General features: G+C 34.7%; 11 protein-coding genes, 2 long non-coding RNA genes and 1 pseudogene across 25 annotated transcripts; 5 read left to right on the top strand and 9 right to left on the bottom strand.

The window, feature by feature from the left end:
• Nucleotides 1–17005: 17005 nt before the first annotated feature.
• On the bottom strand, nt 17006–19088 carry LOC122303530 (cytochrome P450 78A7). 2 transcript variants are annotated; one of them, XM_043115349.1, is made up of 3 exons: nt 18005–19088; nt 17723–17912; nt 17006–17545 (listed from the first exon to the last, which is right to left on the bottom strand). In XM_043115349.1, the coding sequence occupies exons 1-3, from the start codon at nt 18992–18994 to the stop codon at nt 17283–17285; spliced, it is 1443 nt and encodes a 480-aa protein (XP_042971283.1). In that variant the 5' UTR covers nt 18995–19088; the 3' UTR covers nt 17006–17282. The 2 variants fall into 2 exon arrangements, with proteins under 2 accessions (XP_042971283.1, XP_042971282.1); XM_043115348.1 differs by having other exon boundaries at nt 17006–17912.
• A 6660-nt stretch (nt 19089–25748) lies between these two features.
• LOC122303532 (F-box/kelch-repeat protein SKIP6) lies at nt 25749–30057 on the top strand. Of its 2 annotated transcripts, none has more exons than XM_043115350.1 (2): nt 25749–26912; nt 29715–30057. In XM_043115350.1, the coding sequence occupies exon 1, from the start codon at nt 25802–25804 to the stop codon at nt 26891–26893; it is 1092 nt and encodes a 363-aa protein (XP_042971284.1). In that variant the 5' UTR covers nt 25749–25801; the 3' UTR covers nt 26894–26912; nt 29715–30057. The 2 variants fall into 2 exon arrangements, with proteins under 2 accessions (XP_042971284.1, XP_042971285.1); XM_043115351.1 differs by lacking the exon at nt 29715–30057 and adding an exon at nt 27579–29606.
• Nucleotides 30058–30305: 248 nt separating this feature from the next.
• On the bottom strand, nt 30306–38820 carry LOC122303533 (shikimate kinase, chloroplastic-like). 4 transcript variants are annotated; one of them, XR_006240752.1, is made up of 14 exons: nt 38411–38820; nt 37936–38271; nt 36870–36928; nt 36607–36661; nt 36444–36516; nt 35919–36006; nt 34487–34569; nt 34245–34374; nt 34058–34136; nt 33715–33779; nt 33484–33556; nt 30991–31033; nt 30513–30738; nt 30306–30408 (listed from the first exon to the last, which is right to left on the bottom strand). XR_006240752.1 is itself a non-coding variant. In XM_043115355.1 (12 exons), exons 2-11 carry the CDS (start codon nt 38153–38155, stop codon nt 33500–33502), a joined length of 909 nt encoding a protein of 302 aa, XP_042971289.1. In that variant the 5' UTR covers nt 38156–38271; nt 38411–38820; the 3' UTR covers nt 32899–33072; nt 33484–33499. The 4 variants fall into 4 exon arrangements, 3 of the variants coding, with proteins under 3 accessions (XP_042971289.1, XP_042971288.1, XP_042971286.1); XM_043115355.1 differs by lacking the exons at nt 30306–30408; nt 30513–30738; nt 30991–31033 and adding an exon at nt 32899–33072; XM_043115354.1 differs by lacking the exons at nt 30306–30408; nt 30513–30738; nt 30991–31033 and having other exon boundaries at nt 33175–33556; nt 38409–38820.
• A 13961-nt stretch (nt 38821–52781) lies between these two features.
• LOC122303529 lies at nt 52782–54600 on the top strand. Its single transcript, XR_006240751.1, has 2 exons — nt 52782–52962; nt 54288–54600. It is a non-coding gene; the product is annotated as an uncharacterized LOC122303529 (long non-coding RNA).
• Nucleotides 54601–54953: 353 nt separating this feature from the next.
• Nucleotides 54954–57648, bottom strand: LOC122303528. Of its 3 annotated transcripts, none has more exons than XM_043115347.1 (3): nt 57450–57648; nt 56104–56379; nt 54954–55103 (listed from the first exon to the last, which is right to left on the bottom strand). In XM_043115347.1, exons 1-3 carry the CDS (start codon nt 57465–57467, stop codon nt 55056–55058), a joined length of 342 nt encoding a protein of 113 aa, XP_042971281.1. In that variant the 5' UTR covers nt 57468–57648; the 3' UTR covers nt 54954–55055. The 3 variants fall into 3 exon arrangements, with proteins under 3 accessions (XP_042971281.1, XP_042971279.1, XP_042971280.1); XM_043115345.1 differs by having other exon boundaries at nt 56104–56382; nt 57450–57645; XM_043115346.1 differs by lacking the exon at nt 57450–57648 and adding an exon at nt 57054–57361 and having other exon boundaries at nt 56104–56382.
• A 1086-nt stretch (nt 57649–58734) lies between these two features.
• Nucleotides 58735–64726, bottom strand: LOC122303521 (ABC transporter F family member 5-like). Its single transcript, XM_043115337.1, has 9 exons — nt 63590–64726; nt 62753–63094; nt 62109–62249; nt 61818–61997; nt 61095–61250; nt 60136–60237; nt 59895–60023; nt 59175–59279; nt 58735–59066 (listed from the first exon to the last, which is right to left on the bottom strand). Exons 1-9 carry the CDS (start codon nt 64424–64426, stop codon nt 58971–58973), a joined length of 2088 nt encoding a protein of 695 aa, XP_042971271.1. The 5' UTR covers nt 64427–64726; the 3' UTR covers nt 58735–58970.
• A 1780-nt stretch (nt 64727–66506) lies between these two features.
• Nucleotides 66507–69201, bottom strand: LOC122303527. Its single transcript, XR_006240750.1, has 3 exons — nt 67429–69201; nt 67271–67340; nt 66507–66753 (listed from the first exon to the last, which is right to left on the bottom strand). It is a non-coding gene; the product is annotated as an uncharacterized LOC122303527 (long non-coding RNA).
• Nucleotides 69202–71464: 2263 nt separating this feature from the next.
• LOC122303525 lies at nt 71465–72251 on the top strand. Of its 2 annotated transcripts, none has more exons than XM_043115341.1 (2): nt 71465–71764; nt 71898–72251. In XM_043115341.1, exons 1-2 carry the CDS (start codon nt 71511–71513, stop codon nt 72118–72120), a joined length of 477 nt encoding a protein of 158 aa, XP_042971275.1. In that variant the 5' UTR covers nt 71465–71510; the 3' UTR covers nt 72121–72251. The 2 variants fall into 2 exon arrangements, with proteins under 2 accessions (XP_042971275.1, XP_042971274.1); XM_043115340.1 differs by having other exon boundaries at nt 71477–71764; nt 71892–72251.
• Nucleotides 72252–73241: 990 nt separating this feature from the next.
• Nucleotides 73242–75200, bottom strand: LOC122303526 (uncharacterized protein At5g64816). 2 transcript variants are annotated; one of them, XM_043115343.1, is made up of 2 exons: nt 75082–75200; nt 73242–73804 (listed from the first exon to the last, which is right to left on the bottom strand). In XM_043115343.1, the coding sequence occupies exon 2, from the start codon at nt 73755–73757 to the stop codon at nt 73377–73379; it is 381 nt and encodes a 126-aa protein (XP_042971277.1). In that variant the 5' UTR covers nt 73758–73804; nt 75082–75200; the 3' UTR covers nt 73242–73376. The 2 variants fall into 2 exon arrangements, with proteins under 2 accessions (XP_042971277.1, XP_042971278.1); XM_043115344.1 differs by having other exon boundaries at nt 73242–73797; nt 75082–75185.
• A 1794-nt stretch (nt 75201–76994) lies between these two features.
• Nucleotides 76995–83225, bottom strand: LOC122303522 (annotated as a pseudogene).
• A 148-nt stretch (nt 83226–83373) lies between these two features.
• LOC122303524 (probable WRKY transcription factor 51) lies at nt 83374–87849 on the bottom strand. Of its 2 annotated transcripts, none has more exons than XM_043115338.1 (3): nt 87474–87849; nt 87211–87360; nt 83374–83907 (listed from the first exon to the last, which is right to left on the bottom strand). In XM_043115338.1, the coding sequence occupies exons 1-3, from the start codon at nt 87698–87700 to the stop codon at nt 83700–83702; spliced, it is 585 nt and encodes a 194-aa protein (XP_042971272.1). In that variant the 5' UTR covers nt 87701–87849; the 3' UTR covers nt 83374–83699. The 2 variants fall into 2 exon arrangements, with proteins under 2 accessions (XP_042971272.1, XP_042971273.1); XM_043115339.1 differs by having other exon boundaries at nt 87211–87357.
• A 7286-nt stretch (nt 87850–95135) lies between these two features.
• Nucleotides 95136–99310, top strand: LOC122303519 (ras-related protein Rab7-like). 3 transcript variants are annotated; one of them, XM_043115334.1, is made up of 8 exons: nt 95144–96247; nt 96443–96521; nt 96700–96726; nt 97110–97209; nt 97324–97470; nt 98537–98617; nt 98702–98853; nt 98969–99310. In XM_043115334.1, the coding sequence occupies exons 2-8, from the start codon at nt 96460–96462 to the stop codon at nt 99030–99032; spliced, it is 633 nt and encodes a 210-aa protein (XP_042971268.1). In that variant the 5' UTR covers nt 95144–96247; nt 96443–96459; the 3' UTR covers nt 99033–99310. The 3 variants fall into 3 exon arrangements, with proteins under 3 accessions (XP_042971269.1, XP_042971268.1, XP_042971267.1); XM_043115335.1 differs by having other exon boundaries at nt 95136–96521; nt 98541–98617; XM_043115333.1 differs by having other exon boundaries at nt 95147–96521.
• A 378-nt stretch (nt 99311–99688) lies between these two features.
• LOC122303520 (iron-sulfur assembly protein IscA, chloroplastic-like) lies at nt 99689–106983 on the top strand. The gene is made up of 3 exons (XM_043115336.1): nt 99689–99915; nt 102337–102555; nt 106713–106983. The coding sequence occupies exons 1-3, from the start codon at nt 99756–99758 to the stop codon at nt 106853–106855; spliced, it is 522 nt and encodes a 173-aa protein (XP_042971270.1). The 5' UTR covers nt 99689–99755; the 3' UTR covers nt 106856–106983.
• A 792-nt stretch (nt 106984–107775) lies between these two features.
• Nucleotides 107776–110614, bottom strand: LOC122303518. Its single transcript, XM_043115332.1, has 5 exons — nt 110210–110614; nt 109340–109498; nt 108807–108914; nt 108310–108387; nt 107776–108080 (listed from the first exon to the last, which is right to left on the bottom strand). Exons 1-5 carry the CDS (start codon nt 110538–110540, stop codon nt 108025–108027), a joined length of 732 nt encoding a protein of 243 aa, XP_042971266.1. The 5' UTR covers nt 110541–110614; the 3' UTR covers nt 107776–108024.
• Between the last annotated feature and the right edge of the window lie 33175 nt (nt 110615–143789).

Genomic DNA, 143789 nt, shown 5'->3' with positions numbered 1-143789 from the left:
AGAGCAGGAGTGTGAGATGGAGTCTCACGAGTAGACTTAGATGCAGGTGAAGCAACCGCGACAACATGTGGAACCACGACAACATATGGAGTTGAAGCCTATTATTTTTTGTCTTATAGTTTGCAGCATTCATTGATGGAGTGGTCAATCCTTTTGTAGAACTTGCGGAAAACTAATTTGGAGGGCATCTGCATGCCACAACCATATCCAGAGATTGAATATTCATTGTGGCATCGGTTTTGTTCAGAGATGAGCTCAGAAACAACAACCTTGAGAGTTGGGAGAGCTTTGCAATGCAAAAGAGAAACCTAGGTTGGCTTAAAGTCCTCATGAATTGTCATCATGAAAAGCATAAATTTTTTATGATTACAATATGCTGCAAGTAATCATGTCTTATGGGCACTTTAGTTGAGGATCTGCATCAAATAATTGTTTTCAAAGACTATTTACTTAAGAGTAAAAATCAAAAATAGGCTAACCTAATTTTTAATGCATTTGGTAAAGTTTAGTCATAAGTTGGAGGCCCAAGGAAGCATCATAAATGTAATTGTATCGACGTGCTAGAAACTTTCAAGCAACTTTTGTAATCTCAGGCTTTGGAAGTAAACTATGAATAGAATGAATTGAAGTTGATAAGATCAAGAAAGTATCTTAAAGTGCATACTATCTCAATTCTCAATACGTGAAGCAAAATCAACTTTTGCCTCACCATCTTTAAGTTTAGGTGGTGAAATCTTGTTAGATACATAACTCCACAATCACTGCCCTTATAGAAAAACTACTATATGTTGGTCCCACATATGGTAGTTAGGCCTATTCAAAATAGGATCAATTGGACGAATAATATTGTTAAGATTAACCTAGTGTAAACAAATTGAGTAAAAAATACCTGGTCAATGGTCAAAGGTCAATTGATGACATGGCAGTCGCTGATGTGGCACTAGTGCAACAAATGTGGCTAACGTGGATTAGGGCTACTTGACACAATGTGATGGTGATACATGTCATGCACTGTTGTCTTGTGTGTGGATAAGGTTGCCAATTCATGGATGGCAAAACAAATTTCTTGGTGGCGCATGCGAAGTCTTATAATGTCAAGCTTGATTATTTTTAGCTCGATGACCGCATTTCTATCAAGATATATTGCTAAAAATGTGAAAAAGAAAACACTTGCAGTTGACCGTCGTGGTGAGGGTCTAATCTTGTGGTGGGATGTCGCAGTGTATGTGAAGGCAGATAGGATTAGGACTTTCACAAATAAGACGATTTGTACCTTACAAACTTGATTCTTAAAGATGATGTTAGAACAACCAACGATGTAAATTGGAAAGCCCTGGGTGATGATAGATTCGTTGAAAAAAAAATACTGAAAAAATAATGCAAAAAGATCACAAGTAGGCCTGAACAACAACCCGCCCAATCAAAATTTGGCCCGACCCGTTGTGGCCCGCAACCCAGGGCCAGCACAGAATGACCCGATCCGACCCGAATGATTCGGGTCGGGTTAAATCTGCAGTTTTTTTTTTTTTTTAAATCCCGTTTTCAACCCCTTTCTCAATAAACATTACATCCCAGGCCATCTATCCACTACATTACATTCCATAAGCCATCCATGACATAAACAATAAAAAATAAACATGAATGTAATGTCCATATATATTATGATCCATAGAAAATAATCCAGCGCTTTTAAACAAATTCATGATCTAAAAATAAACATGAATATAAAATCCAACCTTTCTCACAAATCCATTCATCTATCCACTACATTACATCTCATAGGCCATTCATAACATAAATAATAAACAATATAGAATGTGTAGACCATAAGCCTTGAGTCACTCATCATCAACATAAATAAAGCTTGATTGGGGATCAAATTCTGAAAAAAATAAATAAATAAATAAAAGATTATTAAATTATATAAAAATAAACATTATATAAGAATAAATGCAGGAGATACACAAGCGATGAATGTATCTAAGTAATACAAGCACAAAATCTGTCTTTATTCCTTACTATCAGAAAAAATATTTAAAGCCAACTTCTTTGACTATAAACCTAAGTTCATAAGTTTTATAATAATTAACTCCTGAGACAAGAAAATAAATTACCTGGCAAGCCCTGCTGAAGGTAATCCAATTAGGATTTCACTCCTGAACCAAGATAGAAAATAAAAACGAAAAGAATTAGTAAAAAGAAAGCCAAGCCAAGCCATCACCATCTTAATGGGAATGAACTTAGCCCAAACTATAAGAGGCAACACAACTACCCTAGGATATTTACTTAAACCCAATCCAATGCATCTGTCCTCCAAAAGGAGTATGATTTCTAGAGTATGAAGTAAGCAGCAAGAACCCTTCAATTCAAGAAATCATTCACCCAAATCTTTGTGCAATTACATCCTATAAGAAAAAAAACCCCCCACATCCATTTAGATCTCTAAATTTAATACTACAAATTGGCCTTAAATTATTCCCTCTGGCAGGAATATTCCAGCCATTAACCAAAAGAATGTATAAAACAAAGCAATGGGGAAAAATTCCCCCGGAAAAATAAAAAGGACAATACTTTCCAAAAACACTTCACATTAATCTTAACCAATAATGGCGAAAATTCAGCAACCCTCCAAAAAGAAAAAACCCAACATCCTTTTTAACCAATTCTTATACTAATAATAATATCTCAGGGCATAATAGAAAGGCTGAAGAGAAAAATCGATAAAACTTGGGCCTCCTCAGTTACAGATTTTCCATTTTTAGGAAACATTATCAAAGAAAATGATTAAGATTGAGACAGGTCGATTGAAACTATAAACATGCCCAGTTCTCCACCCCAGTGGCTCAGCATTTCTTATCACCATCGCAATTACAACCCAACAAATCCGAATATAAAAATACACACAACAGAAGGTTATTTGCTAGCGAATGAGATTATTAATTTCTGTGTAGGTCTGTACTGGGGTTATGAATCATGATGCACGGGTATGGCCTTGTGAAGAAATTATGTGTTGATCTGAAGGGTTTTATGAAAAGGAACATACCTCCGTCTTGGCGAGTTGAGACCCACGCCGAAGCTGATCTTGGAGCTGCGGCCGAAGAGAGAGAGACCCACGCCACCGTCTATGTGTGTGTGTGTGTGTGTGTGTGTGAGAGAGAGAGAGAGAGAGAGAGAGAGAGAGAGAGAGAGAGAGCGCGAGAGAAATAGAGACCCACAGTGGTGAGAGAGAGGTCAAGAGAGAGAGAGTAAGAGAGCGCGAGAGAAATAGAGACCCACAGTGGTGAGAGAGAGGTCAAGAGAGAGAGAGAGAGAGAGAGAGAGAGAGAGAGGTAGGTTGAAGACGGAGGGAGTCGGGATAGATGGGATACGGGTTGGTTCTTTAGCTGCGGTTTCGCCCGCATAATTCTTCAGACGACCCGCTTAAATTTTAACCCAGCTTTTATCGGGTGGATTTGATCGGGTCAATCGGTTTATAAATAGGAAAACTCTATCTGCAGGCGCCTTGTGGACCAATGCGCACTAATTAAATGACGTGGCAGGTAAAACAATGCGTTTGGCATAGAATTGAGAAGCTAAGTGACATGGGGCGAGCGGGAAATATACTGGAAAGAAAAGTAAAGTCCCTCTTCTGTCTCTGTCTGTCTCTCTCCCTCTCCAATGTAATTTCCGTACTCTCCTTCACTTCATCTTCTATCTCTTTCTCTCCCATCTGATTTCAGCATGTAGCAGACACATGTTTCATCTTTTTCCCTTCATGTTCAAGATTTGTGGGAGAGATATTTGAAGGCTTCTTTTTCGTTGAGGAATTGTGACTGTTAAGATTCAACAGGTGCAAATTTTCTATTTCATTTTCTGGATTTATGTTGCTAATAATATTTCTGGGTTTGGGTTCCTATTGATCATGAGGTTGGTATATATCGAACACCAAATTAATAGCTAACGTTCGTTCTATCTTCAAGGTCTGAAACTTCCAAGAAATCCAACATGGTTGAGAAGTCACTTTCTCTTGATGTTGTTATCCAAGAAGTTGTTGATCTGGCTTGTGCTTAAATCATCTTCGCTACATACTCTCTGTCGATATATATACCCACCCAATTCATAATGCATAAAGAGAGGTTAAAGAAAGATTGAGAAGAAAAGATTGAGAAGCAAAAACAATATTCAGTCAGAACAAAGCTTCGAAACAGAGCACCCCCAACACTACTCCTCTGTTCAAGCCACCCGAAAACAGAGTTTCCTACCCGTGAGCCACTTCCTCCGTCGACCACCATCATCGCTGAGCCCTTCCGCTGCCTCGGTAAGTACACGCCGAGCTCCCTTCATTTTTCTCTCAATCCGCTCTCTCCAATCTCTCTTTCTCTCTCATCACCCTCTCTCACTCCCATGCTTAGCCGCTCAGATTGACGATAGTGTCTCCGCACCACTGCATCCGCTGTCAGATGCTAGCCGTTGCCCATCCATAGCTCCGCCATGCCATGTTCTGTCGAGTCTCTGTTATGAGTTTCATTCTGAGGTAAGCTTAGCGTGTACAACGACGTGGGAAAGTCCTGGCCCTTCGGCATAGACCCGGCTGACGAAATGAAGAAAGGGAAGTCTGTCTCCCCACTGTTCCGTAAGGAAAGGGAAGAGACCACCAAATCCAAAGCTTCTGAGTATACATCGGCTTTGATGGATTTTGAAAGAATTTTCATTCAATGATTTTTCTTTATTTTTTTCTCTCATAAACACGAGAACAGTAATCGAAGAGTTATGAGCTTGTGCTTTTAACAAATTTGTCTCATCTGAAGGCGATAGCATCAACACAATGTAAATGACAATAAAATCTGCAAAACGAGAGAGAGATGTGAGAGATTTGGGCTGAGATGGATTCGGCGCTGTCTGCTCATTTTCCGTCCGCTCGGAGGAGCTGGTCGCGCGAAAGAGGTGGTGCGGATGAGCTCGTCGCGCGGAGCAGGTTGAAGACGAGCTGGGAGGGAAAAATGGCAGAAAGAAGCGTGCTGAAGAAGATTTCATTTGCCTCAGTTCTTTTTTTTTTTTTAATAATATTTCTGCTGCCACATCATCAATGGTGCACATTTTCGTTCACGATCTGCTTGCATATAGAAGTAATCTTATAAATATATCTGCACACCCCTGATCACAAGGATACAATGTAGAAAATATGTAGAATAGAATTTGAATGAAACTTATATTTATGAATGAAAGATTATTATGTAGAAAGCCTATTTATAAGAAAAAATTAGGCCAAGTATACAATATCTCCTAATCAAAGTAGTATTCTACTAATCAAATATACATCAACAGATATTAGAAGACATATAATGATAGTTTATATATTGTAAAATAAATATAACTTTATGGTATCAATTTATACTAATTTGTAAAAAAGAAACGTTATATCCATCTCATAAAAGTAAGTTTACGGTAAAAGTAATTTACAATCTAACGTACTAAATAATATTAATTTATAAATTTATTTATATAAAATTCACTACTCAATAGATAAAGAATCTCTTTCGCAAAAATAATGCATTGCAATTTTATTAATAAGCTTACTCTCTCCGTGGAAATGGTGGCTTCAAGGCCATATGAAAATTGCGAGCAATGAGATCTGGATCCGTGAGCTGTGGGAGTACAGTGGGGACCCGCAGGTTGAGGTGGCAATCGAAAATGGGCTTCCAACCATTTTGAGCTGATCATGAGCATGCATTGGAGAGTGATGGACATTCAACATAGAAGTTAGCAGGAGAGAGCCGATGGCCGATTAGGAAGGGACCCGAAAAGCAAAAGGAAAATTAGAGTCGTCAAACAAGACATTGCAACAGACATGTAATGATCTTCGGCTAAATAGTTGAACACTTTGATTTTACAATCCATAAAATTAGAATGTCTCGTAAACATAGATTTATAAAAGAGAATGGTAGTAACGAATGCAGAGGTTTTTTTTTTTTTTTTTTACATTAAACCTAATTATCATTTAACAATCTTTTTTTTCTTTTTTTTAAATAATCAAGCAACCCAGAAGATAAGGTAATACCAGAAGATTAAAGGTAGATGTTATAAAAGAAAAGAGAAAGGTTCTTCTTATGGGTAATAAGATGCTATTTCTCATGGTTCCTGATTACATATGGTTTTGTTAGCATCCCACGCACCCAACATCGTGTACAGTATTGGTCCCTACTGTCACTGATAATTAAAAAGGTTAATAGAGTCAGCAGCTCTACCGTTATTTTATAAAAATAAATTTATAAATTTACGTAAATTTATGATATCAATTTTATAATAAAAATAATTTTAAAATTTAATATGACATATAAAATTATATCAATTTGTCACTTAAATTTTGTACGTAAAGTTTCTCAATTACAATACCCTATTAAAATTCCTTCCCATTAATTATTTATCTGTCATTACTTGAATTAAGATTTTTTATGATATCTCGTCTCAAACTGATAGCATAATAGGTAAGATACTATCTGAGAAAGGACTGAATAATGAAGCCTTTAGGAAAACTATGGCCTTAATATGGAAGCGTGAGGTTTAAGGAGTTGGGAGATCAGAAATTCTTAATTGAATTCCAACATATAATTGATAAAGAGAAAGTACTTAGCGGGAGACCTTGGTTTTTCGATAAAAACCTTTTAACACTTCAAGAAGTGGATGAATCTGATGCTCTAAATACTATTCAGTTCAGATATGAAGCTTTCTGGATACAATTTCACAATATGCCACTAGCAGCTATGAATGAAGAGATGGAAAATCAATTTGGAGCAGGACTTGGTCATGTTATAAGGGTAGATGTAGATTCAGATGGATCAGCATGGGGTAAATGTCTAAGAGTAAGAATTGCTATAAACATCTATAAACCTTTACTGAGAGGGAGATGGCTAGAATTTGAAGGCAAAAAATACTGGATCTATTTTAGGTATGAGAGACTTCAATCATTTTGTTTCCACTGTGGAATTCTTTTCCATCAAGGGACTGGATGCAACAGACAAAGAATTGAGCAGAGGGGAGATAGAGAGAAGATCCAACAGTTTAGACCATGGCTTCGAACTCAACCACTGAATAAAAATATTTTTGACTACAGGAAGTATGGGGGTTCAGCTGAAAAGGACCAAAACAAAGAGACAAATACAACAGAGTAAAGGAGTCCCAAGATTGAGGAAATTAGATTAGAAGAAAAGAAAACACCAACAGAACAGAAAGCTACAAAAGAGAACCAAGGAAAGAACAAAAACCAACTAGTTACTGAGTATTGGGACAGTATGGAAATAAAAGGCAAGAATTATGTAACTGGTGGTAGTAATTTGCCTGCAGAAGAGAAGGGGAAATCAAAAATAAAATGAGAGATAGAAGAAAATAACAAAGATAGAATAGAAAGAAAGATGGAGATAGCAGAAAACAGGACAGCAATGGAACACAATTCAACAAATGTAGACTCGAACCAACCTGTCATAAATAGCCATAAAGAGGGGTCAGTGGACTTCAAGATAGTTAAAATGGAAATGAAAGGGACCAAAACAAAAGGAAACACATGGAAAAGAAGAACAAGATAAGCAAATAGAAAAGCTCAACTAATTTCTTAAACTGTGAACATTAGTTAGAAAAAGAGAGAAGGAGATAGTATAAGAGAAGAAAATGAGCATAGTAAGAAACAGAAAACAGATGAGGAAAGGAAACAAGACAGGGTTGAAAATAGGTTGGTGGAGGCTGTTGTGCAGCTCCACCAACAGCAATGATGGGTCTTAGCTGGAACTGTAGAGGGCTTGGCAACCTTCATACAGTTCAGGAACTTCACTTTTGGGTGAAGAATAAAAAGCCAAAGGTAATCTTTCTAATGGAAACCAAGTGTGGAAGAAGGAAAGAAGAAGAAGTTAGAAATTCTCTGGTTATGACAGAAGCTATGTAGTGGAGAGTAGAGGATTAAGTGGAGGTCTTGCCTTCATATGGAGTAGCACAGATGAGATTTACTTAGAAACTTATTCCCAAAACCACATCTCATTAGCTTATAAAAGGGATGAATCTCAAGACTGCATACAAATGACTAGGTTCTATGGACACCCCTCAACCTCACAGAAAAACAATACATGGCAACTGCTGAAAATGCTTAAACCCACCAAGGATAATGCTTGGATTTGCTTTGGGGACTTTAATGAGGTGTTGCACTAACATGAAAAACAAGGAGCAGCTCCAAGGTCCTATCAACAAATGGAAATATTTAGAGAAACACTGGAATTCTGTGAACTAAGTGATCTAGGATATGAAGGAACAAAATTTACATGGAATAATGGAAGGGAGGGAACTCAGTTTATAAAGGAAAGGCTGGATCGAGTACTAGCAAACTCAACTTGGATCAACCATTTCTCTAAAAACTGGATTTCTATTCTACCAGCACAAGCTTCTGACCACTGCCCCATTGTATTCAACATGGGAGAAGGAATGCAAAGAAGAAGAAGTGACAGAGGAGGCAGAAACAAGATATTCATATATGAATCTAGCTGGGAACTTAATGAACAATGCAAGGAAACTATAAACTCGAGTTGGAATCAAAACTTGCCATGGCAGGGATCTTATATGAGGGGTATACATGATAAGCTTCAAAAATGTAAGGATTCATTACTAAATTGGAAGAAACATTCTATTGACAAGCAATGGAGACAAACTCAGGAGAAAATGAACAAACTGAACAAGATGCAGAACTCAAATATGGGCAATCTGATAGCAGCAGTCAAACAAGAGCAAAAAGAAATAGAAGCCCTCTTGGAAGCAGAAAATGCAAAATGGAAACAAAGAGCAAAACAAGCATGGCTCAAAGATGGAGACAGAAATACAAAATTCTTTCACAGAACTGCAAACCAAAGAAGAAAAAACAATGAAATTTAGAAAATTATGAGAGAAGATGGAACTGAAGCTTGCAACCTTGAGGATATTGCAGAAACCTTTGAGAATTACTATAAGGAGCTGTTTTCAACTTCCCAACCTAACAAGATCCAGGAGTGCTTGAAGTTTTTAGAAAAGAAAGTGGATGACCACATGAACAGACACTTAAATCAAGAGTTTACTGGAATTGAGGTAAGGAAAGCATTATTTTAAATGAATCCATTAGGTTCTCTAGGACCTGATAGATTTTCTACTGTGTTGTATCAAAACTAGTGGGAGATAGTAGGAGCAGATATAACTAGAGATGTACTAGATATTCTAAACAATGAAGGAGATTTGAAATGCATCAATGAGACTTATATAGTTCTGATTCCTAAGGTTAAAACTCCCCTATCTGTTACTGAATTCAGACCAATATCGTTATGCAATGTCATATACAAAATTGTCTCAAAAGTCCTAACCAATAGATTGAAAACCATATTGCCACAAATCATATCCCTAACCCAAAGTGTATTTGTACCAAGCAGGTTAATAATGGATAATGTTATTGTGGCTTTTGAGACCATGCATGCTATGAAAACTGAAGGCAAAAGGCAGCAGGGGTACATGTCCTTGAAACTTGACATGAACAAAGCATATGATAGGGTGAAGTGGCAATTTTTAGAAGCTGCTATGTATAAGCTGGGTTTTATATCAAGATGGATTGGTTTGGTAATGAGGTGCATCTCAACTGTGTCTTATTCACTAATCATCAATGGAGCCCCACAATCTTGGTTTCAAAATACTATGAGAATAAGGCAAGGAGACCCTTTATCTCCCTATCTTTTTATCCTGGTAGCAGAAGCTCTGAGCTCACTACTAAACCAAGCTGAAGAGTCAAAGCAAATTCATGGTTTTCAATTTGGAAGGAGTAGATTATGCATCAATCACTTGTTTTTTGCAGATGACAGTTTATTATTTTGTTGTGCCAATGCATTTGAATGTGCAAGGATGCTAGATTTGCTAGATTTATATGAAAGAGGATCGGGTCAGAAACTTAACAAGGCAAAAACTTCAATATTTTTCAATGCAAATACAAAGAAGAGGACTAAAGATCACATACTTGACATGGTAGGCCTTAGAGCTACTCAAAGTCATGAAAAATATCTTGGCCTACCTACTTTTATAGGCAAGTCAAAGTATCAAGCTTTTAAGGGAATTATAGATAAAGTAAGAAGTCGAGTAAGCAATTGGAAAAACAAACTCCTATCACAGGTTGGAAAAGAGATATTAATCAAGATCATCATTCAAGTTTTACCAACCTATTGCATGGGGGTTTTTAAACTACCTAAGCACCTTCTCCAAGAGTCGAATAAGATCATGAGAAACTTCTAGTGGAGCCAGCAACAAATGGAAAGGAAAATACATTGGGTATCATAAAACCAAATGGGAAAAGCAAAAGCTGAGGAAGGAATGGGATTCAGAGACTTTAAATGTTTTAATACTGCTTTGCTAGCAAAACAAGCATGGAGGATTTTACAACAACCTCTGTCACTGGCATCACAAGTCCTTAAAGAGAAATATTTAAAAAAAATAGATTTCTTGAAGCAAAAATAGGGTCCAGACCATCATTCATACGGATAAGCATTTGCTCAGCTAGAAATCTAAGTGAAAAGGGCTCGGTATGGAGGATTGGCAATGGCAAGAGCACAAACATTTGGCAACATAGATGACTTCCTACTCCATCATCATACAAGGTTCAATCTACAAACTAGGTGTTGTCAAGGGAGGCTAAGGTAGTAAATCTTATGAACCAGTCAGGCAAAGAATGGAATCAGGTATTGATCAAGGAAATATTTGAAGAAAGTGAGGCTGCAACAATAGTTAAAATCCCAATTAGCTCCTATGGTGCAGAGGACAGATTAACATGGTTAGGAACAAAGAATGAAAATTTCAATGTGAAACGTGCATATCATCTTCAAATGGAGCTGGAAATTACAAGTGCGGGCCAATCATCAACATCTAACTCTAAGAATGAAATTTGGGCAAACTGCTGGAAATTAAAAATACCAAATGCAGCAAAAAATTTCATGTGGAGAGCATGCCTTGAATCATTACTCACAAGAATGAACCTGGCCAAGAAGCAAATTGCTGAATCTTCTAAATGTCCAATATGCAAAACAGAGGAGGAAAATGTGGCACATATTCTATGGAATTGTTCTTCAGCAATGGATGTATGAAGTCAAGCTCAATCTGGCCTACAAAAATATTTAATCAGGTATACAAACTTTAGAGAGTTAGTCGAGACACTAATGTCAAATTATAATCAAGATACATCGGAACCTTTTGTAATAATAGCAAGGAACATATGGCATAGAAGAAATCAGTTTGTATTTGAAAATGCCTTTACTCATCCTAATACATTAGTCAAGACAGTAAGGAAGACATTAGAAGAATATAAAGTGCTACAGCAAAAACAAATGACACAATATAGGAGGACTGCAGAGATACAGAACAGATGGCAACCTCCACCAATAGGGGTAACCAAAATCAACTGGGATGCAAGTCTAAATGAAGGTAGGGGAAGAGTCAGCTTTGGGTTAGTGGCTCGTGATCATACAGACAGTATTTTAGCTATCAAAAAATTGTCAAAACCATATCTAATGGATCATCTACTAGCTGAAAGTATAGGTGATCTATATGCAGCAGAAATGACTAATGAATTGGAATACAGATCAGTTATATTAGAATGGGACTCTCTAACCATTGTACAAGGAATAGGAAAACAAATAGATAAATGGGATAGAGTTGGAATGATCTTTAGTGATATCAAATATAGGTTTGTATCCTTAACTAGTTGAAGGGTCTCATTTGTCAAAAGATGTGGCAATATTTATGCCCGTTATCTTGCCAAAGAAGTGAAAAGTGTAGTGGAAAGTGTAGTCTATTCAATCAACTTGGCTTTTATAAATACTTGATAAGTTAATATAAGTATAAGTTTCACTTCAAAAATATAAAAAAGATTTAAATTATAGACCTTATATATAAAATCCTATGCTACACAGAGATAATATTTTATACAAATCTAGATGTTACAAGATTTTCTATTGCTTAATTAATCTGATTTGATGTACAGATATTTTTATATATTTTTTTATTAATATAAATAATTATATATTTTTTAAAAAAAATTTACAACTACTCATGCCACGCTATATACGGCAGAGTCAGAACTATTGCTTGGCACGTGATGAGATGTCCGCGTTTAGCACCTTTAAGGCTTCCAAATTCCAATGAGCTCCGTGTCCCCGGAGAGAATGGTAAAGAGAGAAGGGGAAGAGCTGCCCACGTCAATCAAGCCTGAGAAAAAGTTGCTTTTTTTCAACTTATACACAATGAAAAGGAGAAGTTGCTTTCCAACATTTGAGCTGTGCCCAGCCTCAGAATCTCTGCCACGCTCTGAGCCAGTTACAGCGCGAGCGGCGTGCCCATCATTTGACCGAAAACACAGGGTCGCTTTGGTAAAGACGTTAAACATCAATCCCTGCAGCAATGACTCACAAACGTCCTAGAAAAAGTCTGTACAGATATATATATTAAGGGTATATGTTTCTTACAAAGGTTTGTATAGAAATTTACCTATATATTTAGGTTATTGGCCAATAGTTTTGAAAAAAGATTCGTTTTTTGTGGGGAAGGAAAATAATGATCGAAACCTCGGGGTTAACCCTTGTATCGTCACATTAACAGTTACCGTACAAACAGAGGAGGTTGAAATTGAAGGCAAGCTAGCTAGACTGTCAAGACGGCCTTGACCGATAGGATACAAGGAACAATGATGATCATTGATTATTGAATATGAATAGCACCAAACTTTTCAATATCCAAAGGCTAGCTAGCTGGTGTTTTTGGATTCGTACTAATTCGAGTAGGCATATATAGTCTGATTGGTCAGCAATATGCATTCATTGCATGCAAAAGACTAACATCACTACAATAGCAGTGACACGCATCACGGCCAAATAATAATAAATATAGCTCCAAAACTATCATTAGAGTCCTGGAGGAAAAAGAAAAAAGAAAAGCTATTATCATGACCAGCCGACCGAAGCTTCTCTCTAGTAAATGAAATGAGAGGGACGTAACCGATGACAAATTTAAGAGCAGTACAGTAAATAATTGCCATTTTCACGTGGTTTTGTTGCTTTTCGATCCCTGAGCTCTCACACTCTGTCTCTCCCCCTTGCCTGTGTTGTTGTGCTTTACGCTGTACATGATGCATATCGAATCTGCGTCTGACGTGCAAAACAACGACGCAAGAGATATCGATAGGGCACTAGGGTTTAAGTAAGCAGGTTAAAGACAAGTGAAAATGAGTCTCGCCCGTGTAGGACAGCTGGCCTAAGTCTGTGGAGGAGATCCAGTAGGATCTCCAAGATTGTGATGATCATTTTGTGTACTGGGGTGGGATCCTACTTATATCCTTGTTGTCGAACGTGCTCCTCCAACCATTCCATGTGATCAGCGGGCTCATGAATTACACGCTTATCTGATATTTCTGTACTACACGTTATGTATATGGAGATTTTCTTGGTTAGGGAAACGAAGCGAACTCTGTGGGCATTAACAGTGTCTGCGAAACTGCTAGCGTATTTGTCTTTTTAAAATATTTTAAATATAAAAAAATTATATAAAAATAAATTATAAATTAATATCTTAATATAATACGTGAAATTATAAAATTATTTTTATAATAAAATAAATTTTATAAAATTATATCAATTTATAAATTTTTTTATATCTGCATCAAATTTTTTTTTTTCTCTGCCAGAACTCCTTCCTCGTGAGGTAATTTGTGCAGACCAAGTACTGCAACCACAACAGATTCAAGAGGGAAATTAAAATAGAGTTTTGCTGCGGATGATCCTTCACATCAACTATTACAATTTTCTTTTTCAAAAAAAAAAAAAACCCTTTTGTAGCTAAATAAGTATTTGCACTCACACCATATATTTGATAACAAAAAAAAAAATTATATATAACATGCATTATGAAGATGATATAATGTGGAATATCAAGTCGATGAATAAAATTCTTCTAATATTAAATAATCCTAACACATTTAAAAAACCAAAAAAAAAAAATAATGCAGAATAATCAAAGAAAACCAAAGTTGGAATTTGGGAATACAAATATATATAATTGGGTTGGGCTTAAAGTGCCGGGTGCGGAGGGAGCAAGCTTGGCCCCAGACCGCCCCGTTCCCACATGGAGCTGGAAGAGTTGCATGCATTGCCCACGCGGGTTTGGGGCATTTAATGCGTCTAGTCGCCCACACCTACAAGTAGGGTCCTGTAAGGGTGAAAATCAGACAAAACTGATGCCGACCAATAAGAGAAAAAAACGTGAAGCAACCGGCTGTAACCAATCGATGAAAAAGGAGAAAAACCAACCGTATTGACTTCGATAGTTAACGGTCAATTCTTGATTCTCCCTAACGACGATGGTCATTTGAGAGAGTAGAGAGAGAAAGAGAGAAACAAAGCAGCAAAACGAGAAAAAAGAAAAAAATGTAGAAGACGATATATTATCGAAACGACGCCATCGTTCTACTTTTTTTTCATACCTTATAAATAAAATGAGGTTGTTTTATTTAATTTGTGTTTAAAATACAAATACATGAGTAAAACGATACTGTTTCAGTTAAACTTAAGTGAGCGGCGTCTTTCCAAATTGGTATAATTTTTTTTTTAAAATAATGTGTTATTACGTAGGCCAATTTAGCGAAACCGCAACCAAACCGACAACAATCGATTTTGTTAAAATGTTGTCATTTGTCGATCAATTATTTGCCAGTTTCGGCCAGTTCCAACTTCCGGTGACTGGTCTATGTTAGTCATGGCCAGTTCTATGATTTTTTGTTCACCCCAACCTACAAAGATGCATAAGAGGTCAGGGGCAAGTGGCAACCATGCAGAAGTCAAAAAAAGTAGATTTGGCCATATGGCAAGGTAGAGCGGAATGTCAAGAACATCCTAGGGCAGCCTGTGGTGTTTATAAAAGTTGAATGGTGTATATCTAAACTCTAAAAGTCCCTAAAATGCCAAAAAAATTGACATTTTGAAACTGTTCCGTGTGATTTATTTGTTCTTATTTTTAGTTCATTTAAATAGTTTAATGTTAACGACAACAAATCCATATTCTAATTTGAGATTTTTTAGAATTTGTGTTTGAACTCTAAAATTTAGAAAGAGTGAGAAATAGATACATAAAATGAATCTTACAATATTTATTGATCCACGAGAGAATTTCTCAACAAACATTAAAAATATAATAAATGCCGTGAGACCTACATTACCTGTCTATGTATCTCTGACTCTAAACCTTAGAATTCATATGGAAACTCAAGGTCAAGGATCCAAATCTATAACAATTTGCTATTAGCTAGGGCGCATATTATACGTACCTTTTCTAAATGTGGGATACAAGGTGAACTTCAAAAGGATCAGTAGCATGTAATCTCTCTCTTAAAAATAAGATATTTTTGTGGAATGTCTAGCTAACTATAAAATAATCATATGTATAAGTTTAAAGTGTATAATTCTCGATCGGATTCTTTGTTAAAAGTAAGTCCGGCTATAAAAAGTAATTTTTTTATTTTTTTATTTTTATGATAGAATCTATTAATTTTTTACAAATGGATGCAAGTCTTGAATATTTAATTAAACTTGTACAAATTGCAAGTATAAATTATATGCGATATTTCAGATTAAAAGATGAAATATATACATCCTATCACTTCCCAAAATAGTTTCTTCCCAGATAAACGGCCAATTTAGAACGTATAAAACGTAGAGTAATATCAGGTTTAGGAGTATTAATATTAAGTAGTCACTTCTTATACCATAACAAATTAAAGAATTCCATCTGTAACGATTGTGAAGTTAGCGTTCGTTAGTGAGATAAACGGTAATAAAATAAAAATTACAATAAAATTAAAATTTAAACGGGAACTACTTGGATTGAGGTGTAAAAATCTCGTACGTTTTAAAAATATTCAAGCCATCTGTAGTAAATAATTTTATAAGAACGGGTGTAGGAGATTTCTTTTTCATTTGTTTCCTTTAAAATACAACCACCTAATTAATGGTTTAATATATAGCTCAAACCAACCTTATACAAATGGTTGCCGAAACTCCACCCGAAAAAAACCTCACCTGTCTGGAAAATTCTCTAGAATGCATACACATCACACATTTTGCTTTTTCATTTTTCACCTTCTACTTGTATCTCCGTGACAAATTTACACACTCCTAGCTCGTACGTACGTACAAAGCTTTGAAAACTTATAGAACAAAATTACAAATCAACTACTATTCATATCACACGCCTTCACACTTACAGTATTTTATAAAATGTAAAAGAATTTTTTATAAGATGTAAAGATATTTTTTATAAGATGTGAGATGTGGATGGTAATCAGCAGTTGAAGAGAGAATCGTTGAAAACAAATGTTGAGAGACTTTTTTCCGTTATAACACTAGAATACCAAAAAGTTAAATACCTTTTGGTAAAATAAAGAGTAATAATGATGGTAAGTATATGAATGAAAGCATTCATAGTACTTGACAAGGATTAACGGACCATAAATCGGAAGAGCCGTATTCTGGTATATTATCAAACATATAAAAAAGAGAACTGGCCAACTTCAATATATATTAATGCAATATTCAATGATCAATGACGCAGCACTGCATGCCAGTAGTACAATGATGTATGATTTCCAGTATTTCATGAGCCGTTCCATTTCTAAATCCAACCCCCACAAAGTTGCCAAATAAGATTGCATGCATGGAATATGTGATCTTATTACAACGTTTTGGCTCTACAGCATGAGATATGTGATCTTTGATCTGGGAAACAATTTTCTTGAAACCTCATAATCCGTAGATTCTATTGACGTCAACTTTCATTATACATACATTCATGAAAGATTATATGAGTAAGTTCGATGGAATGTATATAATCTTGGAACTTAATTATGGTTAGATTTCATCTAAGTCGACCGATGGATGTCAGATTACGCTTCTCAAACAAGAAATAAACTCATGAAGTGGCGCCAATGGCAAAGAGAGCGGTCAAGTTGGAGGAACAATACCATAATATTGTCTAATTAATAATACGAGTACATGCAAATGTTTGCCGTACATGATGCACAAAATGCAAGACCCCTAACAGTTAAACCATTCCAAAACTGGAGCCACCTTACGAAGTACCCCTCCACTTCCGAACCCTAGCGCTAGCGCTAGCATACACATACCCTTAATCCAAACGACGAAACATATAATAATAATAATAATCAAAAGGCAGTTAATAGGATCCACTAGCAAATATACACCATACTGCACGCAGCTTCCACATCAAACCCTAGCAACATCATTCCTTCGCAGAGCAATAGCATGCAGAGGACACTTCATCTCACAGGACAGCTTCAGCACCTCACTAAGATCAACTGGGTGAGCCACATCTTGAACCCACGTATATTGGTGCACCAACTTGGCCACCCACAATGTCACTGTCACCAGCCCTAGGTTCTTGCCTGGGCACACTCTCCGGCCGGCGCCGAAGGGTGCTAGCCTCAGATCCCCACCCCTCACGTCCACGTTAACACCGCCCTCGCTCTCCAGAAACCTCTCCGGCCTGAAAACCAGTGGGTCCTCCCACAGGTGCGGGTCATGCGTGATGGCCCACATGTTGACCATTGCTGTTGTGTCGGCGGGAATAAGCATGCCGTTGCTGAGCTGGACGTCCGATGTTGACAGTCGGGCCCAGGAGAGCAATGGACCAGGCGGGTGAACTCGGAGAGCTTCTTTCACTACGGACTGCAGATAGGGTAGAGATGCCACGTCAGCGTCTGTCACAGTTCTACTTCCAACCGCGCTGTTAATCTCTGTGTGTAGCTTTTCCTGGACCTCCGGGTGTAAGATCAACTCGGCCATCACCCACTCAGTTAACAAGGCGGTAGTGTCAGTTCCTCTGAATATCATTTCCTGCACGATCAAAGTCGAGATGTTGACTCTGAACCTAATAAAATAGTAAAATTGCTGAGAACTAGAAGAAAAGTAGAAGTGTGCATGCGTACCCATAAGACGGCAACCATGTCATCCTCTTGAAGCTTCTCTTCACCTTCCAAAGAAAGCAAAACATCAACGAAATCATCACTATCAGATAGCTTTGTGCACTCGTTGGCTCGGTGCTCTTGGATGATGCCTCGGACGAGTTTTCTGACTCGGGGAACAAGCTTGGAGCAACGTTCATTGATTCGAAATGGGTCATAGAAATAGTTAAGCCATGGAAGATAATCAGACCAATTGAAAGCACCCAAAAGCTCGAAACCCTCTGTGACCATCTCTTTAAGCTCGTCCAACTCTTCACTATCATGCGCCGGATCGTACCTTTCGCCAAAAACGCTCCCCATGATGTTGTTCAATGAGGCAGCTTGGAGGTGCTTTCTTAGAAAGACGGTGCCGTTAATTTCTTGTTCGGTTGCTATGTTGCTCAGCATAGCGGAGCATTCTAACTGGCGGCCGGTCTCGTGGGCTGTAATGCGACGGGGTGAGAAGAGGTGGGTCGAAGCGATCCTTCTCAAAAGCCTCCAGTAGGCCCCGTTGGGGGCAAAGCCGATGGCTCGGCTGAACATGAGACTCTTAGCAGACTGCTTGAGAGGACGATCAGCAAAGTGCGGTGATGTCAGGATCTCTCGGGCAGTGCAGGGGTCGGAAGCCACGACTACAGGTGACGAACCAAGGCTAAAAGCCATGAGCTGAACACTCGCTGGAGTCCTGGCCATGACGGCTAAGGAGCGGTGGGCTAATCCACGGCTGAGCGTGAATAGGCTTCCAAAGATAGGAAGACCCCGAGGTCCAGGAATGGAAACCCGACCTCTCTGGTTCCTCCCGTTTTTCCATGCAATCCCCCCAACCGTAAAAGCCCATGTGAGAAGCACAATGGAGACAAATGACATGAAGATAGCAAACAAAACATAACCATCGAGAAGGTTTTTGGACCCAAGAAAAGCTGGGAGTGTAAATACCCACCAGCTGGAGTCCCTTGTGTCCAAACCCAACGCCATTTTTGAAGAAAAGTGAGAACTCGGAGAGACGGGAAGAGACGATTAGTGGCGTTAGTTTGTAGAAGATCTGTTTTGCCCTGAGGTGTAGGTAGAAGCTGCTGGAAAGACTATATATATATAGGAATGTCTTGGGCTCTTTGGTGATCATTAGTTAGGGCATTTACGTTAGTTTATGCACATGTAAAGTCATATTTTTTAGATATTTAATTTGTCATGTAAACAAAATTTTTATATTAATTTATATAAATTTGAGATAAAATAATAATAAAATATTATATTTTTTTTATTTTTTTTTTAATAAGGTTTGATCTTTAAATATATAAAATATTTGAGTAAAATATTTTTTTAAGAGTGAATGAGTAAAATGTATAGTAAAATATATAAAAATAAAATATGAAAAAAAATAGTAAAAAAAGAGAAAAAAATAAATAAAATATATTTTAGAAAGTGAATAGTAGATATTTAAATATGTAACAATACTATTTATAACTATGTAAATATTTAAAAAATGCATAATTTAATATAAATAAATTTAAACTTATATTATACAAATATAATTTTACATATGCATATACATAGATTAATGTGGATGCTCTTACTTAATAAGAATAACTATTTTGCGACGGGAAATAAATAAAGATGAAACGTGAGGCGACGGGCAGTTTTCCCGTGGTATGAGGGAAAGTTTGCATGAGGTAGATTTTCAATTGATATCTTGATTTCATTAATTTTATATTATTTTTGGATATATGTTATGTAGGTCGATTAATACTTAATTTTAAGTAAATATTTTAATTGTAAAGAAATTATATAAAAATTAAATTTATAAAATAATATAATTTGATGTGATAGTATATCATATTATAAAATTATTTTTATTATAAAATAAATCTAATTGATTTAAGAAATAATCATTATTAATTTATAAATTTATTTTTATGTAATTTTTTTATATTTGTGATAGTTTTCCTTTTACAATTATTATGAAGATGCAGATTCATTAACAAGCGTTATCCTATGAAGAGGTGTTTGTACTTCTTTTCAGCACATGAGAGTTAATGCGACATTCATATTAGTCCGTACGTGCGACCTGCAACTTGCGGAACTTGAAAACTCAGTTATAAATACCATGCATCAAAACTGACCCATAATTTAGACATGCAGTTAGAATTATATATGATGCTAGGGACATGCCAATCAGATATTATTGAATTTGGTTGGGCATTTTATGACATGGCCAGTTAAACACAGAGTATAGGACGTCGTTTTGGTAAGATAAAGTAAATACGCAAAATACGTCAGAATGTAAAATTATTTTTATTATAAAATATATTTAATATATCAATCGTATCAGTCTATAAATTTATTTTTATAAAATATTTATAGATATAACAGTACTACTTCTCGATATCAAATATCATTGCATAAGATCTATAGCTAGCTAGTTTCATTGAAAAAGTGAAAATATTTTAGTTGAGAGGATCTTTGATCAGTCCATTGGTATTTTGATTGTCCGAGAATATCAAAATACTTCACTGATAAGGGGTTTGGTTGGCTCCAGCCCTCACCCCTTGCAAAAACTGATAATCGGTTCGGTCTTGAGACGTGATTTTATTGGACTAGACCGGATCAAAACCGATCAAATTACTTATATATAAATTTTTTAAATATTATATATATAATTTATTATTTTGTATAGTAATCATATCAAATATAGAATAATATATGTTATTAATTAACTAATATATCATATGATAAATCATTTGATGATATATGTTATTATATGTAATACATACTCTATTATTTGCACCTAATTAAAGTAATTAGATAAATTTTTTTTTTAAGATACTTGAGTTGCAAGTAAGCATGAATAATTTATGGATAATTAAATTATTTAACATTTATTAACTATATATAAAATGTTATAATTTTAATCATTATGAATACTAAAGTATTAAGTTAGTGACTATTAAAATCATAAATATAATTATAATGAATTATTTTTTTAATGATTTAGTTATATAATCCACATTAAAGAGCTCACTTAATTTTAATTTTAGTAATTTAATTAATTCTTTGTATTAATTTATCTGCAAAAACAAAATAGAGAAAACATTGTTCCTAACTTATATGGATTGAGTAGAATCGATTGAATTAATAACTAAAGCTATGGTCTAGTCCCTAGGAATAATTGTTCAGATCGGGTATAGAAAAAAGATGGATCAAAATTTTCGGTCTGTGAGCTCCGGACCAGATCGATTATACCCTAATAATAATAAAAAAAATATTAAAATTAAAATTTGTGTGAAAGCTTTTCTGGATTTTGTGCTTTTTAAAAGTAAAACAATATTACGTGACTTGTTTAAAATTTTTTTAAAAAAAATTACCAAAAAATGTTTAGAAAAAAAATAAAAACTTTTGAAAAACAAGTGAAAACCAAACGTATATAGGTATAGATTCGAATATTGGAAGTATTAATAAATTATTAATTAGTGGTGCATATCTTCTAACTACTCCTCTCATATTGTTTTGATTTTTTCCTTTTTTTTCAAAGCTTACTTGCCCAATAAATGATGTTTATATTTAAAACCTATTAAAAATAAGGGAATAAACAGTATATTAGAAATTTAGCCATATATGCATATAAAAAAAATCTATTTATCATTTATTTTTTTATCATTCTCTCATTATCACATAACGTGACATTAGATGATATAAACCTTGATTGCCAACAAAATGCGCAATTTTAAGCTTGCATCTCAACATTTCTGTGTTGTATATCTTGGTTGGAATGTAATAGGCACCCACTTAAAAAATGTTAAGAGGGTGTTAAACACAAGTCATTGGACTTCCTATCTCCTCATGATTCTATATAATTCGTTGGTCTATCCATTATCTTAATTTAGAAGGGTACAATAAATAAATTTAATTGTCTGATATATCTTTTCTAAATTATAGAAAGTGTAAATAAAAAAATATAAAAAGAATTTTAATTTTCCCTATCTATTTGACATGAAAATAAAATTATTAATATAATTACAAAAAATAAATCATAAAAATAAACTCACCACTTCGCGTCCTTTTCTTCGTAATCTTATCCAGCCTTGAGCTTGTGTACATCTAACTGCATGCATATAATAGTAGGTTGGGCCGAACCTCCTTTCGTACTACTCTTAGTGCATGCATGTTGTAGGTTGGGCCATATCCTATGCCGGCCCTCACTCAATTACCCACTCTTTTTCTTTTAAAGAAAATATTTGTATACGTTGTTGTCCAAACTTACCATATTCTAATTAAATATCTATAAAGACATGTTAAAAGAGTCTTATAAAATTTATTATTATGTATATAAATATTTGAAACAACATTAAATAAATAATAAATATTTTAAAGCATCTTTCAAGTATGTCTACCACGAGAAAATATTAATCAATTTTCTTTGTATCATACCTAACTTCCCATCTCTTCCTTTTTTTTTTTTTTGGTAACATAAATAGAATATTACAAAGACATCTAGGCTATGGGATGGGTTTGAACCAATTGGATACTTTGGATGTAGTAAAGTGACAGGTTGATATTTAGAGTAGTAGTTATGGTTCAAACTAGATATTTAATAAAGATAAAGGATTCTTATGATCATATTTAATGAGGGTTGTTACATTGGTTGTCTCTACCTTTTTTTTTTTTTTAAAGAAAAAAAAGATATTATAAAATGGTGGGGGAGTGAAGCCCCTTACAAACCCATACAACAGACAAAATCCTGAACAATGCGGTGGTTCTACAAAATAAAAAACCCAAAACAAAGGAAGTTCAAGACCCAACGTCATACAAAGTTAAAATTATTTCAATGCTACAGTATTAACGTGGTACTATTTATTAATTTTTGAAATTATTATTTTAAAATAAAAGAATTAATTGATGAACAATATTACATCGTAATACTAATTCTTCACGTTCATGCTTTCAATTTACAAATAAGATATACATAATAGTGCAACAAAATCAGTGAGCTTACGCTCGAGAGCGTTGCCCCAAGGGTAAGAGATTTATTATAAAGAGAAATGATATTTATAGTTGTGAATGTTCAAGTGCCGTATAATTATTTTTTTTTTAAAATAAATAAATACGAGACCCACATGTAAATAAAATTAATTTTTTAATAGCAGATCATACTCTTTTTTTAAAATGACTATACGACGCTTGCATACTTCACAACTATATATAGCATTACTGTTTAAAAAATAAAACATGTCATGTGGGCAATGGAATCAGTGGGCAAGCGCATCATCGACACTGATGTCATGCAAAAGCTGAAAAGAGTCGACCCAATCTCTTCTATGTTGTGTATTTTCGCGAAAAATAATAATACGCTTACTACCTCTTATCACCTATTTATTACTTCATTCAAATTTTTAAATTTATTATAATTATTTTTTACTTAATGGTTAAATAAGTGACTATTAGTAAAATTATATATTTTTAAAATTTTTCATAATGATTAAGGATGTTAAAAAAAATATGTAAAAGAAAATAATAAAAAAATAAAAGTTTCAAATACATTGCAAAGTAATAAATGGACGGTAAGAAGTAGTTAGCTTACCATTATCCTTTTATGAATGAAGAAGTTTTTTCATCTTCTTTTAATATTTTATCACTTAAATGTTATTGATTGCTTGGGAAAAAACACAAAAAACAAAATAAACGCTCTTTTCATTTTGGAAGTGTCCCTTAAGCGTCTTTATTAGATTATGTAAATATAAATGTAAAATTTATATAATATTATATAATTTTATATTTGACTATTTCACTCAAAACTTATTCTCACGTTGAATTATCTATCTATTAGTCAAAATAATAAAAAAATATTATTAATTTAATAATATATATTTTTTAAAATTAATTTTGCTATTAATTTTTTATTTCTAAATTAAGAGTTAGAGGGAAATATTAATGTCGTACCATTAATTGGAAAAGAACACATAAAGTACACAAGAAAAGAAAATGTATTTTTATTCATTTTGATCTAAAGAACTAATTTACTGTGGTAAAAAGTCATCAACTTTTTACACTTCCATAATCCGATGTAGAATATTTTTAAATTCTATTAGTTAAACACCCCCGTTGGATTTGCACTTGCTTGAAGGGAAAACTGAGCAAATTATTAGGAAACAAAGGATTTTTACTGTTTGGTTCACAGCTAAGAACTTCAAAATCATCATTCCTTTTAATTTCCAGAACTTCACCATCGACCAAACAGTAACATTTTCCTGCTTAGCATATATCAACACAGCCACGTAAAAGCAACAAAATTTTCACTTTAAAAACTCGTGAGCTTCGGTTGTGGTGGTTTATCTTAAGCTTAATATATCTTCAGCTCGCGGTGACAAAGTGAAATGAAGAAGTCTTTGGTGAATTTGTACCACTCGGAGAAAATTTTTGGCTCCGTGAGTGATAGAAAGAGGGAAAGATAGGATGGATGATGCTGGGCTTGGGGTTGTGAGTAGGGTTGTCAAATCATGTTAACGGATCGTGTTCGTGTCGTGTCAAATCGTGTTAACGGGTCATATAGGTTAATCCTAACTCGACCCGTTAAGCTTATCGTGTCAAAATCTCAAACTCTAACACAACCCATTAATATAACGGGTCGTGTCGTGTCAACCCGTTTTGACCCATTAATAAATATTACGAAATAGGTTAATACGACACAATACAACTCATTTTAAACTATTTATATAAATGGGTTGAATATGCCCGAAATTAACCTTTTTAACCTGATTAAATTTAGTATAATTTTATATAAATGTTAAAATTACAATATCTATAAAAATTATAAAACTAATTATAAGTCCAAAACTACAATCCAAATAATAAAAATATCGAAATTGAAATTCTAACAATTTTATTTTTAAATATAAGGGTATAATTGTAACTTTAACTTTCTTAACGTATCATAACGGGTCAAAACAGGTTAACCCGTTATCAACCCGTTAAGCAATCGTATCTTAACGGGTCAACCCATTTTGACCCGAACCCATTAAGACTAAACCCTAACCCGCTATTATCGTGTCGTGTTCGTGTTGGGTTAACGGGTCGTGTGACATATTGTCACCCCTAGTTGTGAGAGAGACGACGAGATTCCTGCTTTCATTTTTTTTTTTTAATTAATTAATTAATTAATAGCCACAAAGTGGCCTCCACCTCAGTCGGTACGTATCTTGGTATCGTTTCTCGGTGACGAAATCCAAGTTGGTCCATAGTTGAATGTTAGTGTTGAATAGTTTTAGGCAGATCATTACCAATCTATAAGAACACTAAGTAGAGTAAGTTAAAGTTACTTTTTAGGAAAAAAATACCTAAAATAATATGTAAATGCTCTCTATACCCTTCTTTTATTCAAATTTTAATGTGATACTATTAATTAATCTTGATTTAAAAAGAGAGAGGTAATCTAAGAGTTAATAAATACAAACATGCCAACCCCAAAGAAATATAAATATAATATAAAATGAGTGATTAGTCAAAATAATTATTTTATATTAAAAAAACGACACAATGAATTAATTAATTTAATAAAATGCATAATGATATACACAAAATAATCGTATATAGAATTTTTGATTAAAATATTTGGAAGAGTAAAAACTAAGCAGGCCACAAACTCCATTCCACAAGTTGGGCCTCTGGGCTAGTAGTTTTCAACTATTGAGCCCACCTCATTATTTTAGCCCAAGCTCAATAATCTTAACGGTGAATTTCCAACTTCCCCACTACCTCTCCACTACAGACTCACCTCTTCCTCCCAAAATTATGTCTTCCTCCACCGACCCCGACTGCAGCGAGCAGCCACCCCTAATACCGTCGATCCCAGACGACGTCGCTCTGAACTGCCTTGCTCGAGTCCCTTGGTCCCACCACCCAACCCTATCCCTCGTCTCCAAATCAATCCGGTCCCTCCTCTATTCCCCTCTCTTCTTTACCGCACGCTCTCTCCTACAGTCCACTGAACCCCTCCTCTACCTCTCTATCCGATCTCCTCTCTCTCCTTCCCTCTGGTTCTCTCTCGGCCGCACAAATGACCAAGATTACCCTCGCTCCCTTGTCCCGGTCCCAACTGCCCCCTTCTCTTCCGTGGGATCCTCTTATGCCGCCCTGGGCTCCACTATCTACGTCCTCGGTGGCTCCACCAACGATGTTCCTACCTCTCGCGTCTGGGCCCTCGACTGCCGCTTCAATAAGTGGCTGCCAGCCCCCAGCATGCGCGTCGGGCGCGAGTTCTCTGCAGCGGGAGTCGTGGACGGCAGAATCTACGTCATGGGTGGGTGCGTGGTAGACACGTGGGCCCGTTCGACTCATTGGGCCGAGGCGTTCGACCCTAGGACCGGGAAGTGGGAAGCGGTGCCGAGCCCGATAGAGATCCGGGACAAGTGGATGCACGCTAGCGCGGTAGTGGACGGGAAGATCTACGCGATGGCGGACCGTGGCGGGATCGTTTACGACCCGAGAAATGGGAAGTGGGAAAGCGTGGAGAGCGAGCTGGACTCGGGGTGGAGAGGGAGGGCTTGCGTTGTGGATGGGGTTTTGTACTGCTACGACTTCTCGGGGAAGATTTGGGGGTTCGATGGGAAGAAAAAGGAGTGGAGGGAGCTGAGGGGAGTGGAGAATGGGCTTCCCAGGTTTCTGTGCGGCGCGACGATGGCCAATATGGGTGGGAATCTGGTGGTGGTGTGGGAAGAGGAGGGAAGGGGGAGCAGGAAAGAGACGGAGATTTGGTGTGCGGAGATTGGGGTGGAGAAGAGGCAGGATGGTCGAGAGCTGTGGGGGAAGATTGGGTGGGTGGAGAAGGTTCGGTCCGTTCCCAGTAGGTCGTCCATCGTGCACTGTGTGGCTGTTTCCGTGTAATATATTGGAGCATATAAAGGTATTCCATTGGCTTTTTTTATAATGATTATCTGTGTCAAGTTCTGTTTCATTAATGTTGATGTTGGGATTAGATGGTAGACTGTGAAAGATGAGACTTTTTGGTAATAATTCAGAAACTGGTTAAAAGTGAATACAAAATCTTTATAGGTAATAATTCTTCGATTATGTTTTTATATCTCCACTTCTGTAAATGATGCAAATTGTATAATATTTTGCAAACTGTCTATGATATCTTGATACTATCTTTTATTTTAATCGGTATATACTGATACTACCTTCATACTTGTAGTTGTGGAATCCATAACTGGATTTTAGTGTTCAGGATGAGATATGTCGTTATGCTATTAATGTATGATTGTATTATACTTATAAAAAAAATGATCGTATTAGATTTTTTGCCTTGCCAATATGTGTTCTAAAGTATGTAAATTTCATGACTTTTTGAGCCTTGCATGGTTGCACCTCAACTGGTGGAGTGACATGGATTTATTTTGGCTTCGGTGTTGCTACATTCCTCGCTTTAGTCTATATTGATTATTATTATTAAACCAAATCTCTCTATCCTAATTACCTTGTACCCATAACTCATGTACTGAATCTATATAGCCAATTTGACAAAAATCAATTCAATGTTGGTTGATTTATACCTTTTTGTTTTTTGCAAAGATAGCTAGTGTATAATCTTAGAATTACATTAAATTCTTATTGATTGCAAGAGCACGAGTATTGATCAAATTCAAAACTATAACAGTTTTGAAAAGGGAATGATACCTAGTTCCGTGGTAGATTTGGGGCATGACAACCCCTAGGGGTTGACTCAAGTGGTAAAGGCGTCTTGGTGGTATGCTCCCTTCATGTTTAAGGTTCAATTCACTTGAATCTTCTTGGGTGCAAACAATTCATAGGGGCCATCAGATTGGAGGATTTTTCTCTTGAATTACCCAAGATGCACTTGCGGGAAAGGGCCTGTGCACCCACGAGATTACTCGGGACGCTGTTTGTGTGGTGCTCTGTTCTTTTATTCTACCATATGACTTAATGGTGTAATGGGTCAAGCAACAACCTTATAAAGACAGCCCGGCATGCCTCCTAGATGGTAGAGTATCTTCTGTCTATGAAATATTTGGGCAACTTTTAAGGCTCAAGCTATTTGGGACGGAGTTGTGAAGAAAGTAGAGAAAGGCTTGTGGGTTGGAAAATGTTGTATTTATCAAAATGAGGGCAACTCACTTTAATCAAGGGTACTTTAACTAACATTCCCACCTATTTTCTATCTCTTTTTCTGTTGCCTGCAGAGGTGATGTGGAGGATTGAAAAATTATTTCGGGCTTTTTTGTGGGGGGGAATGGGAAGGAAATGAAATTTCACCTTGTTAATTGGAGCAAAGTTTGTTCCCCAATTTTGTATGGAGGCTTGGGAGTTTGTAATTTGAGGACTTTCAATAAAGCTTTGTTGGGAACATGGTTATGGAGGTACCATTTAGAGGGGGACTCGCTATGGAAGGAGATTATTAACTCTAGACATGGGCCTGCTTGGGGGGGCTGGTGTTCCAATGATGTGAGGGGGGGTATGGTGTGAGCTTATGGAAATATATTTGGAGGGGATGACAAAGTCTCGAGAATCAAATCCGGTTTGTGGTTGGAGAGGGGTCCAGAGTCAAGTTTTGGCACAATGATTGTGCTCTCTCCATAGGGAATTCACGGCAGTTTATTGTATTGCAGCTAATGAGGCTTCTGTGGCAGAAAGTGGGTATTTTCTCATGGTTTTTACCAGGGGAATGTCATTTTTAATAGGGATATCCAAGATTGGGAATTGCACAACATTTCAGATTTTTTCAGGTTGCTATACTCCATGGGAAACAATACGGCACAGGAGGATAAGATACAATGGAGGGCCAATGGTAGCAAAAACTGTACAGGCCAGGTTTACTATAAGATCTTGACAGCACAAGGCCATGTTTCATTCCCGTGGAAGAGGATTTGGAGGTCTCGTGTGCCTATAAGGTAGCTTTCTTCATGTGGACTGCTGCCCTTGGGAAGATTTGACCATGGAAAATTTGAGGAAGAGGGGACTTATTGTAATGGATTGGTGCTATTTGTGTAAAAGGCATGGAGAATCTGTGGACCACTTATTATTGCACTCTGAGGTGACAAGGGGGCCGTGGAATGAGATCTTTAGAAGAGTTGATGTCACTTGGGTAAAGCCACTGAGGGTAGTGGATTTATTGGCATGGGAAATTCAAGGCTGTTCTCAAGTGGCGGTAGTGTGGAAGATGATCTTGTTGTGTATCATGTGGTGTACGTGGGTGGAAAGAAATGAGCGGTGCTTTGAAGATAGGGAGCGCACAATGGCGGGGCTTCAGAATTTTTTTATGCACACTTTAATGCTTTGGTTCTCAGCCATCAAACTTGATGGAAACAATGCTCATGACTTTTTGTCCCTAATCTAGAATGTATTTAGGTCTTCTTTTGTGTATGTCCTGTGTGCATGGGCTATGCCTATTTTATTCATGTCAATAAAATTTATTTCCTACTTATCAAAAATAAAAAAAAACAACCTTATAAAGGGTAGGGACTAGATCCATTAGTATATAATATGACAGATGCAACTGTACCCGTTCAGAGCTGCCCCCCCTCCCCTCTCTTATGAGGATGTATTGCATTAATAACTGATTCCTAGATTTCTTATCTTATTGCTATATGCTGTATATGCACTTAATTCTTCGATTATCCCTAAGGCATTAGTTTTATAAAAGTGGAATGTAATGCAGGTTCTATATTCTTCCTTCTCTGTTCTCCAGTATCCAATCCTTGTGTGGGAGTAGCAAGAGCGACATGATTCTATCATTAAGCTGTCATCTACACTAGCTGCTACTGCAATCTTATGGAAGTCTTGGGAAAAGTTCCTTCTGATTCATGTCAGGTCATGTGCTTAAAACCATTTCATGATTAAAAATAACAGGAGTTTCTCAAAGTGTACTCTATGTACTACTATTCTCCAAATAATGGGCACTTTCGATGGCGGTGTCAAGTTTATGCGTTTGTATATAAGTTCCAAGTTATCCCAGTTGTCACCTTTCAAGGACTTTCTGTAACAAATTTCAGTGTATAATGAATGCCAAAATCATGAAATTAATTTCTGAATCTTGTTTTCGTGCGGTTTTGTCATGCTTTTGCATAAGTTTATTTCTCATCAGAAACCTAATATCAACTTATATTTCACAAGCCCAACAAAGGAAATTTCTGAACCAAGATGGACAAGTGATTATGACAATAACTGGTTGTACCATTGTCTTTTGAGTTCCCCTTTGAACAGGACCCCCCATTATGGTAGGCTGATTTCATGGATCTGATCTGCTGCCCGGTTTTGTTTCATCATATTTGTTTTTTTCCCTTGACCGTCGTTTGCATCTTCTATCATGATTTATGATTCAGACACTTCAACTTCACCATATCTGCAACAGCTTCCATGATTCGTAACTAATGTTCTCCCTCCTGGACATTTTGAAAAGATTTACACGGTGGCTTTAGAATAAAGCGAGCTCTTCACATTCGATTACAGTGGAATATATGATTATATCAAAAGCTTATTACACTACCATATTGAGATTATCTGGAGTCCTGCAGATGCTGGGGTTTTGTGTTCATCTTCCTCAATGAAGTCACACTGGCATGCTTATCTCTTTATTTGTCTGGAACAAGAACTTCCATTAAAATTGCAACTCGCGCGTAGAGAAGGCAGTGGCTGATGGAATTCTTGTCTGGGAAACGGAGAGGTCGTTGTGTACGAGAATAGAAAAGAATAACGAGCCCGTGGTTTTCTACCTACAATAACAACAACAGTTACAGCACACCATCAGATGGTCTACAGCCTTCTTTCGCCAGACGTGCGCCCCACCCCAAGGTCTTTTTACTCATCCTGTCTATGCTGATATCTGTACAAATTCTTCTATGGATGAATAATTTTTGCTGGGCTCAAGCTTACTTTTGTCCGATTGAGCTTATTCATTGGACCCACCATATCTATAAATATAAATAAATATATGTGCATCAACCAATTTCTGACTAAACTTTTACCATCGCAGCAAATTGGTGGATACAGATCATGCTCCAATTGTACCTGTTTAGATAAAGGGCGAAGAAACCATTAGCAAACTTTAGTTTCCAGATACACCTAACCTGCATATATATGTTGCATCAGAAGTTGTATTTGGTTTTTGTTTTTTTAATTTACTTTTTAAACCAGTAGTGTTGCTGCATCGATGTGTTACTGTTTCATTAGAAATATTTCTCTCCCCATGTAAGCATCAGCACAATCTCCATTTTTCTTTCAATTAAAATTCCTAAATATTTAGGAATAAAAAAGGAAGATTCGCAACTATAGATATGCCAAGCTTGCCAAAAAGTTTTAAAACTAGAATGGAACGCCGAATCGCATATTCCTCTTACACACGTCCCTCATGCTTCAACTCTCTAATCATATGGCTCATTTCGGGATGTGATGCATCTATGGAGCTACAATCAATCATGTTTTGGTTCTCGGCTTTCTTGTCGCTCATTAGGCTCCTGATCTTGCTTGGCCACCCACCTAGAGAGAGCATAAACATAGGAGAAACGAGAATACATAGGCTCTAGCTCAAGCACCTCTCCACACTTTTATGATATTTAACATATAGACAACCCTCCCCTCCACCAAAATCCTCCCCCTAGTTGTTGTCATGCGTACTTCTCAAAAGCTGACTTCACGGCTTTACATCAATTATTGATTCTATATTATTATATAAGGGTGGGTGATGGTGGTGGGTGTCGGGCATGTCGTTCACTCCCACTCTACAGGCTGGAAATGGATCGTGTAAAGCCCCAAAAAGTACAGTTGCATTTCTTGATTTATAGTAGCATCATGGCACTCCTCTTCTTTCGCGTTGGGATAATCAGATATTTAGCGAAACGAAATCAAATTACATGGAAAAAAGACCATCTCATGAGCATATCAAGTTCTTTTTGCTTCCTAGAGGACATACAAATATATTTATATATATTGTCTAACTTGACCTCTAATTGCTGAGTAATCTGTTTGAATAATGAAATAGACAATTTTAGAAGAAATATGAAAGTTAAATAAAATATTATTTTTTAATATTATTATTTTAAAATTTAAAAAAATTAAATCAAAATTTAAAAAAAAAAACAAATTATTTATAACATTTTATATAAAAAAATTTATAATAATTATAATGACGAAACGAAACACATTTCGAATCTCAATGAATTATTCATATGAGTTGGTACGTGCAACTGATGCGACTCTGCTCAGACGAGGGAGGGGTACAGCAGTAGGGGTGTCAAATCGTGTTAACGGGTCATACAGGTCAACCCTAACCCGACCCGTTAACCTTATCGTGTCAAAATCTCAAACCCTAACACGACCCATTAACATAACGGGTCGTGTCGTATCAACCCGTTTTGACCCATTAATAAATATTACGAAATATGTTTTTTTTATAAGTAAACAAATAAATTAAAAAAATATTACGAAATAGGTTAATACGACACAATACAACTTATTTTAAACTATTTATATAAATGGGTTGAATAGGTCTGAAATTAACCTTTTTAACCTGATTAAATTTAGCATAATTTTATATAAATGTTAAAATTACAATATCTATAAAAATTATAAAACTAATTATAAGTCCAAAACTACAATCCAAATAATAAAAATATTAAAATTAAAATTCTAACAATTTTATTTTTAGATATAAGGGTATAATTGTAACTTTAACTTTCTTAACGTGTCATAACAGGTCAAAACGGGTTAACCCGTTATCAACCCGTTAAGCAATCGTGTCTTAACGGGTCAACCTGTTTTGACCCGAACTCATTAAGGCTAAATCCTAACCCGCTATTATCGTATCGTGTTCGTATTGGGTTAACGGGTCGTATGACATATTGCCACCCCTATACAGCAGGACAAGCCTCTCTTCACAGCACTCGAGATTCACCAAAACGACGTTGGGTTATGAACACGCATTTCAATTCAATGACCAATCAATGACCGTGGCTGAAGGTTTCTAACAAGCAGCTGTCACTCTGTACAGCCTTATTTTGCGACGAATAAGCCTCTTCCGCCTTCAATTTATTACCTTTTTACGCATCATCCTACCGTCAGTCAGCACTGGGTAATGGGTACGAGGGAATGTTGTAAAAAAAAAGGAGTGAAATTTAAGGTGAAAAATAACAATTAACTATCCAAGAATGGGCTTTAAAGCATAAACCACCAAACGGGGCCTAAGTTATTTTTAAGGAATTTCCCATAAATATAATAACATAGAAATCCTTGCGTGATATTTTATCAGCAATCATATACAACTGCAACACCTTTTTAATATTACAGTGAAAACGTCGAGGGTATTACATTTCATTTTATCTTTGCATGCCATACACACCCGCCTAGTCATACATATATAGCAGCACAATACATGCCTGCCATGTTTCGTTACTAAAAATAGAAACATGGCATGCCGCACCCAACTATAAAGAAAAACAATAGAGGTAGTAAAATAGGCATACATGGAAGCTCGTTGAACTAGAATGCAAAATGGTCATTCTCTTTCTGTAGAAAGCCCTCAATTTGTTCGAGTGCCTGGAAAAATCCAAAGTCCAACTTAGCTAAGCAATAAGACGATAAGAACACAAATTACTGAAGAAAAAGTGGCTAGCACTGCATTAGCCTAAGAATGCATGAACTGCAATGATGTGTGTGTGTGTGTGTGTGTGAGAGAGAGAGAGAGAGAGAGAGACCTCAATTGCAATCACAGTCGGAGTGAGATTGCATACATCTCTATGTCCTAGTTTGGCTGCAATATCTGCAAAATGAAAACATTAGCTTTGAGCATTAGTTAAATAAGCAGCCAGGCAAACTTCAAATGCCCATCATAAAGTGAATCTCAACTTTAAAAAACGAGAATGCAAGTCAGAAGGAAAATTTTTATTTTAATCACTATTGCATGGCATGATTTATCATTGATTATTATGACTACATGGAGAAAAAAAAAAGCCTCCAAGGAAGGACAGTATCTTTTTTCCTTTTTCTTGATTACACATGACAACAGCTTAAAATAAGAGCACCCTGAAGTTCACATACCTTCCAAGGAAACCCTTGCATTTGCATTGGCATATGCTTCACTCCTCTCTTCCAGAAGAGTAGACAGCCGTGTGAAAGCCTGCAGGGAAGTTAAATGACACAACATACCGGCAATCAGAACCTTTACTATATGACAGATCAAATATTATATTGCTGAGAACTTTCTGCATGCAAGACAAAGGCCTACCTTTGTGTATGCATCACCTGCATCATGATGCAAAAGGGGGCGAGAACCAGTTCCTACAGCTGCAATTCTACGGGCCAATGCTTCCAAAGGAACATCCAACCAGACACTTATACCCTTCTGCATATATTTCCTGATACCACCAAATAAAGACATGCTCTTTTACTCAAGTTACATGGGCAATCAAGTTACAAATGACAAAAAAGATGATGAAAATTATGTTTGAATTGTATATTTGCTATTACCAGTTGATAGGCCGAGTAACTGCACCTCCACCAGTAGAAACAACAAGTTGAGGCCTTAGAGACAGTTTTCGCAGAACTGCAGTCTAAAAGGCAAGGGTGTAGTCAAAATTGATTACAAAAGAGAAGCAGTAAAAGAAGGAAAAAAGTGGTAATTAGCAGAACATATCGAGGGCTGACAAACATAAGCACCACAAGACACTCAATCATGTCTGTACATTATCATTGATTTTGACAGTAACAAAACCACCGACTTTTATTTACTTTTTAAAAGTGCAGAATACAAGGATCAGGCTGGCATTGCATGTTACTTTCTTCAACCTAAATATTTCATGATACATTATCCTGCAAGCACTTGTACTACTTCATATTAGTAAACTAGGAACAACCTTATGGTTCTCTTCTACAACCCCGTACACCGACACGAATCTTTCAAAATATATATCATGCCCTTCACCCAATTACCCCTAGATAAGTACAATCTGAAATTTAAAGAATTCCATACTTGATGACTTCTATGACCACCAAACTTTCTTTTCCAAGAAGCAAGCAAGTAAACCACCCTCTTCAGTCTCACCCATTGAACCCAAAAAGAGAGAACAAGCAACACATTTCTGTTGCAATCAAACAATATAGAGGAAGATAATCAATCAATTCATCCGAGATTTTATGGTACCAGTCTCCCCTTAAAAACTTTCACCAATTTACCAAACTTTTTGTCCACAAAAATTTCAACATTCTGGAGAAATTAAAATGTATTGCCTCTCAAAGTTGCTTAAAACGATTCACCATGTGCCAATCTCCAACAGAATCTCTTCTCTGCACCACTCCAAGGGAATTAGTATATAACAAAATCAAGGAAACAAACTGACTCCAGTTCTCAATCTTGAATAGCACGCAGAAAAGTAGGATTCCTATTATCACAGCACCTCCCTCTTCCAACTTCCCAATTACAGCATGTTTATTGTTTCCAGTTAAAGTATTAACCTTTTCACGCTTACAGACAATTTGAAGCACATTGACTGCTCAAGGTGAGGCACAAATCCCCAACCCATAAATACATTGAAAACCCCCAAAATTAAAAAAATTTATATACAATCATGTCATGAAAATCATAATTTTCATGTGTACAGACCATAAAAATAATATTTAAAGGAATGCATCTAAATGCTACCAAAATCAAACATGCTTATCCAGAGTATATGAGTAAACACATCACTGCTTTACTTCCACGTCCTTTTGATATGCCCATAACAAGTAAGCTCATTAAAAAATGTGGGGAAGGGAACAAAGAGAAAAGGCAATCATATGATTCAACTTGCCAAAAAAAAAAAAATCTTTGGGGAGGGTGGAAATAGAAACAAAGAAACATGATAGCAGCACTTCGTATTGATAACTGCAGGAAAGGTATTGATATCAGTACTTCGTAACTAACCTCTTTTTCCCTGAAGAAGCCTTCTCCATAGAGCTTGAATATTTCAGCTACAGAAGTTCCATCAAAATCATCCTCCACCAGCATGTCACTGGGGTATTCACAAATAAATACAAATGCAGTAGTAGTCAGCAGGAAATACATTGTGCCTGTGAAGTAGACCAATGCATGGGAAGAGCAAGACAAGCAAGCGATAACAACTTTTGAACAACTTCAATTCACTATCCTATGAACTGAAACTAAACCAGAGTCCTCGTGTTTATTGCAATTCTTAGCACCAGGATTCAAAATTGTCACTTGCTGTAACTTTAGAGAGTCAAATCATATCACTAGAAAAATTGAGTTCCTTGCTATTTAAGCTTTCCCATCGAACCCTTGGAAAGAATGAGGTAAACATCAGGCAAAACAAAAGAACATAATAACATCAACCCTAAAGAAAATGTCTCCCTTTCCTCATTCTTTCCAAGAGCCAGTTAGGGGGGAAATGTTTTGAGTAAACAGCCAAACAATAAGAACTCGAGTACAAACCTGTCGAAAAAGGAATAACCAAGTACATGTGACAAAATCTTGCCCACCGTTGTTTTCCCAGACCCCATCATACCTGCATTTTTACATTCGTACTGTTCAAGTACCAGAATAATTAAATGGCTCTTTCAATACAAAGGACTTGGATATAAATAAAGAAACTGACCAACAAGATATATACAGCGTCCATTTAAATATGTCTTGATCTCCTGTGACTTTTTCTGCAATTTTATTAACTTCCAGTAAGAAAAATATTCAAAGCTGTCCCCTAGATAAAGAAACCCCTCAAGTGTTTTAAATTTGAGGCAATAGTTTATGTTACCATTTGACATACATAAATGCCATACTAAAGAAATGATAAGTGTATTATGTCACCATCCATCACGCACCACATTAAATTAAACTAGAAAAAGGGAAGTTATGCTATACCTTCAAAATTGGAGCTTCATCAAAAGGATCTTGAAAGCTTCCAGATTCCAAAATTGAAGCTGCGAACATAATATTAAATATAAAAGGTCAATAACACAAAATGAAAATAGCCATGATCACTACAGTCGCCTTTAAAGGAGAGAACCAAAACGCAATTCCATTCTTAGATATGACAAAAACAACCTCAATAACTCCCTTAAACCATCTAACCAACAGATCATTCTCAAGTATCCTGTCATTGCATTAAAGATCAGAAAAATATGTGCTCCACTTCATTAAAGATTGCAAACCAGCTAGATCTTTTGGGTTAGAACATCCGAATTCAACAGGTCCCTAATATGGTTGAGATCAAAGAACGTAAACTTTAAGGAAACACTTCGATGGCCAGTGCCCTCAAAGACCTTCTGAAAACCTGAACCCCACATGAGTATATAGTATAATGACAATTCAAATGGCAATCTATCCAGAGCTTTATAAAAGTGCTTTTTCTGGAAAAGGAAAATCTATGTGGAAGCCGAATGTCAATGATTAGGAAAAACAATACCATTGGACTCTTTTTAGCGTATTCATTCCTGCATATGAATTATGTATCCTTTTTTTCCTTATTCATTCCTACATACGTATTCTGACACATCCTAGATGCCTTCTATGCTCTTATGAACAACCATTGTGCATCGAGCACCTTAAGCAACGATAATACCACTTGAAAATAACATACCTTTAGCTCTCTACAGGAGCTCAGTAAATCTTGCACTATACCCAAACATTTATTTTGGTAAACATTCACTGTCATGGTGTCATTAATTCACAATATGCTGATCTGGTTTTAAATGCGCAAGTTAATCATGGAGTGGCTAAAATTATAGATTTGAGGAGACAATCACAGATTCATGACAGTTAGATCCGGCATAATTTTCTATGACCTTTTTTTGTGGTGACCCATGCAGGTCCTGGTTCTGGTTCAATCACTGGATTAATTTCAGAAATCAAGAAGCAAAAAAAGCTCCAAAACAATAAAAGCCTTAAACTAAAAGGCACGAAAATGATTGAATCCTTTGCAAAATACCTGGAAAGTTCTTATAAGAACAGGAAACCTCAAACGACACCGTTCTGTACCGATTTGAAATCCTCGTGTTAGGCTGCAATTGAGCGGATATCAGCACCTGAGACTTGTCTTGTTCTCTGAATTTTCGAGAAAACCGCACCGAACCGCTTGGACCCTTTGTCATCTTCTCCAAACCGTTCCACGATGGGAGTAGCAAACTCTGTGCAACCTTGGCCTCCATTCTGGCTGACAAACTAGCTCGACTTCGGATGTAACTCAATCAATGTTCCAGGAATTTGTTAATTTATAGACAGAGACAAGGCTAAAAATCTCCAATTTTATTCGAAATTTATTTCCCTGAAAAACCAAGCAATTTCAATAAACTATTTTTACAACTGAGCAAATTATCGCTAAAAAAACCAAAAAATAAAAAAACGAGGGGAAGAGGAACTGAAAAATAAATACCAAAAATGTGAGAGGAAGGATAGAAGCGTACAATAAATGAAGCTTTCCACAAATTTTTGCCGATTCGCTAACAATTACAGGTAGCTCAAAAAAGAATTTCTCAGAGATCAGAAACTATCAAATGGAAATGGAGTTGACCTGGTGGAATTGCTTGAGGCCCTCAATCTCCCTCCTTTCTAGGAATTTATCTGGGAGCGGCGGCGGTTGCTGCCGTTGTTGTTTTTGTTGAGACTAGTTGATGTTGCGGACAAATGTACAATAGGAGTTGACACGGATGAGTGGTTACGAAAGCGAAACGGGGAGACAGAGAGAGATAGAGAGAGAGAGAGGAGGAGGATCGGAGAAGTAGGTGGTTGTGTGGAGTCGGGGACGTGTTTTTAAGTGTAGCGCCTCTCAGCGGTGGGTGTGGCTCAAAAATAAGGACGAAACAGATCTGAATTGGACTAATAGTATAGTCATTTCGTTTTCATTTTATTATATAAAATATTACATATTAGGATAAAATATTATCTAATAAAAAATATTTAATAACGAATAATATATCATATTTTATATAATAAAATAATGATATAATATATAAAATTTTTCTTTATACAATTTTAGTTGCATAAATTCTAAGCAATTCTTTAAAAGAAATAAAAATTTATTAGAAAAAATCATTTTTTTATATAAACTTCTGATTTATAAAATTTTGAAAAAATTAAAAATATAAAATTTATTCATCTTAAAAATGTAATTAATTACTCTTTGAAATTATCTATATGACGTGGCGATGAGATGTGGAACTACTCGGCACGCTCCACCAACCTTCTTTGTGGTCTTAGGTGATCGGTGGAATGGGTTTTGGTTGGTGGCAGCAGACTGTCTTTTTCATTTTGGGTGTGGTCTCCGTTCTGATCGGTGAATGAGAGATTTTTATTTATTTATTTATTAAAGAAAAATATTTATAATAATAAATTATACAATCATCATATAATAAAAATAATAAAACATAAAATTTATATAAAAATAATAATTTTTTAATAATAAATCACATTTTTTTTAAAAATAATTATACGACGTTTACACATTTTACGATTATATATAAAATTATTATTTTTACTATCAAATATGTTATTTAGCATTTGATTTATAATATTATTACTTTTTTTAATACATTGGGAAAGGGGTCCATCTATAATCTCCATTTTAGAGATGTGTCATCAAGCCACAGACCCTTAACTGATTTATAACATTGTTATGGAGTTCACTATGATCATTTAAAATAAAATTACAATATCAATATCCTTTTAAGTGAGTTGATATGGATGATTTTTACATCATTCGTGTCTTAGATGCTTATTATCCAATTTGGATTATTTGCTTATAGACAAATAAATATACTATCTAAATCATATGGTGTTTCTTATTATTTGTATAACTTCTTTAGTAATATAAATATCATATTAATATTTAATATTATGTAATCAAATAATTATAGGGAATCTCAATTGTCCTTGCAGATTCAAAATGAATATAGCATTAGATATATAAAGAATTTTTATCAATTTAAATTTACTAAATAACGTAATGTAAATTAAAACTTAAAATCTATTTTACGATAAAAGGATATTCAAAGTAAGAGCACTCTCAATGACTTCTTTATCTTATCCTTCAAAATATATCATCAAAATCAACTTTTTCTATTTTACATACTGACTGTTATAATATATCATACATCAGTCTATCTATTTTTTCTTCATATCATTTAAATATTATACTTTTTATTCTTTTTTATTCATTTCAAATATTTTTTCTAACTACCGATAATATCCTCATATCTTTTGATATTTACAATATCTCCTCCTATATACAATATTATATAATTATATTCTATTTTAAATTAATCTAAATTTATAAGCTAAACTAAAATATAAATTAATTTAAAAAATAAAAGGAATAGATTATATAATGAAAATATTCTCAAAGTATATGATGAGAATATCCATTCTTAATAATTGTAAAAAAATATTCTTAAGATATTCTTCAGTATATTCCATGAATATAGTTGGTCTATAAGTAATATGTGAGACTACATTTTATTAAAATATCACCACTCAATCCAGCAAAATGAATAATGTCTCAAGTATTATAGAATATGATAAAGTTAACTAGAAATAATCACAAGCTAGCATAGAAGATGACATATTTAGATATGATAGTTGCAATCATAAATATATAAACGTTATATAATTATTTTAAAAAAATTAAATAAATATATAACTCATATAATAAATTAATTTTTTAATAATTCATTTCACTTTTTTTTTTTTAAATTACTACACATTGCTTACGCACTTTATAAATATATGTAACATTACTCTTTTATTAATCTTCATTCTTGTGTATGCATTTTTCAATGAATTGATTTTAAAATATGATAATCATGGATGCTACATCTATTTTCTACCTTATTAATAGATAAATAATTAAAATTGACAACGAAGAATATATATTTTAGAATAATGTTATTTATACATTATTCTCTTATTTTTCTTATATTTCCTTATGTAAAATGTAGTACATTTATTATTATTAAATAATTAAATTGATAATAAAATTATCATATCTTATTTAATAAAATAAAAATAAGATGAGAATGTAATATATAAAATTTAAAAAAAAAAAATACTGAATTGTCTGGGTTGGTGACAAGTGTATTATCTAAATCCCGTGGGAGCCTAAAGATCTGCCGTGTCTGTGGGAAAGGAATCTCATCATCTGACCTGATTAATAATTTAATATGTCGAAGTTTGTTCTTTTGTCGCAATCTTTCGGTGCAGCAAAACCATCAAAAGAATCTTTTGGTTGAAAGTCTAACGTGCAACACATTATTTATTGCAAAATCCATTGTATTCATAAAAAAAAACTAAAGTATGATATGAACCGCAGGAATTGAGTCATTTGAATCCATAACTAATTTGATATTTATCAAAATAATAATTATTTTTTTATTTTTTAAATAATGATGCATACAGTCATGAAATATGTAAATGTCATACAGTTATTTTAAAGAGTGGAGTTTATTACTAAAAAATTAATTTTTTTATATAAATATCATATTTATTTATTTTTTTAAAATAATTATATCCATTCAAGTAACAGCTAATAACGTTAGCATGCAAGCATATCTGTTTAGAGTGCTTTATATATAGTTTACACATGATTTCATTGAAGCCGTGTATTGTGCATCCTTACCCACGATCGAAGCATGCATGAACCATGATTGGAGTTCAGAAAACGATAAGGAATAAAAAAAAAATTAAGCATGATCGGAGCCCGTGAGAAAATATTCATCAGGTAAAATGATTAGAGCCCAGAAAATAAAATAATACGAAAAATATATAGTTAGCACGATTAAAGAAACCAACCTGGCATAGTTGAACATGAAAGTTTGTTTTCTGAAATAATATTTATATAACTAGGCCTGATCTAAATCAGTAACGTATATTACAAATATGGATTATGTTCTAAACGTGGCTCTTGCTGTAAAAGGAAGGAATCTAATTGACTGATATTATTGCAGCTCATGAGCTGGGTGGGGTGTCTTTAGTTCTACGTTTGTTTTAATAAAAAATATATTTAGGTTTGGTTTGATTATTGGAATTTTTTTATCTCGAATATAATATTATTATCTCATTATTATAACTTTCTTAAATCTTAATACAAAATATTATAAAAAATTTAACTTTTTCTTAATTTTTTTAAATTTCAAAATAATAATAATATTAAAATATAATATTTTAATATTTAATTTTAAAAATCAAAATTCTCATATGAGAAATCTCAGTGATAAAATAGAACAGAATTGGTTACACAATAAAATCTTATCTAATCTCATCTCAACTCATCGTTACAACTTTTTCAAATCTCTATACAAAATATAATAAACAATTTAATTTTTTCAAATTTCAATACAAAATTAATATTAAAAAATTATATTATAATAATATTTTATTTATTAATATTTAAAACATCTTATCTCATCTGTGTAACCAAACGAGAATATGTAAATTTCTTTCACTTTCTTTAAAAAAAATAATGAATATGTGATTCATATAAAAAAATTATTTTTTTATAATAAAATTTTATTTTTTCTAAATAAAGTACGCATGACTTACATAATATATAAAGTAAATTGAACAAACTTGGAAAGGTTGGAAGAAAAGATCTTTTATTCTTTCATACGAACTATCTTTACAAGAGAGATGTACGGTATTTATACAGGAAGGATAAAGTCAAAAATAAAAGTAAAGTAACTAGAAATAACTAAGTAATCAACTAGTTCTCTACCAATTACAATATGCCAACTAATCAGATTAATATCTGTGATACAATATATTAAAAATATATGTAACATTACTCTTAATTTTATTTCTCTCTCAGTTTTTTAAGGTTGATAGTATGTTGCTGAAAATAATTGGATTAACTATGTTCTCATTGACTAATTTTATGGCATGATTATCAAAATTAACTGTTTTAATATATAATTAATGCTTATATATATAATTTATTTAATGTGATCGAGGATCCACAAAAATAGAAATGCGATAGATTTGTGCATGAAACTCACAGTGCTTAAGTCTCATGTGCTGCATGATTTATATGAAAAATGATATTTATATTCATAAATTGCACAAACGTTACACATTTATTTTGAAAAAAAATAAATAAATATGAGAGTTACATAAAAAAAAAAATTGATTTTTTTAATAATAGATTTCATTTTTTTAAGAAAAAAATATGTAACATTTGCATAACTTATAATTATCTATAACATTACTCGATCGGCTTGTATATTATAATGCATCATCTTGATATCATGGAGGGTTAAAAAATAATCAAAATGGCTGTTGATATTGAGAAATTAGAATTGACAAATGTTGAAATGAGGTAGATTTGTGCATGAAATTCTACCATAAGCTAGGGGCGGTGCTTGACTCTCATGCGCCTGGCTTACAATATAACTCAATTATGTGTTATACAGAACTGGATAATTATTATTTAAAAAAAAAAAAACTAAGAATATAACTGACATATCTTGAAATAGTTAATATAGTTCATATATGATATTTGAACAATATAAGATCTACATAAATCTCATATCTTGTGTCGACAATTTAATTTGGAAAAATATAAATCTCGTAGATTATATTAAATTAATGGTGGGAATGAATCAATGATAAAGTTTCTTTAGATGACTAATTCATATTTTTGAAACTATATCATGATGCAATTTGAGCCGCCGCGTTCATGTGGAGTTGGTGAGTCAAAGAATGCGCGCTAACCCAGAATTCAACTTCCATTTTCTTCCTTTCAACTTTTAAAAGAAAGTTTTGCTAAACAAGCGATAAATGTAGTGTACTTTTATCAATGAGAAATGTCATTGCAAAACGGTAGACTCCACCTTAAAAAAAAAGTATAAAAAATTTATTATTTATTAACGAGGTTGCTTATTTAAAATTTATATCTAACATTTTCAATATCATTGTCAAAATGTATTAATGTGATATTATCTGTTAATTTTTAAATTTATTATTCTTAAAAATAAATATTAGTATAATATTTGATGCACAATATTATATCAAAACAGTATAATAAAAAATAAATATCACTTTATTATTATGAGACACTTGTCTACCTAAGCATATGTTTGAAAATATAACTGTTTTCAAAATATTTTATTATTATTTATAAATTATTTTAATATTATTTATAAATAATTTAAGATATGAAAATAATATTTTCAATCGTAGAATGATGCACTGTATAATCTATTTATAAAAAGTGAGTAAATATAAAATCAAAATAAAAAGAAAATTAATTTTTTAATAATAAATTTTTTTTTTTTTTAAAATGATTATACGATATTTATGTATTCGACGAATAAATAGCATTACTTTGCCTTCAATGGCTAAAGAGTTGTGCATGCAACATCCACTAAGGATGTCTTACGAGACGAGTCTTGACGAGAGCAAAAAGAATTTTTAAATTTTTTTTTATTTTTTATATTCTTAAATATTTATAATATTATTAAAAAATATTTTCTTAAACATTAAGTAGAAAAATAGAAGAAAATTTTTTTATCCACATCAACCAAGGGCCAAACGTAGGCAGGGCTAGCATTTTTCTTGGCTAAATATATGTCAACACTCTTAAAAAATAAATGGTGGGCCAACCTCATCTATGCCGACCAACCAAATACGCAGGTCTCCAATTGATGTTTCTTTCACTGTTCTTTCCGGTCAATATTAGTCAGCTTCACAAGTTTTAATTTTGGAAAAACAATAATATCAAGAAAAATTTATTTATATAAAAAAGTGTTACAGTTATAAAAAAAGTTTATAAAAATATTCTATAAATTAATATAATTTTATGTGATTTATTAGATTTATTTTTTAATAAAAATAACTTTACATTTTTAACAAATTACATGAAGATACGTCAGTTTATAAGATATTTTTATATAATCTTTTGTGATTAAAGTATTTTTTATTTGTATACAAAAGACACTCTCAACACTGATGCAATGTCAAATTAAAAAATCAACTATTATCGTGTCAGTAATATTTACCATGTATCCTATGTACCAACTTAGAGTATTGGTAATAGATTTTTTATTTTTATATATAAAATTACATCTTTTAAAGATTAATTTTAAATATGAAAAAAAATTTCTATATTAGGTTATGTATTTTTTGATTAAATAAAATTAAATATATATATATATACACAAATTTTTCCCTAAATCAACGCTATTCCAAAATGCCATTGCTGTCCCACCTATTTTTTGAAGTCTGTGTGACTGTGTCGGAAAGGAATTCAATTACTATTAGAGGTTTTTTTGTGTTTCGTCGCAAGAAATTTTTATCTTAAATATAAAATTTTTATCTTATCATTATAATTTTTTTAAATTTTTATACAAAATATAATAAACAATTTAACTTTTTTCTAAATTTTTTTAAATTTCAATACAATAATAATATTAAAATATAATATTTTAATATTTAAGCTTAAAACTCAAAATTTTCATCTAAAAATTTTCAGTAGCCAAACAGAACCGTTGGAGTCTCGGAGAGGTGTACAAAAAACTCCATCAACAAAGAGAGAGAAGAGAAAAAAAAATAGAGAAAAGAGAGAGTTGGGAGGAGAGAGAAAAAATAATAAAAATATAGTTTAAAAAAGAAAAATAAGATCTTCATCTTTAAATAAGAACTGTATATCATTATTTATAATTATATATATGGATAAATTAATACAGATCATTTTAAAAGCATATTCTTCAAATTCAAATATAAAGATGAAGATAAATAACCCATTGTCAATGCTCCGGAATTAGAAAAGAAAACATATAATAAAATATCACACAAAAATAATATTGAAAACGTTTTATGTATTTTTCAATGAAGAAAAACTGTTTCTTTATCCCAAAAAAAAAAAAAAAAAAAGAAGTGAAAGGTGCCCTTGCTCTACACTTCTCAGGGGAATGGCCACCAGCCACATTATCACATGCACCACCAACCAATGGTGTGTACACCTTCCATCTTCCTAACCAGAGAGGAAACACACAGAAAATTAAAGGAATGAAAACATTGCCATTTTGGTTGGCATGGATTTTTTAAAGTGATCAAGATCATAAAACTTTTGAAAACCCACAGCTTCAACTATATCATTAATGAGAGATGGCATGGGTCTTCTGTTACATTGCTCTGGGTAGAGGTGCAAATCAACAAATTGGGGGCTGCCATGCCATGCCTCTCCGGATTTTATAGCAGCATGGATTATCAATAGATTAGATGTTTAGGGTATGTTCCTGCTGAGTTCATTTCAGTCTATCTCAGATCCATCACTTCTTTAATTTTTTATAAAAAAATTAAAATATATCTCAATATATTTTATATATTCAAATAAATTTTAATAGATCTCCAAAATCCATTTATTCAAATATTATAATCCACTACTATTTATAGATTAACTCTCATAATTTAAAATCACCTCAACACTCAAATAAAACTTAAACTTTGCCCAACACTAGAGAATTCCAAAAGGGTTGGTGCTACGTCCGCCGCTTCGCTCCCAACTATTGTTGGAAGCTATCGTTAGTTATATATAGTGTTTTTGTTATATATATATTCTTTTAATATTTTTAAATATATATTTTTTTAAAATTTATAATATTATTAAAAAATACTACCTTAATTATGAATTAAAAAAAATAAAAAAAATTATAAAAGATGTAAGCGGTAACCATCGTTCATCAGCAGAGCTGAGAGTGCTGGGCATATAATTTTCATTCCAAAATAAACATTCAACCATAGTAATTATCCATTATCTCTTTTATTATTATTCAATGGCATTTAATCATTAAGGATAATTTGTTATATTTTATTTATGGCCTATTAATAAATGGCACGTGGATGAATAATGTTGAGAAAATATATTAAAAAAACTGATAATATATATAAAAAAATAAAAATAATTGGACAAATTAACTACGTTGTTTTTAATCGAGCAGTAGGGTCCATTGAACCTTAGCGAGTTCGCAGGTCGATGTGACGTTTACTGACCTCGCTACCCACCAACACCCACGATGGCCACGACTTCAACATATGGATTTTATATTCCGACGTACCCAACAACTCACCAAGCCCCTGCCGGGCTCCACCACTTTCTAACTATCTTTTTCATGTATTAAGATAATAATATTACATAAATAATTCCGGATTGGTTGTTAAAACAATGGGGGGGCTTATGCTGCAACAGAATGATGAGGTATTTCGCCCCTACGCATTACTAATATTTGATACAGTTTTAAAAATATATAAATTTTGTACGTAAATTTTAGATTTATCTATTTCTTTTAAAGAAAATATATAAAATTTATGTATTCTAAAATTCTAAATATAATTTTTTTTAATAATATATGATCTTAACATATTTTTTTCACGCATTCTTTTAAAATTGTTTCGGACCTAAATAGTGTAAATTCACCAAAGACTCGTGTTAATACATCTTTTGTGGTGAATTTTAGGTCTTTATACCGTTGATTGTGAAGCCCCGAATAAGAAACTCCTTTGGACCGATTGTGTATTCATATGATCATTCTTAATTGGGCTGAGCTACCCAAAACTTTTCAAACTGGTCCAAGATTATTTTAAATACTCGGCCTTATCCGTGACACCACTTGTAATTAACTGAGACGGATATGAGTTTTGTTACATACAAATAAAGTTACGCACTAATCTACATATTAATATTGATTCTTTCATACTTAAAAGTTAAAATAACACTATTTTCAATAAAATTTACTTTTGGACCAATTATAATAAATTAGTGCACAAGTGTGCTTACAACTAGACTTTTCCGACGAATATACAAGAAAAATTAATCTCATTATCTTTATATCATATTTTTTTATTTTATTTTTCTTTTACAAGATATGTGATGTAAGAATGATGAGTAGAAGAACTATATATACATATATAATATCAAAATACTTTTTACGATCTAAAAAAAGATAAATGTAATATGTATGTGTTATTTATGGATAGTGTCAGTTCCAATATCATTTCTACAATTATTTATATATATATATATATATATATATATATATATATATATATATATTAGTTATTAAAAAAGATATTTACAATCATAGAATACTTAAATACCGCGTACTTATTTTTAAAAAAGAGTAATGTTACTCATCATCTTAATTTTCATTATCTTCTCATCATCTTATAATGAAATATAATAAATAGTCTCTAATCATTTAATGCCACATCATGTGATGATAAAAGGATGACGAGAAAATAGATGATGAATAAATTTTTGTTTTAAAAAAATGAGTAAAACATGGAACTTATATGAAAATATTAAATTTTTAATAGTGGATTATACTATTTTTTTTTAAAGAAATATGTAGTACTTGCACAATTTATAACTATATTTAACATTATTCAAGAATAAATTAGCTAAAATGAAGATCATTAGGAGGTTTTATGTTCACTTTAAACTTGTGTTTTGGGTTTCATCCGATATAGTGACATACCTTAATAGATTATTAGAAACTTTTTTACAAAGAGTAATGCTTTACACCACACCACTATCCTACTTGGATCCCACTATATATGATATAGTACATTTATCAGCATTTGATAATAAAAAAGCATGTAATAAATTATCATTCAATGGTGATAAATGTGTTATATCTTACTTAGTGGAATGTAAGTGAGATAGTAGTGTGATGTATAGAATTTTCCTTTTATAAATAGGTCACAACCTTAATACGGCTCCTCCAATAATGGTTGGAACCAGCTCTAGAGATTGATTAGGACGGTAGGGAAAATAGATTTCATTAATAACCAAGGTCTTAGAATGAATAACATACACTAAATTAAAGTCTAGTTAACATTAAGCATTTATAATTGGTGAATCCCTGCTACTGTGAAACTCCAATGGATATGGTGTGACTTTTTATTAGGGGTATGCTTCCAGTTATTCTGCTGGATGCTGCCCATTGCGCAATGGTATGCGCACATAGATTATAAGAAAGATGTATTTTTACTGGTTTTCAAATCTTAAAGTTGCACAACATTAGTCTTGTGTCTCTTATAATACATTTTGCAATCCATTCTTGATTTCTTTCAAGATCCTTTAAAGCTGATATGGTACTCTGAGAGTCTCCCTCTACTATGATATTCTTTAGATGCTTGGATTGAGCTTCTTTTACACCTGTGAATGCTGTCATAACTTCACCTTGATTTGGTTTGCAGCTCCTTGAGTGGTCAACTATTATGAATATGATTGTGATTTGCATATTGCAGCAGAGTTGCTGCCATTTGATCTAACTACCACATCAAATGCAATTAAAAATCTTTCTGGAGAAGGAGGGGCCATTTGATTTCGTTATTCTGTTCTTTTCCATTCCTATGCATTACAGTGATCCCTAGATGAATGGCTGACTTTTAAGACAAATTGGTCTATGGATAGGCTTTGAGATTCATGAACATATTTATCCATTGCAATTACAACAAAAAGTTGGAATTTGTGGATATCAGTTGCCAAAATTTGGTGGTTTACGTCTTATGAAATAAGAGAAATTATAAGTCTAGAAATAAATTTTATAAAAATAAATTTATAAATTAAAGTTATTGATATTATAAATTAATAAATTAATGTAATTTGACATAGTACCTCATCTTTATAATTTGTTTTTATAAAATCGTTTTATAAACCTAATGTTAGTTGAACAAACATTCGACATAGAGTAATATTAAGTACAAATTTTAAATTTACAAACCATTTATAAAAATCTGGATCCTATTAAAATAAAATTCACACTTTTCTATAATAAAATTCATTTTTTTATTTTATAAAGAATCTGTACAAGACTCACTTCATATATTATTTATCATCCGATATATACTATGTCCACACAGCCCTAGGATTATCTCGTAATCCAAACAACCACATTTTTGATAGGCTGAATCCTTTGTGTATTGGAGTTCGTGGGCCTTGATCAACCGACCTCTTTTTCGCTTTTGTTTTGTTTTGTTTTATTTTTTGTTCTGTTTTGGTTTTTTAACAAATCCTATGATGTTCCATAAAGGGTATTTTCAGTTGAATTCTAAAACAAATGTGGAAAGGAGATAATTTTTTTTCGTCATAATCATAAGTAGGGATGAGCAAAATTTTGAAAATCTAATTCTAACTCTAACTCCACTTCAACGCTGCTTCGACTTAGAGTCAAAGTTTTTTTTTTTTTTTTTTTTTTTTTTTTTTTTTTTTTTCCAGAAAGTCAGTTGGAGGAGTGAGTTTGTTCGACTTTGACTCTACTCTAACTCTGACTCCGACATACCGACTTTGTTTTACCTCCAACTCCACATCTGATATTATGCATATGTTGTAAAAATATATGTATTTTCTATACATTCATCATATATCTTATAAAACTATAACTTATATAATTAGTTAAATTCAATAATAGTATGAAATACATATTATTAGAAAATAATATATTATAAAGACTAATTGTAATACATTTAATACTAGTGTATAAACATTAATCTATAAATTTATAATAACATGTAATACTAATGTATAATAAGTAAGGTATAATAACGTTAGTATAATAACATATAATAGTAATGTACTAGTATATCATTAAGTTAGAAATAAGTTAGAAACTAATATACTAATAATTAATTAATCACTATAATAGAAATAAGGTAGACACTAGTTGTCTATTATAGTACAAATGTAATGAGTTAATAAAGTGTAATATTATAGTATAATAATATGTAGTTGTCAATAATCAATACTATACAAGTATAAATACCAACAATTGTATTTAAACCCCACAGTACAAGTGTATTTATAATAACATTATAGACTTATAAAAACATTATAGATTTATAGTATAGTAATACCAATGCATAATAATACTAGTATAATAATTCTATTTAAATTTTAGAAAATATAGTACAAATAAATTAAAATAATAGTTTTCATGAATCAATATTAACAATTAAATTGAGTGATGGAAAAAATTATAAAAATCATAAATAGAATTATAGGTTTATAGTATAAACTGTTGAAGGTATAATATGATAATAATATGTAATACTGTTATATAATATAATGTATAATAACATTTAATACTAAAGTATAATAACATGTAATAGTAATTTATAGTAATCAATCTATAATAATATGTAATATTAATGTATAAGCAGTAAGCCATTAATGTATAATAACATGTAATACTAATATATAATAACATTTAATACTACGTCTAGTATATAATTAAATTAGAAATAAGTTAGAAACTAATATAATAACATATAGCTAAAACTATAGTACAAGCTTATAATAAGAACAAGCTAAACATTAGTATAAATTATACTAAGTTAATATTTAATAACATGCAATACTAAAGAATAATAACATGTAATTAGACATTAGTTAAATAGTAATTCTTAATAATTAGTACTAAGTGTTAAATTTAGTGATAAAAATATTATAAAAACCATAAATAAATAAATTTATGCCTAAAACAAAGATTAAAATTTGTTTAGGGTTTAGTTTTTGGTTTAATTTAGGTTTTAGGGGGAAAAAAAAGTATGGGCCTGAATAGGGTTTAGGGGAAGGGGAGCCCAATAAATTGCAATTTTGGCTTACTTTCCCTCCCTTCTCTGCCCCCCCCCCTCCCCCGGACTAGGTGTGTACAAAAAATTGTGAAATCGGCTGTGATTGACACAAACTGGCTGTCGGAGGTTGCAACAGGTCGAAATTGGCAAGGAACCGGTCAGTGGGCGACAGCGTTTTAACAAAATTGACTGTCATTGGTTCAGTCGCGGTTTGAGGGAGGTTCAAACTGTTGAACCGGCCGATGCATTAATACATCTGTTTTTTTTTTTTTTTTTTTTTTTTTTTTTTTTTTTTTTTAAATTATACCAATATGAAACGACGCCGTTCCTGGAACAACGTCGTTTTACTCCTGTATTTGCATTTTAAATACAAATTAAATGATGCCATTCGATATTAAACAAAACGTCGTCCTTTTATTTATAAGGTACAAAAAAAAAAAAAGTAGAACGGCGCCGTTTCCCTGCTTTGTTTCTCAACCTCTCTCTTCTTCTTCCTTTCTTTTTCTCTATTTCCCTACTCTGTGTGTGTACAACTCTCTCTCTCTCTCTCTCTCTCTCTCTCTCTCTCTCTCTACCCTCTCAGACGACATCGCCACTAGGGGGAACCAAGAACCAACCGTGAACTACCGGAGTCGATATAGCTGGTTTTTCTCCTCCCCATCGACCAGTTACAGTCGATTACTCCACTGTTTTCCCTCTCATCGGTTTTGCCCAAAAAGGGCACCGAAAGGGTTGGTTTTCTCCCCTACCCTAGACTCATTGTTAACCTAGTTACGGCCGCCGTTCACCGGGGCTTCGGTCGCTGGCTCCCCTGTCATCAGGTCACCAAGTTCCTTGACATTCCGGCACTGGGCAGGCGTCAAACCCCATACATGGTCTTACGACTTTGCGGAGACTTGTGTTTTTGGTAAACAGTCGCCCAGGCCTGGTCACTGCGACCCCCTTTGTGAGGAGGCACCCCTTCTCCTGAAGTTACGGGGCTATTTTGCCGAGTTCCTTAGAGAGAGTTGTCTCGCGCCCCTAGGTATTCTCTACCTACCCACCTATGTCGGTTTCGAGTACAGGTACCCTTTTGTTGAAGGTACTCAAGGTATTCTTCATGAAAACTAACCCTAGCTGCCCTAGCCCCACAACCACGATCTCAGCCCCAGCCCCAGCCCGTGGTTTGCGTTCACTCAGCCTCCTATTTTTTCTCTCCTTGCTCTCTCTCTCTCTCTCTCTCTCTCTCTCTCTCTCTCTCTCTCTCTCTCTCTCTCTCTCTCTCTCTCTCTCTCTCTCTCTCTCTCGTTTTGATGTTTTAGTTTTAGTTTTCTTTGAAAATGTTACAGGGTTTCGAGAATATACGAAGCTGCAAGGGTCTCCCGTCACCTCTCTCAACTCCGACAAAATTAGAGTGAGTTTTTATAATTGGTTGTGAAAATGATCTAATGGTGATGTGATTTTACAGAAATGATCTATTGGTTGTGTGTATCTCGGCTGTGTGTCTTGTTTTCACAGAAATGATCTATTGTTGTGAAAATGATCTATTGGTGATGTGATTACACAGAAATGATCTATGGTTGGTGATGTAATTTGTTTGGTAGGATTTATGACTTGTCAAGTTTTAACCAATTAATTTTTTTATAGGATTCATGTCAAGTTCTTGTAAAAATTTGAAAATTCTATGTTTGTTGCTGGATAGAGAAGAATCTGTGCGAACCTCTTCTGTGTATCTTGGCTGCTGCTTCTCTTAGGCATTAATACTGTTGAATCCACAAATATATAATAATTATTATAAAAAATGATAGTTTCTGTATCTATCATTACTCTTAATATTTTTTAGCCTCTCTCATTCTCGTCTATTCAGTTCATCACTCTTAATAAGATCTTTCTGTTTAAGACACAACATAAGATATGTCTTCACGATCTTTTGCTCATATTCATAAAGACAAGCACTTAACTTTGTTGCTTATCTTTTTTATGTTATATCAACACTTAACTTAATATCAACACAATGTTATAAGCCCTGGAATGATAAGTCAACACTATGTTCGTGGAGAAAGGTCTTGTTGCACCATCGTATGCTGATATTGATATTGAGATGATCCTTTTAAAAATTAAACAAAGGTGCAGAAAGCTGATTTTGACTTTGTCATCCTTTACATGCATCTATGATCGATCTGATTCGATCCCCTCCCATTTTTAAACTGCAAATTAAGTTGAATATCACCACACATTGAGTACATTAGCTACAAATGAATTATCAGTGGGGATGTTTTTGTGTATTAATTATAATCTGCCTAGCTGTTTTAATTAAGATTATCAGTATGGATGTGTTTTTGTTAATGTATTTTTGGGGCTGTTGGTACGATTTAATTACATTTGGGGCTGTGTTTCTGTCAATGTATGTTTCTGTCAATATGTTAATATGTTAGTGACAATGTGGGCTGTGTAATGGTATGATTTCAGTGAAAATGTGGGTGTTTTAGTGATTTTAAATCACTAAAACAGCCCTTAAGTGAGGTTCTAAAAGTAATTATCTTGCATTCTTTGTCTGCGCATGTACCTGATCCTATTAGCCTATATTGTTCTTGAACTCAATGTGTACTTGTTACTGATTTGGAATAAAAACTTAAAACCACCTGTTACCTATGCATGTTTATGATTTTCTTGTACTGATATATTATGTAGGTCCAAAAATATTTTTCTAACTAAAGTCTTTTCATTTTATTTTTTCAGGCACAACTTGGAAGTTGTAATGGCAGTGTGGCACTAGGAACATGTAAAGTATTTTGGTTCATTTGTTGCGCATTGACGTTTGTTGTTGGGAACATTTAATTTAGTTGGCACTTAGAAAATATCAGGTTTCTTTTGTTGTCAAAATGGAAACTTAGAAAATGTTTGTTGTAGTAGATGTAAGAAAATATTATTATGATGGGCGTGAATGATTTTGGATGTGGTTGATGGATGATGCATAGTTGGATGTGGATGATGGAAGTATCTGTAACAATATGACTTCCTTTTTTATTTTTTATTTTAATTTTTTGAAGCATGTTAGTATGTTTCTTGTTTTTATTTAGTTTTATTTTTCCTTATGTTTTTAGTAAAACTGAAGCAAAAGAATTATTTAGTTTAGATTAATTTTTTTTTTAAAAAATTTAAATTTAAAAGCTCATACATTTTTTTTTTTTTTAAAAAAAGGTGGGCCAAATGTGAAGTTTTTTTAAAAAAAAAAAAGCTAAAAAAAGCCCAAAATCTAACTCCTCTCTAGCAAGTAGGAGTCGAGCAGAGGATGAACATCTCGAAGTTAGAGTAGGAGGTCATCCTCTCGAAGTTAGAGTAGGAGGATTCGCATACCAACTCCGACTTGGTCGGTGCTTAACCCTAATCATAAGCAAGAAAAGATGATGAAAAGAAGCCAAATTATATAAGCAAAAGGAACTAAGTAGCTTCCAACTTTGACGATCATTAAATTGAAAGAAGTATAATATGTCGTCTCGAGTATAGTCAGGCTTTCCCGTAACAGTTGAAGCAGCTGAGAAAACTCCTCCTTGTCTGTAAGAATAATTAATCAAATTTATATTGGGATTTCATGAACCAGAAATAACAGTACTGGTGGATAGTACGTGCAATGCTAGATACAATACTCCCAGAGTCTACAATCCCTGCATACTCTTTTTGAAAAAAGTGGAGCACATTATTTAAAAAATGAAATATATATATTTTATGTGAATTTCAAGTTTACCCTCGCTCTTGGCTAAAATTACAAATATCATTTCTTAGATAACATAAACATAAAGAACAGGGGATTTTAAACAAACCCATAACTGTAATCCCGGGTACTATGGTGGCATATACATTTGGTAGGCTGGTGTTAATTTTCAGAATTCACTTTTGGTGTGTTTGAATGGCAGGATTTAGGGTGGAGGATTTGGATATAATCTAAATCCACAATTTGAATTATAAAATTTTGACTTGAATTTGTGCCAAATCAAAACAATATCAAACAAGATTCAAACAAGATCCACTATGATTTCAAATTCAAATATAAATCTAAAACTAATTCAAATTTAAATCTAAATGCTTCTATCCAAAGGCAATCTTTGTGAAGAAGCCCATGTATTGTTAGTTTGTCTTTTCAGCACAAACAGAAGAAATATGCTTTCTGAATATGAGAATGAAACCAAACTATATGGTATATAATCATCTACCAATATTTTATGGCCGAAAATGTCACCGGCATGTCCACCACTTGGACTTGCTTGTAACCTAGGTATGCATTGGAACATACAAGTGTCTCTGTTTTCAAGTCTTTAAAACCCCCTAGAGCAAATGAATCAGATCAAAGCTCATTTTATAGGGCATTTGGTCCACCATATTTAATACCAACTCAGCACTTTTCCTACCAGCCTACCACATGTATCGGATGTATATCATTATGGTGATCCTATGTTATGGTCCTCTCCTTTATAACTACCAACTACTACATGCCTAGGTGACAACATTAAACAACATCACCGGATAAAGCACTAACAACGCTAGCCAGGAATCTTACAGTTGGAGAATGCTGGCTCTCAGGGTAGTCGTGCTGGAGGTGCTGGCGATGGTTGTCGCTCTGGGTGCTGCTTGCATTGGTATTGGTGTTGGTGGTGGTGGTGGTGGTGGTGGTCGGGCCAATCAGCTCTTCGTCGTTTCCAAGACTTACTCTAGATACATCCATCTTGCTTAGCTTCCTCATTTCCCTGATTTTTGAGAAATCCAGAGAGTAGTCTGGCACCTGCCCTTTATGGTCCCAGTCCCCAAACTGAGGCACTGATAGCCACGGAGCGTTCTTCTACACAAAAAGATTAAATTTCTTATATACGTAAAAAAAAAAAAAAATCAACTCCCTGATAGAAAAATTAGGAATGATTAAACAAAAACAAGAAATACACGATTTACACAGCATGGAATACTAATTTCCATGATAAAAGGTCACTATGAAATGCAAAATCAACCCAGCGTCCTATGCTGATCATCATTTAACGCTCTTTACAGTGATCTTAATAGAAGTAGACATAATAAACTAGGAAACTATATTCTTAAAAATAACTTTAGAGATATTAATTCAACCTTCATTTAACTTCATCTTTGAAAAACAAGAAGAAGATAATTAGAAAAGAAAATTGATGATGACAGCAGTCGAGTTTCAAAACCAGGAAAGAATCATAAAGATGTCAACTCTGACTGTTTCCCATCTTTGGAAAATTAAAAAAGAGTCACTGTGCCTTTGAATGACTCATAAGGTTATAGAAATCAAAAACGAAAAGAGGAGAAGGGAATTTAACTGTTCATAAAAGAAATAAATGGGAACGTCCATATCTAAATTTCTTTGTAATTTCAAGCATCTTCATCTGGATAAAAAATAAAAAATAAATACAGTAGAAAGAAATCAACCCAAAATATGATCAAAAACTAAAAAAACAAAAATCATGTAATATGTATGCATGCACGTTTGTTACTTACTAAAAAATATGTATGCATGTATGTATGTAAGGTTATACTCGATAGTGGACTGCAGAATGGACTGTGTAATCCGTTTGGTTTCCAAGAAAAGGCAGGAAAACAGAAGAAAATATGTCTATATACTAGGATTTGTAGTAGCTGTGAGCTGAGTAAAACATTAATATCTACATATACGAGTCCAGTGGAGATGGAAACAACACAAGAAAAGAAAGCCTTGAACTTCCCAACTCTTATATACTTCGCCAATTACTTTCTTTATATTTTCCTCGGGTTTCTCAGCAAACAAACAAAACAGCCGCAGAACAACCAACAAACAAAACAACTCAACGAAAAAAAAAAAAAAAAACAGAGCCAGAGAAAAACGCAGAGAGAGAGAGAGATGAGAGAGAGTTCCACCTCCTTACGGTCCTCCATGAGATTGAAATGAGTTCTTCAGAGAATCAAAAAGAAAAAATTGTATAAATGAAGTCAAGCAGAGAAGAGAAGAGGAGGCCTTTTGTTTTGTCTGTCAGTGGGCCGATAGAAAGGAACTGCACGAAAAGCACGGCACGGTGACACCACAATTTGGATATCTCTCTCTCGACTTTGCAATGACACGACTTCACGTAAGTTACATACAACGTATCTCCATATATATTATCATATATAGGCATTTTCCCAGTAATTAAATTTGAAGATTTTTCGGATATTAAATTTCGAAAATGGATAGAGAAAATTTTGAATAATAAAATTTATATTAATTTCTATATTTAATTAATAATTAAATAATGAAAGATGGAAGATTTTTTGTCCAGTTATATAAAAAAGAAGATTTGATTTGTTAAAGAAAGAGTTGTTTTCGTGGTGACAAGCATTGGTGGGTGGGTGGCGCCCCCTGATGTGGAATTTTCACGTCGAAGACTAAAGAATCTTTCCTTCCTAATTGTGAAGGAGTCGTGATTACGTATGGCTCAGATTTCTGTTCCAAATTGAGACTGGGTTATGACTCAACCTGTTCTGAAGTTGGTAGGATGATGCCATGATCAGGTCCACACACACAGTCAGACACAAGTTTACAAGAATGTTAAAACATGATTTAAGGTTGTAGTCTACAAGAATGTATACTATCTAGGAGTAGGATGACATTTTAGATGCAGTTTGGATAGTAAGATGAAATAGTTTTAATTGAAAGTTAAATAAAATATTATTATTATTTTAAAATTCAAAAAAATTGAATTGAAAATAATGGACTATGACATGAGGATGAGTTTTACGAGGAGGGCATATCAAAATGACTTTAAAAATTAAAGCTGCTTAAATAACTGGAATTTGATGTATTGAACTTTAACATTAGGACGTTATATTTTTGGCTTAATGAATTTATTTCCGAGTTGCTTTCCAACAATCATAATTGAGACCTGAGATCAAACCACTACAACGGCGTCGTATTTTGAACAAATACATGACAAGGATGAGATGCAACCAGTTAGCCAATTTTCCAAATTGTCAGTGAAATTCCCGGACAAAATATAGGAATTGTATTAAATGAGATTCCTTGTTGATTCAGAAGAAAAACTTATTGCTTTTTATAATGATTTTGAGTGACTATGATAGTAACATTAATTAGTCCTTTTTAAAGTATAGACTACAGATTGAGATGTGACTTCCATTTCAATCTTCCTTCCTGGGGTGGGTCAATCAATTTGAAACTTTCTTAGTTGAGATTGCATAAATGTTTTTCCTGGTTTCTGACACAAAAAATGCGTGTCAATTCTGCAATCCTTTTGGGGGAGCACAACTTGTAATTGGATTTGATATATACATATGGCCAAACAACCTGGCTCTAAACAGGTCACCTCATCTTCTAGGCCATTTACATGTAAAAATTAGTTTAACAATGTATGATTCTCTATCTAGGGAAGTTCTCGTTCGCATCCATCAATTCCACCTCTTGGAATTCTTCAGTCCTTTCGATTTTTGTTTTGCCTGCTGAAATGCTTGCCTTTTCTGCTTCTTTAGAGCTTCCTTCTCAGCCTGTTAAGGGAAACAAGATATCAAATTTGGCTCGGGTTGCCGCAGCATAAGCCTTGTCACTTCCTTTCATGTTTCAGAATGCTAGTAATAGCATGAAACAATACATACCTTCGACATCTTTGATTTGGCTTTGACTTTAGGAGCCTTCTCCTCAAGCTCTGCCTCACGTTCTAGCTCTCTCATCCTCGCGTCAAGATTTTTCTCCAGATAGTACTGTATAGCACACAATTCAAGGCCAGTAAATCTAGCAATATGGATAATTGCACTACATGCAGGACAAGGTCCAGAGTCCAGGCTCCAACTTCAGCTATGTGCATGCCATGTGTGTTTTTTGTGATTTGATGCTCCTAAAATGCTGATGATGTAGACGGAAGGAATATCCCCCAGCATGATCACAAACCAGATCTCTGTGGGCATTTAAGCATTTGTATTTGGTTTTGATAATGAAATACAAATTCAAATAATAAATTCAAATAATGGTAGCCAATCTTTTAGATCTTTATAGAATAATTATACTATATTGCCTGATAAAATGCAATCTACGAGCCATGAAAAATAGAATTGAATGTGGTTAAACACCAGAAGATTTATTGATACCAGATGGTCCACAATATACTGATTATAAATTCAATGCATTTAAAATCTGCCAAGTGGTTTCAACATTAATTTGGTGCATAACAGCACAGAACCCACAAATGTCACAAGCCCCCAATAAAATAGTTAAGAAATCAGGAATGGGTTCAGAGTTCTACTTCATTTTTTCCTCACAGCTCATTGATCTCCAATTTAGCCGTTTTCTGTGAAGGGGGGAGAAGAGGAGGCACTTACATTATAATCTCCTGCATAATCTTGTAAATTGCAGTCTTTAACTTCCACTACTCTATTGACTATTTGCTTTATAAAGTATCTGTCATGAGAAACTGTGATAACAGTGCCCTTGTACTCTGTTATTGCCTCCTGATAGATCGTTTACATATAGAATGGTTAAAGAGATGATCAGGCTTTGCACGACATTCGAAAGAAATAATGGTGTCAAAATGGAGAATTAAAACGAACTCAGAAACCAAACCTCAAGCATCTCTTTTGAAGGTATATCCAAGTGGTTAGTTGGTTCATCCAAAACTAGCAGAGTAGATGGTTTCACCATGAACTTGCAAAAAGCAAGACGTGCCTAACAAATCAGGAAACAAACAATCAAAGTTTATGCCTTCATAAGAGGAAAAAGGTTTAAGAAGCATTATGATCAAAATGCGATGTACAGAGACATTGTATAGTGTATACATCCTTTCAAGCCAAATTGTAAAGCTATTAGAAAGAAAGAGGAATGTAGCTATCCATCCTAAACTATTGGGCCGGGGCCCAGCAGAAACTACAAATTTTTGCAATCAACAAGCCAATGTGAGATTATTTTATACCCCTTGTCCAAATTGATAGATTAGTGGATGTGTAGGGTAGTAGCATGAACTAATTTATGAAAAGTAACAGACGGTATTTTAATTTGCAATATCCAACCCATCCCACTAAATCTAACTTCCCCGTGGCAAAGTAACAATTTTGATTACCATAATGTATGACTGACTTGTCAATAAAACTTTATGATACTGCATTGTCCATGAAAATGTTAGAACCTTTCCATTATCATCAGACAATACCAACAGATAACAGAGAGTTTATTAAAAAGAAAACAAGAAACGAAAAACCAAAAATCTGGCAGTGACAAGACTACAGCCAAAAATATGCAACCTATCACCATCAACAAATCTTTCACCAAATTGTGCAGGTAGTAATTTCTGAGTTCCATTCGGCTATAGTATTAGTTCTGCTCTTCGTATTCTGAACCATGTAGAATATATCCAGAAACTCACAACATTAGTTTTCAGTTAATGTTCGCTCAGAAAAAAGTTGCCAGTTAAAGTCTTAAAGATTTGAGCGCAAAAAGTGACATTTTTACACAGTGCATGATTGCTCAATGAGTGTCGAGCTTAAGAGAGTATGAATTCACACAACATTGTACAAATTTCAATTTACCTTCTCACCACCACTCAAAAGAGCAACCTTTCTATCAAGCATATCAGATTTGAAATTACATCGCCCGAGGAGTCCCTTTATATCATCACTTCTCCAGTCCTCTGCTGCTTCTTCTACTGTCTGAAGCACTGTTTTATCCAGATCAAGTGCCTCAGCCTACAAAAGAGGTTAATTAATCTCAGTTAGCATAAGCAATATTTTTGCACATCTGTGCAAACTGACAATCATAGACGAAGTAACATCGCAAAAAAATTGGACCTTGTAAGCATTTAGAAGTAGAATGACCCCGATAATGGGATAGATTAGAAATAGAGTATTTTTTCTAACTTGTTTGGGAACGTGAGATATTCTCAGATATTCTCAAAACTTCTTATAATTTCCTTTCTAAACATCACTCAAACATAAAACGCTTTTTAATTTTAGATTTCAACCTTTTCATCTGATTATTATCCAAACATAAAACCCAATACAACTTTCCCAAACTTCCAAACAAAACACAAAAAACAATACCAACTTTTTCAAATTTCAAAACAAAAATAATATTAAAAAATAATATTCAAACCAAATTTTAACTTTATAATATTTTTATTCAATTTTTTCTTTCATTTCCAAAAACTCAATAAAACATTTTAACTCGAACCATTTCACTACTATTCATAGAATTATGAGATATTCTAAGTGTCCAAACAAGCCCTAAACCTTTTTAACTTATAAATAACATGCCTGATTTTGTTCAAAATAGTTTGGCAGGACGTTGTGCTCTCCAAGTGCGACTTCACCTCCTCTTGGCTTCTCTAGACCCATTATCAGTTTCAGCAAAGTACTCTTCCCACATCCATTTGGGCCAATAATGGCAATTTTCTCCCCCCTTTCAATTGCAAGGTTTGCCTTCTTGAAGAGCAACTGGCACACAAGAATGTCAATTTCAAAAATATTATGAACAGATGATAATCTGACATAGAAAATTGGATTTTCTGGAGCAACTTTCTTGTTTGGAAAAGCAAATCAAGTCACCTTATCCCCAAAGCCAAATTCCAAATTTTTGACTGTTACCACAGATCGTCCGCTTGCACCACGCTCAGGGAACCTGATCTTCATTTGTTTCCGTTGGAAAGGCTTCTCTATTAGGTCCTCTTCTTGAAGCCTCTCCAGCTTCTGTTGTTATCCAAGAGCAATAAGAGACTGAGGTAAGGAATTCAAATAGCCAGAAAATCATTTATTTTTTCTATAAGAGAGAAAATGAAGGCAGGTAATTGAAGCTGGATGAATCTTCTTGGGGGAAAAGCACAATTCCCAATGACTTCAAAGTTCTTGTGCAACAATCACCAAAGGGTAAATATTACTGAATCAGGACAATCTTAGGCAGCATTTATTTTCATTCTTACTAGCAATAATTTAGTGATAAGTGAAAAGACTCACGAAAAAGCAGCTCCATTGCATCACATTTCAGGGAACAAAAAAAAAAAAGGAAAGAGGAAAAAAAGACACCAACTAACTAGTTAAAGAACTTGCTTTGTCTCTATATATGTACCAACTAGTTCCATAACTACTTACCAAGACAATAATATTTCCTGTTGTTTTCAGAAATGGCATGTTTAAGTACTGGTACTGCATACCTATCTAGCATCTACCAATTAGTTCGTTAGTTCTTAATGCACCTTTTCAGCAGAAGAAGCACGGCCAGAATTTGCCCCAGCACCTAATCGGCTTATTAAGTCTTTCGTCTGCTCAATTTCTTTCTGCTGCTTCTCCCACGCAGCATACTGTGCTTCGACCCATGCTGCCTTTGAAATGACATACTGAGAATAATTGCCTTCAAATGTCCTGGAGACACCCATATCAGTCTCCACAATTTTTGTGCACAGCTGATCCAGAAAGGCTCTGTCATGAGATATGATAACCATTGGCACATCTTGCTTGTTAAGATAGCCTTCAAGCCACTCAATTGTGTCAAGATCGAGGTGATTTGTGGGCTCATCCAATAGCAATAAATCTGGTTCCTGCAGGTGAAGACATAAGACTACACTTGTGTAGTAACAACAATACATTCTTCTTCTTCTTCTTTTTTAATAATTAAATTTTAAAATAGACAGCAACAACAATACATTCTTATGCACGTCAAATATGCAAAAGAATTGACCGTATCCAATCTGATAAAGAATGAATATGCCATACATATTACCAAGAACAAGCAAATATATACAAAGTAATAATAACGTTAGTACAAACAAATAATAGGCTGACGATTGACATTTATTCAAAATAGTTCACAAATGATAATTTCCGGTTGCCCATGTATCAACCTGTTTTCGAGTTACTAACCCAACAATTCTTTCCCAAACCCTTTTGTTGGCAAAAAACTACAGCTATTTTTTTTTTTTTTTTTAATGCGAGCAGCAATTCATACAGCCACAAACTTATCCTCCCATTACGCATAATTCAAATCTAAAGTCCTACCTCCTACACCAACAGTATCATCCACAACACATATATACCTGAAGCAGAATCTTCCCAAGCGACATCCTCATCTGCCAGCCGCTACTAAAGGAGGCCACCAACCTATCCGAATCCTCCGGCGCGAACCCGAGCTCGGGCATCAGCTTACTAACCTTAGCATCCACCACATCCAAGTTCACTGCTTGTGCCCTTCTCTGGAGCAAATCAAACTCATCCAACAGCCTCCCCATAAGGTCTAAGTCCTCCACCGCACCCTCCAACGCTTTCTGCACCTTCTCCAACTTCTCAGCTATCTCCATCTCTTCCTTGAACGCACTCAGAAACTCCTCCCTCACCGTCCTGCTCATCGACACCTCAAACTCTTGGCTCAAAAACGCGATCTTCATATTCTCTTTCGCTTTTATCACACTCCCAGAATCCGCTTCCTCTAGCCCAGCAACAATTCTCATCTGGGTCGTTTTCCCCGCTCCATTTACGCCAACCAGTCCTACTTTTTCGCCTTTTTTCACTTCCCAGGTCACGTCCTTCAACACCGTGACGCCCTTATAGGTCTTGCTCACGTTTTCTAGCTTAACACCGGAAGAAATACCCGAAGCACCCGTGTTTGATTGTTTCTTAGCTCTCTTTTGGTCGACGGAAGTGCTCGAGAACAAGGACTCGATGTCGTTTTCGGCAGCGGTTTCGGCGACCGATGCTTCGACGGCGACAGCCGATAGCCGGGAGGTAATTCTGGGGTTGCAAAAATTAGTGATCTTGATAGAATTAGAGCTATGGGGACGTCGTTGGAGAATGGGTTTGCAGGAATTGAGAAGCGGTGAGCCTGTAAGGAAGGTGGAGTTAAGGTGGAGACGATGGAGATTGGTAGTCAAGTCCATTTTTTTTTGTCGGGGGAGGAGGGCGGGTGGGGAAGTTTAGAGAGTTTGGAACGGGAAATTCGAGGTCTTGATGGGTGTTAGGGTAGAGGCAGTGGGAGAAGGGAGGAAAGTGAGGGCAAAAGCAGGGACAGTTTTCTCTTCCCAATCCCCAACGGAAGGACACAGAAGCTCTCAGCAGCCCATGTAAATGATGATGACTTCTAACGGGTGATTTTGGTGGAATATGGCATTTTCAAGGAATGAATGCGTACAAATAGTGCAGAATCTATACTCCAGCCAATCGATCATGAGGGCTATGGAAGTATAGAACAGCCAAACTTAGCATATATGTATAGCTCTTTTTATTTCCTTTCTAAGATTTTAAAATATCTCAACTCATCTTATTTTATTTTATTATTATAATTTTTTAAAATTTTTATATAAAATATAATAAATAATTTAATTTTTTAAAATTTCAAAATAATAATAATAATATTTTATTTAATTTTTATCTTTTATCTAAAATCATCTCATCTCATCTTATCTATAAATCCAAACCACAAATTAATCCCTCAAATTTAAGGAATGGTCAATAACCCCCTTCCCTTAAAATAAAAATAGGATCGTATTATTTTACTTGGCAAGAAAAATAAGAGCATGTGGATGGAGGACGTGCAACACTTGTCATTATCCGACTTAATTTTATTTTGTTATTTAATTATTTATAATGTATTATATTAATAAATATGACAGAGGATGATAAATATAAGATAGAATTAATATTAACTTGCTTAGAAAAAAATATAGAATTAATATTGTTAAGAAATAGAAAAAAGAAAAAAAAAAAAAAAAGAAGAAGCAAAGAATGGTAGTTTTATATGAGTATTGTATTTGCTTTAGACCTTTAAGAATTGGAAGGCAATTATTTCTCCTCGATATTTCATGGCCAGAAAAATTTAACGGAAGTGAGGAGAAGATAACGCCCATATGCAATACTAGGTTTGTGGTGTAGATTCCATTCAGCATGACTCCCTGTCCTATCATTGAGTGCCACGGGACTCTAATGCAAGGTTCTGCACAAACCACGTGTCTAGACTCTACAAACAAACCACGTGTCTAGACTCTACAGACGACGACACATTTTGATTTGTATTCATATTTTGGAGTCGTTTTCAATTTGTTTTCTATGTCTACGCACTTTCCCTCGAACATCCGGAATCAATAAAAAATAAAACATGCATAAATTGAAACATCAAGCTAGAATGGGTTGTAACCATCAATGATAAAAATGATCATATTTAAGTTTCATGTTGTGCATTTTAATGATTGTAATTTAAATAATGGAAAACACTAGTTCCATGTAGGATTTCCACCGATTTTTTTTTTAATTTTTTAAATTTAATGGTTAAGAAAGTATTTAGAAATGAATATGTGATTTTATTTTTTTTAAAAAAAAAATGTCTAAATAATTTTAAAAATTTTTTTTGAAAAAATTTGGTTAATCGGTATCCTGTGGACATAGCAAGTTAGCAACGTCTACATATAAAATCACTTAAAATATATCACATCAATAAAAATGATTAAAGATGACAAAATTTAGAATGAAAAGTGTCATTTGATTTAAATCTTATACCTGTTAATAAATCTTATCTTCGATGACCTTTTATGAAGTCGCACGGAGAGCTAGTGCTCGCCATCCATCCTATTTGGAGAACTCGATGTGATTTAACGATTTCTTGCTTATATATATATATATATATATATATATATATATAAAGGCCTAGGTTAGTGTTTACAAATAAATGGAACAATGGCTTCATTAGAACTCGTTTCAATTTGCATTCATACAAAATAGCTAATAAACTATATACAGGATTTTTGCTTTATGGGTTTAAAGATCAATGATCATGCAAGCAGATTGGAACAATGTCAGCCTCTATTCAAATTTCTTCTTGACTGATAAGATCATTCAACATTTTCTCAATCGCCTCCTCGTCATGAGTCCGTCCTGTGTTCAGCATAAACTAGAGGCTCCGTATATCTATATATATATATATATATATATATGTATATACACACATACCTACATAAACATTCAGGATTGCTCTTCAAGACAGGATTTCTCCAAGGCATTTAGGGCTGGAAACAGCCAATGACATGCAAGACCCTCTATTAAAGGTGTTCACCCTAGTGTAGTCAAGCATGAGAGCTCAATTGAACAAAGCTTCTACAGTTTGTTTCGAAAGAACGAGCAAAACATGAGAATTTTGATGAGTTTTTACTTCCTCCCTCCCTCTCCCTCTCCCTCTGGATATGAGAGCATAGAGGAGTGCAGAACAGACTTCTTGCTGGAGTTTACAATTGTACGAACAAGTTCAATCATGAGATCTGCTTGAGTTAACGAGATCTATTGCTAAGTTCAATGGGGAATTGTTTCATTCTACCATCAGATTTAATTTTGGTAAACATAATTTGTCAAATTTATTTATGAGGACCAAATATCACGAGTGATCTTGCATTGGTTTAGATCCAATGAATTGATATGTGCTTTGTCGATTGGTTTGGTGACAAATTTGGTCACGTTGATAATGATCTTTATGTTTTCTTTTCTTAAGTGGAAAAATATGTCCTTTGTAACTCTTTAAAGATGTTTTTATTTTTTATTTTTTTATTTTTTATTTTTTTTTTATGGAGCAATGATGTTTGACAACACTGCAGAAAGTTATCCAGCAGAAAATGTGGGCATGTGGATGTATTTTTTGATGTATTGGGGCTTTCTTCATAAATGTTACTGCTTTGGAGTTTTTGAGCTTTTAGAAAAAGGTCTGTATGGAGAGAGGGATAAGCCAATGAATAAGATAATACCTTAATAGATGGCACCATTGCAATAGCTTTCTCCACTGTTTCGGGGCAAAGGTTGGCCAAGAAAACAAAGCTGCAACAAAGGAAATAACAACATTTATGGTTGTTTTTGAATTTACAAACTATCTGGACAGAGTTTACCATGTAATGAAGTACATTACCTTGAACTCGGCCAATTGATATCTACTGAGGATTCTGAATGTCAGTGAAGATTCACATTCACGATGCATGGTAGAGCAGAAATTGAAGAACAAGTTTCATGTGTTACCAAGTAACCAATACACACTGCAATATCTGCCCATGATGCTCTAATTTAGCACTTTATAGAGGCATGTGATATCCAATTCTGAAACAATATTAGTAGAATAAGGTGTAATAGCAAAATAAAAGAGATATTCAACTTTGAAACTCCATTATAATCCAACCCAACCAGAGCAAGCCTACCATTGCAGAATCAAATACATCATAGGATAGATGAAGCATGTCTATTACTTGAACATCTAATTTTGATGCCCTGTTGATACTTTGATAATTAAAACAATCATAGTGGATATATGGAGATAAAGCTAAAGAACATCTACATAGGAAAAAGCCTTAGCATTCACAATATAATGGTCATGAAGTCCTTAAAGTGGTCGAATGCTGGACACATAAGATAAGTCATAGGGAATTATACATTTCACACCACTCAAAAAAATCAGTCAATATATTGAGATAAAGCTAAATAAATATCTAAATGCTAACACATCTACAAATAACATCAAGCAAAGATCAGAGCTAGATAAACAACAGTTCCAAAGAGATAAAGAAGGGTAATATCTCAAAAACATATCGCATTTTCACGGTAATTCACAAACACAAAAAATATTTTTTTATAGGTAAAAAGATATTCACACACACACACTTATGTATGTATGTATGTATGTACGTACGTACTTACTTTTTTCCCACATATTTCACCAACATTTATTAGGTGATTCAACAAGAGACATTATCAAAATTGAACAACCTGAAGTCAGTTAATTGGTGTGTATATATATATGTATGTATGTATATATGTGTGTGTATGTATGTATGGATGTACGCAAGGGTAATAGCAAACAACCATAGGAAGACTATGTCAGAGGTCAGCCATAGACCTGACTCCATACACCAAGACACATGGTGGCAGGCCTTCCAAATTTCCTAATAAATACACTAGGAAATGTGGGAAAAAATCGAAGCAAAAACTTGATTTTCAAATTAATATCTGGCTAATGGTAAAAAATAAAAGACAAGTGGACAAATTGAATTTAGGGCAGTTCTCTGAATTAAAACATGAGGAGAAACATGTAAAACCTTGAGACTGCCCCATAGTCACCTCTTGGCCGGGAGAAATTGAGTCCTCGCAGGGAAATTTTCTGAAGCAAGAACCCATTGGAATGGCCTCGAACAACAATTTGAGAATATGCAAATAAATAAAAACACAATATTCGAAAGAACAGATAAATCGACTACGCAAATGAATCTACATGGACCCGACCTATGCCCCAAAATACATTGTGGAAGTGGTAAAAGACTCGCTGAGAAGCATGATTTACAGGGTCTTCAGACGTTTGTTGAAGCTACTCAAATTTGTGTACGAAAATCAAAGTAACTTCACAATTCATTAAACACTTGGCCTTTGAAATCTCTACACAGAGGGGAGAGAGAGAGAGATCGCCCCAATTTTCAGCTCTGCAACGTTTTCTTCCTCTTCCCCAGACATCTTGAGGAACAGAGTGAAAATTTATCCCATAGATGGGAAAGTAACATTCAACAAGCGATTTGTAACCATAAGCTACAACAAGAATTGCTTTAAGTAAAACCACACGAATATTATGAAATAGAAAAAACTATACTTTCCTTTCTAGCTCTATTTGTTTTCCTGGAAAAGAAAAAAGAAGAAGAAGAACAGATACCATGATTTTCTTCTGGAATTTGGTTGCTTTGAAAGAATCTCAAAGGGTTTACTTCTCAGATAACTGAAACATGTTTAAATCGTGGGGTAAGAGCATCCCCGTCCGGTTTTCAAAGGAACATATTTTCTATAATTTAAGATTTATTTTGGAGGTTTTAATCAAAATATCTCTTATATTCAAATTTTTATTTTAGAAAAAAAATTTAGGACTAAACAGTAAGTTTCTATATTTGAAAATTTACTATTCATTTTCTAAATTATTTTTATTAATATTTTATTCTAATATATCAAATAAATAATTTTTCAATCATCTACATTTTCTCTCATATTCATATTTATTATAGTTTTAAATAATAGTTTTAAAAATAATTTAATTAATTACGAAAATATAAAAAAAAAAATTTTAAAAATATTCTCATATCCACAAAAAAATAATTTAAATTTTTGTTTAAAATATTCACTAAAGTAATAGTTCAAAAAATAAGAAAAAATATTGAGTAGTTAAATTTATAAATAGAAGTGAAAGAAAAAAGTAATAAAAAAGAATAAAAAAAATATTATTTAATAGAATATAAATAGGGATGAGGAATGAGATGTAGGAAGTTTTTGAAAGATGAATAAAATTTAGAGAAAAATTTGAGAAAATGTGATTTTGAGTTAAATTATAGGAATGAGGATAAGGAATGGGATGTGGATGCTCTAAGGCAGGTTTGGTAAACACGTTTAATTTTAAAATTTTTCTCTAATCATTATAATTTTTCTAAATTTTTATATAAAATATATAAAATAATTTAACTTTTTTAAATTTTAATATAATTTTTTTAAATTTTAAAATAATAATAATATTAAAAATAATATTTAACACTTTCGTTTCAATCTTAAAATTCTTATCCCTATCCCAGATAAGAGAGGATATAATGCTCTCAGATACGGATACAGAGGAAGTAAACGGGCGGCAAAACACCACCTCTGCACTGTTCTGGGCCTCTGAAAACCGGGTACATCCAGTCCATAAATAGGTCTTCTTAGGTCCAGGTCCAAGGCACGGGTCTACGGATATGTGTTCTGGATTTCTTGATTATACAGGTGATAATATGAGATATGAGAAAAATTAAATAATTTATAATTAGTAATAAGACATTTTGAGCTAAGTTATTTTATGAAATTTAAAAAAAATAAAAATATTATAAAATTAAAATATTATTATAATATTATTTTTTATTTTAAAATTTGAAAAAATTGAATATTTTTTATATTTTATTTACAAAATTTATAATAATTAGATGAAAAATTTTAAATTTAAAATTAAAAAATATTTGTATTTACATAATATATAAATGTTAAGATATGATATAATAAAATGAAATGGGTTAAGTTAAACTATCTGTTAAACTAAACGAGACCTTAGACTATTTTATTTTCTAGATATAGTATGTACAAGCTTTGTATTTCTTTTAAAAAAGATAGGATCATCGTTAAAAATTTTATTTTTGATCTGAGTTCTAGATTTATATACTTTTTAAAAGAAAATGGGCAAGATTTATACAATTTAGAACTATACATATCATTTTTTTTATTTTTTTATTTTTCATTTTGCTTATAGAAAATAGAAAATGAAATATTGTCCATTGCGTTCATTGCATGAACATAAAGTAAAAAAATTTGTCTGTTGCATAGTATATAATCCCATAAAAAACACCACGTGAGGGTATCATTCCTCACAGAAAATAGTTTAATAATGGGAAAATTAAGTTGCCTATATATAAATATAGTCATAGCTTCTTTGATAAATTAATTAATAGAATAAGAATTCTAATCGTCCAAACAGAAGAATGTATTTAATTAATTTTCTTGTTAGTTAAGCGGTTCATATTAATATTAACTGCATTTTCAGACTTTATTATAAAAAGTTTTTGTTTTCAATATTTATTTATAAACATGCAGTACTTGAACCAAATTCAAATTTATTTCCAATATCTTTAGATGTTATATCAATTCTCAATGGATAAAGAGAGATCAGCGCTCGATCAACCTAGGAGACACCGAAAGTTTCATATTCAGCAAAAAAGATGCGCGTTCTGTGATTGGAACATCTGCAGTACTACGTACTGCATTAATTCTTTGATCAGTTTTTAGACACTTTTGAAAAGTTCAAACCGGAATGCCTACACGTAAGATCCTAACCCCACGTCACCTTTGCATGTAAGTGGAACGTGTTATCACTGCAATTCAACCACCTTATCATGCAAACAACCTTAGCTACAAAGATGTGGTTTCTTCTTTTGATCCTCCAAACTTAGCAGCATGGATAGATCTGCCAGAATCAGTATACTGTTTCTTTTCTGGTTTATCATTGTTTCTCAGCAAATCCTCCCAACAATCGGAGGAGAACAACATCATGACTATGCCCAAAACCAGGAAGAGAAACGTCCCAGCTCTTTCGCAAAGATGGTGACAGATACAATTTCTATATTGAAACAGTCCCATCAACGTTCTTGGAGCAAAGTCAAAGCTATCATCAAAGAACTGGAGTTTCATATTTTCCCTCCAAATTTAGAGTGAGTTTATTATTGGTTCGTGTGCACTCGATTGTTTATTTTTATCATCCAGAAAATGGGAAAAAAGAAAGGAACAAACTCGTGGTTTTAAATTCTTTTCTTTCTTGGTGTACAAATTTTTGGTCAGTTTCAGAGCCGCGGATGAAGCAAATTCTGATGAGGATCGTGTCGGTGGCATTAACAGTGCCAGTGGAAAGATGAAAGACGCGGCCCAGAAGAGTTTTAAAACGAGCAAGAATACAGTGGAAGAAACTGCTAAATCTGCAGCAGAAGTGGTGGGAGGAACGATGCATAAGACAGCAGGGAAGGTGAAGGAGGACCTCTCTGATAAAGACGAGTCTGAAGCAGAGCTTTAAATCAAATTTGGTGCTTTTTTACTGAGAAAATTTTGTTCTGTTTAAAACTTCCAACTACTCGTTGTAAACTTGTATGTATCGCCACTATTTCATTTATTTCAATGATATGTTGATCACTTGCGACAGGGACAGACACTGACTATCTGACACAGGAACAGGATGTCTAGATTGATAATTATCATCTAGTGAAAAACATGGATGTTTTTCTCTTACTTAAAAGAAAAAACATGGATGCTTTTATCATTTAATATTATGTTCACAGGTAAAATGATTAGATGAATGTCTCTTCTCTGTAGAGATCAAGTTCGATAGATTAGTTTCTAGACAGGACAACAGGTTTTGGGCTTAGTTGGTGGGCGTAAGTGGCATCCCAAATTCCCAATCAATTCCAAGAACTGCAAAATTGACTGAAGAAAATGAGCTCCCACGTAAGGATTTGTTGTCCCGTAATATCATTCACAGCTTTGTGTGCGTACTGCATACGTATATGCAGCCGGTACTCATGTCCTTATATCGTACTCGTACGTACCCTTGGCTGGCTTGGTACAAGAACCAAATATCAATATCATCAAGCATTTGTAAAATGAAAGCTAAAATTAAAGCAATACAAAGGCTTTGGACAAGGTAAAGGGGCATTAAACAGGCAGAGATATAAGTATTTCTTGGTTCCAATCAAAAGCAATGAGACGACCAGATTTTGTCTTGGATAAAGAATTAGCTGTTGTCTGTAATTTTTGATCAAGCAGTAGACAATGCAATTGTAGAGTGAGTCTAATTCTGAGGAAATGAGCAGTTGGAAGATCACCTGTTCACTCACTTTAACCAAAAGCCTGCACATGCGCACATGGAGGAGACTCGAGAGATAAAGAGGTCATAATGTGATATCACATATGTATGGCAACTTGGCGAGGCACCTAAAATCTGTGTTGGTTCTAACCCAAGACATCATGAGACAGCACCTTCCATACGATGGCCTCAAGAAACGCTCATCCAAACAAAATTTAAGATTCACAATCCAAAGAAGCTAACAATCACCAGTTCCCCGCCAAAAAAATAAAAAATAAAAATAAAAAAAAAAAAGAAAAAAGCAAAAAAAGCCTGTGAGGCAATTTAGAATACTATTTCATCTCACGAAACTAGAAATTGGTCATGAATTGAATCACATTCAGAGTCAGAAAACAACACGTTTCAGAAGGTGGGATCAACCATCCCTACAATACCATCACTTGGTATACAAGCTTGAGGGGGGAAATGTATTAAGAAGAACGAGAATCAGAGAGTTTGAGACATTCACTTTGGCATCTCCTTAAGCAGACATCATTCCAATTAGGCACTTGATGTTGATTTACACAAACAGTGCGAGCACATGCATCAGTACAAGCCTCAAGCTCAGACACACCACAGACAGTAACACAGGTATCAGGAATAGGGTCCTTTGAGAAGGAACCAACCCTTTTCAACATTCTCTTTGATGTACATACCCTTTCACAGACAAATATGTCATCAGAGCTCTTCTCCCTACCCCTGGCAGTCTTTAACCTCTGCTCTTCAGTATGCTTTTTCTTCATTCTAAAAGCTTGCCCTGCAATAACTGCTGGGATAGCAGCCCCCAATAGGGACCACCATACTTCCACCATCACCAATTCAGAGGTCAAGCTCCTCTCTTCCTAGAATCTTCTGCACTCTTTAACAGTGATGACAAAAGTTAGCGACTTTATTGTGCATTCTTTATTTCATTTGTTAGTGTACACATCCTTATAAGAACATCCTGACAAGAGATTTAGGCGTACATAATATAATTTATGGGCATTGTAAAATAGAAAGACTTGCACTCTTTTCAATAAACAAAAAGTTTAAAATTAGAAGTTTGCTACCAAATCTCAAAAGTAAGTGTGATTCATCATTCAATGTTGATGCCTATCATGAAAATGGAAAATCTTTATAAACAATGCTTTATGAAACTTCTGATCATCATGAGATATGCAATGAATAAGGCTCTCTCGTTAAATGATATTGGAGTCTCATCTAAGATATTAGAAAAGAATGCACTTGCCATAGCCTCTAAAAACTGCACAGATTTCACCACAAGTGCCTAAGTTCTAGAGTCACGAGAACAACCATTTTCTGATCATCTTTATTTCCTAAGCATACTTTGAACCTCCAACATACCTGAATCCCACCTCACTCTTTAACCACCTGGACCATTGACCAGGGCTCAAATTGACAGATATTATAGGTAACCATCCTTGCTAAAGTCGAACCGGAAATGACATTCTAATGTATTACTGCACAATTATCTAGCAAAAATCAGAACCAAGTTTGATTTAGACATTCTCTTGTCCACTTGGGCTATGCCTATCCTCATTAATACTACCGTTTACTTATATATATATAAAAAAAAAAAAAAAAAGGCTTGATTTAGACATTCTGTTGTGCACGTCTATGATTAACAAGGGGCAATTCAAAACCACCGAAGAAGCAAAATCTTCAAATTTTGTAAACCATGCAAATTTCACTGGATGCCAAGCCGTATGACTAGTCCTCCAAACTTTAGACAACCATAGCTCCACCGAAATTCCGTAAAATTTTTATTTTGGGTGATTCCGTTGTCTTTAGCCAAACAAAATAATGTTACAAATCAAACGAAATGCCAAGCAATGGAATATAAAAACCCATTATGACGAAAATACTTAAGAAGACTAATTCCAGATCACAAGAAGAAAAATCCGGATAACACAAATTGCTCTGTTTACTTGGCCACCATTTTCAAAGTTAGTACCGGACGGATAAATGGGAACAGAGAAACCCTAGAAATCAAGATCAGGAGCTACAGATTAAATTCACAAAACCATAGCATCTGCCAGAGCGCAAATAAAAAGGGTTCATCTTTCACATAGTTCGATTAGAAGACCCAAAATCCGCACGTTGAAGTAGAGAGAGAGGGAGAGAGAGAGGTCTGACCTGAAACGAGGAAACCGCCGAGCTTGGGAAGGTGAAAAGAGCGGCAAATGATAGGGTTTTAGTGCACTTTCTAGGGAATTAAAAAAGGATAACGATAGTGTAATACCCACCAACTATCCATTTATTATTTTTTTAGTATTTGATTTTTTTAATTTTATTTAATGATTAAATAACTAACTATTAATTAAATTATATATTTTTAAAATTTTTTTTAATAATTAAAGATGTTAAAAAATATTTAAAAAATAATAATAAAAAACTCCAAATATATTATAAGTAATAAATGGATAATAATTAAGAAGTAACCCGATTAATACCAATTAAAAAACATATTGATGATATCTGTTTTTTTTCTTTTTTGTTGTTTTGGCCTTTTCCTCTAATCTTATAGCCAATTTACAATTTAACTAACAAATTGAATAATATTTTTAATAATAAGAATATTATATCTGCAGTCTCAAATTATTCATCATCTCACACTAGTCTAGGGGTGAAAATGGTCTAGTTCGGTAGGGTTCGGTCTGGTCAATCATTTTTTCCGGACCGGACCGGATTGAACATCTAGTAAGTCTGTAGGTCCTATTATGTCGGTCCATTCAATCCATTCGGTTCGATCTAATTATTTTTTTATTCTTTTTATTCCTAATAAATCAATTAAAAAATTTATTTAAATTATTAAATTAAAATTAAATGAATTATTAATATAGATTATGTAACTAACTCATTAAAAAAATATTTTATATGATCAATGATACATATTATAAATTATATATACATACATAATACATATTATAAATTATAAGCTATAATATATATACTATATATAATACATATTATAAATTATAAACTATAATATATATACTATATACATATATACATAATGGGGAATTGGTATTAGTTTAGTTTAATTTAAAATTTATCAATTACTTTATATTTACTTACAACTTAGGTATTTTACAAAAAATTTATCTAATAACTTTAATTAGATATAAATGAAGATGTTAGTAATTAGTTAATGATGAATCGGTTATAAGTTAATTGATAATATACACTTCTTAATTAATAGAATATTATTTTGTAATTACTTATTTAAAATTTTATATTATAAATGAGAATAGGTTAGATAAAAATTGCATAATTAAGTATATAATTATTATATAAAATAATATATATATAAAATAAAAATAAAAATATATTTTTTAATTCGGTCGGTCCGATCCAATTCAGTTAGAGGAATCGTGGACCATGGACTGGACTGAACTAGTTTGATTCAAGGAATCATGGACTGAAATAAAACCTCATATTTTTCGATTCAATTCAAACCAGACTCGTCGATTTCTCTGGTATGGACCAATCGTTTTACAACCCTACACATCACCCACTTTATATATTTTAATTATTTTATTTTATTTTACTCTTACTAAATTAATTAAGTTGTTTTACTCCTAATCCATACATCACATATTTATTATGGAAAAAAGGGAAATAAAAAATAAAAAAATATAATACCTAATTTGTAAGGATACTAAATAGAATTATTCTTATATAAAGATCATAATGTTACTTTTCATCCAATTTGATTTACAAACAATAACTGAAGTGACAAAATGAATGATTTGGGTCAATAAACGAGTAGATCCCATTTGTTCATTTTTTTAACTTATATAGGTATAGTGATTTTTTAATTGTACTTATAATTTTTACGTATAATACTCATTTTATCAGTTTTTTTTTTAAATTTAAATTTAAAATTTTATAATCTTTAAAATATCAATAATTTTTAACATATAATTTTACATACTTACAATTATGTAAATATAAATTTAAATCTTTATGCTAATTATCTTTATTATATTCTTTACAAAATAAAACTATAGTCTCAATTAAAGACATAAATATCTTAGGATGATCCATTCGAGTTGAATTGGACACATACATTAAAAATGAAATTTATACAACCAGAACTTCCAAGGAAAATAATAGAGTTTGATTACAAAGAATCACCTGAAGTTTCAGGTTGGAGGAGTCATTACGCCTATAACTAAGGGTATGACTAAAAATACAGTTACTGAGGGAGAGCCTGGAGATATGAAAGAATCAACAGAACATCTAACAAGCATATATAGCGAAGAGAACAATTAACCGCTTGTATGATCCGCATTCAAGGAAGAATGGGATCTTTTTATCCCAGCAATCAGAGACAGTATCATCTATCTTTCGGCTAAGATCAAGCGAGGGGAGTGGTCATCATACATTAATATCTGAACGCTTTGATATGGCATTACTGCTGATCTCTTGAGAGCCAGTCGGAGAATCTTGGGAGGCTGTAACCTTCAGAAACAAAAACTGGCTGCTGAGGATAAAGCGTGGGAGGTGGTGTCAGATTGCGTTGCGCTGGAAGGGGAGGGAGCACGTTGTACTTATAAGGATCTCCAATGGAACTGCAAATGATAAAGATGTTGGTCAGTGTGGCTGCAAATGGAAGACATCATATTGTGCACCAAAAATAATATACCATTCAACACCACTCATATGAGTTAATTAAACAGATATGCAACCCAATAAGCTGTGAAACAAATAATATGTGAAACCAAAATAAGTAAATATCTTTTCTTGATATGCAATGGATATTTTTATTGATGAAAGCAATAGGCACCTAAATAAGTTAGTATTAATCACACCCACATTCTATCAAATTCAGAATCTTGAATTTTTAAGCATATCTCACGACCAGATGATGATGATTGTTGTTGTTTAAAGAAATCTGGTCACAAGCAAAGCAGAAATTCTCGAGTGTTCAACAGAAATTACCTCATGTTCTTGTAAGACTGATCTCCATCACTTAAACCTTCATCTAAACGATGTGAGGCTCTCTGGACTGAAGATATAGACAACGGAGTTGGTGCAGGAAAGTCGTCGGAGAAGTATCTTCTTCTGATCAGCTGAAACAAAGGGTTGCCAAAAGAGTTGGATGATGTCAGAAAGGGAAAGGGAACTTGGGGGAGGAGGAAAGGAAACCTACACAAAGAACAAGAATACAGACCAGACGAAAAAATTTCACCACAGCTTCCTTGTCATATCTTGCTTCTTTCGCAGCCTGCATATGCCCAACACATCCACCATGACATTCAAATATTATTACGCAGATCTACTACCAATATCTATGATCATCACTGCATCAACTATTACCCTTTCAGTTTTACTATATCCCTATGCCTGCCCTTGATGTAAAGGCTCTAGAATTTTCTATTAGATCTTAACCGCTCCCAATCTTGCAAAGTTTGTTCACAGAATATAATCCAACAAGTGGTGGTTTACATATAAGTGAATTAGAGATGCAGAAATGGCCAGGCAGAAATGGAATCATCTTATTTTTCAACAATTTGATTCACAAGTCTTCCTAACTCGTGAGCTGGAAATAGCAATTGAATCATAATGGAAGTAATATATTGCATGAAATCATCTAGTAAAATCCTCAAATCACATTATCTATCAAGCAAAAGAATTTTACGAGAAGCAACCCCTGCAAAAAAGAAAAACAAAGAAAAAACGAAAAAAGACAAAAAATGGGCACATAACATAATCGTAAAGTGAGCCTCGATATTTTTCATGGGTTGTAATAAAAAAGGTCTCTCCATATTTCTAATAGATATATAGCTAGGTGTAAGAATCTCTCACGAAATTTTGCGGGAAATTAGTTTGAAGAGAAAATCGTGGGGACATCATTGTCTGGAAGTGCAAAAATACATGTAAGATATGAACCATAAATGGAAGAAGAGCTGAAAGAGAGAATAATGCTTCATAACAGCTGAAAGAGCTCCGCATAGACAAAGTATTAAAGTTTCATAAAAGTTCCCTCTGTGCCAGTAAAGACCATTAAAGTCTCAAAATTTAAAATCCTTGACAATTTTCCACAAAACAGGAAAAGCACCTAAGTTTTGAAAGGGAGTTTCTTCCAAAATGACAAATTTCTAATACAAGTTAAGAATTGGTGCCTGAGCTCAAAATATCAGGCATGACACTCACTTATGAGACTTATGTTGAAACCACTAATATGGAGTTAGCCAACAAGAAAAGTAGATTATGAGAGACAGGATGCTCGAGTACTACTGCTGAAACCTCCCATTCCATTGAAGTACAACTTGGCCCTGCACGAGAAAGTTTCTGAAACCAAGAAAGTACATATTTCTGCTTTTGAATTTAAGTAATTCAATTTCGCAATTGATTTCAATTGTATGATGTACTACAATGCTATGCAAAAGAGGGACTTGGTTTCCAGTCCACTCAAGTAAAAGGCATGTGAATCCTAAATATAAGGAGATTTAAGGTGTCAGACCCAGGAAAACAGGAATAGACAGGTGGACAAACAACGAAAACTCAGAACTTAATCATCTTTTCATAGCAATTGAATGCGTGAGTTGGTTGAGTAGCAAGAACACAACAGATTCATTATATGCTATCTAAATTACAATGTAGTAATTCGTTTTCCATGGGGCACTTCAGTAGTGACAGAAGAACAGGATTTTTTTTTCTTGGGAAGAGAGAAGAGGCGGGGGGGGGGGGGGGGGGGGGGGGGGGGAGGGGAGGGGAGGTAGGGGAGGGTGTATTTCCTATGCCAAATAACAATGATGCAATCAAAGGGTTAAGTCCAAATTCTTACTGCAAGAAGGCTTCCATTGCTGGGAAAACTCTCGATCAGGGGAAGTTCCTCACTGGATGGAAGTAAACCCTGCTTCTCAACCCAATGACGAGCTCCATCAACAATATTGCCACTGCTTCCTCTTGTACCCTCCTTTGCAGCGATATCAACTTTATTACCGATAACAATATATGGGACTGGAAGGCCAAAGGGACCACCAGATCCTAGGGGAGCTGAAAATGTCCCATTTGCAGCAATTTCAGTGGCCCATTTCTGCAAGCTTGTTTTTGTCCTTCTCTGGGAGAGATCATGAACAAAAATAACACCTGCACTCAAATTTCAAGCCAGCTCATAAGTAGAATTCGTAGAACAACCCTGTGTGCGGTATTTATTGAGGCACCATAGCTTTAGTGGGGAGTACAATTGGGAAACGACGTTTGATCGCTGTTGAATATGATTGTATTGCTACAATAGTAGATAGCAAACGGTGATACTACTTAGGGGATGAGAAATGTGAAACAGTGCGACTTGTATGGATGGCCCCATAAAGTTTCATGTAAAAATACTGATTTTCCTTCATCTTTGAATTACACAGATTTACTTTCCAATACCAACCAATTCATTACTAATATTGCTTTACTTTCCTGCTGCATCAAACTTGCATCTATGCAACTCATATTTAATTTTGCCCTGGATTCCCATGCTTTGGCATCTTATAGGACGGTTCCAATTAACTCACCAGTGGTTCTCACAAAGTAGTTCTCATAGTCTGGAGTCCAATGTGGGATAACCATATGAGACCATCACTATATAGAACTTGCATTGATCAGGAGATGCAATAATGTTTGATCAGGCTGCGCATTTTTTAGTTGAATATCTATATTGACACCACTTACAATTGGAAACCACTGCTCTTTTGGAGCCTTCTCTTCTACTTTAAATTCTACATGCACATGCTCTTTTGGAACTTTTTTTTTCCCCTTTAATTTCCAAGTCATTGACCTACACAATATTTTTGTACAAGTGATTTGACATACACAATTAGCTATCAGGAGAATAGAACATTTATGGAATGAAAAAAATCGGTACTCACCATTGACTTGGGAATAGAAAAGCGACCGGCAGTCTTTGTAACAGTCATGTCCTGATACATCCCAAAGTTCCACAAAGAAATCTCTCTCAGAATCACCTTTTATGCTACTTGAAGAGCTACCAGAATTTCCATATGTAGTGTGCTGGGTAAAAGGAGTGGCAAGAATTTCCATAATGTCAGCACCATATTTAAATATCCTTGCAGAATCAAAGAAATTTTTTAAGTCTTACCTTCACACCAACTGCACACCCGATCGTTTGAGGAGGGCGAGCGACAGAACCACCTTTGACAATTAGATGAACAAGAGAAGTTTTCCCAACACCTACCATGAGATCACGAACTGAATATAGGTAAATAAAGGACTAAAGACTTTTACAGGGTAATAAAGAAAGCAGATATTTTGTGAAAGCAAGTCATTTCGTGAAAGCAAATAATCAGTCTTCCTCAATCTCAATTCCTGTGTGACATGTTAACTTTACATCAAATGTCTCATTTTAGATACAAAATAATGATTGGATGGACTGGCTGAATATCATAATTATATGATCCATTGTCCATCCTAGATATCTAAAAATTATGCTATTGTAGATTGTAATGTACTCCGTCTTGATGGACAGCCCAGAAGCGATAGACACAACACCTCTAGACTAAATACTGATAATGCACACCTCATGCATTACTTACTATGGTTTGAATTTGTGCGACAAATAAAAAATGAAATAATAAGTATGACAGTGGAATTCAAGAATTGAAATTGTCAGTTAGCTTTCTGGTTTAATTAGAATAATTTACCCGAGGTGCACTTGTAAGAAACTCATTGCTGAGGGCTTGTGCACCCCTAGGATTAGTCAGGACGCTGTTCCTAGACACCCGGTGCCAATAAAAAAAAAATTAGAATAATATTGCATTATGTTCTCAATGCATTCAGATTTCAGAGTTTAAGAGCCCTTTCAAATTCTTCCAGTTAGGACTAAGATAGATTTGATAGATTCAGAAGCACCGACAATGCTGTAATTATCCCCCTTAACGTAAGTATTGTTACCACCCTAATTAGCAATCTGTTTCTTTAAGCACCTAGTTATTGTGGAAACATTTGCATCCACCACCTGCTCATTAATATAAGAATTATCTGAAAGAAGTGAAATGCCATGGTATTGTCACCAATTTCTTGTGAGTAAGCTATAAGTATGCATGAAAGTAAGTTATATTGAATTGTGTGTGTTACCTTATACCATTCACAGCCAATTTCTTGCGTCCTGTAGGTTTTTGTGTTCTTTTTATTTTTCTTTCTAGACCTATAAGTAACTTGTGAGAATAAAATATATTCTTATGCTCAATAAGGTTCATGGAAGTAAGGAGCGAGAAAATTATTTTCATCAGTCTAATCTAAACAGCCACACTCATAAAAAAATTTACATACACTGCCTCCTGTTTATCCTACCAGTTTCGAGCAGAATTTAAGACTTAGTAACATATTCTGCATACGGGTTTAACGCATATAGAGATCATTAAACATCCAACATGACGGCATATTACCAGAATCACAGAAGCATATAGAAAACAAATAAATACAGAACCAATCAAAAACGAAAAGAAAAAACAAATAGTGTAACATAACAGCAAATAAAGAAGATAACAGATGTAGAATGAAAACTAACAAGTACCTGAGTCTCCAACAACAAGTACCCGAACCTGTCCACAAGGCGATGCACCGCTTTGTTCTTTGTTCTCTCTCTCACGGTTCCTCCAAAACATGATTTCCTCAGAACTTTAAACCAAAATCACCTCCGAACGAAGCCCCCAACCAATTTGCATCCTCACTCGTTTACCAATCCAAGTAACATGAAGCAAACTTAACTTCCACGAAGAGCAACGTTCTCTCGACATGGGCACCCCAGATTTCAATCTCAAAACCATGATTAGATGAAAAATAGGCTAAGATCTAAGCCGAAATTACATAATATATTACAAAACACTTTGTGTTGTAAGGGAAACAAATGACAATACAATCACTCCCGCTGCTCAAACAAAAAAGCATGAACCAGCGGATCCGGCAAGAAATCTTGAAGTGGGTCTCGTTTGAAAAATTCTAGCTCCAAAAATGGCAAAAAAAAAAGAAATAGGTTCTCTTCCAGAACAAGATTGAACTTAAAAAAACCGCAAAAATAAGAAGCGGGTCTTGCTCCAAACTGACCGTGGAGCTTAGTATTGAATAGCATTAAAATTAAACATCTCTGAATAAAGATATGAGGGATGCTGAACCAAGAAACTGGCTTTTGTTCGGTTTTTTTTTTCTTTTCCCAACTATAATGAACAAAAAAATCAAACGGTAAGCAAAATGGATTGTGTCGGTGAGGTGTAGGTGCTCGAAATGGAACGTGGGTGATGTGAGGGGGAGAACGAACTTGATAGAGAATTGTTCTCGCCATTGGTGGGTGTTGTGTACGCTATAAAAAATCGCGTGAATACAGTAGCTGGTTCGAAGGTCACCGCTTGGAAACACGCAGAAACATGGCACAATGTTGTAATGCTTTTGTAGCATGTTGGGTAAAAAAACAACTTCAAAAATAAACCCAAGCCTTAATAATCCGGCTAAGAGTAGCATTACATATTCAGTTGTGTACTAGGGCCCATTCATAAAAGATTGAAGCCCATATGTGGACAAGCGAATGCCGACAAAATAGCAGTTCGATTTCCCAGCCACTTTAATAATTGTCTGCCAACATGACCATCAGGAGGTACACAGAAAGAAGTGTCATTGTACTCTGGCCTCGGCCGTCTCGATCTTTTTGGTTCTCCATAGAACATATATATTATTTGGACTATATATATATAAGATTAATATTATATAAATTAAGGCCAAGAAGGGTTTTTTTTTGGGGGTATTCAGGAGGAAGAAGAAGAGTGGGAGGAATTAGCTTGTAAAGTCCAACCAGTAGGAACCATAAGAGGGGTCTGGTTATAATAGACAACACAAGGACTTTCATGGTTGTGCACTCCCTCGTACGTTGTTATCACGTAGCTAGCGTCTTCTCCGTCCCTCTCCACCCTCTTCTTCACGTTGCATCCTCCGCTTGAACATTTGTAGTAGTTCCTGTTTTATCACAGATCAAATGAATCTGATCAGTTATAATTAGAATTTATGTTTACATCCCACCAACATGAGAAACATGATTAATCTCAACCAGAAGTACTAGTACAAATTAAAAGCTTTCACGTCTAATCCTTTAACGCCATTAATATGGCATGAATTAAGATTAATGTTTAATTATCTGTACGTGGTACTACTACTCCTCAAGATCGAGTACTCATGAATCGAGTTGATCTGTATGTGCAACTTGAAAATAAGGATTAATTTCATGAGAGTCTTCTGCACGCACGCACGTACGTACAGCCATGTTTTTGACAGTCCGCCAGGATTTGTGCACCAAATTAATACAGCCATATAAATTGATGGCAGACCCCATGATTGTCCACAAATTAAGATATTTCTTTTGAAACATTAACACTCCAATATTATCCAGCGCCTTTCAATACTTTATAAGCTAGCAGCCTCCCCACTTTCTCTCTGATCATCAGATCGAACGTCACCTGATCTTCATGATCACCACATGATTATTGCACAAATTAGTTTCGAATAAATTAAATATGCTAGCCATATATATATATATATATATAGAACTTTGTTAATCTAACTAGATATATATAGAGAATAAAGTGCCTAGCTAGCTAGATCGACCTCATGAATATATTATGATATTAAATATATATCATATAATGTGCTAGTTCTCAAGTCTCTACCCACCATAACTTGAAAGGCTTTGATGCCACGTATAGTGGTGGAAATCCAGTAGTGCAAGAGGCGGCTAATAAAAACCCTTTGAGCACATTAAGTTATTAACAATCATTTCTTGTTAATTTCTTTCCCAAATGACAATATAAAAACCCTACTTACACACGCATAGATGTGCGCTGTGTGGATCAATAATCATCTATAAAAGCTACATATATATATATATATATATATATATAGCTAGCACATCCTGCAATATTTAATATATATAACTACTTATAATTACGATTTTTGTATCCTAAATTCTTGATGTTCTGGACATATAAAATAGAAAGGTGCGTGCATGCAAGCAGTATGCCAAGTACCATATGTATGGTGATCATGAATGAAGTAATTAAAAATACTGTAGTCATATGAGTCATTTCATTTTCCTACCTAGCTATTACTGCATGCGGGTTTCTCAAGACCATACATATAGAAACTTATTTAGGGAGAAGACCAAGAGTAATATTTCACTGTTTTCACGCATGTGTACGTGGTACTTTCCATATATCAAATAGTCAAATCAAAGCTATATATATATTTTGAAGGGATGAGAGACACTCCTATCTTGGCTAAAAAGCAAGTTTGTCTGAAGATGATGTATAAACAGTATAGATATGTCGATCATGTTATAATAACTTAGATGTCAATTATGGCTTTGGACTAATTTACTGGTCTCTGAGGGTGCTTACGATTCCTTGTAGAATTAATTAGCCGCGCGCAAGTGCTATAATATTGTCCTTTCCAGTTTTCCTCTCATTAATCTGATCTATCTGTTTTTTTCCCTTTCCCTTGGCCTTTAATTAGTGTAAAGATTTCCTATATGTACATGTTCTTTGGGTATTCATGTATACGTAGTTTTTTTTTTTTTTTTCCTTTTAATTAATTCCCATGATCACTAGTTTCAAATTAAATTGTTCAAAATTTTGGCATGAATATTTATTAATATTTTATCATATTTAATATTTTTTAAAATGGTAAATACTTATGTGATGAAATATCAATCATATAGGAAACAAGATTCGAGATTTAGAAAATTTCTTGGAGTAAAATATCCAAAGAATTATGGAGAATCCTAATTATATATCATAGCCTTCGAATTAATTATAATAGGATGATTATGCAGAGTAAACCCATACGCATGGAGAGCCCAATATTGATTTTGTAAATTAATTAAGATATATAGCTTTGTTAAATGAAAGAAAGGAAGAAGAGTTTAACTAGATTTAAATGTAAATTTAAAGAAAAGACGTACTAGAAAAATGAACTATCTTTTGAACTTCAGTAAGAATGTTAAAAAGCATAAAAAAGTGTTAATTAATTATTAATTTCTATGTATACAAATATCACTCAAAAGATACATGATATGTATATGCACTCCAATACAAAGATTATAAGTAAAGATCGCAGCCATACGTATATATGATACACGATGATCAAGAATGATCGATCGATAGCGCGCCATCATTGACACATAGTACAGACGCAGTGGTAATGTAACACACCACGCCTGCATGCACTTCGATCCGTCTCATGGACCACTCGATCGACCCATGCCTCACATGACTACATTCCCACTCTTCCATTCTTTAACCCACTTGCACTTAATTAGACTCCTCGCTCACACAAGACTCCACAAGCACGGACAACTTGATCATCTTGTCTATATTTCATTACTACTATCCCCCAGTATTCGTCGTATTTGTATTGTGCAAGTCGGGTTTACTTCCCAACATTGAAGCTTCATTCGCTTTAACTTGAGGAATAGCATATAAAACCCTGAAATTGTGCGAGTTTCTTTCTCTCTTTTTCTGATGTGATGGTGTAGTAGTACCGTGAGTTAGTACTGTCTCTGCAGTCCCCTCAAGAAAATTAAAGTACTGTTGCGGCTTTCTCACTCTTGTCATCGCACAAACACGCACACACAGAAAGACGAGCAAAAGTAAATTCCCTTGTCTCAGTTCGCGAAGAAGAGGAGAGGAGGAGGAGAAGGATGATGATGATGATGTTGATGATCGAGGAGAGGAGGAGGAGGCGGAGGAAAATAAATAAGAAAAACAAAATAGTGACAAGAAATCAGTACTGACACGTACGGAATTCAGATGTTATTTTGCTTCTGGTGTGTCTGGGAGAGAGTAGATAGAAAGAGAAGAGCTAAAGATCGAGGGCCGAGATCAGGTTCTGTGGTGAGCCTAACAAGCCAAAAATGTTCACATCTAATGTCCATGGGGTCCAGCTGAACCATTTTAAAACCAGGGGATCCACTGGTTCTAATTCCGTGCAATCAGCAGAATATGTTAAAATTAAACCCCCCTCTCTCTCTCTCTCTCTCTCTCTCTCTCTCTCTCTCTGTGTCTGTGCATATATCACTGGTGGAACCTCTTTTTTATTTTAAAGCTAGAAATCCACCATTTTGATTTGAGAAATGCACACAGCACATTAAACTATCTTCATCCAACTATTTCACCATCTTAATTTTAGCAACAGAATTAAAAACCCAGATAGAAAAGAACTAAAATCATCCACAAATTGGGAATTTAAATATTAATATTATATATTTACCTTGGGTTTGGGCTGTTCTTGACAGATTTCTTTCCGTACTTCCTCCACTTAAATCCATCATCCATCACATCCAGCTCTGATTGGGTTCTAAATGCAACCCTATGACCAGCATCCATCTTACTTTTCTTCACCCCAATAATTTGGCATCTTCTATACAGAAAAAAGAAAATTAGAGAAAAACTTCACCATAGCAATGATAATTAGGAACTAGAACCTTAATTTCGATCTTTTCTAAAAAAGAATAAGAAAGGGGTTTCACTTGCATGTCGTTATTTCTCGATGTTGCACCAATGGATCCGGCAGATGAGGCGTCCATGATCTTTTCCGATGATGCTATTCTTTGCTGGGACGTCGAGTCTTGGTCAGCACCACCATCAAGCATATTCAGATACTCCCACAATTCGAAATCCCAAGACAAAGGATCAGCAGCAATCTCGGGTAGGTGTGTGTAATTAGGGTTAAGATTAGGGTTTTCAGGGAAACGATCCATTGCCAGTGAGAAGTTAGCTGCTTGTGGGAAAAGAAAGTGTAAAGCTGAGAACAGGCAGGGGGATATGGTAGCTAGTTATGAGGCATGCATGCTTCCCATAAAATACGGTATAATATTATAGAAGAATGTGTAATATTATTTATGGAAGCTAGGTGCTTGATAATAATATTTATACATATATCTTTATTTGAACAAGCGCCTTCATAGACACTTTCGTGGAGGAATCACAGAAGGTTCTTTTTCCAGGGGAAGCCACGTGTAATTTCGGGATGATGTGTTTGATGATGGTGGCATGATGACGTAGGATGGACCAGTATGTAACTATAGTTTGGTCTCCTCCTTTTGATAGGCGGAGGGATATTTCGGTGGGAGGAAGTGCCGTGTAGAGTGTAGTGCTAACGTTATGATTATATATGGATAAGAAAAGCCATCATGCTCTCTCTTTAGTGTCTAGTGTCTGAAAATTCTTGACTCTTGGCGGACAATCAGACCACCCTATTTATCGTTTATTAGGTTCGGTTCGGTTCGGTTCGGTAATCAGATATTCTCATTTCAAATTAAAAATTTTTATTTTATTATTATATTTTTTAAAATTTTTATACAAAATTTAATAAATAATTCTCAAAATAATATTATATCTTAAAACTTAAATTTCCAACTTAACCTTACTCTCAATTTGGATACCAATTAAGTACATATAAAATTTTTCATCTCATCTGTGCTGTATTACAATTTTTTTTATCTAGATATATTATATTTTATTTATAAATTTTAAAAATATCAATTTAAATAAACAATAATAAATAGTGATAAACAATAAAATCTGCTAATAAACAGTGTAAACAGTAATAAACAATATACAATTGGGTTAAAAATTTAAATAGTGGGACTCACACATATTTTTAATTCTAAAAATAAAAACTATCTCATCTCATCTCACTCTCTAAATATATATATATTTTTTATAAACTATTTAATTTCATCTTAATTCAAAATTTTTATTATTATTTAAACACATCTCATCTCATCCAACGATACTTCAAATTTGAATTTTTATACAAATCTATGACCAAGTCTTCTCGTCACGTCATGAGTATATAGTATTCAAATATTTTTGCAATATTCCTCCAATTATTATTAAATTTCAATTAATTTAATGTGTCTTTTAAAATCTTGAGTTGAAGATCTTTACGTATCAATACCATTCATCATCCTAAAATATAAAAAAATTACAACACAACATAATATCTAAGGGAAATGCTTTGGCCATGCCACCGCTGGTAGCTCCCGTTGGGAGCCTATTTTTTTTTTTTTTTTAAGGCTTGCTTTTGCTTAATTATTAAGTAAGTATTTTTTTAATAATATTGTAAATTTAAAAAAAAAATATTTAAAATTATTAAAAATATATATATATTAAAAAAAAGGTTAAAAAATAAAAACACATATTATAACTAGCGGTTTATCCCAACGCAGTAGTCATAGTGCTTATATCTAAATACAACTTTCTTTTAATTAAAAATAAATAAAAAGGACAATAAGGTATGACATATATATTATATATACACACACAGGCATATATATGTGTGTGTGCCCCCGCGCTCTTTTAACATTTATCTTTTTTGTATGATTAAAGTTTTAGGATAAATAGGTTAATTAATAACTATTTTTAAGTTTGTAATTTTCCAAAAGTATTAATTGAAAATTGATTAGAATTATTGTTAATTTATTGGGTTGAAACTATATATATATATATATATATATTATATATACACCTTGTCTTGACAATTCAGTCATGAATATATTATTGAATATAATCAATATTAATCTTATAAAAAAAAAATTTAGGAGGTTGAGATTCATGATGTTCCAATAGCCATTCATTAAGAGGAATAACATCTTTTCAATAAATCATTTTTAGAATTTAAATTTTAGCATCAAATTTTGGATTAATAAAATTTTATCACCTAAATTTTTTAAAATAGATTTAGGTTTTAAATTAACTTTTAACACTCTATAATAAATACCATAAATAATACTAAGAAAATTAAGTTTCTTCAACATATAAGTAGTAGCTCATAATTAGGAGATTAATTTGGATTAGATTGCATGCCCTAACATATATAGATAACCATCTCTTAAACATACAATTATTTTTACGTATTTTTTATAAACTCTTCTAATGTGATTGGTCAAAACAGTTATTTTATATTAAAAAAATTGACGTAATTAATTATATCAATGGAGTGCATAAAAAAGTAAATAAAAATAATTACACGTAAAATTTTTCTAAAATAAAATTCATTTTAATTGTTGCACCCAACTGTTTAAGAAAATCTAATCGGTTACTAATTAATTAGTGGCTATGCACGGGTTGTGATGATCATCACAAAGTACGTACTACCTGATCATGGGCGCATGCAAATTACTCGATCACTCAATTAATTAATTTAGAATTAATTTAATTTGTTATAGCCTGCAATCATATAAATATATATTTATTAATTATTTAATTAAAATTGAAAGATATGTTGGATGATTTTTTTTTTATTTGATCCTGAACCTTTGAATATTAATGACTCCGATCCCCTTTAACAATATTGGAGACTATAAAGCTAATTAGGTACACAATCATGATGATTTTAATTAGATATTGTCCCTCGGATCGGATCATCAAGTACTGATCATGCATTACTTTTGTATAAAGAATTATTCTTAATTAATTATCCCTAATTAAACAGAACTCCACTCTAATATTTAATAATTCATTTCAATTTAATTAATTAATGTTATATCCCCGCCCAATTAAACAAATTAATCGCTTGAGTTACGTACTACATCTATGAAACTAGCTAGCTTCAACAAGACGTTAAAGCTCAGATCTATCAAAATAGAACATGATGATCTGAACCCGGATGCATGCACATGTACATACATACATATATATATCATTTTTAATTTTCTATTTAAATCACATATTAATTAGTAAAATATAAGACTTTCTCGCAGTATTATATACCGCTTTTAATTCTAGCTAGCTAGCTAGCTAGCCGCCGGCTGTACGTCGGTGCATGGCTTTATAGTTTATTCTCTCTTTACTTGCCCGCCCATAAATTAAAGAAAAAAGCTATCTAGGCCGTTCAACTCTCATCGTTCGGTAAATTTTTATTTAATGATAAAAAAATAATTTTAAATATTTTGGTGTATTTTATTTTATTTTTTAAAAATATTTAAATAAATAAAAAAATCGAAAAAATCTAAGAATACATAACGGCAACAATGAGCGGTACTACTAACTTGTCCGCTCTAAATTAAAAGCTAGCTAGTTAGAGAATGAAATTAATAATAAAATTAAAAATTAAATTATTTATTTATTTTTTTGGATTAAATGGGACCGGAAAAGCATGCAGAATAAATCCAGCTGGCTCTACTTTATCAATTGCCTCACTTTTAAAGCTATACACTTTAAAAAAACTTCATCGTACAAAAGTGAAAGTTGTATCATTATCTTATCTCTGACACAGTAATACAATTTATCATCTTTTTATTATTTTATATTATCATATTAAATAATTAAAATTTATTTATAAATTTATTATTTAATATTATATCATAAAAGGATAAAAATATGATAAAAAATAAATTATATATATATATATATAATAGGAGTGTGGGGCAGGATATTTTTCTCTCCCACTTTTGATCTTTTTCCTCCCCTTCCAGCTTACAATTATCTCCATGTACGTACGTATAATTTCTTTTTAATTTATTGCATGTGGGCTCCACGTACGTACGTATATTTAGACATGCACACATGCATGCACCTCTCACCATTAATATCCTCAATTCTCGGCTACGGTCTATTTAATTAGTTAATAATTAGTGTACAAGTCAATAAAAGCTACAAATTTTCAAGTTTTATGAAAGTAGGACATTAGTTTAAAGTTGAACGACACTAATCAGCTAGCTAGGGTTGAATTCATTTATATACATACATATATATGTATATGTATGTATATATATGTCGACAATGAGTGAAGCAGCAACATGGAAATTAAGCCTCTGATACCGACCCATTGAACGTCCGTCAATTAGGAGAAGATCATCGAAGTGCTACCTACATACGTGAAAGTGCAAGGAAATGTGTCGTATGGTGGGAGACTTGACCTTATCGATATCAGAAGTAGTACTACTTTCCAATATTACATAAATGTCTAGATTCAGCCCCTTCCATATATATGTTTTCAAAGCATTGAAGTTGAACTAAAGCTGGAAAGCAGCAAGGAAACTTCACCTGACCGCAGTACTATCTATATAGGATGGCGCCTATCATACCTATCAAGTATGCCTCCATCGAAGATTCTCTTCCTGCCTCTTTTATACGTGACTTTTGCTATAAAAAAATATTAATTTAATTCATTTATATTTAAAATTTAAATTAATATTATTTTTAATAAAATATATTTTTTGACCAATCATATCACATTGATGCACAGATTAATATATAATTATACTTGCAACTATATTTTTCTTTTTTATATATAATTTTATACTTTTTATTTGTGATAAGTGATACCACTGTAAATATATCTTATCATTTAGAAATTTATATAATATTTTATATCTATTTTACTATTAAAATAATTTTATAATTTAATGCAGTATAATATTAATATACGTCAGTTAATTTGTAAATTTTATTTTATGAGATCTCTTTGTAGTTAATGTATTTTTTATTATTATTCATAATTAATTCTCAATTATATATATATATATATATATAGGAGAAGTCAGAAGATAACAGAGTATGATCAGTAGTGCTGCAACAATTATGAGTGTGTTTCAGATAGATGTTACGTACGAGGCATGAGACCATCAGATAGCTAGACAATATATGCATGTGCGGCAGGCTTGCACGAAACTTTCGGGGAAAGAGATGATATTCAAGTAGAATTAGGTGGAAATTGGAAGTGTCATGAAAGTCTCATGTTAATTTGTTTTCTATATGCATGGTCTTAGTCGTCGTGTGAGAATGAGATGGTGATGATCAAATGAGCTGCCAAATTTATATGAGCCTAGTCCTCGATCTTCTTTCTTCTCATGTTTGTTATCTCGTGGGGTCCCAAGATCATTCGATGCGTGCATGGCCTTAATTAAGTGAATTAAGTCACATCTGTGACAGAATTGAATTTTCTTTTTCAATTATATATATATATATATATATATAGATGATGATGTTCGATCTCAATCCTCTATTACGCATGTATTGCTACCTTTGATCTGTGCCATTCTTGTAGAAAACCATACCGTGTATATATATATATACATGTATTGACAATCCAACAAAATTGGTCCACTCTCTACAGTACTCTTTGTGTCACAATATTAAAATATTTGGTTGTCTTCATCGATATATCCCATTAATTAGGCGCTAAAGCAACGATTCGTGAAGTACTATACATATACTTGGCCCATAGATAAATGAAACCGTGGAAACCATGCAGGACCACTTCGGTCCTGATCAACATAAAAGTATACGAATAACGTCATGATAATCATGATCATCACAAAATTCAGTCAAACCTATAATTAATTATAAATAAAATATTATTTACTCATTTATATGGTTTGAAATAATTTAAAAACTATTTAATAATTAATATTTGTAATTTCTTTTAAATAGTTAATGGTGCAATATTTTTAATATTTTCCGACATAAAACTCATGAGAGATGCTGCATAGTCCTAATTAATTAATAAATCTGTGTGAATTACTGGATAATAATATTATATATAGATTTAATAAATTATAAATAATAATTTATTTTAAAATCTCTCTCTCAATACATATTCTCTTAAAAAACTTGAATATTTGACATGGTCCGTGTGGTCACAAATGATGTCCAACCTGATCGAGCTCATCTTGTCTTGACCTCATGGATTGAAAGCTAGCCCACGTGCCATTGCCTAATTACCCGCATATAATTGGTCCACGATTAGATCAATATGCAGATATTTATATATGTATATATATATATTTATAAAATAGACTTTCGAACAAATTAATTATATAAATAAACACATACAAATGAATATAAAAAAAGGTATAAGGTTCATGATGAATAAATTAGTATAGAGAAAAAGAAGAAAAAGTTTATGTATTACTTATCTAGAAACAGAGATAAGTTATGTGTATTTGGGTGTTCAGAGTATTTTAACACTTCTTAATATATTCCACTACTAATTATTATTTTATTATTACTTTCGCTTACTTTTTATTACTATTTATTATTATTTAATATTCTATTATTACTTTTTACGTACTTTTTCATTACTATTCACAATATACCTCAATACTTCTCAATAGTCAATACTCAAACCTAAAAAAGACTAATAAAAACTTGAAAACTAAAGCTGAATATAATATATTTATTTATATAAACATGCCCTCATTTGGTAGATATAATTATGAGTTATGCATGTGATGCACGTTAATTTTAAAAAAGAATAAAATTTAGGATTAAAACAATTATTTAAAAAAAAAGAGTGCACGGTGCTTGCATGCACACAGTGACTGCTGCAAATATAATTGCTCCAATGATTAAAGAATCATCAAATTTCTTTTAACTCCTTATTATTAAACAATTATTTACTACGAAAATGATTATTTCTATATAAAAAAAAAACCTATTCACACGAGCCTCAAAAAGTTTGGTAATTTCTATATATCCGGCTTCTATATGCATCACATTAGGCAAATTATAACCATTTTCTACAAAACTTTCACTTTGTTGACTGTCATATTGATGTTTACAACATAGCATAACATGGTTCATGAATTACCAAAGTTAATGATACATGGAACTTTTTTTGAGTGAAGTAGATCAGACTGATCAGAGCTATTTATATAATCTATCAATTTAAAATGGTATAAGTTGAGAAAAACTAAATACTATTAATTTATATTATAGTTTAATCAACTGTTTAATTTATTTTTCATCAAATAAATTTAAATTAATAATTGAATTGGATATCTTATATCTTATTTTATAAATTGATATTTATTATGTATATTATATAAATAATGAGGTAATTATATATATAAGACCATTTAATGTTATTGATATTAACATAAGGAAAAATATAGTTGCAAGCACAATTGTGTATTAATCTGTGTATTAATGTGATGTGATTGTTCAAAAAGTAAATTTTATTGAAAAAAAATGTTAATTTAAATTTTAAATATGAATAAATCGATATTAGTACACAGATTAGTATACGACTGTGCTTGCATGTAGCAAAACTCTTAACATAATTGAGATAATGAGTACTTATCCGTACAGGCAAGTTGAGCACCAATTAGTGCACCGCTGCTGACGTGGCAGGTCGAATTATTTAAAAAAAAAAAAAAACATCAACGCCCGAGTGGGATTTCCTCTTTCTTCACAGCGAGCTCGCTCTCTCCCTCATTTTTCTGCTTCATATTTGGAGATTTGGGATGGGTTACTTGCACCTAAACGCTTTTGGTATCTGATTCTGTTTTTGATTCGGTTGGATTAGTTTTTGAAATCAAAACTAAGTTCTAATATTTGTTTTTAAAAAAACTATTTATTGCCCAGATTTTTATCCGGTGACTAAATTTCCGTGCTTTTTGTATTTGGGATATTTATTCTTTCGATTCGAAGAGGAACCTATTCTATATCTTACTTTGGTGATTGTTTGATCCATCTTGAATTCTCTTCAGTCATTCTTTACATAGAATTGTCGCCAAATTTTCCTTATCAGAGCTTTAAGAGAGTGAGTCAGGGAGAAAGAGCAGAGCGAATACATATTAGTTTAGGTTTTTTATTTATTTTTGGTATATGATGGTTTCTAAGAATAGTTTACGCGATGGATCAGGGTTTTATTTTATCAGAACAAGATAATTCAAGCCTGGCTTAAGTCGTTCTGGGTTGCAAAGATTTGGGAAGAAAGATGAGGAAGATGTTGTCGATGAATCCGCAACTTCAAGGCCTTATCTTTCTAAAGCTTGGGAGATTTTGGATAGAAGAAAGTTACAGAACCCATTGATGAATTGGAAAATTTCTACCTTCATAGTATGAAATGGTGGGCTCATTCCATTGCTTCAATGGAACGTAACGTCTCATTTTCCACGTCAGTTATCGGTACGCAATTGTTTACGCGAGCGGCCTGCATTCAGACTTTTCCTGATATATTTGATAAGTAAAATATTTAATTATATTATTATATTATAAAAACAAAATAATTATAGTGATAATAACATTATTATTTGTAAGGATGTTGCTAATGCCGCCACCAAATGGGGTCTTATTAACGATGATAACAGAACAACCTGTCGACTCTCGCCAACCACATCTATCATTACAACAGATTACGAGGACAGCAACTTGGCAAAATAATAATAATAAAAATAATAATGAAGACGACGACGACGACTGCACCAGCTTTGCTAGCTATAGCGGGTTTGGTTTTGGTTGGCGGAAGTTCACATGGTTCTCACTTGGCGCCATTGAGATGTAGAGGAAAAGAGGTAAAAAAGCAGTAGTACCCACAAAAGACATTTAAGAATAGAGAAGGATCAAGAACAGCCTTGAAAATCTCCATCCCTTAAATTTATTGATCGCCGTCATAATTACTCATGTCATCTTTGTGAACCATATATTAGATTTAGAGAAATTTTGCCGTTCTGAACATTTTCGATCTCCGTTGTTGGTTTTTTGGAAAGCATTTTGCGGTGGTCAGATGGACGGGAGTACTACCAGAAAAAGAAGCTTGCTAAAAGTGATTGTCCTTGGTGATAGTGGGTATGATTTAGAACGATTTCTTTGTTTTGATTCTTCTCCCTCTTTTCACATTCTCTTTGGATGGTTGGATGGATCCAGAACTGTTCTTCGTTATCTAGTACTTTACCGACAAGAATAATTACTTCACGTACAATCTTCCTAAAGTAAATCATGAATTTTATTTGTTGGTGGTATTCAGGGTGGGAAAGACATCTTTGATGAATCAGTATCCTTTTACATGATATTAGTAGGTTGTTTTTGCTTTGAGTACAATTTATTTTCTGGTCGAATTCTTGTTCCAAATATTAGTGTTGATCTTCAGTCTCTTCTTTTCTTATTTATGCAAACGAGCTATCACAAACGTCTTAACTTTCTCAACCAAATCGTGATGGACTTGGTGATAATAATAACGGGAATGGAGTTGGTGTTGGGCATGGAGGTGGAGGTGGAGGTGGAGGTGGAGGTGAGAAAAGGGTGGGGGGGCTTTGATGATGTCCTAACATTGAACACACATACGCTGGCACACTTATGACACCTGCATGTACGACATTTGAGTTAGTGCCTTTAGAATCCACTGCAGATTCTGTAATTCATTAACTCCTTAATCAGATATGTTTATAACAAGTTCAGTCAACGATATAAAGCTACAATTGGTGCTGATTTTGTCACAAAAGAAGTACAGATTGATGATAAACTGGTCACTTTACAGGTAGACAACTAATGGTTTCACGAAGACAAGCATTATTCTTGATCTTTTCCTCCATTTAAACCGAGGATTATAGTAAGTTTTCTGGTAAAATTGGTTCAAGTAATTGTTTTGCAGATTTGGGATACAGCAGGGCAGGAAAGGTTTCAAAGTCTAGGGTCTGCATTTTATAGAGGGGCCGAATGTTGTGTTCTTGTATATGATGTAAATGCACATAAATCATTTGAAACACTGAACACTTGGCGTGAAGAATTCCTTAAACAGGTATCATGATGTCTCTCTTCATTGTCTCTCCATGTGTTGTGTGATTTTTAAAAAGATCTTGTTATCTTGGCTCAGTGTATAATTATAGCTTTCTTCTTATCTTGCATACCCGAGAAGCAAATTATTTATATGTGCATACTTCAACATATTAATTTATATCAAATGAAGGTTGTGTGAAATGGTAGATGGCAAAGGACTTATACTCTGTTCACTAGTAAAAAAGGAATTATGATCTTTTATGTTAAGGTATGAGGTATTCAGTGTTCGTAGATTAAATACGGTTTGAAGTTTAAGACTTGATTATTCTGCAACGAGAGAACATGATTTTAATGAGGAGTCAGGTGACATTAGATCCTACCAAACACTTACTAAAATCAGATTTTTTTTCTTTAGAATCGCAGATGCAACTAGTGACTATACATCTCCTCATCAAGATCGCTTGTGCTCGCCATTTGTCTCGCCCTAAATGGAATGGCTCTCTTAGTTATGCTGTGATCTGAGCTGAGTCCCCACGTCCGCTCTTCTCCGCCCACAACCTAAGAAGTTGGCTTTGCCAACATAACATTAGGGCCATCCCCTTTCCTACGAGTGGGGATTGTCCTGTAGTAGGACAGAGGACTTATCGCGATGCCCGCAGACCAGTTTGCGATGTCTCCATCTCTGACCTTCGTCCAACAGGCCTAGTATACTCTACTTGCTACTTCTTCACCTGTGTAGAATATGATTTTAGTATGTGAGGAGTCGGGTGACATTAGATCCTACCTAGTAATAGGACGCTATGAAATTCTGTGACATCAAAAGAGGGCACATGCATATACCGTGGAGAGCCAACTTTTTCTGGGGTAAAACTGCATGGTTTATCATTATTGGTATCATCTTTAACCAGAAAAAGATTACATCATTAAACTCTTGTGTAATTTTCTGCTACATGATGTGTTTGGAAAACAAATATTATCCAATATATGTTTTAGTTGCTCTGTCTCTTGAGATTCTTCTCTTACTCTTTCTTACCATGCAGCATATTTGATTAGGATGTGCACTGATTCTCATTTGAATTTTGCACCAGGTAGATCCGGCTGCACCCGGCAACTTTCCCTTTATATTACTTGGAAATAAGATTGACAAAGATGGTGGAAACAGCCGAGTGGTATGGACATGATTGCATCCCTTACATTTGTTGCATTTGTTGCATTTGTTTTTGGCATATAATTTAAGGCAACCAGCGGTGCAGGTTTCTGAAAGGCAAGCTAAGGAGTGGTGTGCTTCCAGGGCAAATATACCTTACTTTGAGACTTCAGCGAAAGAGGGCTACAACGTTGATGAAGCATTTCTGTTTGTTGCTAGAGCTGCACTAGCTAATGAACAAGGATGGGATTTAGACAGGTAAAGTTATAAACCTGAGGACTAATGTCTTCATTCTCTGTAAGTTCTGGTCACAAAGTCAATTACTTATAGCTAGCTATCCTCTCCAACAGCTTACAGTACGTTCATTTTGCAGTTACTTCCAGGGTCTCTCAGAATCTTTATCAGATATTGAACGGAGAGGATCTTGTGCATGCTAAACTTGGTTTCCATGGATTGGATCCTTCTATCAAGCATCTACTGCTGTTATAATTCTTTTATTGCTGTTGTTTTTATTACCAATTTTTAGGTGATAGGAGGAGGTGTTTTATCCTTTTCAAATATTCTAATATATATCAGTATAGTTTTTAGATGGTAATTATGCTGCTAATCGACAAAGCGACCAAGTTGGTGTGACATAAAAACCTGCAAATTCTTGTACTCGATCAACATTAATGCGTGTTTGTCTGCAAAGTTGTAAATTATCATTGTTTTCTGAGCAATGTGTGAATTAATTGAAGAGAACTGATATAGATACAAAAAGATTGTATAAAGTAAATTTAAAGAATATTTTAGATCTATTTTATAATAAAAGTAACTTTACAATATCACATATCATATCAAATTATATTAATTTGTGAGTTTATTTTTATGTAATTTTTTTGTAAATAAAATATTTTTCTTAATTGAATACAGTTTGGATATCATTTCACACAATTTGCTGGCTAAAGGGTTGCCCCTTTTTTGGTAAGTTCAAATTTTAAAACGATAAGTATTAATTTTTATTTTTTAAAAATAAACCTGATATCATTCAAAAAACAGCCAACGGTAAACAAACACTATTTGAGATTTTTCAACGGTCAAGATCTTCTGATTATTTTCCTGTACCGACCAACTAAAAATATCGCATACGCACGGAGAAAGAACTTACTCCGTCCTCTCCGATGGCGTTCTCTGCGATTACAACCCGTTGCCCCTTTTTTCTTCCTCTAACCCAAAACCCCCCGTCAAGCTCTTCACCTCAAAATTCAGTTTCTTTCCGACATTCCCCATTAAAAGTAAACGGTCGAAAACCTATTTCAATTCGAGCAGTTTCGGTCTCAGGTACTCATTTTTTTTTTTCCAAACATTTTTGTGTATACTTTCAATGATCTATTTTTTCTTTTCTTTAGTAACTTCGTTAGACTTTAAGTTAGTTAATCTGAAAGAATATGTGATTTTTATTTTATTCTTTTTTCGACTTATTGGGTATGGCGTGAATAACTGGGAAATTATAAATTGTCATTTATTTTCTTCTCTTGTCGTTTTTTTCCTTTATTTGTTCCAGATGTATACTTTGGAGCACCTTGAGTGATTAAACTTGTAATTGGGACCCGTATGCTTGAAACGTAGCAAATCGTATAGAATATGTTAGAAGATGCCCAACATTAGAGGACTCCTTGCTGAATTACAAGAGAATATTAATCCTTTATTGGTTAGTTAAATCCTGTAATGGGTTTTGGAGTTATCTAAATTCAACCTCCTTTTGGGCTTATGACAAAAACCTTAATGGTAACAAGATCTGACATGTAATATTTTTTTTCTCTAAATGAAATACTTTTCTTTTAGTTTTTTTTATTCTTGGTTGCATGGATGATGGGAAGGTGCCAATTTTAGGATCATGTTATTCACAAGGCTAAAAGGTTAACATATTGTCTTATGATGAAGTGTACCCTTTCTTAGCACACAAAAGGATTGCACATATTTATATGATTATCAGTAGTAGTTTCAATGGGGTATGTTCTGAATGTGGAGAGCATGTCTAGCATTTTGGAATGCAAGATATCACAGCTGCCAATGAAATATTTGGGTCTTCCTATGGGTGCCGCATTCAAATCAAAATCTATTTGGGATGATGTACTTGAAAAAATGGAGTGGAAACTGGCTAGTTAAAGAAGTTTTATTTATTCAGAAGTTGTATTTATTCGGAGGTGGTAGGGTCACTATGTTATGGCTTGTCACATGGAGAAACTTGGATTTCTTGTTGGGGGTTGGGGGGTTGGCTGAACGATGAGTTTAAATTCCACCTGGTAAAATGGGCCATGGTGTACTCCCTTATCCCGGAAGGAGTCTTGGGAATTCAGAACTTGCAGTCTTTTAACAAAGCTTTGCTTGGCAAATGGCTATGGAGATACCACAATGAATGGGGAGTACTATGGAGAGCCGTCATAGAATCGAAGTATGGTGAACCATGGGGAGGATGGTGTTCAAATGAGGTAACTGGGCCATATGGGGTGGGAATAAGAAGATGATGGGACACATATTCAAGAAATATCTGTTTTGAGGTGGGTGATGGGTCCAAAATTAAATTTTGGCATGATGAATGGTGTGGTGATAGGATACTCAAGGAAGCTTATCTAGAGTTCTATGGCATAGCAAAAATGAAAGAAGCCTCAATTGTGGACCTCTTACTCCTATCTAATGGTACTCCTCAATGGGAGGTTACATTCTTTAGAGACGCACAAGATTGGGAAGTTGATGCTTTCTCGGAATTCTATGATCTAGTGTACTCTACCCATATAAGGAGGGGAGCTGAAGATGGTCTTTTGGTGCCCTTCTAAGAAAGAGAAGTTTACAATCCAATCCTACTATCGTGCCATGATCACATAATACAAATCTATTTCCATGGAAGAGAGTATTTGGAAGACAAAAGCACCCCTGAAGGCAAACTTTTTTGTATGGATGGCTTCATTAGGGAGGATACTCATAATAGACACAACCTACGGAATTGCCACAACATAGTCATGGATTGGTGCTGTATTGTGCAAAAGAGTGGAGAATCTGTAGTTCATGTATTACTTCATTGTGACATTGCTACGACCCTTTGGAATGACTTCTTTGCCAGGGTGGGATTAGCTTGGGTGATGCCGAAAAGGGTAATCGACCTCGTAGCTTCTTGGCGAGGTATCTAGTACAACCTTTTGATTGCAACTGTGTGGAAGATGGTCCCAGTTTATCTTTGGTGGTGTATTTGGAGGGAGAGGAATGCAAGAAGCTTTGATCGGGAGCGGTCAATGAAAGAGCTTAGAAGTTTATTTTTCAAGACTTTACTCAATGATTGATTGTAATTGATTTTAATGGCATAAGCTGCATAACTTTTCATGACTTCCTTGTATTGCTATGCTAGCATGCATAGGCGACACTCTTGTATATATCCTATATATACTTGGGCCTTTGTCTACTTTATGCTCAATAAAATTTTGTTTATTGATAAAAAAAAAATGATTATTAGCAAAACAACTTGTTTGAGATGCTTTAAACCTGAGAATGATTCATTTTGCTAGTTCATGGTATGTAATCCTATGTAGTTCATGTAATTTATCTTCCTTCAACAGCAGTTGATGAATTAAGAGTAGCTGCATCAATCTTTCATTTCCTGAGGTTTCACTTGATACTTGGGAAAGCAGTCGGCATTGTAATTATTTTTTAAAGTTCAGATTTGTTGAGTATATGACCATAGCCATATAAACTTCCTCTATTTTTCAGCTGCACCAGCATCTGAGGGCGTCACACCAGCAATTTTGCTTACAGATAATGCGTTGAAGCACTTGAATAAGATGAGGCTTGAGCGTACTGAAGATTTGTGCTTGAGAATTGGTGTCAAGCAGGGTGGATGCTCTGGCATGTCTTATACAATGGAGTTTGAAAATATATCAAATACACGATCAGACGATTCGATCATCGAATATAATGGTTTTGTGATTGGTAAGTCATCATAATTGTATATGTTTGCTTGTGTTAGGATGTACACTTTATACAATTTTTAATATTATTTATAGCTAAGTGGTGTCACCCTTTGTGGATTCTTTGTTGGTAGACAGATAGGCAATAGTCCATGAAAGTGAGGGAGTGTATTCCAAAACTGGCATGCTGAGTGTGTAGTGTGATCTAAACCACAGGCAATTGTTAGGTCCTGTTTGAATTTTAATTATTACGGAAATAATATTACAAGGGAGGTTTAGGATGATAGGTGAAGGTTTTATATGAGCAGAAGGAAGAGAAAAATGATAGAATACAAAAGAAAAATGGAGCAGAGAAATATCTGAAGTGGAGTCAATTTTAAAAGGAAATTGTGTGATGAGCGCTTCTGCCTTTTGATCATTTTCTTTTACTTCTGCCTTTTGATCATTTTCTTTTACATCTAACTTTAATATTTATGTAAGAATATAATTATAGAGTCAAAGACTTGACAGTGGAAATGGTTTACTCAAGAATATTCACATATAGAAAAAAAAATAAAAAATCTAAGTACAAATAATTAAAATGTCAAAGGCTTGACAGTGAAAGTAACGTAACAGAAAAAGATGGTGAAAATGACGGTGCAGCACTTACAGGCGACAAAATGTTTGAATTATCATAGTCAATCTGCGAACTATAACCCAAAAAGAAAATCCTCACACTCTTTCCCATCATTTGCTAGTTTATATGATCTTTAAGGATTGGTATTTCAATAACTAATTAGCTACTGTAAATGTGTTATCATTGATCGCAATTTCTGGCAGATTTTTCAAATAGTAACTTATACTATAATCATAAGCTGGATTGTAATACAATAGATCTCACAGTAAGTGGTGTGTTACACACCTGACTTGTAGATAGCAAACTCATGATAGTATTATCTTGTTTGTGTGATAAAAAGTCAAATCCAATTGCTAATTGTTCGGAAGATTCTTTTTTTGATAAGTAAACGGTAGTATTAATAATAATAGGCGTAGCCCAAGTACACAAGAAGGTATACAAGAGATAAGACCTATCTAGGTGGCTATAGAAGTCACTAGAAACTCGTGTACATTTAGGCCATTAAAGTCTATAGCTAGAGACCATAGAAATAAAGTGCTGAAAAATAAGATACAAAGCTCCTCAAATGTCCTCTCCTTATCTTCAAATGTTCATTCATTTTGCTCTTGCCAAATGCACCACATAATGCAGATAGGTACCATCTTCCACACAGCTTTGATATGTAGATCTCCCCCTGGCATCGCCCAACTGGCTAATAGTTCAACAATTGACTTCGACATCACCCAATTCAACCCTACTCGACGGAATACTTCACACCACAATGCTCTAGCTGTCTCACAGTGTAGCAGGAGATGATTCACTGACTCACTAGCTTTCTTACACATACAGCACCAATCAGTAATGATTACCCTCCGCTTCCGCAGATTATCGGTGGTCAGAATCTTACCCAGGGCTGCTGTCCAGATGAAGAAAAGTGTTTTGGGCGGCGCCTTATTCCTCCACAATCTTCTCCATGGAAACGGAACATTCGGTATATCTGTAAGGGCCTTATAATAAGAGCGAACCGAGAAAATACCCTTACCCGTATGTTTCTACCACAGCTTATCTTCATGCAATCCATTCGGCTTCATAGAGTACACTAGGTTAAAAAAATCTACGAAACTGTTAACTTCCCAATCATGTGCTGTTCTATAAAAAGTGATGTTCCAGTGTACATGATCCCCTGAGCGAATCAAAAGATCCGCGACCGAAGCTTCTTGATCGCACGCCACTTGATATACAAAAGGAAAAGCATCCTTCAGTGTCTCCTCCCCACACCAAATGTCCCTCCAAAATCTTATACGTGTGCCCTCCCCCACCAAAAGTTTAATATGGTTGGCAAACAACCTCCATCCTCTTCTTATTTGCTTCCAGATCCCCACTCCATACGGCCCATTCCTTTCTCTAGTACACCATCCCCCCATAGGCTGCCATATTTACTATGAACTACTGCTTTCCATAATGCTTCTGGCTCCAATTATATCTCCAAAACCATTTCCCTAGGAGTGCCCGATTGAACTTTCTCAAGTTCTTTATCCCCAAACCACTTGAAGAAATTGGTCTGCAAACTGTATCCTAGTTGATTAGGTGAAACTTGAATTCATCCCCCAAACCACTCCAAAGGAAATCCCGATACAATTTTTCAATCCGTGCCGCCACAGAAGCTGGAATTGTAAAAAGAGACAGGAAGTAAGTGGGTAAGTTAGAAAGAGTACTCTTTATCAGGGTCACTTGGCCTCCTTTCGATAAGTACAGTCTCTTCCATCTAGCCAATCTTCTCTCTATTTTCTCAATAACTGTATCCCATATAGTTATGGCACGTGAAGCCGCCCCCAGCGGTAGACCCAGATATGTCATAGGAAGAGTGGCTACCTTACACCCCAAAGTGTTAGCCAACTGTCGAGATCTACTAACATTATCAATAGAAAAATGATGTCTGCACACTTATAAGAGTTGCAAACTTGTACTTTGAGGTGGATGATGCCAAAAAATATGATTGAGAATAACGGACTCGGCTGAACCTGGGGAATAGCACCAAGAGTGATTCTATGTTTCGTACGCTGATAGGAATCTAACTTATCAAAAAAAAAAAAAAAAAAAATGCTGATAGGAATCTATGGATCTGATACCGTTGGTCCATGGAGCTGATTTCTGGGAATACATGTTCTCAATATATTAATATATACTTATATAAAAAAAATCTGTTAGTCTTCAGTTTCCTGTAAATCTCAACAAAGAACCTGTTTGCAATTCATGTATAAAAAGAAGACAGGTTTGCAATTTCGCAGACAGGTTCTTTTTGTATTTTGCTGGCATACTTGGCAAACATGAAAATTTCCAAAATTCCTTATAACTTCATTCCCAAACATCACTCAAACACAAAACACTTTTCAATTTCAAATTTTTCATCTAATTATTATCTAATCATTACTCAAACATCAAATCAATACAACTTTTACAAACTTCAAACATAAATAATATTAAAAAAGTATATTTAAACAACTTTCTAATTTTATCTATTCATTTTTATTCAACTGTTTCTCTCATATTTTTTTAAAATCCAATAAAACATTTTCACTACTATTCACAAAATTTTGAGATACTTTAAGCATCCAAACATGCCCTGAAGATGAATTGCAAGCACTCACCATTGTTGCTGGTTATTTGTCATTTAACCATTTCAATCCTTGATGACACCTGGGCCAACACTAGTCTTAATGTCCTTATCCGTATCCTGTTAATGTTGCCAAACTGGATTACCATGGGAGGTTTTTACAGGATATCATCGATGATTAATATTGATTGATGAGTAATTGGGTTCTATTCCAATAAGCATGCACCAACTTGAGTTTTAATTATTTTTTCATTGTTAGCAATGCCAATTGCCATAACAATATGGCCTTATTGCCAAGTTTAATATCCGTGAAGTTGGCGTCTTTCATGCAGAACACCTGAGTCATGAATAGAGTTAACCCTGTCATGTGACATGGTTCGGGTGATTCCCTCAACACATACCAAACTGTCTGCACATACCAAATACTGTCAGGAGCTTGGGGTGTGATGAGCGAGGTCAACCATGAGCAAAGAATGAAGGGGTGAAGACAACAAAAAGGATGGGGACGCTATGCAGTGGAGTTTTACTTTTATTGAAGCTTTGCGTTTTATCCTTGCTGGTTGTTAGTCTATCCCACGTGTCATGTAGCACGGCAGTGTTAGCAGTGGAGTCTGTTGGAGGGTTGTTATCGATTTGGTATATTCATATAAATAGGAGAGGAAAGAAAGAGGGAAGATTATTCTGAATTGTAATCTCTGGAACTTTCCTTGGGAGGTTTAGGAATTGCCTCGAATGAATTCCTGGAGTGATGAATGTATGGACATATAAATTTCAGTAAATAAGATTCAACCCATTTCCTTTGCAATTGTCATCTTCTTTTACAATCCTGCTTCGTAATTTACCGAGGTCCATAACAAATACCCAAATGCCTCTACAAGCACTAGATTACGTGACAGTTCTTAATCTTTCTAATGTAGTTGTTTTAAATATATAATTTCATTTTCACTGGTTATATTTCTTTTTGTGGCAGTTTGTGATCCAAAGAGCCTTCTTTTCTTATTCGGGATGCAGTTGGACTATAGTGATGCTCTAATTGGTGGAGGCTTCTCCTTCAAGAACCCAAATGCTACACAAACATGCGGTTGTGGTAAATCCTTTGCAGCTGAGATGTGAAACTATGTGTAAAACAACTGAAATGAGAGTAAATAGATTACACCATGACTGTAAAATTGGCAATCAACTTTCTACAATGGATGAAATAGCCTGTAATGAATAATAATAGCTTTTGTTTTTGTTCTCTCTTCCTAAGGCTTCCCATAAATTGATTTTAATTTCCAGTGCGTATCATATTTCCATATGCTGCTTCACATTTTAAAACTGATTGCATCTAGCCAAACCGCAATTTAGGTGTGCTTTATAGGAATGGTAGTTCATCAAAGCTTTAAAAGTCCATGTTTACCATACGTATCATTTGTTTACTTTTTAATTTTACTCTTGATGTAATTGTTAATGCTAAATTATGCAGAACTACTTTCATTCCCATTATTTTAGGTGCTATATATATATATGGCAGCAGTATCTCTATTTCTTAATCAATCATTTAGGAAATAGTAGCTGTGCTGGTACCATTTGTTCTCCTGGTGACATTTCCTTTACAAAAACTAGTGCTCACACGTTCTGCTTCCATCGTTTGTTGGTCTTCATGTGCTATATCTGAATCAATCCCAAATGCCTATTTTTTCATGTGAGCTGTCGAAGAGTTGGAGTGAATAGTTAATTTTGGTCTTCTTGGTCCTTGACCTCAAGGTTTAAGTCACCATTTCTTTACGTTGAATTTAGCCCAGTGAGATCCTGTGTAGCCACGATGATCCAAAATAGAACTGGATCATTTTCATTTCACTCGTGTGTTCAAAAGATATTTAGACTGAAACTGATTTTCATTTTCCTTCTAAATGGAGAAAGGAAGTTATAAAAAGCTCTTAATCATCTTGATGAGGGTCGAAATTGCTCAAGCCTTCTGTTGCTAGACCTCTGTCGGAAAAACCAAAAAAAAAAAAAAAAAAAAAAAAAAAAAAAAAAAGAAGGGCAGGAAAGATGGAAATTTTATAAATCATAAGAGAAAGCAGAAACAAACACCCTTGATCGATACACCCCAACTAAGAAATGGTAGCGATATTCAATGTTTAACATCATAATACCCATTTGAAGGGAGATAGTGATAATATTGACATTCTTCGTTCAATAATTATCCACAACTGTTCCTTCTGCAGCAACTGTCAATTACTCAAACCCATTCCTGAAATCGATGCGTCTGATCCACCATTGGCTCTGAAGATGTTGATTTATAATATTGAACATCGGCAGCAAATGCTGACTTTAACGTCTACTTCAATCTTTCCTGAGCATTGATTGGGTTCAAAGTTAAAACCAGTTTAAAACCAACATCATATTCACATATTTCTGTTTTCTTTTTCTTAAAAGAAAGAGAGAGATTCACAAAACTGTGACTTTAGTATCATTAATTATTATAAAACTCTCTCTCTAATACCATGTTATGAAATGAAAAAAGTTCTATCACCAAATATATATAATTAAAAGTTCATTGGAACTCAGTATTATTGACGTACCATTCTTGTTTTCGTTGGACGTTGGTGGTTGAATGAGGACGGCCAGATTCACGGGCTGCGGCAACCCTTCACGATCTCCTGCATATTGGAAGTACTCATTTTCTAGCTGAGGCTTCTATCATGATGCATGCTAGACTGACCAACTACATTGTTTCGATTATTTTTGGAGTGCAATTCTATATATAGGGATCTAATAACGTTCTTAAATTAAAATTTTTATAGAGTTTAGAGCTAGAAAGAGTCGGACACGGCGTAGTGTGATCCCTTGACAGCGTTATTTTTATATGTTCACGTACGTATACGTAGATCTTTTAAAAAATATTAAATATTCATTAAATATTTTAATTTCGTATTCCTCTGTCTCTAGTATTCTAATCCATTCTTTTAAGAACAGTTTTAATAAAATTTGGGAGAAACGAGGGAGAAGGAAACCACGTGGTTATATATATATATATATATATTATCACATATAATATAAATAAATAAACAAATATTACCAATCGGGATCCCTTCGGGTATATTCGCGTTGTCCTTCTTGTCATGAGTAGAATTTTCTCGTGCAGGAAAGTTAAAGCTATTCTGCTGCTCTTTCAACGGATGATGATCTGCATGTCCGATAATTTGCACATGATGGTCATATTTCTGTCGTTGGAAAGTGTACTAATTATTTATTTATTTATTTATTTTATGTAAAGGACAATAAATTATTGGCTACTTTTTATGTTTACTATTTAATTAGTTTTCTTGTCCACGAAATTAACAAAAGAAATCATGTTATTCAGAATATTCAAAAACAAAAACTAAGTAATATAAGGAAGAAGTCATTCATATATATATATGCAATCCTTTATATAATTTATGTTCATATATATATATATATATATATTTGTTCTTTGTTTATATATATATGTCTAATTTTGTAGAATTTTGTATATATTTATATATGAGGTTTTCATAGTATAAAAAAATAACCAAAAAAATATTAATTAGTATATTTAATAAAAAAAATGGAATTGATCTCGCAATCTACCTTCTTTTTGCACGGGGAGTTCGATATTGGTGTTGCGAGGTCTCTCGCTGTTGCGAAGATCATCAGCTTCATGTTTTGGTGGCTGTTCTTTTATCAACTCGATATTTTCTTTTAACCCATCAGAACTCTTTGCAGGTTGCTCTTTTGACGACACATCTACTGCATGCCCAAGCGAATTAATTTAGCATACCTAGCTTTATTAGAGCATCCTCACCGGCTTATCTATATCTAAAATATATCCTACTTTTAACTATCAGATACAAAACTCACTTGCAACGGATTAGCTATTAACAAAATTTGTAGCTTTGAGCTACACTATTGATAAGGAAAATATCAAATTTGTAGCTTAATTACATGACATGCTAAACAGTTAAAATACAGGATGATAAAAAAAGGGAAGAAAAAAAGAAAAAAGACAACGCAGAGAGAAAATTAACTATATATAGACGTTAAGACATGACGTGTTTATAACATGCGGTAGAAGCTCAACCCTCTCGTTAAAATCAATAAAACAGGGTGCGGTTTCGTACTTAAATTAAGGAAAATAGAAAAGAGAAAATATATAATAATAATAATAATAATAATAATAATAATAATAATAATAATAATAATAATAATAATAATAATACAATTGCATGTCATAGACATTCAGTATGAAGAGAAAAAAAAAAAAAACCATAATCTTGTGGATTTTCCATATTTTTGCTTATAATTAAGTTAGTCTAGATCATATATAGATCGATCATGAATGCTATGCATATTATATATATTGAGTAATAAATGTAATTATTAAGATGATCAATATATATATAACTTAATTATAGAAATAAATCTTAAGTTCGATCAAGTATTAATAAACTATACCCATACCATTTCTCTTGTGATCTTCCTCCTGCCTGAGAGCAATATCTGCTTTTGGCTGCTGCTCTTGACCCGGAAACGTCGGTACTGAACTTGCATATATTGGAGTGCTGTTTGTGCTCATCTTTGTAGGGATGGGATCTCTCATGTCTCTTGTTTCTCTTCCGATGTTGTCCCCTCCAAGAACACTACCCTTAATGCGTTGCTCTTCTCGTGGATGGATAGGGCTATACGTTGTAACGCTGTCGTCTTTGCCTTTAATGTTGCCGCTAATGTCTTCCCGTCCCCAGGTACCCTTTTTCTGCTGCTCTGGGTCGAGAACTTGATCCTCCCTATTCATTCTGATAATTTGTGTCAAGAATGAAGGAAGTTCTTTTTCCTCAATTTAGGGAGTATTTTTAGCTGGAAGATCAAGGTGCTATTCATTCTATATGTTTTTGCTTATAAGCCAGCTAGGTTCTTCATGCCCCAAGGGATCATTTACTTTGTTTAAGATTCTCCACTATTAACTTTGCAAGAACGAAAAGAACCACATTCGAAGGAGTTCTTGGTCTAGTCAAGAACGGCCACTTTGAATATATTAATTAATAAACCCGAATCACTTTGAACAATAAAGGGAAGGGAATAAGGGATCGGATGAAGCTTCCTAGCTAACCTTTGGTCTAGTCAAGATATGTAAAAGCCTTGGCCTTCCATTCATGTGATTGTGTTATACATGAAAGTATCTATATATGGAATATTAATTACTTATGTAAATGTTGCCAAGAGAAGGGAAACAGCACGCATGCCCTAGCTGAGCTCCACCTAAATGCAGAGAGATTTTGATGTAGAAAAGCAAGGGACGAACTCTTGAACCCTTGGTTGTACTATTTTCTTTTCTGTTCGCAGAAGAACCAATAATGCATAATATCCTAATAAAGTTTAAATACTAAAATATTGATGCATATGATTTTGTTCAAAGTCAAACTGATCATTCTGTTTTATTTTTTATTTTTGTTAACGTGAGAAATACTTTATTTATACTGATATTTTACAAAAATAAACTTACAAATTGATATTTTGATATAGTTCTTTAAATTATAAAATACTATTTCTTATAAAGAAGATATAATATATTACATCAAATCATATGATTCTATAAATTTTTATTTACTTTGTGTAAATATAATATCTCTTTTTTAATTGATACTTTAATTTACATATTTTAAGGTTTGATTAAATCATTTCTTCTATTAACTTCTATCAGTATAGAACTCAAGTTACTTGTGTCACATGCCAGTGATGCCACGCGCGTCTCGTATAAATTTAGTCTCTAAAAAATATCATAAATGATATAAAAAGTAAAAGGAGAATAAAATTAGAAATTTGAAAATATATAAAAACCAAAAATTAAAAATTAAAATATTTTAAAAAATAAATATTCTAAAACAATATAAAAAAGTTTTCAAAATTCTGAATATATATAAGTAGAATTGGGAGGGGAGGGAAGCCATCCCCGGGCCCGTGAAGGAGAGTTGGAACTTGGAAGGCGACCTCTGACAACATAGCCACAAATATGGCAACATCGGAGGTGCCCCAACCTGGCTTTGAGGTGGCACAAAAAGTAATGAAAAATGGTAATAAATAATTTATTTTTTTAAATTTTTAAATAATAATATTATTAAAAAGTAATATTTTATCTCATTTCTAATTTTAATTTCAATACAAATGATTTCGTTTGTTTTAATAGATGAGTTTCGTATGTTTTAATAGATGAGATACGATAGATTGAGATTAAAATTAAAAATTTAATAAAATCCTATTAAGATATATTATTTTAATATTAAAAATTTTAAAAAATAAATTATTTAATTTTAATTCATTATCCGGAATTCACTCTGACATGCGGTTGCCAAGCGCCCTATTCATTATTCCCCTAAAGCCACCGCCCAGGGGTGTAGGAAGATCTCTTCAACTCGATCAACTTGACAACTTGACTAGGGGAGGGCCCCCTCTCCAATTTTATTTATTTTTCTTTATTTATTTTTTTAATTTTAGTTCTAGAGGTTTTATTTATTTCACATGTTTCAGGTTTTATGGTTTAGTTTATCTGTTTTAGTGTCTTTTCCCCCCCTTTTCTAATTAAGTCTTTACATTATTTTAATGTAAAAATAACTTTTTCTTACACATGACATGTTATATTTATTATAGACTGTGATATTAAATATGTAAATTTATTAAACTTCGATTATTATTTATTTTTATAAATCATTATTTCAAAGAGATACATTTATTCAGTGGTAAGAGTGTGCTATTTTACAAGGCATGTAATAAACAGTCTAAGGGTGCATGTGGGCCAAGTTCGAAGAGGCACAATGCTGGAGCTGAAAAGACATGATGCTTGGACCAATCAAGTGTGTGGGCCAAATAGGTGCAATGGTTGGTTTGAATAGGCACTTGAAAGGGTGCAATGCTTCAAAATAAATTGAGCAATGTTTGGAATCTAGATAATGGGTTCAAGCATTTCTCCCGATAGTGTATTTTTTTACTTAGTGATTAGGAAAACATTTTTTAATAATGTTGCGAATTGTTTTCTATTTTAAAAAATATTTAAGAATACCAAAAAAATGAATGAAAAGAAATTAGAAAAAGTAGAATTTCTTTTTTTGCCTTCTCGGTAGATCCTTAGGCTACATTCCTTAAAGATGTAGCACTATTCAAATAAATTCAATTGAAATATTGAATAGGAGTGTTTCAAATAAGTGACCTCCCTTACCAAAGGGAGGTGTCCATCCACTTGACCATGCATGCCACTAATTAGTTTCCACTACTCAATTGTAATTGATTTTAATAACATGTCTTTTCATGACTTCCTTGTATCATTAAGCTAGCATGCATAGGCAATGCTCTTGTATGTTCGGTATAGTCGGGCCTTAGTCTATTTTATGCTCAATAAATTTTGTTTATTGATAAAAAAAAACGATTATCAGCTAAACAACTTAATTGTTTTAGATGCTTTAAACCTGAGAATGATTCATTTTGCTAGTTCATGGTATGTAATCCTATGCAGCTGTGTTAATTTCTTCCTTCAAAAGCAGTTGATGAATTAAGAGTAGCTGCATCAATCTTTCATTTCCTGAGGTTTTCACTCGATACTTGGGAAAGCGGTCGGCATTGTAATTATTTTTTAAAGTTCAGATTTCCTGAGTATATGACCATAGCCATATAAATTTCCTCTATTTTTCAGCTGCACCAGCATCTGAGGGCCGGCGTCACACCGGCAATTTTGCCTACAGATAATGCATTGCAGCACTTGAATAAGATGAGTGAAAATGACTGTGGAGCACTTAACGGCAAATTAAATGTTTGAATTATCATAGTCAATCTGCGAACTATAACCCAAAAAGAAAATCCTCTGACTCTTTCCCATCATTTGCTAGTTTTATATGATCTTTTAGGATTGGTATTTCAATAACTAATTCGCTAATGTAAATGTGTTATCATTGATCGCAATTGCTAATTGTCGGAAGATTCTAATTATCAATATAAAAATGATGACTGCACTCTTGAAAGAGTCGTATACTTGTACATTGAGGTGGAATCTATGGATCTGATACCGTTGGTCCATGGAGCCGATTTCTGGGATTTGATTTTTCTCAATATATTCATATATACTCATTACTTCTAAAAAATATATATTTATATATACTTATAAAAAAAATATATTTATATATACTTACAAAAAAAATCTGCTGTCTTCAATTTCCTTTAAGGCCTCGTTTGGTTATAGTAGTGAATAGTATTGAAATGATTTAAGCGAATATATATTTTTATAGCGTTTTGAAAAATTAGAGAGAAAAAGTTGATTAAAAATTTATAAAGTTAAAAGAGGATTATAATATAATTTTTTAATATTAGTTTTACTTTGAGATTTGAAAAAGTTGAATTATATTTTGTGTTTTATTTGAAAGTTTGAGAAAATTATAATGATTAGATGAAAAAGTTGAAAAATTCAAAATTTAAAATTGAAAAATGTTTGTATTTGACTGATATTTAAATATTGAGATGAAATGGTATGAGATGGTTTGTAAAACCAAATTATGCCTAAATCTCAACAAAGAAGCTGTTTGCAAATCATTTTTTTTCTTTTAAATTGTCAGAAAAATAAGATTTGCAATTTTTATAGAACAATATATATATTTGCTGTAAATTAAGGGCAAGTTTGGCAAACATGAAAATTTTCAAATTTCCTCATAACTTAATTTCTAAATATCACTCAAACATAAAATACTTTTCAATTTCAAAATTTTAACTTTTTTATCTAATCATTACTCAATCATAAAAATCAATATAACTTTTACAAACTTCAAACAAAAATAATATTAAAAAATAATATTAAAACAACTTTTTAATTTTATCTATTCATTTTCATAAATTCCAATTCAATACTTATTTTAAAATATATTTTTATTCAATTTTTTTTTTCAAAATCTAATAAAATATTTTTACTCAAACCATTTAACTACCATTTATAAAATTTTGAGATACTTTAAGCATCCAAACATGCCCTGTAGAAGAATTGCAAGCACTCACAATCATTGCTGGTTATTTGTCATTGTAACCATTGCAATCCTTAACAGTGTTTTTGGTACCGTACCGGCCAGTACATTTCGTACCGGTCACTAGGCCGGTACAGGTAAGGTACCTGTTTCGTACTGGCTGTACCGGCCTGCGTACTGGCTGGTATTTCGATATTTCGGCCTTTATTTATTTATTTATTTATTTTTTTAAGTTATAATCTCATTTTTTGACCCCAATTCATATCAGACTATTTATAATTTATATATACATATGTATTCATGTATAATTTATTCATATATAGATTATTATTTTGAAATATAATTTATATATATATATTTATATATATAATTTATTTATATATCGACTATCCCGAAACGGTACACGAAACGGTACTGGTACCGAAATATTTCATTCCAGTGCCTTGATCGGTATAACATCCGGTACGGTATTCAAAACATTGATCCTTAACACACCTGGGCTAAAACTAGTCTTAATTATGTCCTTATTCGTATCTCATAAATGTTGCCAAACTGGATTACCGGGAGGTTTTTACAGGATATAATTGATGATTAGTATTGATGAGTAATTGGGTTCTATTGCAATAAACATGCATGCACCAACTCAAGTTTTAATTATCTTTTCATTTTTAATGGAGGACCACCCAATGGAGAAGGCTCTTTATCGCATGGCTCGAGCTGGAGGTCCCAAGCCCACTAGGGATCTATGTGCCACCTTGCATGAAAGGATAAGAATTCCATGCACATACATGGCCATTCCAGTTATTCAGGGATAATTCATGCTAATAAACATAACGTGAGATAGACATCACGTGAGCATAATCTAACTGTAGTGCTGATGTAATTCAATCTAAAGCCTCTATATATATATATATATCAGGTAATTCTAAAAATAATCTCAATTTGAATTCTTGGTTACTTGTGTGAGATTTTTTACTGATTTAAACATCGGAGTGCTTGTAGGCGTATCACGCCAAAGTTCTCTTACATCTTGCAGGTAAATGGTTACGTTTGAGGTGGTGGGGAACGTCCTTAACAGTGGCACCGTCTGTGGGATTTGTGTTCAGTTTCTCATTGTATACCAACGTGGTTCTCACATGCCAACTGTAACCCATTCCTTAGCGAATCGAGAGATGAATACATTACCAACATCCATAGAAGCATGACTAGCAGCGAGTGAAGAAAAGCTAAAGAAGGCGTTGAAGGCTCTAAAAAAAGAAAACTATGACTTGCGGTGAAAGAACATAGAATTCAATGACAACACTGCACCCAGTCATAGTGAGCAGGGTGAAGGCAAATCGCAATACAATGGAGAGTCAAGCCTAGGAGAGGCAGAGAAGAAAAAGATGCACGACGAGCTGAGAAGTCTGGCAAAAAATATGAGGTGATGGTGAAGAAGATGGGGGGAGGGTCTTCCTTGGTAAAATGCCTGTTAAACCAAACTGATTTGCCATATAGTGAAAAGATTATGGTCATGCCGCTCCCTCCAAAATTCAAGATACCCTAAATAGATATGTATGATGGGTCCAAAGATCTAGTGGACCATCTGGAGAACTTTAAAGCCCATATTACACTTCATGGTTTTTTTGAGGAGATTGCTTGCTAAGCTTTCCACTTGACACTAAAGGGGATAGCATGAGGGTGGTTCGGGACCTTTAAGTTGAGGTCAATAAACATTTTTGAAGAATTGGTTAAGCAGTTCCTTACGTAGTTTATGCCCAGCAGGAGACGTTGGCACCTAGCCGCCTATCTATTAATGGTCAAACAAAAGGAGGATGAGAACCTGAAGGCCTACCTTACTCGTTTTAACAAGGAAAGGTTAATAACAGATGACCAAGGAGAAGATTACCCTCGCCGCCCTCCTGGGTGGGATCTGGCCATGAAGTCCCTTCATGGCTGAATTGGGTTGAAAAACTCCTTCCACCCTCATGGAATTTATGGATAGGGCGGATGATTTTGTTAATGCCGAATATGTACTACAAGCTTTGGTAGATCCAAGGAAGGAGGAAGGTAAGATCGAGTGGAGAAGTGGGCAGGTTGACAGGAAGCCTGGATAAAACCGTCAAGAGAGAAGGAAAGAAAGGTGGCCAGGCCAAAATCCTAGGTTGATACATAACAATCTGAACGTGCGAGAAGATGTGAAGGACAACAAGGAATGGCGTTAGGCTAGGACAGGGAGTTGCTATTGTAAGTACCATCAAACAGAGTTGCATTGGATTGAAGACTGCACAACTATGAAGAAGAGGGTGACTGAGCTAGCAGGTTTGGGAGAGTTGGAGCGGATGGTTGCAGAGTACTCAAACCCCAAAAGGTGCCATGAGTCTGGACGCGGCTCCTGAAGAAGCAACAGTCTGGACTAGCAATGCCAATACCGAACTAATGACCACTCGGAAAATAGGGACAAGGCTCCCTCAAAGGGGGATAGGAACAGGGCGCCCATAGGGAAAATCGAGACAATAGCAAGGGTCTTCCCTGGAGGCGGCGTGTCCACGTTTAGTCGGAAAGCGCATGCACGAAGGGCAAGGAATGAGGAAATATATGTGACACACAGGGCCCCTAAACATTAAAAACTTGATGCTCAGATGGTAATATCCTACGGGGAGGAAGATTGAGAAGGAGTATTGTATCCGCACGATGATGCCTTGGTGATACCCTTATAATAGCCACGACCATGCGGATACTAATTGACAATGAAAGCTCGATAGATATACTATTTTGGGAGGCTATTAAGCTGAGGCCCTCCCAGACGCCGGTTTTTCTGGAGATACAATACAACCAGTCGAAGCTATTACCCTCCCAGTGATCGTCGGGACGGGTACTTAGACGACCACCACCATGACCGACTGCTTGGTGATAAAAGCTCTATCTTACTATAATGTTATATTGGGGAGACTAACGCTCAACTATCTCAAGATGGTAACATCTACTTACCACTTCAAGATGAAGTTCCCAATCGATGGTGGAGTGAGGGAGGCACGGGGCAAACAAGCTCTAGCACGAAAAATGTTATGTACAAGAGTTAAAGAGAAATAAAAGCGAAGTGTGTACCATTGAAAGAGGAAGTGAAACGTCAGTACCACCCTTACCGCCACCTTTGGTGGTGATTCTAGAAAAGAGCTTGGAGGTCGGAGATGACAGAGTCTATAGCAAGCCGAAGCCAACGAGCCACTGGAACTTGTGACGCTGTATCCTGACCGCCCTGACGCTACCACACGTATTGGGACCCAAGTCCTTCCAGGAGACAGAGAAGTTCTAAAGTAGTTGTTAATAGAGCACAAAGATGTTTTCACTTGGAGCCATGAGGAAATGCCTGTGATAGACAATAACGTCATTGACCATCGATTATGCATAGATCCTATGCACAAGACAGTGTGCCAGAAAAGGAGGTCGTTCAATGTAGAAAATTACGCTGCCATTAACGAAGATGTAAAATGTCTACTTGCCACTGGATTCATTAAGGAAGCCCATTATCAGGAGTGGTTTTCCAACGTCGTCTTGGTGAAAAAGGTAGATGGAAAGTGGAGTATGTGTTTGGATTTCACTGACTTGAATAAGACTTGCCTAAAAGACAGTTTTCCTTTGCCACGTATTGATGTTATTGTAGACGCAATAGCAGGACGCTAGATGCTGAGTTTCATGGATGCCTATTTAGGCTATAATCAGATCCGAATGCACCCAACAGATGAGGAAAATATGTTGTTCATTACCGATCGCAGGCTGTATTGCTACCAAGTTATGCTGTTCGGATTGAAAAATGCAGGAGCAACCTACCAAAGGTTGGTTAATTGCATGTTTAAGGAGCAGATTCGGAAGTCCATGGAAGTATATGTAGACGACCTGTTAGTGAAGAACAAAGAACCTGCACAACACCTTGACGACTTACGGGCAGCGTTCGGGATCCTACGTCGTTACAAGATGAAGCTGAACCCCGCAAAATGTGCTTTCGGGGTCAAGTCAGGAAAATTCTTGGGCCCTGAGCAAATTCATAGCCAAATTGAAGAACAAATGCCTCCTTTTCTTCCGGGCACTACGCAAGATGTAACCCTGGAATGAAGAATGTGACGAGGTCTTTGAAAATTTAAAGCAACACCTAGCCAGCCTGCCACTCCTAAAACAACCAGAGAAAGGCGACATACTCTACCCATACCTAGCAATCTCTTTGCATGCGAAGTCAGTTGTCCTAATAAAGGAGGAGGGACGTCCAACTTCTTGTATATTATGTAAGTCTGGCCTTGAGGGGAGTAGAGGTAAGCCACCCTCGAGTGGAGATGTTAGTCTTTGCTTTGGTGACGGCGGACAGAAGACTCCGCTCATATTTTCAGGCTCATGTAGTAAGGGTGCTCATTGAGAGCCCATTAGCAAAGGCCCTAACGAAACCTGATAGCTTAGGAAGGTTGGTGGGGTGGTCAATCAAGTTAAGTGAGTTTGATATAGAATACATGCCAAGGAAGGCGGTAAAGGGGCAAGCATTGGCAGATTTTGTGGTAGAATTCTCGGGTTTCCCCTAAGAAGATGCGGTGGCTTCAACAGGAAAACCATGGATGCTTTTCATAGATGGCTTCTCCTGCTGGGCGGGCAGAGGGTTGAGAGTGCATTTGTTGAGTCCCGACAGTCAGGAACAACACTACATGGCGACTTTAACATTCAAAGTAACCAATAATGAGATAAAATGTGAAGCATTAGTGGCACGGCTCTTTATAGTTGCAACAATAGGAGCAACTGTGGTAGAGGCAAGATCGGGTTCTCAGGTAGTGGTCAATCAGGTGCTTGGTTTATACGTCACGAAGGGGGACAAGTTGAAGAAGTACTTGGCCAGGGTCTGGGAGGCACGATATTTTTTTTTTTTAATTTTGTATTTTAATATATCTCAAATACCTTGGGTGGATAGACTTGCATGCACAACATTGGAAATGGAAGAAGCACCCTTCCCATGGTGAGTTGAAAGGAGAGTCGTCGATGTCCCAACCATCGGGGAGGAAGTGGGTGTACTATGCTCGAGCATTCCAAAATGGGCTAGTAACGTGGTTGAGGGTAAATTGCTCAGAGGAAAGGAAGAGGCGAGGAGAATAAGGAGAAGGGTGGCAAAGTTCATGCTCATCAATGGGGTCCTTTACAAAAGGGGTTTTTCGACCTTGCTACTATGATGTATCTCACTGCAAGAAGAGCAGTATGTCCTAGTCGAAATACAAGAAGGAATATGTGAGAACCATTTTAGCAAAAAGGCCCTAACCTGGAAAGCAGTAAAGGCAGGGTACTATTGCCCTAATGTGCTGAGGGATATTCACTAAAAAATACATAAAATGCCAAACATATCGGTTGGTACTGCATGCCTCCCCAGAGGAGTTTACATCCGTAACTATACCTTGGTCCTTTTCCTAGTGAGGTGTGGATTTGTTGGGACATTTCTCTCTAAGGAGAGGGGGCATGAAGTTCATGGTCGTTGTAGTGGACTATTTCACAAAGTGGGCGAAGGCAGAGCCACTGGCAACCGTGACAAGCAAAGCTATGACCAGGTTTTATGGAAAAACGTTATATGCAGATACGAGATTCCGCAAAGAATAGTTACGGACAATGAGCACTAGTGCACAGAACTGAGGATAGAAGTGAAATACGCCTTGCAGGGTCACCCACAAGCAAATGGACAAGCAGAAGCGACGAATAAAGCATTACTCTTAATCCTAAAACAGAGGCTCGTAGAGAAGAAAGGGGAATGGGCGGAATAACTGCCAGGAGTACTTTGAGCATACAAAACTTCAGTGAAAACCCCAACAGGGGAATCCCCATTCACACTAGCATATGGGTGCGAAGCGATCCCCCCAGTAGAAGTAGGGCAGCCAAGTTTCCAAACACGTTACTTCTCAGTGCCTTGAAACAAAAAAAAAAAATGGAGGAGTACCTAGACTTATTGGAAGAGGAAAGGGAGATAGTGGAAGCTAGGATGTTGCACAAAAAGGTTAAGACTGAGCAATATTTCAACAAGTGAGTAAGTCCCATGACATTTAAGATGGTGGATTTGGTCTTGAAGGAAAGCGGGGTGACCACAAAAGAAGATGGAAAATTGGGGCCCTAATGGGAAGGATTGTATGTGGTAGTAGAAAATAATAGACTAGGATCATACTGCCTGAATAACAGCTAGGGTAAGGAGCTACTGCACCCATGGAATGCGGAACACTTAAAGAAATTCTACCTGTAGCAGTGTCGTTTATTTTGTTTCATTTATTATTATTACATTTACAATCATATTTACATTTACATTTACTTGATCCCTATCACGTTTTCTGTGTTGTTATCCTTTTACATAAGAAAGTACCCTGGGGCGAGCATTTGTGCCAAATCTGATGTGCATATTAAAAGGGTTTGGAGGTCATCAGACCACACTACCCTTAAACACCTATGACAAGACATAGCAGCTTGCAGTGCCATGTAAAAAGGGCTTGAAGGTCATTAGATCACGCCACCCTTAAACACCTATGACAAGCCTTAGTGGCTTGTGGTGTTATGTAAAAAGAGCGCGGAGGTCATCAGACCATGCCACCCTTAAACATCTATGATAAGCCATAGTAGCTTGCGGTGCCATGTAAAAAGGGTGCAAAGGTTATCAGACCACTTCACCCTTAAATACCTATAACAAACCTTAGCAGCTTGTAATGCTTTGTAAAAAGGGTGCGGAGGTCATCAGACTACATCACCCTTAAACACTTATGACAAGCCATAGCAGCTTGCGGTGCCATGTAAAAAGGGCGTGGGGGTCATCAGACGACGCCATCTTTAAACACCTATGACAAGCCTTAGCGGCTTGCGGTCTTATGTAAAAAGGGCGAGGAGGTCATCATACCACGCCATCCTTAAACACCTATGACAAGCCATAGTAGCTTGCAGTGCCATGTAAAAAGGGTGCAGAGGTCATTAGACCACGCCACCCTTAAACATGTATGACAAGCCATAGTAGTTTGTGGTGCCATGTAAAAAAGGCATGGAGGTCATCAGACCATGCCACCCTTAAACACCTATGACAATCCTTAGCAACTTGTGGTGCCATGTAAAAAGGGCGCGAAGGTTATCAGACCACGCCACGCTTAAATACCTCTAGCAAGCCTTAGCAGCTTGTGGTGCCATGTAAAAAGAACACAGAGGTTATTAGATCATGCCACCCTTAAACACCTATGACAAGCCTTAGTAGCTTGCAGTGCCATGTCAAAAGGTGCTATGGTAAACCTTAATAGCTTACAGAATCGACAAGTCGCAACCTTTTTTAGATCAAAATCATTGATAGCGCAAGTAAAACAGGAAGAAAAGGTAATTATGAATAAAACAACAAGACGATGAAAAAAGAAAAAATCCAAAAGGGTAGTGCCAAAATCGTCATCACAAAATTGAAAGCAAACCAAGAATTGTTAGTACAAAAGTTTTAAATTGATCACAAAAAGTACAAAGTAAAAGGAAAAAATACATAAGGAATCAGGCGTCATCATTTCCAGTGGGTGGAGACAAAGGAGGGACATCCTTAGATGTGTTTGGCATTTCATCCCGCCCGAAGGTGTCAACACAGCGGCGGGTAGTTGCTTTAGGGTGAAATAAACCCCAATCCAGAGCCACGAGGTCAATAGAGGGGTCAGTAATGAGATGGGACCTAAGCATCAGGATACCAGCACCATAACCATAGGCAAAGGTATGATTTCTAGTTGTAGGGACAGAGGTTAACTAGGCACACAGATGTGCAACTTTAACCTAGGTAGCTGTAGGGACAGAGGTTAACTGGGCACGCAGACGTGCAACTTTAACCTGGGTAGCAGCTAGTTCATTCTTTTTCTCAATCAACTGTTGGTCCTTTGTGAGGAAGGCCAACTAAAGTTTCCTAAGCTCCTCGCCAGAGACCTTACAGCTCTCCTTGTATTGCTTATGCCATTGCCTAAGTTCTGCCATGGCCCTTTGCACCTTGGAAAGGTCAAGAGAGGTAAAGCAGCTCTGCTCCACAATTGTCACCAACTCCTGGGCTAGCACATGACTGCGTTCTTGGGAATGGGCTAGTTCCTCATGAGTCAAGTCTAATGCCTTGGTAAGGGCGAGGGGGTTAGCATTGAGGTGGGCTTGTTCAAAATCAAAGCCCTTCTCGGCGTTGGAGAGCTGGGCTCGAGCAGAATCCCTTTTTGATTCTAGGAGCCTTGAGGTGAAGTCATCCCTTTCAAGAATTTCCAGGTCGCCATGCAGGGTGTGAGAATAGCCCTCCTACTACTCTAGTAATATTTCCAACACTCTCTTCCTCTTGGAGAGCATCTCCATCTCTGCCTTCTCCACCCTCCATTTCTCAAAGGAAACCTTGGCGATATAGCACAACTTTTTCCTTTCTCAGACTTCCTCATCCAGGCGAGCCCGGTCCACCATAATTCATGTTGCCAAGTCATTGATTCCCTACCAAAAGGAAATGATGCTCAAGTCATAATCACAAATGAACAAACAAAGAAGAAGAACAAGTCCAACTACGACATTACCTCAGAAAGCCAGTCCTTTAGCTGGCTAGCCATCTCAACGGTGGCCTTAGCTTGAGCGTTGGTGGAAGAGGAGGAAGCACTACCATGAATTTACTCAAGGCCATGGACGCTGATTGGAAAAGAACTCCCGTTAGGTCTTGGGGTTGAGTATGCCCCTCCTTCTAAGGAACACCAAAGACCCATAGACTGGAGAGTGGCACTGGTACGCTAGGTCAGCATCAATTAATCGGGCGCCTTCACCCATCAGGCCCCCAAGCCCTCAAGAAGAAGGGACTCAGTTTCTCCACCAAAACACGTGGTGAAGGAGGAAGGAGTGGAAAGGTACTCACCGCTGACATTTAGAGAAGGGGTTAGAAATGGTAGTTGGCAGGGTCTCAAGGAGGGGGTCGTTGGCCTCAGCTTTTTGCGCACTTTCTTGTGATGAGGGGGTACGCTGCCCAGGCTTTCACTCCCATTGCCCAAGTTTTTTGTGCTTGCAGGAACCATATCCGCCCTTTCACCTACAGAGGTACTTGCCTATTTACCATGCACACCTTAGCTGAGGGATATACAATTTTCCCATCATGATGGGGTGGACTCCCTCACCTATGATGGGGTCCAAGTTGAGGGCAGTGGCTACTTTAGCATCCAACTTGCCCTACCCTACTAAATCCTTGAACATGGGGAACTTGAAGGTGGGATTGGACATCAATGTGTGTGCTTGTTAGGGGGTCTCGAGTTGGAAGGTGGCAGCCAGGTCAAAGAGGGCTAAACTAGCTAGACCCTCAGTATCTCCCAAGTCTGGGGAGTGCGACCGTACAAGAGAGGCACCAGGGCCAGAGGGTTGAGTAACGAATGGAGTGGTGGATGTTTGGGAATGGTCGCCCACTGGGGGCGTTAGAATTCTTCTTTGTTTTGGGACAGGGGAATAGGCGTCTTCGAAGCGAGCCCTCTTCCTTTCCCTATTTTCTTCTTTCTTCTATTTCTTTTCTCTTTTTTCCTTTTTCTCTTTCACCTCTTCCTATCCTTTCTTCTCTTTCTTGCTCTTCTTCTCATTCCTTTCTTTCTTTTCTTTCTTCTTAGTCTTTTCTTTCTTTTCTTGCATAGCTTGGCCATCCTTCTTTGGGGATTTCTTTGGCAGGGAGGGTAAAACTACAATAAAAATCAAGAACAAACACCCTTGAACGTGGGAGAGATTGGGGGACAGTAGGAAATGATCAATGCAGGTAGGGGTCAATAGGAAGTTAGTCCAAAGACTGTTAGGGTGAGCCTCAGACCAGGCACGAATAGTTTCAATCTGGGCCAGCTTCCAGTCAGACAGGGGCTCCATACCCACCCACAAACTTTTTTTTTCAGGGATTATGCCCCAGTTAGCCCTAATTGAGAAATCTCGTTAGGGGGTTTCAGAGGTGGGAAAGTCATAGCCTGTGCTAGTAATATAGAAGAACTTACTTATCTAGTTCTTCACATTGGAGTATTGGGCTAATGTTTGTTCTTTGTCTTTCTTGCGGAAGCTTAGGACGTTACCCTTGGCAGCTAGCCTCAAGTTGTAAAAGGACAAAAATTCTTGAGTGGTTAGGTTGGGGCAAAACTCCCCGAGGGGCTCTAGGGCCATGCGGAACACTATGCAGGCGTAGAGAAGGGACCTTAATGCGAAGGGGTGGAGTTGAGCAGGGGCCAAGTGAAGGAGGTCTAGAATGTTGCTAGAGGGCGGCAGAAAGGAAGCCTTAACCTGTGGCTTGTAGAGCCATGGTCAAGGTAACCTTACCTGAAAGACCTTCATCATTACAACACCCTTGTGAGGGGACTTCCAGTAGTACCTTGTTGGGAATGTGATACTCTTATTGAATCGCTGCCAAATCCTTTTGCCTAAGGGCCAAGCACCACCCAAACCCTTCGTAGGTTGGGACATCCAAGACATAGGATGATTGTATATCAGTGAAATAGGCAGAAATGCTGTCATATTCAGCCATAGGAAGAGATGCTGAAGAGTAGTAAACAATTGAAGAAGGAGGTAAGGGCAAGAAACAGAGAATTAGAAGGAAATCACAAGCAAAGGAGCACAAGTAGAAAGAAATCGTACTGAAAGAAAAGAGAGTGAAGGGGTCAGGAGCAATATATTTCAAAATTGAATGTGTGGGGCTAGCCGCTGTAGGCATTATGACCTAACAAAGGAGCAGAATGGTAACCATTGCAAGTAATCCCGTAATCGTCGCCACATCAACGGTAAGTCATTAGTATCCCTATATCTCCAAAACTGGAAGTGTCGAGATAAGGAACATGATGGGATAGTGGGGTAATCGTCGGTTTAAAAAATGGGCTGCTTGTGGGTAATTAAAAGGGCCTAAGATGCCCAAATCCATTTAACCCACAACGGTCATAGACTTTGCACTTAAAAACCCGGTCTGTGCATAATCAAAATTACAGGGAAAAAATAATAATGTTTCACAGCAAAAAGAAATTCCCCACACCTTGGAGCGAAGGGAATTAGCATGGTAGTTGGAGGACCCATTTAGTGCTTCCAGCCCAATGGAAAAGGCTATCTATCACACGACCCAAGCTGGAGGTCCTAGGCCCAGTAGGGATCTATGCGCCACCTTGCATGAAAGGATAAGAATTCTTGCATGCACGTACATGGGCGTTCTAATTATTTAGGGATAATCCACGCTGATAAACATCACATGAGATAGATATGATGTGAGCGTAATCTAACTGTAGTGCTAATCTAATTCAATCTAAAGTCTCTATATATACTAGGTAATTCCAAAGATAATCTCAATTTGAATTCTTGATTACTTGTGTGAGATTCTTTACTGACTTAAGCATCAGAGTGCTTACAGGCTTATCATGTTGACGTTCTCTTACATCTTGTAAGTAAATGGTTACATTTGAGGTGGTGGGACACGTTCTTAACAGTTAGCAATGCCAATCGCTATAATAATATGGCCTTATTGCTAAGTGTAACATCTGGAAAGTTGGCATCTTTCATGAAGAACTCCCGAGTCATGAATAGAGTTAACCTTGTCATGTAGCATGGTTCGGGTGATTGCCTCTACATATACCAAACTATCTGCGCATGCCAAATACCCAAATGCCTCCACAAGCATGCACTAGATTACTTGACAGTGCTGCTTCACATTTTTAAACTGATTGCCTCTAGCCAAACCGGGAATTTAGGTATGCTTTAGAGGAATATTGGTAGTTCAACAAAGCTTTAAAAGTCCATGTTCGCCATAGGTATCATTTGTTTACTTTTTAATTCCACTCTTGTTGTAATTGTTAATGCTAAATTATGTAGAACTACTTTCAGTACCATTATTATTTTAGGTGCTAGCTATTTCTTAATCAATCATTTAGGAAATAGTAGCTATGCTGGACCATTTGTTCTCCTAGTGACATTTCCTATACAAAAACTCGTGTTCACACGTTCTAGAACGTGTGAGCACGAGTTTATTGGTCTTCATAGGCTATATCTGAATCAATCCCAAATGCCTTTTTTTTTTTTTTTGTAAGCTATTGAAGAGTGGAGTGTGTTAAGAGAAAAGGGACATGTTTGAATAATACATTATATTAATCTTTTGGTATTCAGCTTTACAAAATATATAAGTGTACAATGGGACTAATTATGGAAATCTACATAAAAGGAAAAAATATTATTGTAACATATGCCTAAAAATAAGAAATTCCTGATTGTGTGCAATCCATAAGTATGGAAAGATTGATTTTGTCAATACTTCCCCTCAAGTTGGTGCATGGAGATCCGTAATGCCCAACTTGCAAGAGAAGTGATGGAAAAGATCCTGGCCTAAAGCTTTGGTGAAGATATCTGCGATTTGCTCATGTGAAGAAGTGTGAATTGCTTTGAGGAGGCCGGAGCGAATTTTGTCGCGAATGATATGGCAATCGATCCCATGTGTTTAGTGCGTTCATGGAATACTGGATTATGAGCAATGTGAAGTGCAGACTGATTGTCACAGTAGAGGTGGAAAGGCTCAGGATGAGGAATGCCAAGATCAGTGAGAAGTTGCTTGAGCCAAATGAGTTCACAGGTGGTGATAGCCATGGCGCGGTATTCAGCTTCAGCGGAAGAACGAGCAACAATAGTCTGTTTTTTTGTACGCCGTGAGATTGGACTAATGCTGAGCTAGATGAAGTAACCCGTGGTGGAACGACGGGTGGTGGGACAACTGGCCCAATCAGAATCAGTATAAGCCGTTACTTGAGTGGTGTTGGAGGAAGAGAAAAAAATGCCTTGGCCAGGGCTTCCTTTGATGTAGTGGAGAACATGCGTGGTAGCAGTCATATGAGGAGCCCGAGGGGCATGCATAAACTGACTAAGAATGTTGACGGCATAAACAATGTCAGGTCGAGTGATGGTCAAGTATATGAGACGTCCAACAAGACGACGATAAATGCTAGGATCAGGAAGAAGGGATCCATCTTATTTAGAAAGCTTCAAATGTTGTTCCATCGGAAAAGAGGCGGTCCGAGCACCAAGGTTACCACTGTCAGAAAGTATATCAAGAGCATACTTTCGCTGATTCAGAAAAATGCCTGCAGAAGAGCGTGCAACTTCGAGACCAAGAAAGAACTTCAAAGAGCCAAGATCTTTGGTTTTGAAGTTAGTGGAGAGAAGGTTCTTGAAAAAATAAATTTGGGAAAGAGCGCTGCCAGCAACTAATATGTCGTCAACATAAACTAGAACAAGAGTGATGGTGGTATGAGTGACAAGAGTAAATAAGGAGTGATCAGCCTGAGATTGATGGCAACCTGCATCAAGAAGCACAGCAGTTAGTTTGGAAAACCAGTTGCGGGAGGCTTGCTTGAGGCCATAGAGGGATTTTCTGAGTCGACAAACATGGGTCTCCCCCTTAATGCAATAGCCGGGAGGGGGGGTGCATGTAGACTTCTTCATCAAGATCGCCGTGCAAGAAGGCATTGTTGACATCAAGCTGATGAATGATCCCATTTTTGTAGCAGCAACGGCTAATAAGCAGCGAACAATGGTCATTTTGGCTATCGGAGCAAAGGTCTCATGGTAGTCAAGACCTTCAACTTAAGTATAGCCCTTGGCAACCAGTCGGGCTTTGTATCTCTCGATGGATCCATCAGCTTTGAGTTTAGTTTTGAAAACCCATTTACAGCCAATGGGTTTTTTTCCAGGGGGAAGATGATCAAGAGTCCAAGTGGAGTTAGCTTCTAAAGCCTGGAGCTCGGCAAACATTGCCTCGCGCCAATGATAATGTTTGAGAGCATCAGAATAGCATGAGGGTTCAACACAAGAGGTGAGAGCATTTAAATAAGTAATATGTGAGGGAGAAAAATGAGAATAGGAAAGAAAAGCAGATAAAGGATGAGCAGTACCTAAAGCTGATGTAGCAGATGAAGATGCCGTGGGCTTTGTGGGTAAGGTGGGACATATGTAGTCATGAAGATAGAGAGGCCGTGTAGTGTGGTGGCAAGGACGAGAGACAGGTGGAGGGGAAGATGGTGGAGGTTGAGAAGGTAAAGATGGGGAGGGTGGATTTGGAGGAGGATTTAAAGGTGTGTGAGAAGTAGGTAAAATGGGTTTAGGGACAAGAAGGGGAATAATTGGAGATGAAGAGAAAAAAGAGGTGTCTGAAGTATCCTGGAAAGGGAATTGTTGTTCATGGAATGTGACATCACGAGAATAGAAAATGGAACGTGTATCAAGATTGTAAAGTTTGTATGCTTTGTGAGTGCTGGGATAGCCGAGAAAGACACATTTAGTAGCACGAGAAGAAAATTTATCACTGTGAGCACGAAGAGTTTGTGCATAATAGAGGCACCCAAACACACAAAGGTGATCGTAGTTGGGTGTTTTGTTGAAGAGAACCTCAAAAGGTGATTTATTCTAAAGAGTACGACTGGGAGTACGATTGATGAGATAAGCAGCAGTGAGAATACAATCTCCCCAAAAAGGAAGGGGTAAGTGGGCTTGAAAACGAAGACTGCGGGCAACATTAAGAAGGTGCCGGTGTTTACGCTCTGCAACACTATTTTGTTGAGGAGTTTCAACACAAGTACGTTCGTGAATAATGTCGTGGTCAAGAAGATAAGTTTGAAATTGATGAGAGAGAAATTCTTGCCCATTATCAGTGCGAATGATTTTAACATTGGTGTTAAATTGATTTTTGACGAGAGCAAAAAAATGCGTTAAGTGAGTGTAAGCTTCAGATTTAAAACGCATTAAATATATCCAAGTAGTACGGGAAAAATCATCTACGATGGTAAGGAAATAATGTGCTCCTGATAAAGAGGAAGTATGATATCCACCCCAAATATCACAAAAAATTCTATTAAAAGCAAAAAGACTTTTAGTAGCAACAGTTGGAAAGGATAATCTAGTGTGCTTTGAATGAGCACAAACATCACAATCAGAAAGAGTACAAGGAGAATAAAAAATAGTAGGAATAATAAAACTAGAGGGATGACCTAGACGTTGATGCCATTGGGTCTTATTGGCAGTGGATTGAGTAGCAAAAACCATTGGGGGGGGGTCGGGACGGTACACGTAAAGCCCATTGCATAGTTCACCCTCTCCAATCGGCTTCATCGACTATTGGTCCTGAAATAAGCAGTTATTAGAAGAAAAAGTAACAATGCAAGAATTGTGAAGGGTAATTTGGGAAACAGATAGTAAATTGAAGGTTAAAAGGGGAACAAAATAAACTTGAGTGAGGGTTAGAGATGGAGATAAAATGCAGGTGCCAAGACCTTCGGCAGAGACATTTTGACTCGTGGGAAGCTGTATAGAATGGGGGTTTGCAAGAGGATGAAGATCGGTGAAAGCATCCTTGTGGTGGCAAATATGGTGGTTGGCGCCACTGTCTACCACCCAATGGAGGCGCTGATTGAGAGAAAAATCAAGAGAAGGGGAGAAGAGATTACCAACGAAGTTGACAGAGGGCTCAATCGGAGAGGGAGTTGGCACAAGCAAGCCAAGTAGTTTCTGGTACAGCTCCGGTGACAAGCCAGGAACCGGATTGGAGTCCAACAGGGCCACGGCAACCTGGTTTACGCTGGATGGTGGTTGACTGAGAATAGAGGGCTGGGGTTTGGGTCTCGGGTTGCGGCTAGGGGGATAACCCACGAGGGTCCAGTAACGGTCTCTTGTGTGTCCATCTTTGCCGCAAGTCGTGCACTTGAAGATGGGTTTCGGGCGCCCACTGGAGCGGACAGCCATGGCCATGGTTTCTGATGAAGAAGGATGAAGGTTGAGCAACCTTTGTTGTTCTTCTTGAAATAAAATAGAGAAGACTTTGCTGATGGGTGGAAGGGGATCCATGGCCAGGATTTGAGTACGCAGAGAAGCGAAGGAATCGTTGAGGCTGAGAAGAAATTGAAACACCCGTTCATCATCGGCTTGCTGCTGCAATGCTTTGAGGTCAGTGCTCTGTTGGAGATGACTGAGTTCATCCCAAATTTGTTTGATTTGGTTGTAGTAATCATGAACTGAATTTGTGGTTTGGTGTAGAGAAGAGAGAGTCCGTTTGAGTTGGTAAATTCTGGCATTATTGCCATGACAGAAACGAGAGGAAAGATCAACCCAAACATCACGTGGGTTGGTATGATATTCAAGAGAGTTGGCAAGAGAGGGGCTAATAGAGTTGAGAATCCAAGTAAGAACCATATCCTTCGTTTGGTTCCATTGAGTGTATTTGGGTGTGTTGGGGGCAGGAGGGGTGAGGGTACCATCAACAAAACTAAGTTTGTTTTTGGCATTGAGAGCTCGGGTCATGGCTTTTTGCCATTTGGGATAATTGTCGCCGGTGAGAAGTCCATTGACAAGAATTAAGCTTGGGGAATCTGAGGGGTGGAGGAGGTAAGGGGAAGGGAGGGAAGGGCGGGTTGGGTTGGATGAATCTGTCATGATATTGCAAGACTGTGTCTAGCCTGATACCATGTTAAGAGAAAAGGGACGTGTTTGAATAATACAGTATATTAATCTTTTGGTATTCAGCTTTACAAAATATATAAGTGTACAATGGGACTAATTATGGAAATCTACATAAAAGGAAAAAATATTATCGTAACATATGCCTAAAAATAAGAAATTCCTGATTGTGTGCAATCCATAAGTATGGAAAGATTGATTCTGTCAATAGAGTGTGTAGTTAATTATGGTCTTCTTGGTCCTTGACCTCAAGGTTTTAGTCACCATTTCTTTACGTTGAATTTAGCCCAGTGAGATCCTGTGTAGCCAATATGATCCAAAATAGAACTGGATCATTTTCATTTCACTCGTGTGTTCAAAAGATATTTAGACTGAAACTGATTTTCTTTTTCCTTCTAAATGGAGAAGGAAGTTATAAAAAGCTCTTAATCATCTTGATGAGGGCCGAAATTGTTCAAGCCTTCTATTGGAAATTTTATAAATCATAAGAGAGCAGAAACAAACACCCCTGATCGATACACCCCAACTAAGAAATATTATCGATAACATTATTCATTATAATACCCATTTTAAGGGAGATAGTGATGACACTATTATTGACATTGTTCATTCAATAATATCCACATCTGTTCCTTCTGCAGCAGTTGTCAATGACTCAAACCCACCACTGAAATCGCTGCGTTTGATCCACCACTGGCTCTGAAGATCGATGTTGATTTATAATATGGAACAATGACACCGCGGGCAGTTAAGTTTGACTTTAAGGTCTAAGTCAATATTTGAGCATTGATTGGGTTCAAAGTTCAAACCAATTTAAAACCAACATCGTTTTCACATATTTCTGTTTTCTTTTTCTAATTAGAAGAAAGAGAGAGATTCACAAAATCCTGACTTTGGTATCATTAATTATTATAAAACTGTTTCTCTAATGCCTAATGAAAATAGTTCGATCACCAAATATATATAATTAAAGATATAACTGTAAGTTAATTGGAACCCGACCATTATTATTGACGTACCATTCTTGTTTTCATTGGACGTTTGTGGTTGAATGACGACGGGCGGCGGCACCCCTTCACGATATCCAGCATATTGGAACTTTATGAATAATGTTTATGAATAATGTTTTTTTTCCACCTTAGCAAGCAAAGTATTTCATAGATAAACTAAGAGGTTACAATGATACAAGATTTTGTGGGGTGGGAGTTCTCAACAATCTTCCTAAAACAAACAAAAGCAGCACTAAAATGAAAAAAAAAAGCGGGTTATTTTGCCAAAAGATTGGCTTCAACCCAATCCCACACGGGGATGCCACTTTAAAGCAGTTTTTACATAGTCTGATAAACAGACTATAAGCCTACGACTAAAAGTCGTAGTTGAGAGTGGTGCATTGCATTTTGCTGATTTGGTCCAACTGTAGGAGACTATCATGATCACATTGTCTTGATCACGGGTTAGGGAAAACGGTAACATAGGGTAACAACCTGAGTCTAGGCCAAGTTGCTGGTGGGACAACACCGTCGGTGGCGGCATGTGTAGAACACGCACCTCCTTAGGAGGAGAGCGGACGGGCTGATCCGAAAGATCAATGGCCGGTGAAGTCAGAGGGGCTGTGCGTGACCTCAAAAGCCACTCTAAGACCCAGTTGCGAGTATTAAACGTGCATGGTAGAGGCTGCGAGTGCATCAAAGGCGACATAATCGTAGTTTTTTGCTGCAAGCATGAAGATAGGTGGCTGTAGAGGCAGTGCGTGTAGGAAGGAGGATGTCGGGAAGTAACAGATCGACGAGAGACAGTGCTACAGAATGGAAACAAAATGAAAAACAATGAAAAAGGGACAAACGAAAATCCATATGGATAGAGCCACTGGGGTTGGCTAGGGGAGGATGTGGTCGGAGCCAAAGCTCTGAAACCCCTCCGCCTAGGAATGGGTGGAAAATCCTGCCGACTGTGGATGGGCAACGGTATAGACAAACCATAATGCTATTTGTCCATTTGAGATTTCGTCACTGTTAAGATAGTTTTCTTGACGTGTAATCAGGTGCGCCTCACATAATTTATTAAAAATTTAAAAAATTAAAAACACAAGTATAAAAGGGACAGAGAGAACTCAGAATTGTAGTCTTCTTATATTTTTATTTTCCGGTTTGAATTTATTTTTTGTTTTTGTTTTAAATAAATTAACTACATACGTGGCACTACTATGTTTATTTAAATATAAAATGAATATATTGAGTCCAGCAATCACCAATAAATTTTAAGTTCAATCAAGTATTAATATATACCCATACCATTTCCCTTGTGATCTTCTTCCTTACTGAGAGCACCGGCATTTGGCTTCTGCTCTTGATTTGGAAACGGTACTGAACTTACAGATATCGGGGTATTGTTTGTGCTCATCTTTTGTAAATGTGGGGACGGCATCTCTGTCTCTTGCGTCTCTTCCGATGTTGTTCCCTCCAAGAACACTACCGTCTTCCCGTCCCTCGATACCCTTTTTCTGCAGCTCTGGATCGAGAAGTTGACTCCTATTCATTCTAATAATTTGTGAGAATTTAGGGAGTGTTTTTAGCTGGAAGACGATGCTGCGTAATGAGTATTACAGGTTAGAATAGGTTTATGCACTCTGTATGTTTTTGCTAGGTTCTTCAAACGAAGGGATCATTTATAACTTTGTTTAAGATTCTCCACTAACTTTGCAAGAACAAAAAGAACCACATTCGAAGGAGTTCTTTGTCCAGTCAAGAACCACTTTGAATACATTAATAATAAATCCGAATCACTTTGAAGAATAAAGGGAACGGGGGAATAAAGCCTAAAGTACATGTCCAGCTTTGGTCTAGTCGAGATATATAAAAGCGTCCCATGCATTGTGATAGTCATGTCTTGAGAAAGCATCTATATGGAAAACCCGTATCCGACGCTACGTATTACGTAATAATTTCTGACGTCATAGGTTTACGCATTCTATATGTTTTTGCTAGCCAGCTAGGTTCTTCAAACGAAGGGATCATTAGAAACGATTTTTCCTCTTTCTAAGATTCCCTAGCTAGACACCCATATTAAGCATATCGAAGAGAACCAAATTCTAATGCATGCGACGGCCAGCAACACACCTTGCAACGTTCCCAGCAACACCACCACCGATCACTTGTCTCCTGCAACAGCTGCATCCTATCCACAAGCTCTGCGAATTTTTTATAAAATCTGGAGCAGCAGTTTTTGCAAAGTTCATAGCAACTAGGTTCTGTTCCCAGAATCAGAATTTTAACACTTTAAAACGAAAATAAACAATCAAAATTTTCTTATTCTGAATTAAACGTTTCATCACTAATCTTACGTAAAAATAAAACCACATTTTCAATAATTTCCTACATTTGGGATAAAGCTAGTACTTATATAATTTTTTTTAATACATGTGAGTGAGGGGGTTTCCGAACTCCAGACCTCCATTTTAGAGGTTGGAGAGTATGTCAATCGGACCGCAGGCTTGGCTAGTACTTATATTATAATTAGTAACAGGTTAGGCATGCTGCTACCTTAATTAACCTATTAACTGTGGCCTTGGTTGCGGCTCGATTAATTCCTATCCAATTCATGAATAATTTGGAACTATATGCATCAGATAAATACAACTTGTAAACTCCTAGAATTATAATTTTTTCTATGTCTTGTGGTTATTGATTGTGTCGATGCCCTCACGTGTAAATGTTTTCACAAATCATTTCAATTCAACTCATCTTATTATTATAACTTTTTCAAATCCTCATACAAAATAAAATAAAAAATTCAATTTTTTCAAATCTCAAAACAAAAATAAAATAAATAATTCAACGTACATTTTCAAATCCTAAAACAAAAATAATATTAAAAAATATATTATAATAATATTTTATTCAACTTTCAACTTTAATATCAACTCATCTCATCTGTGAAAACAAATGAGGTCTTAGTTCATCCATAATAATTTAAATTTTCTTATTATTTATGAATGTCAAGCTCAAAGTATTAATGTTATCAAAATGATTTTCTTGCAGTAAGTATGTGAATATCATTACAAGATTTCCTATACAAAATGACTATAGTTTAGATAAATATGAGCATGTCAGTTTTAGACTAAGGCCTCGTTTGGGAATGACTCTAGTTTTAGATCCTGATTTATCCATTTTAAGTCTAATATCAACTATTATTGAGAATAGTAATAAGAGTCAGAAAAGTACAATGTTTAAAAAGGTTGAATTAATTACTACATATCAAACTATAGGAAATTTTTTTTCTACTTTGAAAAGAAAAAATGTATGTAAATTCCTTTCTCTCTCTAGCGAAAGTTTCTCTACAGCATTCTCATCGCCCCACCCAGAAAGCTTTTTCATTCACGGGGGGAGGGGGGTTGGTGCTTCAACTCCAACTCCACCCACCTCCCCTCCTCGTCGGCCACGACCTTGTTTATTTCAATTCATCTTTTTTTCAATAGTTTTTCTAGTTTTTTTTTTCTATTAGCACCGATTAACTTTACTGATCTGCTGCTTTCCGTCAACATAGTGAGGACACGCACCCCTTCATCAAATTCTCCAGGTGCCGATCGTCAAGCTGGCAGAAGAAATCCACCCATTCATATGGCGTGTATGCCTCACGCCCATCTAATGCTGCTTGTGATCCTCACACGTTGTTGGGCTTTGGAGAGCTCTTTGTCGCCACGCACGGGAGTTTTGGGATTAGCGGCATCAGATCTTTCATATCCGACTGTTCTCTTTACTCCAGTTGTGGCGCATGGTTTGCACGTGCCACCACTGCCAGTAATGCCCTCTAACCGGCGATTCCTCATAGTTTTTGGTCGCTATACCATGTTTCTACTTTCCCTAACTAAGGATTGAGTGAAAGTGAATGTGATAGGTCTTTTCAGTCAGTCTAGACCCACATGTTGCAGCACACCCCTCTATTGGGTGGGAGCCTTTTTTTTTTTTGCTCCGATCACCCCCTTTGTTCATTCTCTTTTGTGTTGTAATGTGTGTTCGCTTTGTGAAGACTGTAGGGGACTCCCACCCCATTGAACTTATATTTTATATCATGTATCCGCAAGTTTATTTATAAATGTCTTATTTGCTGAGAAAATAAAAAACTATAGGAATTTCTTAGTTTTGTACATAATTGTTTACTTCAGAGGTATTCTTATTTAATCAAAGTAATGAGATATGAAGACGTTGGTAGCATGATTGTTAGCTGGATAAAAATTTATTTTGCTAATTTATATGGAAAATTATTTGTATCTTTTGGGAAAGGAAGGAAATGATAGGAAGGAAATGATGATGATGAAAATATAAGAATTGTGTCAATTGAAGTTTGAAAGAAACAATGACACATGAAGGTTTAGGTGCCCTGATCATAAGACATAATTTGAAGGGAAAGGTAAACCTTTTTCTGTATAAGTTTCAAATAAGATTTTATTCATCTTTATACATTCTTTTTAGATTAAACTCGAGTGCAAATGTTCATATTTATTTTGTCTGTATAATTTTCAAATCAAATTTTATAAATGTTGATACTTATTTTAGTGGTTGAACTTGAGCATAAATGTTTAAATTTCAATTTGTTTCAAAATGCCATTTATGTTTGTACCATTCTTCCTTCAAATAAAATTTTTATTTGTCATTCGCGCCTTCATATTAATACTTTTGTTAAAAGTTTTTCCTTTTCACTCATGAGGCATATATTGGAAACAAACGAAAAATGATTTATGATTATTTTATTTTATTTTATTTTTACAATTTGTGGCATAGAATTTGAAACATAATAATTTGTGACATAAAAGTTTGGAGAATATCTCCAAGAAAAGTTGTAGAGGTTAGTAAATAAAATATTTTTCACATTTGGATATTCTAATCTCAAGATGTGTGTTGATTTGTATAAAAGGAAAATAAATCAAACATATTAAGAAAATATGGTACAAGGAATAGAGAGTTTCGGAATAGAGAGTTTCTTGAGATAATGCATATAGACGGATGTAAACCTTTTTCTCTATAATGTACGATAGATAGAAGTATTTCATTGCTTTTATAGATGATTTTCGTGGTATGGATGTATCTATCTACTACATGAGAAATCTCATGCCATTAATAATTCTTGATCAGGTACTTCGCATGGGGAGAAAATGCAACTAGGTAGAAAAGTTATTAAGAGTTGGGCCATGATCCAGACCTATTTTGTTAATTTCTTGAAAAAATGTAGTAAAACTATTAAAAATAATGGTGTAAAACTTATATCATGTTCTTAGTAATACAAACGAGTAAAAGATGGAGATATCAGAACAAGTAACCTCATGTAATCTTTTTGATTTGCTATTTGGTTAGGCTACGTGGTGTATTTTCAAATTTTGAATTTGACATACAAACAAATAAAAGTTCACATATGTTTTCATAAGTTTTAGAAATTAGTGATTCTATAAAAGATGGATGCATAAAAGAGTGATTGAAATCTATGAATAATTGTAAAGTACTAGTCTGTAATTTCATCTAAGTGTCTAAAAAGTATAAAAAAGTTTAATGTAAATAGGTCTTGGAGAGAAAACCCTAATTTTAAAGGCAATGTTGAATGATATAAAGTTAAACTTGTAATCATGGGTTTTGCTAAAAAATGAGCATTGATTGGAGAGAGATTTTCTATTTAACCTAAAAGAACTCATTAAGGATCACTATGGCATTAGTAGCCATTACGGCCTAGAGTTACATTAAATGGATGTGAAAATAATTAGAGAGTAAAAGTCTAAAGTCTACAATAAACGAATAAAAAGATTACTTAGAAAAGGTAATAGATTTTTGAAAAATTGGTATATGAAATTTAATAATACCAATACTGTTTTTAGATTTCATAAGAATATTTATTGTTAATGTATATACCCGTAGGTCAGTGAGAGTATATTTGAATCTATGGTCATGCATGTAAATGACTTTTTGGTAAGTACAAATCATGGTTTGTAGTATGACATTAAAGTTATGTCTCTAAAGAACTTTAAAAATGAAATTTATCAATGAGTCATCATTTGTAATTGGGACTAAATTTAATACCAAGAAGATGACTGTTAAGATCGTCTCAATATAGTTGCATAAAGTTTTGAAAGATTTTGCATGAAGAATTATTGGTCAATGGATACTTTAAAAATAAAATATGACATGCTCAGTATTTTATAGTGTCCTAAAATTGATTAGGCTGTTAAAGAAATTCAATATATGATTGTTATAAGGAATTTGATAATTGCACAAACTTGTATAAAGTTGAATATTAGTTTTTCAGTTGGCATCCTTGGTTGTTGCCAAAATAACCCAATGATGTTTGACCCAAAAGCTATGAAAATAGTGCAAGGTTATTTCCAAGAAATTAAAAACTATATTGTTGTCTTAAGAAGAAATGATACTCTTAAGGTAATTGAATATTCATACCCTATTTTATGGGATTACTCTAATGATGGAAAATATGATTATGGTTATGTATTTTGCTATCTAGTAAAGTTATTTTATGGAAGAGTATGAGGCAAATCTCTTACTGCTTTATGTATAATAGGGACTGAGTTTATGGTATGCTTTGAGGCCACCGTGTATGGTATCTGATTGAGGAAATTTATCTTAGGACTTGGAATTTTTGGCTTATAGCCAAGCTGTTAAGCATATATGAAAATGATTCTTCAGAGTATTTTTCTTCAGATGATGAGTATTTAATGAAATTTTAAATACCTAAGTGTTAAGTAGAAAGTACATAAATAAATATGTCCATATCAATAGTGTGTTAATGATTATAATTTAAAAAACATGTTGAAAATATGGGTTCTATGCTTATACCTATATTGTGAACATGTTATAGAGATCATTGATATACTGAATTTGTTACTAAATATTGAAAGATATCTATTATGGTTGTTTTTGTTTTCTTGTCTTTCCACTTTATATGTACATTAAATGGTATGGATGAATGACAACAAAATAATGTCTGTAATAGACATAAATTGAAACCCCAAGGCATCACTGTATTAGCCTTAATTGTCCCAATTAATGATTGAGTTAAATTAAGTTACTGGTGTTGTGGTACATAGAAGAGAATTTGTTGGTTATATAATAGAAGATCACCATGACTCGCATTGGTAGTTGATTTGATATTGAGATTACGGAACTCATGTAATATATTTTGAGCTATAAAAATTTTCTGGAAATGAACGTGCCTAGTATGGTTAATTTCATGTAATAAACCCATGAATGGAAGATGTTCTTTTATGGGTGAATGGGCCAATTGGGAGAATGTAAGAGTTTTATTTAAACTCTATTTCCCACAAACTTATATATAATGGGTTTAGATTAGCTAAATCTTATCACTTAATTTAATGAGTCATAGTGGGTTTGGAATACCTCTATATCTAATCAAAGTGGGACACAAAGTCTCTAGATTTTATGATGGCCAAAGGTTTATAAATAACACTGATGGGTTAAATGGTTCTCACCTATAATATTATTGTACCTCTAACTATCGGGAGACACTCGGAGGTAAAGTTGTTAGAGTAATCATTCTCTCATTGTTAGGACAGATTCATTATCAAACTATAATAAAGGGAGATACGTTTTCTAACTATTATTATTTATTATCATGGATCATATAAAATCAAAGATCCAATTATTAATGTTTTATGTTAAAATATTTAACAATTACATCTACACACACCAAACTGTCTGCACATTCCAAATATCCAAATGCCTCTGCAAGCACTAGATTACGTGAAAATTCTTAATCTTTCTAATGTATTTGTTTTAAATATTTAACTTCCTTTTCACTGGTTGTATTTCTTTTTGTGGCAGTTTGTGATCCAAAGAGCCTTCTTTTCTTATTTAGGATTCAGTTGGACTATAGTGATGCTCTAATTGGTGGAGGCTTCTCCTTCAAGAAACCCAAATGCCACACAAACATGCGGTTGTGGTAAGTCCTTTACAGTTGAGATGTGAAACTATGTGTAAAACAACTGATATGAGAGTAAATAGATTACACCATGACTGTAAAATTGGGCATCAACTTTCTACAATGGATGAACTAGCCTGTAATGTTTAATTATAGCTTTTGTTTTTGTTCTCTCTTCCTAAGGCTTCACATAAGTTGGTTTTAGTCTTCCAGTGCGTTTCATATTTCTATATTGTTGCCCAGGTGACTAACACAAGAGGGGGGGTGAATTGAGTTGTATTAAAAAAAAAATAACAATTATAAATTAAATATATAATATAAAATATAAACAAAATATGAAATAGCAATAAATATAAAGAGTAAGGGTAAGAGAGAAGCAAACTCAGTATGTTAACGAGGTTCGGCCCCACTACCTACGTCCTCGCCTCAAGCTATCTCTTGAGGATTCCTAAATTCACTATTCAACCTCTTTCAGGTGGAGGTAGAAACTTATTACACCTTTGAACAACACCGCTATAAAGGATCCGTGTAGAACACCCTCTACACTTGCAATCACCTTACACGTGGTGATTCAACTATTTTCCGTGTAGAACACTTTCTACACGCACAAGGGTTATACACACCCTTTTTCTAATACAAGAGCTGATAGTGGGTAGGTCATTAGAAAACACTCCTCAATGAGTGAAATAAGAACAATACTGCGCAAACTATATCTCTCAAAATGAACAAGGATTAAGGCTCAATGCTTAGAGAAGAGAGAATGAAAGCTTTGAATGAATGTTGTATGCTCTTGATGTTGTGAATGTGAAGCTCTCAAATGATCTATTTATAGGCATATGAGACTTCATATTCAAATTAAAAAAGATTCACATGTCAAAGACAACATCATTCACTTTTTCAAAAAAATCAAATCTAATCTTTTACTTTTGGCATATGACAAAAAGAGCACACTTTCCTTTTCAAAAAAATCAAACTTAATCTTTTACTTTTTGCATATGACAAAAGGAGCACACTTTCCTTTTCAAAAAATTCAAACTTAATCTTTTACTTTTTGTATATGACAAAAGGAGCATACTTTATTTTTCAAAATTTTCAAACAAAATCATCTACCTTTTGTATAAGTCTAAAAAAACATCAATCACTTTTGAAAATATTCAAATAAAACATGCACATGCAAAAGATGACAATCAATCATCTTTAATATTTTCAAAGTTCAACCCTTTAATCAAGGTATGCATATGTGAAAGATGACAATCAATCATCTTTCAAAATTTTTAAATTTAATTTTCAAAATATTCATGCACATGTGGAAAATGTATTTGAATGCTTTATGATAAAATATTAATTTGGAATCTTAATCCTAATTTCGAATTTTTAAAAGATTTACAACATTCTCTATAACTTTAATGTGAATTTGTTCCCTTCTTGCTCATACTTGTTTCCTTGATGTGCTTGACTCCATTGTGTAGACAACTTGAGCTTGAGACTTCTTTATTCTTTGAATTCATTTGTTATCATCAAAATCTATGTGTAGATATATAATTACACAAAACTTGAAACATTGGGTTCAACACATATGCTACTTCACATTTTCAAACTGATTGAATCTAGCCAAGCCAGCAATTTAGGTGTGCTTTATAGGAATATTAGTAGTTCAACAAAGTTTTAAAAGTCCATGTTGACCATAGGTATCATTTGTTTGCTTTTTAATTCCACTCTTGATGTAATTGTCAATGCTAAATTATCCAGAACTATTATGAAACTTTGATATTGTTGGTGTTGGCCACACTGAGAGAGAGAGAGAGAGAGAGAGAGAGAGAGAGAGAGAGAGAGAGAGAGAGAGAGAGAGAGAGAGAGAGAGAGAGAGAGAGAGAGAGAGAGAGAGAGAGAGAGAGAGAGAGAGAGAGAGGTGCTTGTTATTTAATACAAAACTTCTAAATATACAAGTGAATAATATTCATATATATAGGAGTATAAAGGAGTTTAGGTATAGCTTAAGTCTTAATTGACGGCTAAGGGTGGTCAATTATGACGGCTAAGGATAGTTAATTATGACGACTAAGGGCGGTCATAATTGATGGCTAAAAATGATCTTAACTGATGGCTAAAGATGGTTATACAAATCTGTTTATAACACTCTTCCTTTGGATGACCATACATAAAGAATATGCTTCGTTAAAACCTTGCCAAGGAAAGACCCAGTGGGAAAAAATTAATGGCGAAGGAGAAAGAGTACAACATTCATGTATATCGCCAAGTGTTTTAAGATTGCCTCATTAAAATCTTGAAAAGGAAAACTCAAGAGGATAAAACCTTAGCGATAGAAAAAGAGTACAATCAGCACAAGTTTTCAAGACATTTACTCTCCTTCAAAAGTGCATGATAATAAGTCCTTAAGTCTCTGCATTCTAATGTTCTGCACAATCTTCTTAAATGTTGCAGTTGGTAATGCTATAGTGAATAAATCTGCCAGATTATCACTTGACCATATCTGCTTGATATTAATTTCACATTTCTCCTCATAAATTGCAATGATCTCTCTATGTGGATCTGAAAGATAATCTGCATCCGCATATCCAACTAATTGTGGACTTGATCCATGTTGATAAAATAATCTCATATCAATCGTACCTCGGAGGTAACGAATGACATGTTTAATACCATTCCAATGTCTTTGAGTTGGTGCGGAACTATATCTTGCAAGTAAATTAACTAACAATGCAATATCAGACCAAGTGCAATTTGCAAGATATATCAGGGCTCCAATTGCACTGAGATAAGGTACTTCAGGATCAAGAATTTTTTTATCGTCTTCACAAGGACGAAATGGATTTTTCTGCACATCAAGTGATCGATCAACCATTGGAGTACTCAGGGGATGAGTTTTATTCATATAAAAGTTCTTCAAGATTTTATAGTGAAAGGTCTTTGCGTTGATGCATTTTAATATTGTGTACCAACTCTTTAAATGATAAAGTTGGTAATGTTTTGGTAAACAAATTAGTCTGCATTCTTACTCTACAATCTCTCTCTGCATTTTTACTCTGCAGTGACCCAGCAATTTTCTCATGACCAATATATGAGGTATTCTACACCTCGTTCACTAGTTGTTTCTGCTTCTACCGTAGGTGCTATAATGCAATACAAAAATGATCTGACTAATCAGTCAGATGAAGATGCTATCTACGAGCTTGTGAGTCTCGGTACCTGATATTCATCAACCATTGTCGCATTTTCTCAAAGACTACAATCCAAAACTTATGAGGTTGACAAACTCAACGAGAAAATTTCTATCCTTCAGCGACTTCTTCTAGAATCCAACATGAAGATAAGAGCAATAAAACAAGAGAATATGAATTTAAAATCCTTACTTGACTCTTCTTTTCAATAGCCTACTCATTTAGATTGGGATGCCATGCAAATTTTTGAAGAGCAAAATCGTTTAAAGAATGAGGCAAAGAGTCTCAAATTTTTGTAATTTTGTTTCGAGATAATAAAATAATATTTCACAAATATTTATATTGTGTTTCTATCTTCTGGTAGATGTTTTCTGTGCTCCATTTTATTTCTCCTTTAATAATGCACATTTCTTACAAAATTGTAATATGAATCTGAAATACTAATTGCATTTAAGAGATGATATTTTATAACTAATAAATTTCATTCATCTCCTCCTCGAAGCCAAAAAGGTTTCT

This window comes from Carya illinoinensis, chromosome 3 (assembly GCF_018687715.1).
Source record: "Carya illinoinensis cultivar Pawnee chromosome 3, C.illinoinensisPawnee_v1, whole genome shotgun sequence".
In the NCBI taxonomy this organism is placed as follows: Eukaryota; Viridiplantae; Streptophyta; class Magnoliopsida; order Fagales; family Juglandaceae; genus Carya; species Carya illinoinensis.
The sequence above is the reverse complement of the archived record's forward strand: the minus strand, read 5'-3'. Positions and strand labels throughout refer to the sequence as shown.

What these genes read in the sequence shown, in the direction of transcription:
- LOC122303530 (XM_043115348.1), bottom strand. Translation starts at nt 18,994, where the DNA reads ATGGCGTTGGGTTTGGACACAAGGGACTCCAGCTGGTGGGTATTTACA. An exon ending in ACATGGTTGCCGTCTTATGG is followed by an intron (nt 17,913 to 18,004) that starts GTACGCATGCAC and finishes TTGATCGTGCAG; the next exon opens with GAAATGATATTCAGAGGAAC.
- LOC122303532 (XM_043115350.1), top strand. Translation starts at nt 25,802, where the DNA reads ATGTCTTCCTCCACCGACCCCGACTGCAGCGAGCAGCCACCCCTAATA.
- LOC122303533 (XM_043115355.1), bottom strand. Translation starts at nt 38,155, where the DNA reads ATGGAGGCCAAGGTTGCACAGAGTTTGCTACTCCCATCGTGGAACGGT. An exon ending in CAGGTGATGCATACACAAAG is followed by an intron (nt 34,137 to 34,244) that starts GTAGGCCTTTGT and finishes ACTTCCCTGCAG; the next exon opens with GCTTTCACACGGCTGTCTAC. An exon ending in TGCAAGGGTTTCCTTGGAAG is followed by an intron (nt 33,780 to 34,057) that starts GTATGTGAACTT and finishes TTCATTTTGCAG; the next exon opens with ATATTGCAGCCAAACTAGGA.
- LOC122303528 (XM_043115345.1), bottom strand. An exon ending in AGAGCCAGCATTCTCCAACT is followed by an intron (nt 55,104 to 56,103) that starts GTAAGATTCCTG and finishes TTATTCTTACAG; the next exon opens with ACAAGGAGGAGTTTTCTCAG.
- LOC122303521 (XM_043115337.1), bottom strand. Translation starts at nt 64,426, where the DNA reads ATGGACTTGACTACCAATCTCCATCGTCTCCACCTTAACTCCACCTTC. An exon ending in ACTATTTTGAACAAAATCAG is followed by an intron (nt 61,251 to 61,817) that starts GCATGTTATTTA and finishes CCTCTTTTGTAG; the next exon opens with GCTGAGGCACTTGATCTGGA. An exon ending in TTTTGAGTGGTGGTGAGAAG is followed by an intron (nt 60,238 to 61,094) that starts GTAAATTGAAAT and finishes CTGATTTGTTAG; the next exon opens with GCACGTCTTGCTTTTTGCAA.
- LOC122303525 (XM_043115340.1), top strand. Translation starts at nt 71,511, where the DNA reads ATGGATAGATCTGCCAGAATCAGTATACTGTTTCTTTTCTGGTTTATC. An exon ending in ATTTTCCCTCCAAATTTAGA is followed by an intron (nt 71,765 to 71,891) that starts GTGAGTTTATTA and finishes ATTTTTGGTCAG; the next exon opens with TTTCAGAGCCGCGGATGAAG.
- LOC122303526 (XM_043115343.1), bottom strand. Translation starts at nt 73,757, where the DNA reads ATGGTGGAAGTATGGTGGTCCCTATTGGGGGCTGCTATCCCAGCAGTT.
- LOC122303524 (XM_043115338.1), bottom strand. Translation starts at nt 87,700, where the DNA reads ATGGATCGTTTCCCTGAAAACCCTAATCTTAACCCTAATTACACACAC. An exon ending in ACATCGAGAAATAACGACAT is followed by an intron (nt 87,361 to 87,473) that starts GCAAGTGAAACC and finishes TTTTCTGTATAG; the next exon opens with AAGATGCCAAATTATTGGGG. An exon ending in AAGAACAGCCCAAACCCAAG is followed by an intron (nt 83,908 to 87,210) that starts GTAAATATATAA and finishes GTGATAAAACAG; the next exon opens with GAACTACTACAAATGTTCAA.
- LOC122303519 (XM_043115334.1), top strand. Translation starts at nt 96,460, where the DNA reads ATGGACGGGAGTACTACCAGAAAAAGAAGCTTGCTAAAAGTGATTGTC. An exon ending in ATAAACTGGTCACTTTACAG is followed by an intron (nt 97,210 to 97,323) that starts GTAGACAACTAA and finishes ATTGTTTTGCAG; the next exon opens with ATTTGGGATACAGCAGGGCA. An exon ending in ATGGTGGAAACAGCCGAGTG is followed by an intron (nt 98,618 to 98,701) that starts GTATGGACATGA and finishes CCAGCGGTGCAG; the next exon opens with GTTTCTGAAAGGCAAGCTAA.
- LOC122303520 (XM_043115336.1), top strand. Translation starts at nt 99,756, where the DNA reads ATGGCGTTCTCTGCGATTACAACCCGTTGCCCCTTTTTTCTTCCTCTA. An exon ending in TCGAGCAGTTTCGGTCTCAG is followed by an intron (nt 99,916 to 102,336) that starts GTACTCATTTTT and finishes TCTATTTTTCAG; the next exon opens with CTGCACCAGCATCTGAGGGC. An exon ending in ATATAATGGTTTTGTGATTG is followed by an intron (nt 102,556 to 106,712) that starts GTAAGTCATCAT and finishes TTTTTGTGGCAG; the next exon opens with TTTGTGATCCAAAGAGCCTT.
- LOC122303518 (XM_043115332.1), bottom strand. Translation starts at nt 110,540, where the DNA reads ATGAATAGGGAGGATCAAGTTCTCGACCCAGAGCAGCAGAAAAAGGGT. An exon ending in GGAAGATCACAAGAGAAATG is followed by an intron (nt 109,499 to 110,209) that starts GTATGGGTATAG and finishes TTGGGCATGCAG; the next exon opens with TAGATGTGTCGTCAAAAGAG. An exon ending in ACCCGAAGGGATCCCGATTG is followed by an intron (nt 108,388 to 108,806) that starts GTAATATTTGTT and finishes TCCAATATGCAG; the next exon opens with GAGATCGTGAAGGGTTGCCG.